The sequence below is a fragment of the Elephas maximus genome, chromosome X (assembly GCF_024166365.1).
Source record: "Elephas maximus indicus isolate mEleMax1 chromosome X, mEleMax1 primary haplotype, whole genome shotgun sequence".
Lineage (NCBI taxonomy): Eukaryota > Metazoa > Chordata > Mammalia > Proboscidea > Elephantidae > Elephas > Elephas maximus.
The window spans coordinates 50,093,211-50,237,389 of record NC_064846.1 but is presented as its reverse complement, the minus strand read 5'-3'; the positions used below and the strand labels follow the sequence as shown (position 1 = coordinate 50,237,389).

The 144,179-nt window shown below is 45.9% G+C and overlaps 1 protein-coding gene across 3 annotated transcripts; it reads right to left on the bottom strand.

Moving 5' to 3' along the window:
* Window positions 1-60,189: 60,189 nt before the first annotated feature.
* On the bottom strand, window positions 60,190-122,212 carry TSC22D3 (TSC22 domain family member 3). Of its 3 annotated transcripts, XM_049871837.1 has the most exons (4): window positions 122,027-122,212; window positions 121,031-121,442; window positions 62,390-62,441; window positions 60,190-61,276 (listed from the first exon to the last, which is right to left on the bottom strand). In XM_049871837.1, the coding sequence occupies exons 1-4, from the start codon at window positions 122,115-122,117 to the stop codon at window positions 61,046-61,048; spliced, it is 786 nt and encodes a 261-aa protein (XP_049727794.1). In that variant the 5' UTR covers window positions 122,118-122,212; the 3' UTR covers window positions 60,190-61,045. The 3 variants fall into 3 exon arrangements, with proteins under 3 accessions (XP_049727794.1, XP_049727795.1, XP_049727796.1); XM_049871838.1 differs by lacking the exons at window positions 121,031-121,442; window positions 122,027-122,212 and adding an exon at window positions 63,194-63,572; XM_049871839.1 differs by lacking the exons at window positions 121,031-121,442; window positions 122,027-122,212 and adding an exon at window positions 62,801-62,891.
* Window positions 122,213-144,179: the final 21,967 nt, after the last annotated feature.

The following is a 144,179-nucleotide window of genomic DNA, read 5'->3' as shown; positions in this document are numbered from 1 at the left end:
GCTTGCGTGTTGCTGTGATGCTGGAAGCTATGCCACCAGTATTCAGATACCAGCAGGGTCATCCATGGTGGATAGGCTTCAGCTGACCTTCCAGACTAAAATAGACTAGGAAAAATGGCCTGGTGGACTATTTCTGAAAAGAATTAGCCAGTGAAAACCTTATGAATAGTATGAGAACATTGTCTGATATAGTGCCGGAAGATGAGCCCCTCAGGTTGGAAGGCACTCAAAATATGACTGGGGAAGAGCTGCCTCCTCAAAGTAGAGGCGACCTTAGTGATGTGGATGGAGTCAAGCTTTCAGGACCTTCATTTGCTGATGTGGCATGACACAAAATAAGAAGAAACCGCTGCAAATATCCAATAATAAACGGAATGTGAGATGTACAAAGTATGAATCTAGGAAAATTGGAAATCATCAAAAATGAAATGGAACAAATAAACATCCATAATCTAAGCATTAGTGAGCTGAAATGGACTGGTATGGGCCATTTTGAATCAATCATATGGCCTACGATGCCAGGAATGACAAATTGAAGAAGAATGACATCACATGCATCATCAAAAAGAACATTTCAAGATCTATCCTGAAGTACAACACTGTCAATGAAAGGATAATATCCATACTCTTACAAGGAAGACCAGTTAATAGAACTATTACTCAAATTTACGCACCAACCACTAAGGCCAAAAATGAAGAAATTGAAGATTTTTTCCAATTTCTGCAGTCTGAAATTGATCGAACATGCAACCAGGATGCATTGATAATTACTAGTGATTGGAATGCAAAAATTGGAAACAAAGAAGAAGGATCAATAATTGGAAAATATGGCCTTAGCAATAGAAACAATGCTGAAAATCACATGACAGAATTTTGCAAGACCAACAACCTTTTCATTACAAATACCTTTTTCAACAACTTAAATGGCATCTATACACATGGACCTTGCCAAAGGGAATACGTAAAAGTCAAATCAACTACATCTGTGGAAAGAGATGATGGAAAGCTCAATATCATCAGTCAGAAGAAGGCCAGGGGCTGACTGTGGAACAGACCACCAATTGCTCATGTGCAAGTTCAAATTGAAACTGAAGAAAATTAGAACAAGTCCATGAGAGCCAAAGTATGACCTTGAGTATATCCCACCTGAATTTAGAGACCATCTCAAGAATAGATTTGAAGTGGTGAATACTAATGACCAAAGACCAGACTAGTTGTGGAATGACCTCAAGGATATCATACATGAAGAAAGCAAGAGGTTATTAAAAAGACAGGAAAGAAAGAAAAGACCAAAATGGATGTCAGAAGAGACTCTGAAACTTATTCTTGAAAGTCAGCTAAAGCAAAAGGAAGAAATGATGATGTAAAAGAGCAGAAGATTTCGAGAAGACAAAGTAAAGTGTTATAATGACATGTGCAAAGACATACAGATAGAAAACCAAAAGGGAAGAACACACTTGGCATTTCTCAAGCTGAAAGAGCTGAAGAAAAAATTCAAGACTCCAGTTGCAATAGTGAAGGATTCCACGGAGAAAATATTAAACAACACAGGAAGCATCAAAAGGAGATGAAAGGAATACACGGAGTTGCTATACCAAAAAGAACTGGTCGACGTTCAACCATTTCAGGAGGTAGCATATGATCAGGAACTGATGGTACTGAAGGAAGAAGTCCAAGCCGCACTGAAGGGATTGGTGAAAAACAAGGTTCCAGCAACTGATGAAATATCAATTGAGATGTTTCAGCAAAGGGATGCAGCACTGGAAGTGCTCACTCGTCTATGCCAAGAAATTTGGAAGACAGCTACCTGGCCAACTGACTGGAAGAGATTCATATTTATGCCTATTCCCAAGAAAGGTGATCTAACTGAATGCAGAAATTATTGAACAGTATCATTAATATCACACGAAAGTAAAATTTTCCTGAAGATCAAAAGCCACTGCAGCAGTATATTGACAGCGAACTACCAGAAATTCAAGCCAGATTCAGAACAGGATGTGGAATGAGTGATATTGCTGATGTCAGATGGATCCTGGATGAAAGCAGAGAATACCAGAAAGATGTTTACCTCTGTTTTATTGACTCTGTAAAGGCATTCAACCGTGTGTATCATAACAGATTATGAATTACATTGCAAAGAAGGGGAATTCCAGAGCGCTTAATTGTGCTCATGAGGAATCTGTACACAGACCAAGAAGCAGTCATTCAAACACAACAAGGGGGTACTGATTGGTTTAAAGTCAGGAAAGGTGTGCATCGGGGTTGTATCCTTTCATCATACCTATTCAATCTGTATGCTGAGCAAATAATACGAGAAGCTGGACTATATGAAGAAGGACAGGGCATTAGGATTGGAGGAAGAATCATTAACAACCTGCACTATGCAGATGACACAACTTTGCTTGCTGAAAGTGAAGAGGACTTGAAGCACTTACTAATGAAGATCAGAGACCACAGCCTTCAGTATGGATTGTACCTCAACATAAAGAAAACAAAAATCCTCACAACTGGACCAGTAAGCAACATCATGATAAACGGAGAAAAGATTGAAGTTGTCAAGGATTTCATTTTACTTGGATCCGCAATCAACAGCCATGGAAGCAGCAGTCAAGAAATCAAACAACGCATTGCATTGGGTAAATCTGCTGCAAAGGACCTCTTTAAAGTGTTGAAAAGCAAAGACGTCACCTTGAAGACTAAGGTGCGCCTGACCCAAGCCATGGTGTTTTCAATCACCTTATTATGCACATGAAAGTTGGATGATGAATAAGGAAGACCGAAGAAGAATTGATGCCTTCGAATTATGGTATTGTCAAAAAATATTGAATATACCATGGACTGCCAAAGGAATGAACAAATCTGTCTTGGAAGAGCAACCAGAATGCTCCTTAGAAGCAAGGATGGTGATATTACTTCCCACGTGCTTTGGACATGTTATCAGGCGGGATCAGTCCCTGGAGAAGGACATCATGCTTGGTAAAGTACAGGGTCAACGAAAAAGAGGAAGACCCTCAAGGAGATGGATTGACACAGTGGCTGCAAAAATGGGCTCGAGCATAACAATGATTGTGTGGATTGCACAGGACCCAGCAGTGTTTTGTTCTGTTGTACATAGGGTTGCTATGAGTTGGAACTGACTTGACAGCACCTAACAACAACAACAGCAACATGTATACATATGCACACATACACGTATAATAAAACAGGGAAGAAATACTCATAGCAATTATAGTCTTCATTTCTGCAACTTGTCATGTGGTTGTAACTGGTATTTAGAACTACCTTCTTCCACCACCCATTCCGTATTCACTTTACCCTCAGGAAGCACCTCTGCTGGCTGTGGTTCTTTTCCTGGGGTGTGGGGCAGGGGTGACCCAAACCTTCATTCCTGAAGGGTCTGGGCCATTAGTAGTCATGTCAGAATAGGGTTGCTATAGTTTTCCATTGACTTTAATCAGGAAGCATCGTAGTACTAAGAGACATCCTAAGAGATCTCCTGTATTCCAGACATACCCATCTTTACCTCCACTATCCAATATCAATCCAATTTCCCTTTGGTAATCAGGATCATTCACAACAGCCAATATGGTAACTCCCTTCTTTGCTTGTCGATCCAGATGCATGAGGAGCCCAAAGTGACCAGGTGGCATTCTTAACTGCCAGTTCAGTGGAATCACTGTTGTGTCTCCTGGTGGGAGCATCCCTCCCTTTGAAACTAAGACCTCTAGACCTGCAGAGCATAGGGTGGCAGGGACAGGAAGCAAAAATTGCTAGTGGTAATAGTGAGTGTTGCCAGTTCCATTTCCACCCATTGATTCCTGGACCCATGAATCCTGGCTATGGGAGAAAGAGCGCCATATATTGGATGCTGGTTTACAGCATATACAGCCTCCTGGAGAACGTTGCCCCAATCCTGCAAGGTATTCCCACTTGATTGTTAAAATCCTCCTTTGCCAAAGTCACCGTTTGGTGAGCATTCACATGAGACACAAATATTTTCACTTCTTTGGCTCATTCAGAGATATCTATCCACATGCCTCTTCCCCATGCCTCCTTGTCAACAATTTTCCAATCATGTTACTTCCAAGTCCCTGACCATCAAGCCAAACCATTGGCCACAGCCCATGAATCCACATACAGTCACACACCTGGCCATCTCTCCTTCCAAGAAAAATGAACAACCAGGTGCACTGCTTGAAGCTCTGCCCACTGGGAGGATTACCCTTCACCACTGTCCCTCAGGGAGGTCTTAGAAAGGGGCTGTGGTGCTGTTGCTATCCACTTCTGAGTGGTGCCTGTATATTGTGCAGAACCATCTGTAAACCAGGCACAAGTTTTCCCTTCCTCAGTCAACTAATTGTAAGGAACGCCACATGAGGCCATAGATGCAGACTGGGAGAAGGAAAGTAATGTAACAGTAATGGGGACCATGAGCATTTAGGCCACTTCCGCATGTAACTTACTGTACGTTCAGGTCCTGCTCGAGCCCAATCTTATATATACCATTTCTGTTTAATAATGGAGTGCTGCTCTGCACATCTGACTTTATGACTCTGTGGATCAGACAATACCCATTTCATAATGGCCAACTCAGGCCACATGGTGACTTGGTGGCCTATGGTTAAGCTTTCAGTCTCTACTAAGTCCCAGTAGCAAGCCAAAAGCTGTTTCTCAAAAGGAGAGTAGTTATCTGCAAAGGGTGGCAAAGCTTTGCTCCAAAATCATAAGGGTCTGCACTGTGATTCACCAGAAGGGGCCTGCCAAAAAGTGTAAACAGCATCTTGATCTGTCACGGACACTTAAGAACCATTGGATCAGCCGGATCATATGGCCTGTCATGGACTGAATGGTGTCCCCAAAAATGTGTATCAACTTGGCTAGGCTGTGATTCCCAGTATTGTGTGACTGTCCACCATTTTGTCATCTGATGTGATTATCCTATGTGTTGTAAATCTTACATCCATGATGTTAATGAGGCAGGATAAGAGGCGGTTATGTTAATAAAAACCCAAACCCCCACTGCCATCGAGTCAATTCCGACTCATAGTGACCCTATAGGACAGGGTAGAACTGCCTCATAGAATTTCCAAGGAGTGCCTGGCGGATTTGAACTGCTGACCTTTTGGTTAGCAGCTATAGCACTTAACCACTATGCCACCAGGGTTTCCGTTAGGGTTAATAAGGCAGGACTTAATCTACAAGATCAGGTTGTGTCTTAAGCCAACCTCTTTTGAGATACAGAAAAGAGAAGTGAGCAGAGAGACATGGGGGACCTCATACCACCAAGAGACAAGAGCCAGGAGAATAGCGCATCCTTCGGACCCAGGGTCCCTGCACTGAGAAGCTCCTCAACCAGGGAAGATTGATAACAAGGACCTTCCCCCAGAGCCAACACAGAGAGAAAGCCTTCCCCTGGAGCTGGCACCCTGGATTTGGACTAAATTTGCACTTCTAGCCTCCTAAACTGTGAGAGAATAAATTTCTCTTTGTTAGAGTCATCCACTTGTGGTATTTCTGTTATCATAGCACTAGATAACTAAGACATGGCCCAAGTGGAAGAGTGGCTTGCACGGCAGCCTGAACCTGTTGCAGAGCCTTCTTTTGTTCTGGACCCCATTCAAAACTAGCAGCTTTTCAAGTCACTTGATAAATAGGCCAGAGTAGTACACACAAATGAGGGCTATGTTGCCTCCAAAATCCAAAGAGGATAACCAGGCATTGTGCCTCCTTTTTAGTTGTCAGAGAGGCCAACGTAACAACTATTTCTTTACTTTAGAAGGAATATCTTGATATGCCCCACACCACTGGAACCCTAGAAATTTCACTGAGGTGGAAGACGCCTGAATTTTTGTCAGATTAATTTCCCATCATCTAGCATACAGATGTCTTACCAATAAGTCTAGAGTCATTTATACTTCTTCCTTACCAGGTCCAATCATCATAATGTCATAAGTGAAATGGACCAGTGTGACGTCTTGTGGAAGGGAAAGGCAATCAAGGTCCCTATTGGCTAAATTATTACATAGGGTTAGAGAGTTGATATAGCTCTGAGGTAGGAGAGTAAATGTGTATTTCTGGCCTTGCCAGCTAAAGGAAAACTGCTTCTGTTTTTCCTTGAAAACCAGAATTGAGAAAAAGGCATTGGCCAGATCAATAGCTGCATACCAGGTACCAGAAGATATATTAATTTGCTCAAGCAATGAACCAGCATCTAGAACAGCAGCTGCAATTGGTGTTACCACCACTTTAAGTTTACTGTAATCCACTGTCATTCTTCAACATCCATCTGTTTTTTGCACAAGCCAAATAGGCAAGTTGAATGGGAATGTGGTGGGAATCATCACGCCTGTATTCTTCAAGTCCTCGATGGTGACACTAATCTCTGCAATCCCTCCAGGAATGCGGTATTGCTTTTGGTTTACTATTTTCCTAGGTAGAGGCAGTTCTAATGGCTTCCATTTGGCTTTTCCTACCATAATAGCCCTTATTCCACTTGTCAGAGATCCAATGTGGGGGCTCTGCCAGTTGCTGAGTATGTCTATTCCAATTATGCATTCTGGAACTGGGGAAATCACTACAGGGTGCTGAGTACGTCTATTTCAACTATACATTCTGGAACTGGGGAAATCATTGGACCTAGTGTAAGGTGGACTGAGCTAAGACTCCATTAATAACCTGATCCCCATACACCACTACTCTGAATGGTGGGCCACAGTGATGTTTTTGATCTCTTGGAATTAGTGTCAGTTCAGAGCCAACGTCCAGTAATCCCCAAAAAGTCTGATTATTTCCTTTTCCCCAATGAACAGTTACTCTCATAAAAGGCTGTGGATCCATTTTGGGAAGCCTGGAAGAAAGATTAACAGTATAAATTTTTGGCATTGAGTGGGGTCCTTCCTCAAGGGAACCCAGCCTCCCCTTAATTCAAGGGGTTGTGGTCTTTAAACTCACTTAAGTCTGGGAATTGATTGAGGGACCATGACTCTTTATTCCCGTGAATCAAATTAGACTGTTGTTCACTTGACCTAGAATTCTTTCGCTTGTATAGATCAAGTAAATATTTAGCAGATTTCCCATCTATTTCACTCCTAGGGACACCATGACTAAGTAACCAACGTCATAAGTCTTAATAGCAGTCAGACTATTCTGATTACTGCTTTGACTCTGCTGTCCATTATGGAACGCCCACCTAGTCTTTGTCAATTAAGTACCGCCACTTGGCTTCTACCAGCACAGGGTCCAATCAGACCCATTCTAATTAGGTGTCTTAATTCAGTTAGGGCAGTTCCCACTGTCAAACCAGATTTACATAAAAAACAATCACAGTGGTCTTCAAGGATGCTGCGTCTCCCTTCACAAATTTGTTCCTCACCGTTGTAGTAAAAGATGTGTCTTTTAGGCATTCCATGGGTGTGTCTGTCAGCCCAACCTGATAAATCTACTCTAACATGCCAAATTTACCAAGCCTTTGGATACCTTCTTCTACAATATACCAAAGCAGGTCTGTCATTTCAACTTGGTTTAGTGTAGGCCACCGCTTAATCCATGCTTCAGTGAACTAACCAAATAAACTATTAGATTCTTTCCTAATCTCTCGAGCTGAAACATTGAATGAAGCATCTGTGCTTAGTGGGCCCATATCGATCAACTCAGACTGATCCAAGTTTATGTTCCTTGCACCATTATCTCACGCCATTAATAGCCACTCCCACATGTATTTCCCAGGTTTCTGTCTATATATATTAGAAAAATCAAGCAGTTCTTTTGGAGGGTAGCGTATCCCTTCCTGGGTCATGATTTGTACTTCACCTCTTGGGGCTCTCTGGAACTTAAGTATAGTTATGGGTCTAGAAGCAAAAGTGAGTGGTGGGCGTGGATCCTGGTTGCATTTCACAATGTCTTGTAAGGCATCTGCCTCAGGTGCTGTCCCAAGTGATAGCTCAAAGACTCTTCAGGAACAGCTGGGTTAATCTCACCAGATGGGAGTGGAAGGGATATGGTTTTACTGAGGAGGGTGGCTTAGTAGACAAAGACGGAGTAATCTCTTCAGATAGGAGTAAGAAGGCTGGTTCTATTGGCAAGAGTGATTTAACATTAGGGGCTCAATGTCCCCAGCTTCTTGATTATCTGCCCACACGTCCCCATCCCACGTTTCAGGAACCCATTTCTTCCCAATCAATGCCCTCACTTTAACTTCAGACACCATTTGAGGTCGGGAATTCAGTTGGCATTGTAATTCAGCCACTCTTACAATAAGACTCTGGGCTTGGTTTTCGGCAATATCAGCTCTGTTACTACAAGAAATAAGGCTTTCTTTCAGGGCACAAGTGGAAACTTCCAGGTCTTAATGTGACACTCCAGCTGTGACTCAGAAGCCCCAAACTCATCTTTCTTTCACCACTTTGTCTAGCAAAAGCAGGACCAACCAATCAGTCTCCCTATAATCTCATTCTGACAAAATTGCAGAAAAGTATCAAATATGCAATCACCCAGAGCTTTGTTTCTCACAAATATTTGATCCATTGGCAGAGATATTTTGGGTATTTCTGTTGCCACCTCATCGATTATCAGTACCCTCTTTACTACTGGAGGCAGAGTCATCAGTCCCTTTAAGACTAACCAGGCTCAAGAACTAATTCAGAAAACTCATCCTTATGACTTTGTTCCTCCAGAACCACTCTTGATACCAAATGTCTTAGGCTGGGTTCTCTAGAGGAGCAAAATCAGTGAAATATATATATATGGACTGATCCACTTGTTCTGTCCGAACAACTGCCTCTTGATCTATGTAAAGGTTCCTCATGAGTACAATTAAGTGTTCTGGAATTCCAATTCTTCGCAGTGTTATCCATAGTTTGTTATGATCCACACAGTTGAATGCCTTTGCATAGTCAATAAAACACAGGTAAACATCCTTCTGATATTCTCTGCCTTCAGCCAGGATCCATTTGACATCAGCAATGATATCCCTGGTTCCACGTCCTCTTCTGAAACCAGCCTGAATTTCTGGCAGTTCCCTGTCGTTATACTGCTACAGCCGTTTTGAATGATCTTCAGCAAAATTTTGCTTGCGGGTGATATTAATGATATTGTTCTATAATTTCCACATTCGGTTGGATCACCTTTCTTGGGAACAGGCATAAATATGGATCTTTTCCAGTCAGTTGGCCAGGAAGCTGTCTTCCACATTTCTTGGCATAGACGAGTGAGCACCTGCACCGCTGCGTCTGTTTGTTGAAACATCTCAATTGATATTCCATCAGTTCCTGGAGCCTTGTTTTTCGCCAGTGCCTTCAGAGCAGCTTGGACTTCTTCCTTCAGTACAATGGGTTCCTGATCATATGCCACCTCTTGAAATGGTTGAATATCGACTAATTCTTTTTGGTATAATGACTCTGTGTATTCCTTCCATCTTCTTTTGATGCTTCCCACGTCCTTTAATATTTTCCCCATGGAATCCTTCACTATTGCAACTTGAGCCTTGAATTTTTCCTTCAGTTCTTTCACCTTGAGAAACACCGAGCGTGTTCCTCCCTTTTGGTTTTCCATCTGCAGCTCTTTGCACATGTCATTATAATACTTTGTCTTCTCGAGATGCCCTTTGAAATCTTCTGTTCAGTTCTTTTACTTCATCAATTCTTCCTTTTCCTTTAGCTGCTCGACGCTCAAGAGCAAGTTTCAGAGTCTCCTCTGACATTCATCTTGGTCTTTTTTTTCTTTCCTGTCTTTTCAGTGACCTCTTGCTTTCTTCGTGGATGTTGTCTTTGATGTCATTCCACAACTCGTCTGGTCTTCGATCAGACGAGTTGTGGAATGACATCAAAGACAACATCCACGAAGAAAGCATTAGTGTTCGATGCGTCAAATCTATTCTTGAGATGGTCTCTAAATTCAGGTTGGATGTACTCAAGGTCATATTTTGGCTCTCGTGGACTTGCTCTGATTTTCTTCAGTTTCAGCTTGTACTTGCATATGAGCAATTGATGGTCCGTTCCACAGTCGGCCCCTGGCCTTGTTCTGACTGATGATATTGAGCTTTTCCATCGTCTCTTTCCACATTTGTAGTCAATTTGATTTCTGTGTGTTCCATCTGGCGAGGTCCATGTGTATAAAAAAAAAGTGTATAGTCGCCGTTATATTGGTGAAAGAAGGTATTTGCAATGAAGAATTCATTGGTCTTGCAAAATTGTATCATTTGATCTCCGGCATTGTTTCTATCACCAAGGCCATGTTTTCCAACTACTGATCCTTCTTCTTTGTTTCCAACTTTTGCAGTCCAGTTGCCAGTAATTATCAATGCATCTTGATTGCATGTTCGATCAATTTCAGACTGCAGCAGCTGCTAAAAAAAAGTCAGGAAAGGTGTGCATCAGGGTTGTAACATTCCACTGTCCTATTCAATCTGTACGCTGAGCTAATAATCCAAGAAGCTGGACTACATAAAGAACAACGGGGCTGCAGGACTGGAGGAAGACTCATTAACAACCTGCGTTATGCAGATGACACAACCTTGCTTGCTGAAAGTGAAGAGGACTTGAAGCACTTACTAATGAAGATCGAAGACCACAGCCTTCAGTATGGATTACACCTCAACATAAAGAAAACAAAAATCCTCACAACTCGACCAATGCGCAACATCATTATAAACGGAGAAAAGATTGAAGTTGTCGAAGATTTCATTTTACTTGGATCCACAATCAACACCCATGGAAGCAGCAGTCAAGAAATCAAAAGACGCATTGCCTTGGGCAAATCTGCTGCAAAGGACCTCTTCAAAGTGTTGAAGAGCAAAGATGTCACCCTGAAGGCTAGGGTGCGCCTGACCCAAGCAATGGTTTTTTCAATCACATCATATGCATGTGAAAGCTGGACAATGAATAAGGAAGACCGAAGAAGAGTTGACGCCTTTGAATTGTGGTGTTGGTGAAGAATATTGAATATACCATGGACTGCCAAAAAACGAACAAAACTGTCTTGGAAGAACTGCGGCCAGAATGCTCCTTAGAGGCAAGGATGGCAAGACTGCGTCTTACATACTTTGGACATGTTGTCAGGAGTGATCAGTCCCTGGAGAAGGACATCATGCTTGGCAGAGTACAGGTCAGTAGAAAAGAGGAAGACCCTCAACAAGGTGGATTGACACAGTGGCTGCAACAATGAGTTCAAGCATAACAACGATTGTAAGGATGGCGCAGGACCGGGCAGTGCTTCGTTCCGTTGTGCATAGGGTCACTCTGAGTCGGAACTGACTCGACGGCACCTTACAACAACACATATATGAAAAGAGATTTATTTCAAGGAAATAGCTCACACAGTTGTGGAGGCTGGCAAGTCCCAAATCCGTGGATAAGACATCAGATTTGAGGCTTCTCCTGACTCACGTGGTCGCAGGGGCTGATGAATCCAAAGTTGGAAGGTCAGACGGCAGGTTGCTAGTTCACATCCCAAGAACCAGGGGTCAGAGGATGATGAGTTGGATGCAGGATCCAGGGATGGTGAGCTTTGCCAGAACACCTATATATATTGGATGCAGGCTACACCCGAAAGGAAACTCCCCTTTCAACTGATTGGCTGCTCAGATTAGATCACAAAATGGAAAATGATTACATAATGTCTGCCAAACCACTGAGAGTCATGGCCTAGCCAAATTGACACATAACCTTAACCATCACACTGCGAATAATTTTTCCCTTTGTTTTATAATTTATTTTATTTTTGCTGAGAATATATACAGCGGAACATACACCAATTATTTCTACATATACAGTTCAGTGACATTGATTACATTTTTCAAGTTATGCAACAACAGTGAATAATTTTTTAGTATAAGTTTGTCCCATGCAACATTTGGGACATACACTAATATGTTATTCATTTTTCTGAGATTCAAATTTAACTGGGAATCCTAGTTTTTATCTGGCATCCCTAGTTTTGGATGAGCCTTGATTTTTTGACTGAGATCTTGCATACCTCAGGATTATCAGTCTGAATACCAATGGTCACCACCCCAAGCCTAGGCAGAGATGGGGAATTTTTAAGAGCGCCAGCTGAGTGGGTTCTAGTCCATCGGTAACTCTCCCTTTGACAATTGTTTAATTCCTCATAGCTGCTTGTTTTCTTCCCAATTGCTCACCTGTTTAAAAATCAATTGTAGGAAGAAAATAAACTGTTTAGCATCTGTGACTTCTCCAAGGGAACAGTTAATTTTCTATGAGATAAGTTTCTCTCATAAGATTATTGTATGAATTAAATGAAATAATGCAAGTGAAAGCCCTTAGCACCCAACAATTGCTCAATAAATTTTGCTTTCCTTCTTTTCTTAAACACCAGGGATAACTTTCTGACTTCCTTGTTAGCGGGTGAAGGTGCAGAACAGTGAGTGACCTCCTGAACCCTGAAATGCCATTTTTATTATTTTGTTAACTAATGCTTTTATTGAAAAGGAAAGACATGGTTAACAAAAATCCAGGCAGTGCAACATGGTATATGATGAAAAGGAAGTCTCTCTCCCATCCCAAGGCCCAGTCCCCCACTTCCTCTCCCTGGATGCAACCACTGCTACCAATTTACTCTTCCAGAGTTCTATGCAAAAAAAAAAAAATGCATATGTATGTCTATATATAATCCTCCTTTTTCCCACCAATGTGAACATACTAGACACTCTGTTCTGCACCCTCACATGCTATTTTTAGCTTCTAATTGCCTGGCTGCAGCCTGGTTGCAGTGTAATACAAATGGTTGATCCTGAGGGTCCTTATGAAAAAGAACCCTTTGAAACTTGTTGCTACCAGTTATTGTAAGGATGTTGTCAAGGATGTCGTTCATTGTATCCCACAGCATCCTCTCCGAGGACCCCCGGGAGGAATTCCTGTCTGATCTTAGTACTGAGAACAGTTGTCCTTCTGAGTAATTAGTTTGTTTTTATCTCCTGGACATTGTGAATTGTGTAACAAGGTTTCCCCTTTCCTGTTGGCTGCTGGAAAGCTTAGGGCCAACTTTGGGGCCCACCCATTGCAGGAGCAGAGGTCTTTATGATACACATTTCTAGTCCTTGTTCTTGGCTCCGTCTGTGCCCACTGTTGTTTTTTGATCTTTAATTTGTTATCTTGACATATTTTGTGTACCTTTGTAAACTACCCGAAATTTTTTCTGAGAAAAGATGAAGTTGAAATAAAGAAATAACTGCCTGGTTTTACTGACTCACTACCTCCAATCCCCACCCTCCCCTCCCTTGTGGTTTTTAGCTGCCACTGAGTCAGCCCCCAACGCATGGGGACCCCATGTGCAACAGAATGAAATAATGCCCGGTCCTGCACTAGTCCCATGATCGGTTGTGGACTGTACCTTGTGATCCATAGGCTTTTCATTGGCTGATTTTTGGAAGCAGATCACCAGGACTTTCTTCCTAGTCCCTTTTAGCCTGGAAGCTCTGCTGAAACCTGTTCAGCATCATAGCAACACGCAAGCCTCCACTGACAGATGGGTGGTAGCTGTTCAGGAGGTGTATTGGCTGGGAATAGAACCTGGGTCTCCTGCATGGAAAAGTGAGAATTCTACCAGTGAACGACCAATGCCCCTACCCCTCCCCTAAATCCCATCGTATCCTTTCAGCAGCATCCAGTGCTATGTTCTGGCTGACTTTGCCACTGCTGTCCCTTCCAACCTTTTATCTCAGCCAGGCTTCATTCCTCTTGGGTCTCTCCTGCTTGTCATTGCTTCCCCATCCCACCCTCCCATCCTCACTTCCGTATGCATCATGTGCAGCCTTTAGATGATTGATTTGATCATTGTAGGACTGAAAACTCTGCCACTTGGCTACATATTAGGACAGTTCTCCATCCACCCAAGGTTCCAGCTTCTATCCCTGGCAGCCAGGCCTGTGTTTGACAGTGTGAGTTGTGTGTGCTCCTAGAACAGAGCCATCACAGGCTTAGGCTACCTCTGGATCAAACTGGGCAAATCATCAGGCGGGGTTGGTGAGGCAATGACCTGTCCCATACCAGTTACCAGTTGCCATTGAGTCTATCCTAACTCTTGGCGACCCCACGTGTGTCAGAGTAGCATTGTGCTTCATAGGGTTTTCAATGGCTGATTTTTTTTTGAAACCTCAGCCTTTCATTTGATTGACAGCTGAGCACGTTAACCATTTGCCCTACCTAGGCATGCGTCCCAGGGCAGCTAACCTTGTTCGCCCAGTTAAAAGCTTGGGTTTGAAGGGCCAGGAAGGCAGAGTCATATTTGGAAAAAGCGCAAAGGTCCTAGAGAAAAAGGAGACCTGAGTGCTATTCCCAAATCTACCACTGAGTGTCTAGGCAGTCTTGGGCAAGTCGTGTCCCCTCCCTGGGGCCCAGTTTCCTAACCCATAAAGACAGAAAGTTAGATTAGATGACCTCTAAGGACCCTTCCAGGTCCAACAGTCTATGGTTAGATGCTTCTACCACTCCTTTTATGCCCTCTATCTTCTTTCTGGAGCCCTGGTGTCTCAGTGGTTAAGAATTATGTCTGCTAACCAAAAGGTCAACAGTTTGAATCCACCAGTCGCTCCTTGGAAACCCTGTGGGGCAGTTCTACTCTGTCCAACAGAGTTGCCATGAGTCGGAATTGACTCAATGGCAGTGTTTGTTTGTTTGTTTTAATCTTCTTTCTCCCCCTCTGCCCCATCCCCATGATTTCCTAGCCTCGATTAGCCAGTCTACAGATCTAAGCAGGTCTGCTGGTTCTGATCCTGCTGGACAGTGTGCTCATCCCCTCTTGGTTGCTGCAGGTTCTGCTTATTTTGGGCTTGCTAAGACATTTCTACTCAGCCATAGAACAGCCAAACCGGAAAACCAAACCCGTTGTCCCCAAGTCGATTCCGACTCAGGGCGACCCTATAGGACAGCACTGAACTGTCCCATAGGGTTTCTAAGGCTGTAATCCTTACGGAAGCAGACTGCCACATCTTTCTCCCGCAGAGTAGCTTGTGGGTTTGAACTGCCAACCTTTTGGTTAGCAGCCGAGCGCTTAACCACTGCACCACCAGGGCTCCTCCCATAGAAGAGAGTTTCCTGCAATTACCAATCTTCTAAATTGGCAAAGATGCTCCTATAGATTATAATAGTCTGACTTGAAATTTAACAGAATAAGGCAAGAAGTTCAATGGAAAGCCAGTTGGAAGGTCAGACAGGTCCACTGCTTTCTAGTTGGATTTCCCTTTTAATGCATCCACAACATTGTCCATTTCACACTACAGCATCACCGCAAAAACGTACACCAATTCAAGTTTCTACATATACATTTCAGTGACACCGATTACATTCTTCAAGTTGTGCAACCATTCTCACCCTCCTTTTCTGAGTTGTTCCTCCTTCATTAACATAAACTCACTACCCCCTAAGGTTCCTGTCTAATCTTTTGAGTTGATGTTGTCACTTTGATCCCATATAGACGGTTCTTAAAAGAGCATATTGCTCAAGGCAGATATTTTTTACTAGTTAGACTAATCTATTGTTTGGTTTTAAGAAGACTTCAGAGGATATTTTTGTTTTATGGCTTAAAGATTATCTTAAGGCAATAGTTTCAGGGGTTCATTCAGCCTCCATGGCTACAAAAAGTCTAGAGTCCATGAGAATTTGAAATTCTGTTGTGTTTGTTTTTTGTTTTTTTAATTCACAAATCATTCAAACATTCAGAAGTACAAAAATGATAACAGCTAATTCTAAGAGTTCACACTTACTGAATGTAGTAATATACCAGTCCTGGTCAAAGTATTCTACATGTATTAACTCTTTCTTTACAACAGCCCAGTATTGTTTATTACCATGGTAATAAACACCCACATAGCCACAGCCCAGATTAAACAAATGCTCACTTCTTGCCATATTAAAATTGTTTTTTCTTCTTCTTTTTAAATAATTTACTTTATTTTTATTGTTGTTGTTGAGAATATACACAGCAGAACATACACCAGTTCAACAATTTCTACATGTACAATTCAGTGACAGAGCCTTTTTTTAAAAAAAAAAAAAGAAATTAAAAATTGCTGAAACAGCTAACATTCTCCCTATTCCATTCCCCTTCCACTCACCCCACTGGCAACTGTTATCTCAAAGTTGGTAGTTGGTGAGTGTCCTTCCTATTCATGTTTTTATACATTTACCACATAGTATGTATTCATAAATTTGTATTTTAAAAAGTTTACATAAATAGTGTCATGTATATTTCCTTTCAAACACGAGTGGTTAATTTTTTGTCTTGCTGTAGTGGATGGCCTCAGTCATGCAATCAGTTTTCAGATAATAAAATGTCAACAACTAGGTCCCATCTAGGCTCACCTTCATCAAAAGCTTCTAACTCCCTCACAGCCTGGACTTCAAGAGTTCTTCCCACCAGTCTTCCACGATTTAGCCTTATGCACCAGAGAATAGAACTAAGCTAATCAGCTCCTATCACACCATCAGCCAGAGACTGCCTCAACTTGCCCCCCCACCAAATTATCTGTACCTTTATGTACTACCTTAACCTTCTTTCCAATTTTATCAATCCACAGAGTTTCAGTGATTAAAAAAAAAATGATTACCTATATATATAAAAAAAAAAAAACCTATATATACAGCCCAGATTTTTCTCCTGAGCTCCAGGCCTGTATATCCATCTGCCTAACTGGACACTTTACCTGAATGTCTTATAGCACCTCAGATTCAACCTGCCTCGAAATGAACTTATTTCCACCTTCCTCTCTGAAACAAAACACAACTCTTGAAAGAATTATCTACACATGTATGTCTTCAATTTCTCACTTTGTAATCACTCTTCTTTTTAAATCCATTCATTCTCCAACCCATTCCAATCTAGCTTCTGTCCCCCATCACCTCACCAAAACCGTTCTTGTCAAGGTCCCTGTATATGTATTCCAAGTTATCAACTCCAATGGCCAATCTGTCTGTCCTCTACTGACTAGGCCTCTTAGCACCATTTGTCACACTGATCACTTATTCCTTCTTGAAACTCTTCACTTGGTTTTTGGGACTTCATCACACTTTCTTGGTTTTCTTCCTACCTCACTGGCTCCTCCTTCTCTGTCTCCTTTGCCAGGCCCTTCTAATCTTTCTGACCTCTAAACATTGGACCACCACAAGGCTTAGTCCTTAGATTCCTCCTCTTCTTTGTCTACATTCAGTCCTTAGGTGATCTCAGTCTCATTGCAGTTGAATCCCAAATCCATGGCACCACCCTACACCTCTTTTCTGAACTCCAGATGCATGTATCCAACTGCTTACATGATACTTTCCAAAACGATGTGGCCGAAACTGAACTCAAGTTGTCACCCAAATCAGACTTCCCCATCTCAGTACATGGCACTCAATAAGTGGCCCTAAACAGAAATCTAAGAAGCCCTAGTAGTGCACTGGTTAAGCACTTGGCTGTTAACCCAAAAGTCAGGGCTCCAACCCACCAGCCGCTCTGTGGGAGAAAAGACCTGGTGATCTGCTCCTATAAAGATTACAGCCTGGGAATCTATATGGGGCAATTCTACTCTGTCCTATATAGGGTTGCTACAAGTCAGAATTGACTCGACAGCACACAACAAAAACAACAACAAAATGGAAATCTACCCAAAAGCAAAGATGATAAGGCAGAAAGGGACAGGAAACTTAGACAAATGGACACGGGGAAGTGAGGTGGAAAGGGGGAGAGTGCTGGCACATTGTGGGGATGTCACAAAACAATTTGTGTATAAATTTTTTAATGAGAAAATAATCTGTGCTGTAAACTTTCACGTAAAGCACAATAAAATTTTTAAAAAAACAGAAATCTAGTGGTCATCCTTGACATCTTCCTCTCTCTCACCTCGCACAAGTCTTGCCGATTCTACTTCCTAAATATAGCCCTACTCATACTACTTCTCATCACCTCCACAGCTTTCACCCCAGTCTAAACCATCGTATTCTTTTTTCAGGACTTTTAATTGGACTCACCACCTCAATTCTTGCCCCTATAATCTATTCTTCGTATAACAGTTAGAACACACACACACGTATATAAAATATATCAACACCCCTACTTCAAATCCTTTAATGTCTGCTCACTACCCACAGTGGTAGTTTTCAAAATTGTGTTTGTTTGTTTTTAACAGTGGACCTTTAAAAAACAAAACTTTCTAATTTAACACAGGTAAAAGTGGAGCTGGGTGAAGGTCCTACAGCCGTATTCGCTCACTGTCACCCTCAATCCTTCCTCCACTCTCACCTCCACTCCAACCCCCAGCAGCTACTGAGGCAGCTCTGTGGAACATTAGTAGTCTGGGAAACTCAGCTGGAAAACCTGCAGGATAAAGTCCACACTCTTAGGGCCCGCAAACCAAAGAAAATAGCAACAACAATCAAAAAGTACTCCTCCATGATCTGAGTCCTGCTTCGCTGCCCATCTCATGCCTTGCCACTTCTATGCTCCAGCTACAGCCAACCGCTGGTATGGCCCTCACCATCACCACCCCAGCAGTTTCACCCCTTAGGGCACAAGCTTCCTGTTCCCTGAGTGAACGTCCTGTCCTCCCCACCATGCCTCAGTCTGACAAACTTCTCTTTCAAGAGTCAGCACAAAGTCAGCTCTTCCTCTGGGAAGTCTCCCCAGATTCCTCCAGGAGATTTTGGAAAGGCCTTCTCCATACTTCTCCCGGAGCACTCAGAACATTGTATTATCTTGGTCTAGGTGTCTCGAGGGCAGGGGTCTTACTTTGCTTATCTTTTTTTACCCAAAATTTAGCAGTGCCTTGTTTGGCATTGAGCAGACCAAAGTGGTGGTTTTGACCCTATTATAACCAACTGGACTAACTAGATAGAGCTCTCTTGACTGATAAGCTTGAAATACACTAAGCCTTCTGTCTTCTTTCTCAGCCTGGAAGACAGAAACAATGTATCCCCTCTCTGAGATGTTCCTGAGGGGGATGAGAGGTCTCTCAAGATGAGCTACTATTGGCAGAGCAGCTTTCTTGAGGCATATCTGACCTGAGTAGGAGGCCAACAGGACCTCCAGGTTATGACACACAATGGATACAACGTGCTGGGGTGCAGGAATGAAGAGAACAACCTCTATATTGTCTGTATTGTTTACATAAACTTAACAAAAGCATGTCACACAAGTGTGTCTGTGTAGAGGGGGCGGGGGTTGCTGATCTGAGAAATTATCAACAAGGAGAGGAAAGTCTATAAATTCAACACCAAACCTCCGTGGAAAATGTGCTGAGGAGGCTTCTACTATCTCCCTGATGTTTTTGTCAAAAAGGCAGTGAGAGGGAGAAAGGGAGCTTACAAATTAACAGCTCCTGTTTATTTAGCATTTGCTACATGCCAGACATTGCACTGAGGGCTTTGTGTATATTATCTCATTTAATTCCCCATAACCCCTTGGGATAGGCGCTATATCATCATCTGCATTTTACAGATGATGAAATGGAGACACAGCAAGATTAAGGACCTTGCGCAAGGTTATACAAGGGGTGAGCAAATCCAGGCATTCTGGCTCTAAAGCCTATGCTTTTAACCACTGCATCACACTGTCTCCCACTAGTTGTAGAAAAGTCATGGCAGCTGTGGTCTGGGCCCTTGGGGAGCTGACAAAAAAAGAAAACCAGAGACTGCCATGGTCTGCAAGGGGAGAGAATCTAACCATAAGTACATGGGGCAGAAACATAGAACATGAAGCCCAGAGAGGCTCACTGGTTACAGAGTTGATGCTGGGGATCATTGGCAACAGGATGGGCACAGGGTGGGATGAAGTGAGGAGTTACTACTAGAGGTGCTGACATGTACACTGAAGCAAAGTGGAGTCTGGGCAGAAAGCATCTTTCTCCAAGAAGGGCCAGGCCACTAGGCTGCCTCGGGGGCACAGACAGCTCTGGCAGCAGCCTGGTCCACTGAGCTTGCAGCCCATAGGGAATGGTGGTAGTTTTTGAGGTCCAGGGACCAAACCTCAGAAAGTAGAAATTGGTCACCCAGAGAGGAGTGAGGAGCCCTGGTGGCACAGTGGTTAAGTGCTCAGCTACTAACTGAAGGGTCGGCAGTTCAAACCCACCAGCTGCTTTGCGGGAGAAAGATGTGGCAGTCTACTTCCGTAAAGATTTAAAGCCTTGGAAACCATATGGGGCAGTTCTACTCGATCCTGTAGGGTAGCTATGAGTCGGAATGACTCGATGGCAAAGGGTTTTGTTTTTGGTTTGGGGGAGGAGCAGCAGTGAGTGTGCATTGCCTGAAGAGGGTGCAAGAGGGCTCTGGGATGGCCTGTTTCCACCTCCTGCCCCCCTCCCTCCACACACACCCGCCTACCCACCTCTGGAGCAGCAGGCACTGACCGCCAGCAGAAGCAGTTGGGTGTGGCCTTACTCCCAGGGAGTCCTGGGGAATCCCTATAGCTGAGCAAAGGTCATGCTTGCCTCTCCCAGCTTCTCCAGGGAGCATGTCCTCCCCTCTGAGGCTCATGCCAGGCTATTCTCCAGTGAAGCCTGAGTTAAATCAAAAGCTTGAAAAGACTGATAAGAGATGCCGCCTGTTCAGTCTTTAGGATTGTCCTGGGAGAGAAAGAGGGACTTCAGTCCAGTAGAAATATGGAGCTTGAATCCTGATTCTACCATTTGGTAGTGTATGACCTTGGGCACACCATCTAAACTTTCTGTGCCTCGGTTTGCTTGTCTGTAAAATGTGGTTGATAATAGTATAGGTATCTATCTCAAAGATGTTGTGAGGATTAAATGAGATATGTAAAGTGCTTTCAACGGTACCTATATAGAGTAGGTGTTGCATAAATGTCAGCTAGGATTACCTCACAAAGTGGTGGTGATGATTAAACGGGAAAGGTTGCAAGCACTCAGGATTATATGGGCCCTTGATCTGTGGTAGCTAATAATAATAATGTTAATAATAACAATCGAGGTGCAGGGGCCCAGGAACTCTAGCAGAGTAATGGCCGGAGGGATGCTGAGTGCTGCTAAAGAACGGAAAGCCATGGTTTGCGGATCTCTGGAGAGGACAGTGACAGCCAGTCCCTTGAGAACACTGCCTTGCATCTCCGCTAGGTCATTGCTCTGTGGCCCAGGCAGCCATTCAAGAAGGCATCGGGAGAGAAGGAGAGAACCAATAGTAGAGAGCCAGCCAGTGACACTGTTGGTCTTCCCTGTGTGGGACGCCTTCAGGGCAGAGGAAGGGGGCGGGTCCACTTCAGAGTCTCCAGGGAGGAGCTATACAGTACTGTTTTGATTCCTCCCATCTTGGTGTCTAAGCTTGTTTTTGTGGCTGGAGAGGAAAGGCATGGGCCGGGCTCTGCTGCACAGCACCAGGAACCACAAACCCGCCCCCAGAGGGAGGGTACAGAAAGTACCCAGACTGCAAACCACACCCTTGTGGCTTGGGGAGGCCCCTCGGGTAGTCAGGGGAACTATCACTCCATAGTATATTGTTTGAGAGCCCTGCACTTAGCAACCAGACTGGGATTCCACGGCATGCAGACAATGGGATGTCCCAAGATGCCGGGACTGAGTTAAAGGACCTTCTTCAAAAGGATCCCTCAGGACCGAGGATTTCTCTGGTCTGAAAAGAGGTACATGGACCCCTGATGCCTTCCTGGGAACCAGATTAAATCTGGAGCTGGCCTAGGAAAGCTCCCAGCCTAAGGCCACCATAAGGGGACAGTCCCAGCCACTACCAGACCCTCCTCCACCCTCACCAATTTAAGGGAATATATTCTGCCTCCTTTCACCTGTCTCCACCATTGCCTAGGAGGCCTAACTAGGGTTTCCAGAACAATGAAGGGAGGGAGACAATGGGGCATTTTGGGAGGGTGGAGACAGTATCCTGAAGCCTGAAGGGACTTGAAAATGAGAAAAGGTTGGGAGGTGCCAGACCCACAAAAACCAGGGGAAGGACTCCGAGTAGGATAGGTTGGAGGAAGGAGGTCCTGGGAAACAGGCTGAAATTCAGCGGGGACAAGTGCAAGGGGTTCCTTAGCGACAAAACCTGACAACGTAATTTGGCTCAACACAAATAAACATGAAAAGCACTAAGTGAAGGAGGGAGTTGACCACAAACTGAATATGAATCAGCCTCAAAATAGAGCAAGGCTCATTTATGTGGGCCACATTTTCCAAACCAAAGATCAGGCCATGTGTTTGACAAGTATGACTGTACTTGTGGGGAAACCAGCCTGAGGGTTTGAAATTGAGTTTCTCCCTAGCAAACCTAGGTCCTAGGCTCACTGAGACCATGCTCTGCAATAGTCCAGCTTTCATCAGAAAGCCGAGTCCAGAATCTGGGAAAATACAGATGATTCAGAAGAGGGAAAAAGAGGTGAAAAATGGGACCTCTGAGCAAAGGTTGGTAAGGGAGAGGCAGCGTGGTGAGGTGGAAAGAGCATGGGCCCTAGTGTCTAGCAGCTGACTTCTCATCTGGCATTGTGACTGTGGAACGTCAGGAAAGTTACTTAACCTCTCTGAGCCCCAGTTTCCTTGTCTTCAAAACTAGGATAATAATATCTGCCATAAAGTTTGTTGTGAAGATTTAAATGGTTCCAAAAATGTAAAACACCAAGCACATAGCAGGTTCTCAATAAATACATAGCTGATTGTTTGGAGAAGGGAAGAGAAAGATGTGAGAGAATTTTATGAGGAGGCTCCTAAGCAGTTGGTGTCCACGTCCAAGGAAACTGGAACCAAGAGAAAAGGACTATGACTGAAGTAGGAAGGACTTTGGTGAGTGTGGGTAAGAACCTGGTGACCATCAGAAGTTGCAAACTGGCAGACAGAATTCAGCCTTCAGGCATGTTTTATTTGGCCTGAAGAGTGTTTTCCAAAAAATTTGAATTAGTTGCCAACCTTTTAGAAGGTGGAAGATTTCACATAATAATCCAGATTTCTGGCTGCTCTTGAAAAAGCAGAAAATCTAGCAACTCTGGAAGCACAAGTCCATATGGCAACAATCGAGCGGGAGTGGAGTAAGAGCTGCTGCTTTTAGAAGTTCTCCCACATCATTTCTTCTCAAATTGTGATGTGCATAAAATCATCTGGGAATTCTGTTAATGTGCAAGTGTGAATGTCCAGGATCCTTCCCTTCCATGGCGGGAAGCGGGGAGCCAGATTCAATTCCTGGCCAACGCACCTCATATGCAGCTACCACCCATCTGTCAGTGGAGGCTTGCGTGTTGCTAGGGTGCTAAACAGCTTTCAGTGGCGCTTCCAGACTAATATATAGACGAAGAAGAAAGTCCTGGTGATCTACTTCCAAAAATCAGCTGGTGAAAACCCCATGGATCACAATGATCTGCTCTGCCACTGATCATGGGGATGGCGCAGGACCAGGCAATGGTTCGTTCTGTTGCGCGTGGGGTCACCCATAGTCGGGGGCCAACTCCATAGCAGCTAACAACAACAACAACAATGCTGGCCAGAATAGGTGAATCCACAGAGACAGAAAGTACAGTAGTGGTTGCCCCTGACTGGAAGAGGAGAAAATGGAAAGTGATCGCAGTGGATATGGGGTTTCTTTTGGAGGTTATGAAAATGTCCTGGAATTCGTGGTGATGGTGGCACAACTTTGTGAATACGCTAAAAACCAGTGAATTGTATACCTTTAAAGGGTGAATTTTATGGCGTGTGAACAATATCTTAATAAAGCTGTTATTTAAAAATGCAAATGCCGATATAGTAGATCTGAGATGGGGGCAAGAATCTGCATTTCTCACTTCCAGGTGTGGTCGATGCTGCTGGTCCAGGGACCAGCTCTGAGAAGCAAGCTCTTACACCACTGGTTTTCAACCTTGGCTGTACATTGGAACCACCTGGAGAGTTTTAAAAACTACTCCTGGGTAATAGTTGCACAAAGGAGCCCTGCTGGCGCAGTAGTTAACTGCTCGGCTGCTAACCGAAAAGTCAGTGGTTGGAACCACCAACCACTCCTTGGGAGAAAGGTATGGCAGTCTGCTTCCATAAAGATTACAGCCTTGGAAACCTGTGGGGCAGTTCTACCCTGTTCTACAGGGTTGCTGTGAGTAGGAACGACAGGAAGAATGCAATGAATGTCAGTGAATTATTCATATAGAAATTGCTGAATTGGAGAATGTTTTGTTGTGTATATTTTTCACAACAAAAAAATACTCCTGGGTCCCCCCAATGATTCTGATAAAACTGGTCTGGGGTAAGGCTTGTGCGTCAGGATTTTTAAAGCAAGTGGTTCTAATTTGCAGCCAAGGTAGAGAATCATTGTATTATACTCTGGCCACTTTCCCTTTTCTTGTTACCTGCCGGGGCCCTGATTGCCGCTGGGCTCCAAACCCTTGGAAGCTGCGCCTAGCCGCTCTGGCCCAGGCCGACCCTGCAGACCTCTCCGCCTCACCCCTGCCCGCTGCCTGAATCCCACTCCAGTCCTGAGATTCTGAATCACAACAGTTCCTCCCTGACTTCTCCCAAGTCCCTTGGTAGTGTAGTTTGTTTTGTTTTCTTGGGTAACAAGAGGTGAGGACATTTGTCAGAGGCGTTTGGAAAATCTGAAGAACGCGTGTCCTCCCTGGTGCCTCTTGTCCCTGTTCCAGTGACCCGGAACTCAAGGGAAACCCTAGTCAGGACGAAACCTGCCCGCCCGCCGGGCCTCCTCGGCCTGCCCCGCCCTGGGCTGGCGGCCGCATGGAGGCCCACATGCCGCTCTCACTTCCCCCAGGCAGCAGCCGCATGGGTGGACATGTGCAGTCGCTCACGCTCACAGGGGAGGGTGAGAGAGGCAAGTGATGCTGACCAGCGTGGGCTGGGAAGCAGCCTGCGAACCAACCACAGTGGCTTTTCGAGTGGGGCGAGGAGGACAGAGGGCGGGAGGAAAGTCGGTGGGGGCGGAGGAGGGGGGTAGATCTTACACCGAGGCTTCCTGGGTAATTTGTTATTGCGTGAGAGCTTCTAAAGAGCGGCAGTCCTGATCAAGGACCAGGCATGGGCAAGTCATTCCAAGTGAAAAGAGGTTACAACCACAAAAAGACAGAACATTGCGTTCTGAGTAGGAGAGAGACAGCTCGGCAAGGCCAATGGAAAGGCCCCCCAGCCAGCCTTGCTTTTAAAGGACAGATACCGTTTCCCAGATGTTTTAGGTATAACTTGTCTATTTTTCTTTTTCCCTGACTACTTATTTTCTCTGTGAAGTCAGCTTGAACACAGCTGTTTGTTTCCTCTTTTTTCTCAAATGCATGCTTGTCTCTTTTGCTAGAGATTCGAAAGGATTTAATGATATTGTACCTCGAAGGTGCAGTAAAAGCTGGGAAATAAAGCTGGTGGTAAATCAAGAGCTTGATTGCTAAGGGAATCTTAATTGAATTAGCACCAGGTGCAGTTGCACACTTGCTCTTGAGAACTCAACTGAGGTGTTGGGGGCAAGAAGTGCCTTTAGAGACAGCTTGGAGACAAAACCTCTGGGGATGGGGCACTGCCGGGCCCTCGGGGTCCCCACCTCTTTTTAAGACTGGCTCTGCTCCTTAGGTTTTTGGTTGTTGTTGTTAGGTGCCATTGAGTCCATTCCGACTCATAGCAACCCCATGTGACAGAGTAGAAATGCCCCATAGGGTTTCCTAGGTTGTAATCTTTATGGGAGCTGATTGCCAGGTCTTTTTCCTGTGGAGCCAGTGACTGGGTTTGAACTGCCAACCTTTTGGTTAGCAGCGAGCACATAACCATTGCACCAGGGTTTCCGGTGTGTGGTGTGAATCTGGGCACCGTGCCTGCAAGAGTACAATAGAGTGTGGCAGCACCTGGCTGGGCTGAGGGGCTGCAGAGAGGGCCGTGTGGGAGGTGATCTTTTGAGCTCTTTGAGCTTCTCATGCCTTCCTTCCACCCAAGAAATCAGAGAGCCTCCTGGGGAGGGGGCTGTGGCCCCAGTGAAGCTCAACTTTGGATAGGATCAGGGTTGGACATTCTCCAAAAGCCCAGGCCCTGGCAGTTGCCTCCCCACACTGAAAAAGTGCTGACAGGACAGACTCACAATATCTCCGCCACCCCGCCCGGTCTAGCCGGCTTGCTTTCTGCCTCTGCCCTTTGCCCTCCATCTCTGGCTTTTTCACCAACAATGGCACAAGAGATACAAGGCAAAAGGCTGAGGTATAGGGAGCAAGTGGCTCTGAATTAGGATGAGAGGCCCCAGAGAGCTGCTCTCTGTGAAGCAAGGATTGAGATCCTCCTTGGAGAGGGCTTGGTGACCAGGCAATGGTGGGCAAAAGGGGAAAGTTCTGAGCTGTGACCTTGAGAAAAAGAACCTGATGAGGAATGGGGGCTGGCATGAGATGGGCATCAAATCAAAGAGGGTTAATAATTATAATAGCTAACATTTATTGAATGCTTACTAAATGCCAGCCACAGGCCTAAACGCTTTACATAGATAATTACATTTAATCCTCTCAAGTACCCTTATTACTACCATTTTACACCTTGGTGGTATCCAGGAGGCCTGGTGGTTCAATGGTTAAGTGCTGTGCCACTAACTGAAAAGTTGGCAGTTTGAACCCACCAGCGGCTCCACAGGAGACGAGACCTGGTGATCTGCTCCCATAAAGATTATAGCCTAGGAAACCCTATGAAGCAGTCCTATTCTGTCCTGCCATTGTTGTTGTTAGGTGCCACGGAGTTGGTTCTGACTTATGGCGACCCTATGTACAACAGAATGGAAGCACTGCCTGGCCCTGCACCATCCTCACAATCGTTGCTATGCTTGAGCCCACTGTTGCAGCCACTGTGTCAACCCACCTCATTGAGGGTCTTCCTCTTTTTCGCTGACCCTCCACTTTACCAAGCATGATGCCCTTCTCCAGGGACTGATCCCTCCCGATAACAGATGAAGTCTCACCATCCTTGCTTCTGAGGAGCATTCTAGCTGTACTTCTTCCAAGGCAGATTTGTTTGTTCTTTTGGCAGCGCATAATATTTTCAATATTCTTCACTAGCACCATAATTCAAAGGTGTCAATTTTTCTTCGGCCTTCCTTATTCATTGTTCAGCTTTCACATGCGCATGAGGCACATGGCTTGGGTTAGGCGGACCTTAGTCCTCAAAGTTACATCTTTGACTTTTTATACTTGAAAGAGGTCTTTGCAGCTGATTTGCCCAATGCAATACATCATTTGATTTCTTGACTGCCACTTCCATGGGCATTGATTATGGTTCCAAGTAAGATGAAATCCCTGACAGCTTCAGTCTTTTCTTCGTTTATCATGATGTTGCTCATTGGTCCAATTGTGAGGATTAATCTGTCCTTATAGGGTTGACTATGAGTAGGAATGGACAACAACAGTAGAAATCCAGGCTCTGGGAGCATTGTGCTCTTTTAAAGAACTATCTACATGGGATCAAATTGATAATAGCAACTTGAAAGTTTAGATAGGAAGCTTGAAGGACGGTGAGTTTATGTTAATGACGGAGGAACAATTTAGAAAAGGAGGGTGAAAATGGTTGCGCAACTTGAAGAATGTAACCGATGTCATTGAATTGTAATGTAGAAATTATTGAATTGTATGTTCTGTTGTTGTTTAACAACAAAATAAATTATTTTTAAAAATTTCAGGCTCAGAGAGGTTCAGCAACTTGTCTATGTTCCACAGCTCATAAGGGGAGAGCTAGGCCTAGAACTCAGATTCCTCTGAATTTAGAACCACTGCTCTTAACCACTGTACTAGGCAGCCTCCCCACTGCATAATGGCCTCAGAGGTTACTGAGGAAGGTGCTAGCAACTCCATCACAGGCCCTGAGGGGCCACTGCATCCCATAGATCCTAGAGAAAGGCAGCAGGGATCTTAGAAAAATTCTCACCCCCCTCTGCTCCTTCCTTTGCAGCCTGTGGAGAACTGCCTTTCCCTACTGTCAACCTCCCTCCCATCCCTGCCCAAGCCATGTGCAGATCCATGTGCAGTCTGGAGGATCATGGGATGGGGTGGTACTAGAGGTTGGCTCAAGTGTCTGGGCTAGAGCCAGAGCAAATCAACACACAGAAGCAGGCTCTGTTTTCTTGGCTCTTGCATCCCAAAGGAGTGGTAGGCTTGGAATAGGAGAGTATGCCAGATACTCCTAGCCTGCAGGGTAAAAGGGAGGATCTCTTCCATCAGCTATGGCAAACATCACCCCAGAAAAGCCAGAACTGTTTTGACACCTGTTATTTTCTCTGATGTGAATCCTTCTGCAAAGGTTTGTGCAGGGGGTCCTTGGGAGCATGATTTGGGGTTGCCTGGTCTGTGCCCCCAGCAGGCAGGCCCTTCTGGCCAGGGACAGTGAGTCACCCAGACCAGAGTGCGTGTATCTGCTTGGGAGTACACCGTGTGCTCCGGAACAGGGCCGCAGCCTGAGGGGAAAGGGAAGTATTCAGGACTCACTGGCCACGGAAAGACTGGGAGGGTTCCTGCTGTGACAACTGCTCAGGCTCTGGCCCCCAGGTTTACCAATGCCTTACCGCCTTTCCTCTATCGGGGCAGCAGGAGGTGCTGGGGACAGTCACATGATGTTGGCCCAGCACCTACTTGGAGACTGCTTCTTGGGCAAGCCTTGGGCATTGAACTGCAACCTCCATGCCTTGTTCCCCAACACTTCCTTGTTATTAATGAAGCATCATCTGATTTGGTCTGGGTTGCTCCTAGACTCCGGAGTCCCTGGATGGAGGAAACAGTTAATGCAGCTGGAGGTTTGAATCTCCCCAAAGGTACCTTGGAAGAAAGTCCTGGTCATCTACTTTAGAAGAACCAACCCTTGAAAACCCTGTGGAGCACAGTTCTACTCTGGCACATACGGGGTCACTATGAGTTGGAATCGACTCCACAGCAACTGGTTTTTTGTTGTTGTTGTTTGTTTGTTTATTGTTGTCAATGGGTTACAGACGCAGCTTACTTTTTCATTAAAATATAATTAACATGCAATTCAAACTCAACTTTGATAGCGAACTTAACCCCTTTCTCCTTTCCTCCCCAAACTACCTGGATTTCTCTGCCTCTGTTTCCATATAGGAGTTCCTGGGTGGTGCACATGGTTAATGTGGTTAGCTGCTAACTGAAAGGTGAAAGGTTGAGTCTACCCAGAGGCACCTCGGAAGAAAGGCCTGGCAATCTCCTTCCAAAAAATCTGCCATTGACAATCCTATGGAGGATGGTTCTACTCTGACACACATGAGGTTGCCATGAGTCTGAGTCTACTCCACAGAAACTGGCTCCTGAACCCCACCTGCCTCTCTGTCCCCACCACCTGTGGCATGGCTCGGGCCCTGACCCCCGCCCCGAGTCCCTGGCACAGCCTCCAGCTTTGCTCCCCTCCACCCCAGACCATTCTCCTCACCACTACCTGAGTCATCTTCCTAAAAGACATTTCTGATTATGCCAGTCCTTTAATTAAAACCTCTCAGTGACCTTTCATTACCCTCAGGACACAGTGTAAACATTTGGCCTGACATTCAAGCCTTTCACAGTTTGGCCCAACCTTGCTCTCCACCAGCATAAGGATGCCAGATAAAATACGGGGATGCCTATTTAAATTTGTATTTCAGATTAAAAAATATATATATTTTTTTAGTTTAAATATGCCTTTTGCATTGTGTCCTGTATTTTATTTGCTGAATCATATAATCCTACTCCAGCCTTATATCCATTCATATCCATAAATACAGCTTGATTCATGCCTTTATCATTGCTCTCGTGATGAAGTCACTAGCTTTCAAACCGATTTCTTTGCCCCCAGGCACTCTCTCTTCCAAACAGTCCTCCCCTCTACCCCAAGATGTTGCTCAGACCATCCTCTTGGTGACACCCAGGAATGCCCTTGCCATCTCCTACTTCTATCCAAATTTTCCTGCCCTTCCCCACCCTCAAGTTCCTCCATCATGATGCTTTCTCTAAATATTCCAACAACAGTCACTCCCCTCTTTCCTGGACTCTTAACACACTCCACTGTTCCACCAAACATTTGCTTATGTAATGTTTTGTGTTGCAACCTGTTGATCTGTGGAGAGCGTATCTTCTCAGCTAGATGGTAAGCTCCAAGAGGGCAGGCATCATGTCTCATAGTTTTTCTTCGCCCCCTCCTCCCACCGTAACACAGTGGGGCTCAGTAAATGTAGATTGGTTGATGAATGATTTTTTTCTCTCTCACAAGACTGAACTCCTCATGGGCAGGTTCTACACTGAGTCTTAGGCAGTTCATGAATAAGGCGTATACAAGGTGCAAAGTACTTACAGTGGTGGAAGTGATTAACAGAATTTGGGAAATCAGATGTTGAAGACGCTATAGGAGAGGTAATGCCTGCGTAGGAGAGGGTAAGGGTATTCTAGGCTGAAGTAACCACAGACACAAAGGCCTGGAGGCAGGAGAGGGCATGGTATGTGTTAGAGAACAATAGGAAGTTCAAGAGCATGGTCAAGTGTGAAGGACCTTGAAAAGTAATGTGAGGTGTTTGAATGGTGGATGATGTGAAGCCATTCAAGGGTTTTAACTGAGCAGACTTATGTATTAAGAAAGACAATCAAAGCCAAACACAAAAGACCACATAGTGCATGATTCCGTTTATATGAAGTATCCAGAAATGGCAAATCTATAGAAACAGAAGTAGATAAGTGGTTGCATGAGGCTGGGGGTAGAAATGATAGATAATGGACATGAGAGAGTTTTTGGGGTGATGGAAATGTTCTAAAATTGGATTGTGGTTATGATTATACAACTGTGAATATACTAAAAATCATTAATTGTATGCTTAAAATGGGTGATTTTTATGGTATATAAGCTATAGCTCAATAAAACTGTTTATACAAAAGAGACTAGCTGTAGTGTGGGAAGTGGATTTGAGTGAGGCCAGCCTAGGTGTGGAGAGACCAGTGAAGAAATTTCTACAAAGGTCCAGGTAGGCAAGAGTGAATGAGCTCTGGTGCTGAGGTATTGGCAGGGGAGCTAGAAAGGAGGGGTTGGAGCCAAGATACATTTAGGAGATGGAATCAGTGAGATTTGGTCGATGGATTAGATGGGAGGGGATATGCAAGAGAGATGGAAGAGTCTAGGATCACCCTCGGGTTTCTGACCTTGACACTAAGGCAGATGGTACACCAAACCCCACAACACTTATCACAGTTCCTGGCCCTCAGCACACGTTTGTAGAATGAATAAGTGATTGAATGAATGAATTAAATATACTTATGCTGTTTCCTTCTGCTCTGTTGCTTCCTCTCACCAGTAGGTTAGACCTCTGGACCTCAGTGTACTTGTTTCTAGAACTGCCTCCTCAGAAGCACTGAGCGACCTGGAGTTGCTGCTGTTCCTGTGTTCATCTCCAGGAAAACCTCATCTTGTTTGTTCTTCACTGGTCCACAAACCACCTAGGCAAGGGATCCCGAAGTCTGGGGGTAGACACTCAAGACTAGATGGTCACCAAAGCCAGGAGCACTGTTATCATGGGCTCAGGACCCCTCTCTTACACCATTAATACCCACTCTCACTGGAATTCTGCCACTTACCCACAAACCTTGTCTTACTCAGCTACCTCTCCCATCAATCAGTCATGCAACCAAAGTTTTCAGAACTCGTTGTGGCCCTACACTTCCACTTCTACCCCCATTTGCATCAGTTACCTACCCATCCACCGGCTCAGCATTCCTCTGAGTTTTATCTTTGGACCCCTTGTCTCAGGACCATGTTGCGGAAAGGATTTATTAAACGTGCAAATATCCAGGCCCCACTCCCGATCCACTAAATCAGAATCTACAGGGCTGGGTAGGAAGAGGGAGTGGGTTCTGCACGTTTGTGGTGTTCCCTGGGAGGCAAATTGACAAGAGCAACTTGAAAGAGTAAATAGGAAACTTAGGGGACAGTGAGTTTATGTCACCAACAACCAAAAAAAAAAAAATAAACCTGTTGCTGTCAAGTTGATTCCGACCTATAGCGACCCTATAGGTCAGGGTAGAACTGTCCCACAGAGTTTCCAAGGAGCTCCTGGTGGATTCAAACTGCTGACCTTTTGGTTAGCAGCCGTAGCACTTAATCACTAGCCACCAGAGTTTCCTTAAGCCAATGAGGGAGGAACAATTTGGAAAACGAGGATGAGAATGGTTGCGCAACTTGAAGAATGTAATCAATGTCACTGAATTGTACACGTAGAAATTGTTGAGTTGGCATATGTTCTGCTGTGTGTATTCTCAACAACAAAATAAAACAGATTATTAAAAACAACAACATAAAGTTCCCTAGGTGGTTCCAATCTCAATAATGAAAGCTGCTGTGGTGGAGAGTGTGAGTGTGGATTACGGGTGCTTGTGGTCCTGTTACCCCAGCAGGCAGACCGAAGTGGCCACTCGAAGGACAGAGAGCCCTCTCTCCCCGGGCTATGCCCTCCCCTAGCATGGGCAGCCTTCCCTGATGCTCATCTTTCCATCCACTAATCGGATTACTCTCTTACACAATCTCTGCGCCTCCTCCTCCCCCCACTGAGTTTCCACAAGACAATCAGTACTCAAATGCTCTTTCTTTCATTCTCCCAAGCATTTACCACAGTCTGATTCGTATGAGAATTGGTTGTTTACGTGTGAGCTAAGAGCCTAGACCAAGCCTGGGAAGACTAATTAATGCCTTTAGATTAGCAGTACCTGGGACAGGGCCACACCTGATGTGGCACGACTCAAAATGAGAACAGCTGCAAACATCCATTAATAACTGGAATGTGAAATGTACGAAGTATGAATCCAGAAAAAATTGGATTCGTCAAAAATGAAATGTAAAGCATAAACATCAGTATCCTAGCATTAAAACCAAAACAAACAAAACCAAACTCATTGCCTTTGAGTTGATTCCGACTCATAGCTACGCTATAGGACTTCCAAGGAGCAGCTAGTGCATTCAGACTGCCAACCTTTTGGCTAGAAACCGAGCTCTTAACCATCCTAGGTCTCCATCTTAGGCATTAGTGAGCTGAAATGGACTGGTATTGGCCATTCTGAATCTGACAAGCACATGGTCTACTATGCTGGGAATGACAAATTGAAGAGGAATGATGTTGCATTCGTTGTCAAAAAGAATCTATCCTGAAGTATAACGCTTTCAGCAATGGGATAATATTCGTATGCCTACAAGGAAGACCAGTTAATATCACTATTATTCAAATTTACACACCAAACACTAATACCAAAGAAGAAATTGAAGATTTTTACCAATTTCTGCAATCTGAAATTCATCAAAGATGCTAACAAGAAAAAAAAATCTATAATTACTGGTGATTAGAATTGAAATTTGGATACAAAGAAGGATTGGTAGTTGGCAGTCCATGGTATATTGAACAGTCTTCGCCAACACCATAATTCAAAGGCATCGATTCTTCTTTGGTCTTCCACTTTAAAGAGGTTTTTTGCAGCAGATTTGCCCAGTGCAATACATCGTTTGATTTCTTGACTGTTGCTTCCATGGGCGTTGATTGTGGATTCAAGTAAAATGAAATCCTTTACAGCTTCAATATTTTCTCCATTTATCATGATGCTGCTTATTGGTCTAGTTGTGAGGATTTTTGTTTTCTTTATATTGAAGTGTAATTCTATACTGAAGGCTGTAGTCTTCAATCTTCATTGGTAAGTGCTTCAAGTTTTCTTCGCTTTCAGCAAGCAAGGTTGTGTCATCTGCATATCGCAGATTGCTAATGAGTCTTCCTCCAATCACAATGCCCCATTCTTCTTCATATAGTCCAGCTTGTTCAGATTATTTGCTCAGCATACAGATTGAATAAGTATGGTGAAAGGCTACAACCCTGACAGACACCATTCCTGATTTTAAGCCACTCAGTATCCCCTTGTTCTGTTCAAATGACTGCCTCATGGTCTAAGTACAGGTTCCTCATGAGCACAATCAAGTGTTCTGGAATTCCCGTTCTTCACAATCTCATCCATAATTTGCTGTGATCCACACAGTCGAATGCCTTTGCATAGTCAATAAAATGCAGGTAAACATCTTTCTGGTATTCTCTGCTTTCAGCCAAGGTCCGTCTGACATCAGCAATAATATTCCTCATTCCACGTCCTCTTCTGAATCCAGCCTGAATTTCTGGCAGTTCCCTGTCAATGTACTGCTGCAACTGCTTTTGAATGATCTTTAGCAAAATTTTACTTGAGTGTGATATTAATGATATTTTTCAATAACTTCCACATTCTGTTGGATCACCTCTCTTTGCAATGGGCACAAATAGGGATCTCTTTCAGTCAGTTGGCCAGGTAGCTGTCTTCCAAATTTCTCGGCATGGACGAGTGAGTACCTCCAGCCCTGCATCTGTTTGTTGAAATATCTCAGTTGTGTTCCGTCAATTCCTGGAGCCTTGTTTTTCGCCAATGCCTTCAGGAAGGCTTGGAATTCTTCCTTCCGTATCATCGTTTCTTGATTATATGCTACCTCCTGAAATGGTTGAACATCAATCAATTATTTTTGGTACAGTGACTCTGTGTATTCCTTCCATCTTCTTTTGATGCTTCCTGTGTCGTTTAATATTTTCCCCATAGAATCCTTCAATATTGCAACTCAAGGCTTGAATTTTCTCTTCAGTTCTTTCAGCTTGAGAAATGCTGAGCATGTTCTTTCTTTTTGGTTTTCTAACTCCAGGTCTTTGCACATGTTATTTTAATACTTTTGTCTTCTCAGGCCACCCTTTGAGATCTTCTGTTCAGTTCTTTCACTTCATTTCTTCCATTTGCTTATGTGCCCTACAGTCAAGAGCAAGTTTTAGAGTCTCTTCTGACATCCATTTTGGTCTTTTCTTTCTTTCTTGTCTTTTTAATGACCTTTTGTTTTCTTGATGTCATCCCACAACTCATCTGGTCTTCAGTCATTAGTGTTCAATGCATCAAATCTATTCTTGAGATGGTCTCTAAATTCAGGTGGGGTATACTCAAGGTTGTACTTTAGCTCCTGTGGACTTGTTCTAATTCTCTTCAGCTTCAACTTGAACTTGTATATGAGCAATTGATGGTCTGTTCCCCACTGGGCCCCTGACCTTGTTCTGACTGATGATATTGAGCTTCTCCATTGTCTCTTTCCACAGATGTAGTCAATTTGATTCCTGTGTATTCCATCTGGCAAGGTCCATGTGTACAGTCACTGTTTACGTCATTGAAAAAAAAAGGTATTTGCAATGAATAAATCCTTCGTTTTGAAATTGTATCATGTGATCTTCAGTGTCTTTTCTGTCACCAGGGCCATATTTTCCAACTACCAGTCCTTCTTCTTTGCTTCCAGCTTTCTCATTCCAATCACCGGTAATTATCAGTGCATCTTGATTGCATGTTTGATCAATTTCAGACTGCAGAAGTTGGTAAAAAAAAATTTCAATTTCTTCATCTTTGACATTAGCGGTTGGTGCATAAATTTGAATAATAGTCGTATTAACTAGTCTTCCTTGTAGGCTTATGGATATTATCCTATCACTGATAGAGTTGTACTTCATGTTAGATCTTGAAATGTTTTCTTTTTTTTTTTTGACAATGATTGCAATGCCATTCTTCTTCAATTTGTCATTCCTGGCATAGTAGACCAAATGATTTTCTGATTCAAAGTGGCCAATATCAGTCCATTTCAGCTCACTAATGCCTAGGCTATTGATCTTTATGTGTTCCATTTCATTTTTTATGACTTTCAATTTTCCTAGATTCATACTTCTTATGGAGCTCCGATGGCACAGTGATCAAGTGTTACGGCTACTAACCAAAATGTCGGTAGTTCGAATCCACCGGCTGCTCCTTGAAAACCCTATTGGGGCAGTTCTACCCTGTCTTCTAGGGTTGCTATGAGTTGGAATCGACTCAGTGGCAAGGGGTTTGGTTTTTTTTTTTATACTATGTACATTCCATGTTCTGATTATTAGTGGATGTTGCAGCTCTTTCTTATCACTTTGAATCATGCCACATTAGGAAATAAAGGTCCCGAAAGCTTGAGTCCATCCACATCATTAAGATCGACCTTGCTTTGAGGAGGCAGCTATTCCTCAGTCATATTTTGAGTACCTTCCAACCTGAGGGGCTCATGTTCTGGCATTATATCAGACAAAGTTCCACTGCAACTCATAAGTTTTTCACTGGCCAATTTTTTTTTAGAAGTAATTCTCCAGGACCTTATTCCTAGTCCCTCTTAGTCTGGAAGCTCCGCTGAAACATGTCCACCATGGGTGACCCCACTGGTGTTTGAACTACTGATGGCATAGCTTCCAGCATCACAGCAACACACAAGCCACCACAGTAAAACAAACTGACAGATGAGTCGTTGCCGTAAGATTACAGCCTTGGACAGCTCCTGTCTGGAGGGGAGATGACAGGGCAGAGGGGGTCAGAAGGTGGTTGAATGGACACGAAAATAGAGAATAGAGAGAAAGAGTGCGCTGTTTCATTTGGGGGAGAGCAACTAGGAGTATATAACAAGGTGTATATAAATTTTTGTATGAGAGACTGACTTGATTTGTAAACTTTCACTTAAAGCACAATAAAAATTAAATAAATAAAGATTGCAGCCTTGGAAACTCTATAGGGCAGTTCTACTCTGTCATATAGAGTCACTATGAATTGAAATTGACTCAGTGGCACGTTACAAAAATAAGCTACGTAAGGTCCAGATCTTGTAGGGCCTTGTCAGTAAGAGTCTGCATTTTATTTAAAATGGCATGGGAGCATTTTAAGCTGGGGAGTGGCAAGGTCTAACTTGTGTTTTAAAGAGTATCCCCTGGCTGCTGTGTTGGTAATGGATTGAAGGGGGACAAGAGTAGAAGCAGGTATACAAATTAGGAGGTCATGATGGTGACCTGGCCTAAGGTGGTGGCTGTGGAGACCTAGTCATGGAGTTCAACCCACACATTTTACACTTGAGGAAACCGAGGCCCAGGGAAGAGGAGTGATTTTCCCAAGGTCACCCTGCCTCCTGGTCTTATTCTCCAAGCAGAGAAGGCTAAGTGGATTCTGGTAATGCGAATTGAATGACACACTGGCAAATTTTGGGTTCTGAAAGCTGATGTAGATGCTCAGAGTGGGAAGAAAATGAAATGACTTTGGTATCCATTATTCAGAGTGCCCTGTCATTCCAATTCCACTGCCTGGGGGTACATAGAAGCCAGCACCAGCTCTTACAGTTAAACATCCCAACTCTGTTTAGTCTGGCTGTTGCTCACACAAGAGTGAAGTACTTACTGGCCAGTTCTTTCCTGCCTGCTCCATAATATAAAGAAGTGCTGAGCTGGGCAGAATTCCCAGTGCTCCCTTGGTCTTACAGCAAGCAAGCAGCAGACTCACGCAGGGCCATGTGAGGTCAGGAGGGAGGGGCCTGCGCGCCTGAGCTTGAATAGTGTTGGCAGCTCTCAGACACACCACTTCCGTGGATGGCCAATCATAAGAGCCAAAGCATCATTGCTCCCTTTTATTTTTCCACTCTGCACTTGTCCTTGAGAGAGCCACAGAACTTCCCATCACCAGGTGAGCTGGGGAGACAAGTTCCTTCCCTCTCTCACTGCATACCAGTCCAAAAAACCCTGGGGAGAGGCACCTTGCTCACAGCCAAAGGAGTTCTGCTTTGAATGTTCTGCTTCCCAAAGCTAGGGACAGAGGATTTGCATTTCAGGTAGGACTAGATTGAGAAATGACACCAAAGGGATGATCAACCAAGGTTTTAGTGTAGATGATCATGACAAAATCCTGGGCAGGAAAATTCTTTCAGGCCTCACCTTCTAGTCAGCATTGGGTGCCCACTTACGCTGCACCAGCCAATCTCCACCTCCCTCACCTGTGCTCCAGCAAGTCAGGCTTCGCTTCACTAGTTACCCATATTCTGCAGGAGCAGTTCTTGGGCAAGAGAGGTACCACGGTGGGTTGAAAAGGGTCAGGAGACCTTTTCTAATCCTGGTTTTTCACAAACGAGTTGATAAACCCGCTGTAGACCCATTTCCGCATCTAAAAAATGAGGGGCTTGGAGTAAATGTTCTCAACATCACTTCTAGTTGTCACATGCGAGGATTCTAATAGCTGCTGTGCGCCAGATACCAGGCTAAGCACTTAACATTTCTTATTTCATTCAATCCCACAACAACTCCTATGAGGTAGATACTATTATATCCCCCCCCCCACTTTGCTGTTGTTGTTATTAGTTGCCATCGAGTCTTTTCCGACTCATGGCAACCCCTTGTGTGCAGAGTTAAAACTGCTCCGTAGGGGCTTTCAAGGCTATAACCTTTCAGAAGGAGATTGCCAGGCCTGTCTTCTGAGGCTCCTCTGGGTGAGTTTGAGCTACCAGCCTCTTGGCTAGTATTTGAACACTTAACTGTTGGTGCCATCCAGGGACTCCACACACACTTTATAGATGAAGAAACCAAGGCTCAGAAAAGTTAAGTGACTCACCTAAGAATGCATAGCTAGCAAAGGGCAGAGGCAGGACCTGAATTTAGGTCTGTCTGATCCCACATCACACACTCTTAACTGCCTCCTTAAGCAGCAACTTTACAGGCTCTGTTGTTGTTATTGGCTGCTGATGAGTCGGCCCCTGACTCATGAGGTTCCATGCACAACAGAACAAAATGCTGCCTCGTCCTGCGCCATTCCCATGATTGGTTCAGCGTCAGACCATTGTGATCCACAGGGTTTGCAATGTCTGATTTTTGAAAGTAGATCACCAGACCTTTCTTCCTCATCTGTCTTAGTCTGGAAGCTCCGTTGAAACATGTTCAGCGTCATGGCAACATGTAAACCTCCAGTGAGGGATGAGAGTGGTGGCTGGACATGAGGTATATTGGCTGGAAATCGAACCCTGTCTTGACTCTACCACTGAATCACCGCTGCCCCCATTTACAGGTTCTGTACTATCCAAGTTGCTCTTGAAGCCCTGACGAGCTGGGACTGCCAGAGAGAGAAAATGACCCTGCCTCCCATTTTACACTTGAAGTGCCAGCCTGACATGTTGGTAGAAGCAGGTGGACACTTTTATGCTGTGAGCTCAGGAGTAAAGAGAAGGCCTCTTTGCGTTAACTGCTGGCAATGATACCAGGGTAGGGGGTATCTAGAGAGAAGTGGGCAGGTACTGCCAGCTGGGAAACTTGGCAGGAGGTATGCCTCATGAAGGCATCGCCTACTTTACAGCCTTGGATCCCTCCCTTGGGTTCTGGGATGTCGAACAGAACCTAATAGGGACTCAGTTTTCTATGCTAATGATATTAATGAGGGCAGGGGAGCCTAGTGAAAATTTAATAGACGGGTATAAAAAGTTTCACAGACCAGAGTCTGCAGAAGTTCTTTTGAAGGTCTACACAAGGCTGCAAGCGCTGCTTGGAACTCTCCATCCAAGAAAATTATTAACCTTCCTCATTACTGGAGAACGATGCAATCTGTTTATTAAACACCTAAATTAAATGGAGAGGAGACAGTGCAGTTGGGGGTTTTCCACTGTAATTCATCTGAGGCTTTCAGTCAGGGAAATTTGAGCCTGGGGCTGACTTGGCTTCCTGACCACTTCCTGCTCCCAGGCTTCCTCCAACCCTGTGCCTCTAATAAGTCCAGGTTGTTTAGAGTTCAGCTCTAGTTAACCCTTTGAAGTGTAGGTGGATAAGTCACAGCTAAAGTCCATGAACCACCTAATGTGCATCAAAGATTGGCAAAAGAAGCAATTGTTCCAGCATGGGTGCTTGTATTGTAAGGATCGAATGAGATAATCTATGTGTGTGAGAGCACTTTGTGATCCTTGAAGCGCAGTAAATTACTTTTATTAATCATATTTCTCAGTAGGGTGGTTTATTTATTTACAGGATGGATGCGTGTCCCCATTAGGCATTAGGGACCTCTGAACAAAAGAAATTGGTACTCCTTGAGCCTGGAAAAGTACTAAACTTTCCTTGTACTTCCTCTTGGGTTCCTCAAGCTAATTGACACTTGTTTAAGCACCTTCTGATAGGCCCACAGCCATGCGCACTTGGTGCAGTGTATATTTGCATCTTGCTTTTCTCCTCAGCAAAGAATGTGACAGGCAGAAGATGCAGGAGCATTTCCAGTAGTAAAGTCGGGCTTGGTTTTGTCCATTACTCCCCGCAGATGCTTGCTCGAGGGGCAGGGTTATGTGTTGAATGCCCCACTAGGCCTTCATGGGTAGTGAGATGGATCAGTCACAAACAAAGGAAACAGCTAGTTAATGTTCTGAGAAATCCTCCCTGCAAAAATGCCTGAGGTGACTCTCTTAACATTGCTAGTGGAAAACCAAATTGAGACATTTTGGGGGAGGAATTTGACAACATCTCACAAAGTTACATATGCATTTATCTTTTGACTCAGCAATCCCAGTTCTGGGAATTTACTGAGGCTACGCCTCCAATGATATGAAAATGAATACACACAAGGTTATTCACTGCAGTGTTGTTTAAATTACAAAATATTAGAACCTACCTGAATGCTCATACATAGGATGATGGTTAAATAGACACAATGGAACACTATGCAGCTGTAAAACAAAAAAAACAAAAAACTGAGGACACTCTGTGAACTGATAAGGAGTGATTTCCATGATATATTGTTCAATAAAAAAAGCAAAGTGGGAAAGAGTAGTATCTATCTATATTATACATTTTTGACTGTGAGAAAGAAGAGAAAATAACATATAGCTGAATCTGCTGATTTGTGCAAGAAGAAACACAGAAAGAATAAACCATAAATAAATTTGGTTACCTACAGAAAACCACCCATTGCCGCCAAGTCAGTTCTGACTCATAGCGACCCTATAGGACAAAGTAGAACTACCCCGATAGGGTTTCCAAGGAGAAGCCGATGGATTCCAACTGCCAACCTTTGGTTAGCAGCTGTAGCTCTTAACCACTGCAGGGGGGGAACATATGATAGGTGCTTCGTAGGCATTGACTGACAATGAATTACAGGTGCTATAGAGGAGACAGGAAACCCTGGTGGCGTAGTGGTTAAGAGTGATGGCTGGTAACCAAAAGGTCGGCAGTTTGAATCCACCAGGCACTCCTTGGAAGCTCTATGGGGTAGTTTTACTCTGTCGTACAGAGTCACTATGAGTCGGAATCGACTTGACAGCAACAGGTTTGGTTTATTTTTTGTAGAGGAGACAGCCCAGGAGTATCAGGAAAGGCTTCTATTGCTGTCTTGAAAGATGAGTATGTGTTTGCCAGATTGGCTGCCTATAATGGGGAGATTATTCCAGGCAGAGGGAACAAATATAAGCAAAGGTTCAGACGAGGGGCATAGCCTGGGATGTAAAGTGCCTGGAGCATTGGATGTGAGGGTGACTATTGTGAGAGAAGTCTGAATAGGGACTTAACATTAGGCAATGGTAGGGAGCTTGCATTTTATTCCAAGTGAGATGAGAAGCTACTGGAATATTTTGAGCAGAGGAGTTTATGCCACATAAATCCCTCTGACTGCAATGTGGTATGTGGACTGAAGGGGGCGAGAGTGGAGGCAGTTAGGAGGCTACTGCAGTCATCCAGGTGAGAGATGGTGGTGGCTTGGACCAGGAAAGTAGTAGTAGAAGTGTCAAGAAGTGGTCAGGTTCTGGATATGTTTTGAAGGTTGTTGAACCAACAGGACAAATAGATGGATTGGATGTGGAGGGAGGGTGAAAGAAAAAGAGGAATCTGGCTTGAATGATTGGGTGTCTGAAGGAACCAATTAGCAAGACGGGCTATTCAGAGGAAGGAGCAAAATTTGGGGGAAAGAGTGATGAGTTCAGTCTTGGAGGTGTTAAGTGTGAGGTGCCAGTGGGACATCCAGCAGCTGGATATATGGGTCTGGGGCTCAGAGTAGAGGTCTGGGCTGCGACCATAAATGTGGGAACATATAGATAGAGGTTGAAAAGATGAACTTAGATGAAAGCAGTCTAGGTGAGTGTTTGTACTAGAGCAAAAAGAGAAGACCTCTGAGGACAGAGGCCTGGGGAACATTAACATTTAAGAGGGGGCGATTATTAAGCTAAGTGAAAAATGCCAGACACAAAAGGTCACATATCGTATGATTCCATTTATATGAAATATCCAGGATAGATAAAGCCATACAGCAGAACATGGATTGGTGGCTGCCAGGGGCTGGGGGAGGAGGAAATGGGGAGCAACTGTTTAATGGATAGGGGTTTCCTTTTGTTGTTGTTGTTAGGTGCCATCGAGTCCGTTCCAACTCATATGTACAACAGAACAAAACACTGCCCGGTCCTGCGCCATCCTCATAATCGTTGCTGTGCTTGAATTGAGCCCATTGTTGCAGCCACTGTGTCAATCCATCTGGTTGAGGGTCTTCCTCTTTTTTGCTGACCCTCTACTTTATCCAGCATGATGTCCTTCTTCAGAGACTGGTCCCTCCTGATAACATGTCCAAAGTACATGAGACGAAGTCTCACCATCCTTGCTCCTAGGGAGCATTCTGGCTGTACTTCTTTCAAGACAGATTAGTTCATTCTCTGACAGTCCATGGTATATAAATATTCTTCTCCAACACTGAAATTCAAATGCATCAGTTCTTCTTCGTTCTTCCTTATTCATTGTCCAGCTTTCACATTCACATGGGTGATTGAAAACACCATGGCTTGGGTCAGGCACATCTTAGTCTTCAAGGTGACATCTTTGTTTTTAACACTTTAAAGAGGTCTTTTGCAGTAGATTTGCCCAATACATCATTTGATTTCTTGACTGCTTCTTCCATGGGCATTGATCGTGGATCCAAGTAAAATGAAATCCTTGACAACTTCGATCTTTTCTCCATTTATCATGATGTTGCTTATTGGCCCAGTTGTGAGGGTTTTTTTTTTTTTTAATGTTGAGCTGTAATCCATACTGTGGGCTGTGGTCTTTGATCTTCATCAGTAAGTGCTTCAAGTCCTCTTCACTTTCAGCGAGCAAGGTTGTGTCATCTGCATAATGCAGGTTGTTAATGAGTCTTCCTCCAATCCTGATGCCACATTCTTCTTCATATAGTCCAGCTTCTTGGATTATTTGCTCAGCATACAGATTGAATAGGTATGGTGCAAGAATACGACCCTGACGCACACCTTTCCCGGCTTTAAACTAGTAAGTATCCCCTTGTTCTGTTTGAACAACTGCCTTTTGGTCTATGTACAGGTTCCTCATGAGCACAATTAAGTGTTCTGGAATTGCCATTTTTAGAAATATTATCCATGGTTTGTTATGATCCACACAGTCTAATGCCTTTGCATAGTCAATAAAACACAGGTAAGCATCTTTCTGGTATTCTCTGCTTTTAGCCAGGATCCATCTGACATAAGCAATAATATCCCTTGTTCCACATCCTCTTCTGAATCTGGCTTGAATTTCTGGCAGTTAGTTTCCTGTCGATGTACTGCTGCAACAGCTTTTGAATGTTCTTCAGCAAAATTTTATTTGCAAGTGACATTAATGATATTGCTTGATAATTTCCTCATTCTTTTGGTGTCTTAGGCTGACTTCTCTAGAGAAGCAAAATCAGTAAAGAGTACATCTATAGAGAGAGAGAGATTTATATCAAGGAAGTGGCTCACGCGGTTGCAGAGGCTGGAACATCCCAAGTCCTTGGGTCAGGATAGAGACTTCTCCTGATTCATGTAGCTTCAGAGGCTGGAAAACCCAAGACTGGCAGGTCAGAGAGCAGGGCTTTTGCTTACTGGCTGTGAAGACTGACAAATCCCAAGGTCGGCAAGCAAGACCACAGGTAAGCTGCTAGCTCAATTCCCAAGAACCAGAGATCAGACTAACAGGAGCCAGCTGCAGGATCCAGCCTGCGCAAAAAGCCCTTGAGCCATGCTAGCATGTCCACTTATATTTGATGTAGGCCACACGCCCAAGGAAACTCCCTTTCAACTGATTGGCTACTCAGCAGATCCCATCATGGGAGTGATTATATATCAAATCTTAACAGGGAAGTGATCACATTATATGACTGCCAAAACACTGAGAATCATGGCCCAGCCAAATTGACACACAATCTTAACCATCACAGTTGGATCTCCTTTCTCTGGAATGGGCATAAATATGGATCTCTTTCAGTTGGTTGACCAGGTAGCTGTTTTCCAAATTTCTTGGGATAGAGAAGTGAGCACCTCCAGTGCTGCATCTGTTCTTTGAAACATCTTGATTGGTATTCTGTCAATTCCTGGAGCCTTGTTTTTTACCCATGCAGCTTGAACTTCTTCTTTCAGTACCATTAGTTCTTGATCATATGCCACCTCCTGAAATGACTGAATGTTGGCCAGCTCTTGTTGGTACAGTGATTCTGTATATTCCTCCCATCTTCTTTTGATGTTTTCTGTGTCATTCAGTATTTTGCCCATATTTTGCAACTCAAGGCTTGAATTTTTTTCTTCAGTTCTTTCAGCTTGAGAAATGCCAAGCATGTTCTTCCTTTTTGGTTTTCTAACTCCAGGTCCTTGCACATGTCATTATAATGCTTTATTTTGTCTTCTCGAGCCTCTCTTTGAAATCTTCTGTTCGGGTCTTTTGGAACTAGATAGAGGTGGTGGTTACACAACATTGTGAATTGCTAAATGCCACTGAATTGCACACTTTAAAATAGTTGATTTTATCTTACATAATTTAAAAAAAATAAAGAGGGAGATGATGAATTTGTAAAGGTGACTAAAAAGGAATGTGAAGAGAAGAGGGTCATGGAGACTGAAGAGAAGAGAGTTTCCAGGGGAGCATGTTCAGCAATGCCCAGGGCTGCAGAGGGGCCCCATAAGATGTGTGCACTGATGCAGAGGAGATGGGGGCAGAAGCCAAGCTGCAAGGGACTGAGGAGTGAGTGGGAAGTGAGTAAGTGGGGGGAGGGTCTTCTTCAAGGACCTATGGCTATGAAGGGAAAGAATTAGGTGGGATGGTCACTGGGAGAAGAGAGGGTGAAAGATTGGAGGAGAGTCATTATTATAAAGGTGTCTTAGTTATCTAGTGCTTCCATAACAGAAATACCACAAGTGGGTGGCTTTCACAAGGAGAAATTTATTCTCTCACAGTCCAAGAGGGTAGAAGTTTGAATTCAGGGTGCCAGCTGCAGGGGAAGGCTTTCTTTCTCTGTCATCTCTGGGGGAAGGTCCTTGTCATTCATCTTCCCCTGGTCTAGGAGCTTCTCAGTGCAGGGACCTCTGGTCCAAAGGACTTGCTCCCCTCCTCATTCTTCATTCTTGGTGGCATGAGGTATTATGTCTGAAAAGAGAATGACTCAAAATACAACTTAATCCTGTAGATTGGGTCCTGCCTCATTAACATCATAAAACCCATTGCCCTCGTCGAGTTGATTCCAACTTATAGTGACCCTATAGGACAGAGTAGAGCTCCCCCATAGGGTTTCCAGGGAGTAGCTGGTGGATTCAAACTGCCGACCTTTTGGTTAGCAGCCGTACATCAAAGAGGTTAGGATTTACAACATATAGGTAATCACATCAGATCATGAAATGATGGACAAACACACAATACTGGAAATCATAGCTAGGCAAGTTGACACACATTTTGGGAGGACACAATTCAATCCACCCCAAAAGGTAAGAGGTAAGTGGGCCCACTTTAGCCACTGAGAGTCAGTAGACAGGCAAGGCTGAAAACTCAGAAGAGAAAGAAAGTAACCAGTGTAGTTAGGTGGAAGGGGAAAGGGCGGGGCAGGGTGGAGGGGGGGAGAGGATGAAGTCTCGAGGGCGTGGAAAGCCAAGAGTAAGAAGTTAGGGTAGAGAAGGAGAAGGGAGATCTCTCCTGGAAGAGTTACTTCTAAAGAAATCATTTTTAGTGAGCAGGAAGCAGCAAAGATCAAATTATCAACACATGATTTGGGGCTCTTTTGCAAACTTGGATCCTGCTGGGTAATCATGTGTTAGTTCAAACAGAACCCTGAGCCTTGGTCAGAGGCACCTGAAGAGGACCGTGTTGACAGAGATGCTGGCTCCCCGCTGGGAAGTGCAAACAATACACACTTCAAATGTGCTTGTACAAATTCAAACACATTGTAAAGTGCTCATGGGAGTTTGTTACATTAATCAAGGTAGAAAGTCTCCTCGAAAGCAAATTATGAGTCTTTACAATGACTAAATAGGACCTAATTAATTGGTTTACCAATTGTTCTTTTTCTGCTCTGGGCTTTGGCCAGGAGTTGGAGGACTCAGAACAAGACTGGGAGAAAGGCCTTAGGTTCCTTTCCTGGTTCTCACCTCTGAGGCAGCCCCTAGCCCTGAAGGTTCAGCAGAACTTTGGACAGAAGTGAGGCATGGGTTTGGCCACAATGCTAATCTTTTACTAAGCAGAGCGGCCCACTGATCTTAGAGGTGGTGCTCCAAAGGAGAAGGAGTTAGAGCTAAGACATTCTGTTCCTTTGTAGACAATGGGGCCTGTAAGCTGATTCCGAAGGCTCATGAGCAAGTCATTGTCTATAAAAAAAAAAAAAAAAACAACAACAGTGTGCTGACCCTTGTTACATGGGAGTGTGGCCTGTATTGGACAGAGAAGCAAAACATTTGGTTTCTGGCCCAGGCTCTGCTTCAAGCTTGTTGAGGGACTTTGGAAAAGTACCTTTTCCTCTCTGGATCTCAGCTGTTCCATCTGCCAAGTAAGTGGAATGGACAGATGATTTCTAAGGGACCTGCCACTCCAACTTTCTGTTTCGTTTTTGTTTTTTTTAACCTACATTTGATTTTTTTTCTACGTTTGTTTACGGCTTGTCTTCCTGACTATACTATAAGCTCTGCCAGGACATGCCCCTTGTCTGTTTTATTCATCTTATTTCCCCAGTGCCTAGCATTGTGTCTGGCATATGGTAGGTACTCGATATATTTTCAGTGTAAAAACGAGGTACTGGGAGTCAGAAGACTTGAACCTTGTGATCTTGGGCAAGTCCCTTCCTCTCTCCCAGCCTCAGCTTCCCCACTATCTGATGTTGCTCTTGTTTGTTTCTTTATTGTCTGTCTCCCTCCACTAGAATGTAAACTCCATGAGATCGGGAGCCTCATCTGTCAGAGCATCTGGACATAAAAGATTCTCTATAAATGTTTGTTGAATGAGCAAATGAATGAATGAACGAATGCGTCTACAAAAGGAGGGGGTTGGCCTTGGTAACTTGATGGCAGGGGTTCTGGGAACTTTTCCCTTCCCATACTCTAATGAGGATACCTGTCTGGGCTAGTTTTTTGTACTCCTAAGAGTGCTTAATGCCCTTCTAGGAGAAACACCCACAGCAAATAGGTCAAAGGGCTAAAATCATCAGGAGTGTATGGAAAAACAACTTGCGAACCTTTGAAACTCAGCAGCTTCCCTTCGTGCCATCCCGGAGTAAATGGGCTGTGCCCCAACATGTGTGCCTGAGAACAATTTGAAGCTTGATGTTCAGCCCTTCAAAACCACATAGACTTGGGTAATGTGACCCAATTCCTTGGTTTTGCAAAAGAGGGAGTGCGACTGGGAGAAGAGAATGCACATATTTACCATTTTTTCCTAAGGGTAAAAAACAGAATGTTCAGCATTTGTGGGAGGGGCTGGCATTGTGTTCTGCTTGAGGAATCTTGCTCACTGCATGTGCAGGGTCAGGTGACCAGTTTCCATAACTTGGGCTGGCCCCAGAACAGGCATTGCCCAAAGGCAGGAAAAATGTTTCTATTCTTTAAATCCTGGTTTCCCCAGCAATTTGTAACAATGTGCTGCTGTTCCCTATTGCCTGCTTAATGGAGTTTTTCAAATGGAAGTGAGGGAGATGTAAAGTCTTTAACTTAGAGTACCATCAAAAGAAAGGAGCCCTGATGGCTAATGGCTAAGCATTGGGCTGCTAACCCAAAGGTCTGTGGTTCCAACCCACCCAGCGGGGATCTGCTCCTGTAAAGATCACAGCCTAGGAAACCCTATGGAGCAGTTCTGCTCTATCATGTAAAGATTCACCAAACCAAACCAAATCTGTTGCCATCAAGTCGATTCCAACTCATAAAGACCCTGTAGGACAGAGTAGAACTGCCACATAGGATTCCTGAGGCTGCAATCTTTATGGAAGCAGACTGCCATGTCTTTCTCCTGCAGAGTGGCTGGTGGGTTCTAATCACCAACCTTTCGGTCTGCAGCTAAGCACTTAACCACTGTACCACCAGAGCTCCTTCATGTAAAGATTACAGCCTAGCAAACCTTATGGGGGCAGTTCTACTCTGTCATACAGGGTCGCTATGAGTCCAAATCAACTAGATGGCACACAACAACAGCCTTCAAAGGAAATTCTTGGTAAAAAGAGTTCATTCTGCAGCTTCTAAGGCCAAAGTTCTGAAGAATCCCTTGCCTTTTGCTAAAGGCAAAAGAAACAGATTCTTTGAGCCTCTACAAACAGAAGCTATCCAGATGATATTTATGACTTTAGAGTGAGAGGGAGAAGGTGCTTGCAGGGAGCCATCTGTCCCTTGACACACGGTTGTCTGTGTCACTCTCTATAAGGTTAGCAACTGCTCTTGAGCAAGTTTGAAGACTGTTGAAATGGATCCTGTATTCCTCAGTCAACTGAACAATGAATAAGGAAGACTGAAGAAGAATTGACACCTTCGAATTATGGTATTGGAGAATAATATTGCTATACCATGGACTGCCAGATAAATGAACAAACCTGTCTTGGAAAAAGTACACTCAGAATGCACATTAGAAGCAAGGATGGTGAGACTTTGTCTCATGTACTTTGGACATGTTATCAGGAGGGACCGGTCCCTAGAGAAGGACATCATGCTTGGCAAAGTAGAGGGTCAGACCCTCAGCAAGATGGATTGACACAGTGGCCGCAATGAAAGGCTCATGCATAGCAACGATTGTTAGGATGACACAGGACTGGGCAGTGTTTCCTTCTCTTGTACACAGGGTTTCTATGAGTTGAAACTGACTAAAAGGCAACTCTCAACAATTCTAAGGTTTGGAGAACTGGGTTAGTGAATAGTTCGTGTTTTTTTTTTTTAACTCAGGATTTTTTTTAATTGAACTTTAGATGAAGGTTTACAGAACAAACTAGTTTCTCATCAAACAGTTAGTACACACATTGTTCTGTAACATTGGTTAACAACCCCATGACATGTCAACCCTGGGTTCCCTATTACCAGCTTTCCTGTTCCCACCTGTCTTCCAGTCCCTGCCACAGGGCTAGTGCGCCCCTTTAGTCTTGTTTTGTTCCACGGGCCTGTCCAGTCTTTGGCTGAAGGGTGAACCTCAGAAGTGATTTCATTACTGAGCTGAAAGGGTGTCCGGGGGCCACACTCTCAGGGTTTCTCCAGCCTCTGTCAGGCCAGCAAGTCTGGCCTTTCTTTTTGAGTTAGAATTTTGTTCTACATTTTTCTCCAGCTCTGTCCAGGACCTTCTATTGTGATCCCTGTCAGAGCAGATGGTGGTGGTAGCCAGGCACCATCTCGTACTGGACTCAGCCTGGTGGAGGCTGTGGTAGATGTGGTCCATTAGTCCTTTGGACTAATCTTTCCCTTGTGTCTTTAGTTTTCTTTATTCTTCCTTGCTCCCAAAGGGGTGAGACAGTGACGTATACTAGATGGCCGCTAATAGGCTTTTAAGACCCCAGATGCTACATTAGTGAGTAATTTTTACCCACAAAAATCTTTTAGCTCTGCAAAAAAGCTATATTTCCATTGGAAATAACCCACTCAAATGGATGTTTCCACCAGGCTGTCTGTCCTGGGCGTGGGGTGGAGGGCAGAAGACAGTGGTGATTTGGGGGATGAGGCTGGACTGGATGACTCTCAAGACCTCTTCCGTCCCTAAGATCTGAAGATTCTGTGCTGATGTTCCTTTTACAACTACTAGAACCTAAGAGGGTTTTTTCTGGAATTTTGTCTTTGGATGCCAAGGTCCCAGATTTTGACCTGGGGCTGCCTATTTTAGGGTTGCTATCCCTTTGGCTCCATAAAGACATTTAGGAAGATAGTCTGGGTGACCAATTTCTGTGATCTTTAAGGTGAGAAGCTTCTTGAGGCCCCCTTCCTGGGCCATTCTGTGAAGACAGTTCTCCAGCAACAGAGTTGCCCAAGGGGGCTGCCCTACTTGCTCTCTTTGCAGACAGCTGTGAACCACTGGAGTAGGCATGTCCTCTTACGTGGAAGCCAGGGGGTCAGAGACCCTTTTTATGAAGCTCTTTTCTATACTTCCGTCCTCTTTTTTTCTTTTCTCTCCTTCTCATCTTTCAATATATCCAAACACCTACAGAAGAAATTGCAGGTTGCATGCTCCAAGGTCTGTTCTTTTCCTCTTTAACAACAGAAACCTGAGTTTCCTTGAGGCTGGCAATGTACTCAGTTCAAGAAAGCCTCCTTTTAGTTAGGAGTGGCCAGGCAACGAAGTTCTTGCTGATGAGATCTAAGCAGTAGTGTTGTGCAGTATTTCTGGGAAGCTTCCTCAAAAGAAAAGAGCAATCTTTCTTCCCCTTCCTCCTTTCTGCTGCCTGGGTTGTGGATGTCATGGCTGGAAACTAAGCAGCCATCTTAGACAATGAGGCACTGGCTAAATATGGTGGAGCAGCAAATTGGAAGAAGCTTGAGTCTCTGTTGATTTTATAGAACCATCCTATCAACCTTGGGCTGCCTATCTCCAGACTTCCCTTTCATAAGAAATAAACTACCTTTTTTTAAAGCCACTGTTATTTGTTGTTGTTTTTTCTTATTGTAGCCAGAACTAATCCTAACTAATACCACACCCCACTTTAAAATGTGACTATAGTTTGACAAGTAGCCCTAGATAATGGGCTAGAGTTTTATGGGTTAAAATATGGATATGGAGAAAAGTAAGTATTTAGGCTATTTTAAGAGATAACAGTGGGGATTTCCCTAAACAAGAGGCACACGCATACCACGAGGCTGTAGGCAATTCCCTTCACAGTAAGCACCAGAAGAACCCACATCATGTCTCTCAGATTTACCACAGTATGCCCAACGCCTAGCCCGGTGCCTGACATGTAGGAGGAGCTCAATGAAAAATTCTCAAAAGAATAAACAGTTTGTTTATTTCATAATTACCATAATCAACAGCCCAGTTTGCTTGTGTGATTTGAAGGACTTTGGGGGAAGCTCCCTCTGTCCCCATCTAAAAATTTCTTCCCAACCCACCAGGTTGTTGTCAGGCGCTGTCGGGTCGCTTTCGACTCATAGTGACCCCATGTGACAGAGTAGAACTGCCCCATAGGATTTTCTGGACTGTAATTACAGGAGTAGGTCACTAGGTCTTTCTCCCATGGAGCTACTGGGTGGGCTTGAACGCCAATCTTTAGGTTGGCAGCCTGGCACTTAACTGTTGCCCACCAGCGCTCCTTCCAACCCACTATCACCTGCACAATATCTGAAACCCTCATTTATTTATTTATTAGTCTACATTGTTAGGTGCTGTGCTCAGCTCTGAGGATATAAAAAACCCAAAAACCAAACCCCACTGCCTTTGATCGATTCTGACTCATAGTGACCGTACAGGACAGAGTAGGGAAGCTGTTGGTGAATTCCAACAGCTGACCTTTTGGTTAGCAGCTGAACGCTTAACCCCTATGCCACCAGGGGTCCATGTATGTAGTGGTGAACAAACTAGCCCTGTCTTCTGCCCTCAGGGAGCTTCCAGTGCAGTGAGGCAGAAACAAAAAAAAACAAAAAGTGAACAAGTCATTACAATCTGTGATAAGTGCAAAGAAGGAAACAATAATAGGGAAAAATTTCTTTAGACAGTGACGGGCAAAGTTCTGTCAGAGGAAGGGAGACCAAAGGGTAGAAGCGAACAGCCAGGCAAAGAGTGGGGTGGGGTGCTGGTGGCTGGTGGGAGGACTCTGGGTAAAAGGAACCACAGCACAAAGGCCCTGAGGTGTGTCTGAGGAATGAAAGAGGCTCAATGTGTCTGGGGCTTAGTAAGAGAAGAAAGAGTGATATAGGAAAAGACTGGTGAGGTCAACAGAGGCCGGATCATGCAGGGACTTGTGGGCCATGGGAAGGAGTTTTGACTTTATTCTAAGTACAGTGATAAGCCACTGATAAGCTTAAATCAAGGGAACACCATGATCTGATTTATGCATTAAGAAGGTCACTCTGGCTGCTGTGTAGAATTGGACAGGGTCCAGAGTGGAAGCAGGGAGACTGCAGTATGAGGCTATTGCCTCCTGTGAGAGATGAGGATGACTTAGACCAGGTATGGCAAAGGAGATGGAGAGAGGTGAAGGGATTCAAGATGTGTTTTGCAGGCTGACTGGACTACACTTGGTGATGAACTGGATGTGGGAGCCGAGGGGGAGGGAGGAATTAAGGTTTCCAGTTTGAGCCACTATGTAGGTGGTGGCGCTATCCACTGAGGAAGGGTACAGTGGGAGAGATGGAAGGCAAGACTTGGCTTTCGTCATGTAGATACTGACATACTTGTGAAACATACAAATGGGGCTGTCAAGGAGGCAGTTGAATACTTGAGTCTGGAGCTCAAGGGGGAGCTCAGGACTGGAGATATACATTTGGGAGTTGTTAGCATGGTGATGTTAATTAAGATCTTGGAAATAGATGGCCCAACAAGAGAGAGAATGGAGAGAGAATAGAGCTGAGCCCTGAGGCACTCCAATGGTTAGAGGAGGAGAAGCCTGCAAAGATAACGGAGAAGAGGCCATAGGATTACTTGTGTATTGCCTGTCAGCCCCACTAGAATGTTTTGGAATTTGAGGTGGCTGAAAAATAGTATCTCTTTTCTTCTTCCTGAAATCAGAACCAATCAAGGGAGAGGCACAAGCAGGAGTCAGACAGAAGGAGACAAAAATATGGCCTTTATTAATCATAAAGCTGTGCAGAGAAAGGGGAGTAGAGATGCAGCCAAACAGGCTTGCTAATATGCACCCCTCCCCAATTAAACAGACTTCCCCATCCTCTCTCTGGCATAGACCACAGGAGCAGGGGCTGAGTCTGCCCCACTGAGTTTACTGCAGGGCTGGGAGAACAGACGAGGGCACTTGCACTCTGCAAGGTGAAAGGTCCCAAAAAGTGAGGAGAAAGAATGGGGCTACACTGAGCATTTCCTGTTCCTTCTCCCACACTCCCCATTGTGTCTTATCTGTCCCTCCATATGGAAACATGAAACAGCTCCAGGAGCAGAGAGGCCATATTTCTCCTGGTCACCACTGCATCCCCTGTGCCTAGCATGGTGCCTGGCACATAGTATGTGCCGATGTTCATTGAATGGATGAATCTGGATGTCAGGATTGAAACAATCCTCACAGATCATCCAGAAATCACCTGGGAAGCTCAAAAATGCCTATGCCCATGTCACAACCCCAGATAAATTTTCTTAAAATTTCTGGAGGTGAGCTTCAGACATCGAAAGCCTCCCCTGTAAACTGAAAAACCCGTTGCTGTCGAGTGGATTCTGATTCATAGCAACCCTCTAGGCCAGGGTAGAACTGCCCCCACAGGGTTTCCAAGGAGCGCCCGGTGGATTCGAACTGCTGACCTTTTGGTTAGCAGCCAACCTCTCAACCACTGAGGCACCAGAGCTCCGAAAGTGATTCCAATGTGTCTCCAAGGTTATGAACTATTGCCCTGGTCTAAACTCTCATTTTACAGATGAGGGATGCTGAGTCCTAGAGTCAGGAGATCTAGGTGTAACACTAGAGGGAGGACTCATCTTGGCCCCGCCGCTAACTGCATGAGTGGCTGAGACAAGGCTGTTTCTCTTACTGGGCCTAAGTGTTCTTGTCTGTGGAGTAAGGAGCTTGGGATAGAGAATCTCTAGAGCCCTGTTCAGCCCTAACGTATTGCTCTATTCTCTGATCCAGGGATGGATTATCCAATAAGCAAGGTATGCACGGGCTTACTTGTGTTTACTTACTAATCCGTACTGCACAATGCTACCTGTTTTTCACCACATCTTTCAAATTGTGAAACTGTCCACTACAGATTAGTAAGTAAACACAAGTAAGCCATGTGTACCTTGCTTAACGTGAGCCGGTACGTACCTTGCTTACTGGCTAATCCACTCCTGCTCCGATCCCATGTGCAACTTCACTCGTCAGTACATTGTTTGTGCGTTAAAATTCCTCTACACCGTGGTTAGGTTAGTTTTGCACTGGAAATGACTGTATCCTGGATTGCAGTGGACAACAGAGATATGTGGGAGAGCTTAGGACCCGCCATTCCTGTCTGGTGGAGATTTTGTCCTGTGTTTCTCTTAGGTGGTGGCAGCAGGAAGATCACCGAGAAACGGCACAGAAATAGCTAAGGAAGCGTTAAAGGGCTGGAGCATCCTTTTTGCTCTTCTATTTTTTTTTTACCCCTGCTGCTCACCCCCCCCAGACAGCTCTTTCTCTTTCTTTTCCTGCCCTCTCCTTTATCTGCATCCATTAGAAGTCTTTCAAAGGCAAGCCTATTCCCTCTGCCTACCTAAGCTGTCCCCAACACAATCCACCCATCACCCTCCCATTTTAGTTTAGAGTCTTCTCGAGAGCTTGTAAGTGTGTTGTCAAAGTATAGGCAACCAGAAGTGTCTCATGAAATGAGAAAAGCTGGGCAATAAGGCTGTAGGTGATTCCTTCCTCTACTAAATTCCATGGAGTGATACTGAGCCATGTGTTGGTCTTTCAAAGTGGCTATTTCCTTTGTGGAGTTCTTGGATGGTCCAAAGAGTTAACATGCTCAGCTGCTAACTGATAAGTTGGAGGTTTGAGTCCACCCGAGATGCCTTGGAAGAAAGGCCAGACAATCTCTTCAAAAAAAAAAAAAAAAAACAGCCATTGAAACCCCTATGGAGCACAGTTCTACTCTGACACACATGGGGCCACCTTGAGTCAGAGTCGACTTGAAGACAACTATATATAAGGAGTAATAGCATTTTGGAGCTGGAAGGGAAACTGAGGCCTACAGGAAAGAGGTAATTTGTGTATGTCTCTAAACTGGACGGCTCATCTTGACCCTACTACCTGATAAGTGCATGGCTTAGAAAGGATCCTGTGTAGCCAACTTGTTTTTCAGATTAGAAAACTGAAGTCTGGAGATGCCAGTGACTTGCTCAAGGTCACACAGCTTGCTAAGCAAAGACTAAGACTATAGCCCAGGACTCCTGACTCCCTCTTCCAGTAATAACCTCAGCTGCCTCAGTCTCCTCCAAAGTGATCTTTAGGGATTAGTTTACTTTCATAGGAGTCCCTGGATGGTGCAAGCAGTTAACATGCTCAGCTGCTAACTGAACAGTTGGATGTTTGAGTCCACCCAGAAGTACCTTGGAAGAAAGACCTGGTGAACTGCTTCCAAAAAATCAGCCATCGAAAACCCTATGGAGCACAATTCTCATGTCACACACGGGTCGCCATGAGTTGGAATTGACTTGACGGCAACATTTTTGTTTTTAATTATTTCATAAACTGATGGGAGGCTAGTAGTAAGGAATTTGAAAAATAGGCAAAAAGGTAAAAATGGAGAGGAAATTACCAGACCTCAGTATTCCCTTGGGCTTTCCCTCCCTCTTTGTTTGACACCTCCCCAGTCTGCCTTTCCTCCTCTCCTGCACCCCCTCACTGAGGATGGCCTCCAAGGCTCAGGGCTTCGCCTCTGCTTTTCCTCCTCAGCACCCACTTCTTTGGGGGCACATGTCCACTCAGACTGCTCCAGGGCCTGTGACATACACGCATGCGCACATCCAGTGCTCCAGCCCTTGCCTTCACATTTCTCTTTCCACAGCTGGTTACGGGATCTTTCCATGCACAAGTATGCTTAGCTCAGCTGGAAAGCAGCGCATCAAAATTGAAACTCATTTTCCCTCTGAAAATCTGCAGCCTTTTCCCACACCTCGGTTTCTTGCAGTGTTTCCGTATTCTCCCCAGACGGAGAAGTTTCATGTCATCCTTGACTCATGGCTACCTTGTTTTCTCCTCCCCACCCCACTTTGTCACCAGGTCATGCTGATTTTCACTTAGTGGAGGTTCCTCAAACTTTGATGTACTCCGCCATCACCAAGGGAACTTGTTAGCGTTACCAATCCCTGAGCCCCGCCCACTCTTTAGTCTGGGGGTGGGGCCTGGGATCGTCATTTTAAACAAACTTCTCAGGTGAGTCTGATGGTGGACTGCAGACCACACTCGGAGAAACGCTACCTTCCAGTGTCTTCTGGCTTTGTTCCTTCCTCTTTCCACAAACACTATCCCTACCCCAGCTGGACCTCATCACCTCACACCTGGATTACAGCAACAGCTGGCCTGCCTGCCGCTAACCTTTCCCTGTTTCAGCTTCCCCAGCTGCCAGCACCCATCTTCTACAAATCTTTTTTTTTATTATTATTATTTTTTATCACATCACTTTCCTGCTCAGAAGCCTCCCATGGCTCCCTCAGACCTACTTGATCCTATCTCAATTCATTTCACTGTTCACTCTCATCCCTCCAGGCTCATTGGTCATTTTTAAATTAAATGTTAGGCCCTCTGCCATTTTGAGGATGGGCTGTTTCCTACTCCCTCCCCTGGAACACTTCTGATTACATTAAAAAAAAAAACCGTTGCTGTTGAGTCAGTTCGGACTATAGGTCAGAGCAGAACTGCCCCGTAGGGTTTCCAAGGGGCGGCTGGTGGATTCCAACTGCAGGCCTTTTGGTTCACATCCAAGCTCTTAACCACTACACCACCAGGGCTCCTCTGATTACACAGGAGGAATTATGAAAACTGTTTAGATTCTCCATCTTATTTCTCAATGCATCTGCTCCCTCCCCATCCTGGCTCTGCTATTCACTTAGCTATGTGACTTTGGAAAAGTTGTTTCACCTCTCTATGCCTTAGTTTTCTCATCTGTAAAATAGGGATATTAATAGTACATACTTCATAGGTTTGTGGACAGGATTAACAGAGTTAACAGATGTAAAAGGGTTTTCAACGGCGTCTGGCATAAAGTAAGTGCCATGTAAGTGTGAGCTATTATTATTAATTTTTGTTAGTATCACCCCTTTCAGCCAGCTCCTCCCTGGAAACCACTTGTGCTTGCAATAGCTCACTGATGAAGTCATCTGTCAAACCTTTCCTGATCTAGCGGAGGTGGTTAAGTATTTGGGTTTCAACGAGCTTCTCTGCATGAGACAACCTGAGGAACTGGGCTGTTTACAAAGCTCTAATTGTGTCCATTAATTTCTAACCAACTAGGAGGAGAGGAGGGGAGACTCCAAGTAGGTCTGAAAGCAAGGTTTTTTTCAGGATAACTAGGATAATGTTAGGACAACTTCAAAATATCTTAAGGGGCAGTGAGTCATGAGAGTTCTTGGGGATCCCTTTCTTATAGTCTTTCTGGAGTCCTTCTCCCTACACCCCTGCCTCCGCATTGCTCACTCCCTGGGTTCATTCTCGGAGCCTTCCTGGGAGCACCTTCCTCTAGGGTGGTTCCTAGCCTGTAAGCCTCACACCTTGCATCCCAAGCAGTCCTTGTCTGTAAGGAATGCATCTCCCACATTTCTGTTCTAGTTTTAAATCCACGTCCATGCTTTTGGGGTGAACACAATAAATTCCTTTAAAAGGCCTTGCAGAACTCCCAGTCACTGTTAGTCATTATGTGCTCTCTCTGAATAAACACTAAAAGTTCAACTACTATCATGTGGAGGGTGGTCAGAGAATAGTTTTGACATTGAAAAGGGGCCCTTATTGTCACAAAGGCTGAGAACTACCGCCCCATGGGCTACATGGGAGGCATGGGGGTAGCGTAGAGCCCTCTGGCTCTCCGTTTTCTTGTCTGTCAAATGGAGGTAAATAATAACTGCCTCTCTTCCTAAGGCCAAGAAACAGAATGTTCTGCATTCATGAGGAAGGTGCTCTTGTGATCCTTGATGTGATGAGAGGACTATAGTGAGACTGAGATGAGATTGTAGAGAGAGAAGCACCTAGAATGGTGGCATACAGAGGCCAACAGTTATCACCACCGCTTCTGCTGTTGCTGTTCTTGTTCTTTTTCTCGGTCTGGGTCTAGCTGAATCCCCCGAGCCCAGAGCTCCAAAGCCTATGAATTTTTCCAGGATCAATACGTTCTTTTGCCTTTCCCCGCCCTTAGTTGGTTTTCGGTGGCACAACAACAATACTACTCCTAACAAACATCCACAAAGTTCCTCTTATCTAAGTCTAGTAACCGCTGTGGCTTCAGAAGTTGCAATGTTTGTCTCTGTTTAGTCAGGGTTGCCTAGGAAACGAAGCTGTTCTCTCTTTGCTACTGTGTGACTGTGGGGCAAGTTTTTTTCCCCTTTCCTGTAGGGAAGGACTTGATGACCCCAGAGAGGTTTGGCTGTCGCTTGGCTATTTTCTGTTTCCTTTTTCATCTGTTGGTCCTTGTTTGGCTGGAAATTGGGTGTGGGAAGTCTACAGAAGATGAGCTGAATAGTCAAAAGGTCCTTTAGCTTGTTTTGAAAGGGTGAGGGGTTTGGGAGTAAGTGGGGACTTTGGAGAGCTGGGTCAGGGTGGGGGATGGCTGTCCGGAGGCTTTGAACGTTCTAGTCTGAAGTTCGTATTTGTTCCAGCAGCAGCAAAATCACCATGTTCCATGACCAAATTGACAAGTGTAGGCAATGAATTCGGCAGCATCGGTAGAGAGGTTAGGAGCTGGTAGGAAAACTGGCATTTGAGAGGCTAGCAAGCAGGGCTTTGAAACATTCCGAATAGAGTTTTGGTGATTGGAAAAGAACAGGCCACCATGGATGACCTTTTACAGAAAAGGAAGCATGTCATTTTGATTCTATTTGGGTAGTGCTTGGAGCAAGGGAAGGAGCCAAGATGTCTTGGTCACCTTGAGGTTTGTGGCTCAGGAAAATGGAGTGCTGTTGAATTTCAAGTGGCAAAAGGGTAATTATACACACTGGAGAAAGTTAAGATTGAATGGAGTCCCTCCCATAGGGGTGATAGTCTCCCTTGTGGGGAACACAGTGGGCTTGGAATACAACTCTTGGTCCAGGGTGTGTCCCAGTTGGAGTATGGTAGAGGAGACACTGAGTAATGTCTCCCCTACCACATAATGGATAATGAATAATCATTAGACAGAGTATCGGAAAACTGGGCAGGACCCCAGGTGCCAAAGACATGTGGCTGGGGAAAGAGTGATTGGTGATAATGAACCCTAAATAGAGGCAGAGGAGGGGAGCCGCAGTCAAGACCCTTAGAATTGGCCCTGCCCATGAGGCTGGTGAGTTTTGTGTTAAGTGGAGTAGCAGCAATTGAGAGTAGTTTTCCTGGGAGGAGGGGCAGAGGAGAGTGGGCTTTTTACTTACCTCAAACGGTCTACATCCTTTCCTAAGGCCCTCTTAGCTCCTTTGCCAAGGTCAAGGGTCACATGGGGATCGGTGTTAGGAAAATGCATTAAATAATTCTGATGATGCTTTCAGAAGAGAGAAGAGGCCCAGTCATGTTTATTTGGTTCTCTCCTTGCTCCCTCACATGTATATTCTGCCCTATTCTTTTGGACCTTCTTGGGGTATCCTCCCTCCCAAATCACCCCCTCAGATTGAGGTTGCATGTTGCTAGTCACTTTGCCACCCAACTCGGAAGCTCTCATATGAAAGCAGGAGCAGGCTAGAGCGGGATGGACATGAATTTGAATCCCATTTGGCCATAATTCCTGTGTGACTTTGGGCAAGTTACTTAAATTTGCTACGTCTCAGCTTCCTTATCATATAATGAGGGAAAAGAGCACGTACTTCACATGGTACTGTGAGGGTTACATAAGAGCATGGATGGAGCATAGGCCTGGTACTTAGTGGGTGCTTGATGTTCAAATGAGTCAAACTGTTGACCCTGCTACTACCAGCACCACCATGTGAGGGGCCCCTACTGCCCAGTCCATTTATACTCAGTCAGACTCCAATTTTATTTTTAGAAAAAAAAGAGAGCCAAGTTTATTGAAATGTCGAGCTACATTTGGAAAAATCAAAATCCCAATCCTGGAGACAGACATCAGGATAAGGTGTCAGGAAGTGGAAAGTGTTCACTGCCACAGAGGCCCCTAGAGACAAGCTCCCTGAGCACGTCACCTAGGCACCGTCAAGTCAAAGCCATTTCCTTGTCCACAACAGGACACCATCAAGTTAATCACTCTGTTCACTTGAAAGTTTTCCACAACAGTAATAACATTAATAATAATAATAACAAAAACCAGTTTTTAAACAGCACTGAGAAGTCCAAGCTAATTTTCTCTCAACCCCATTCTAGTTAGTCAGCACCAGTGAATGGTGGGTTTGGCATTCAGGAGAGAACCTCACACGCCTCCAATGGACAGACGGGGAAAAGGGTGCAGCAGCAAGGCATCTGTGGCTGCATCCCGGGGCTGGCCCCCTTCCCTGCCTTTAGGTTTTCGGCTTACTTTACCTAGAGGACAAACTGGATCAACTTGGTAAATGAACACAGTCAAACGATTAGCCTTAAGAGACAAGGGACCAGTCAATACTCCCAAAGCTGGTTAGGCCTTCAACATGTAGGTGGATGTGTATATGCATACATCACTACACTAAGCTATAGATCTAGCCCTATGGGTATATATACGCATTTACGGCTATATAGAAAAACTATGCCAATACTAACCAAACAGAACTTTGTAAGCGGTCATCCCAAAGCTGTAATCCCACACTGGGCTGTGCACAAAGCCATGCATTATACCATAGTAACCAACAGAAGGCTGATTTGGCTCGATCTCTCCCATCTATTCACCCTGCCTTTGCAAGGCAGGGGAGAAGAGAGAGGTTGCCTCTGCTTAAAACACAAGTGGCTTCTTCATAGGAACAGTCGTCAAGTGAAGCTGTTGAAGATGTCCATGGAAATGAAAAACAGACCCCTTATACTTTCCGGAGCAAACTGCATCTCATCTCGAACTACCTTTCTCCCTTGCCAGCTGGAGCTAAGTTGTCCAGGCCCCAGGAGCCCCTAGGGCGCAGTGGCATTAGAGGCTCACTGGCTTGGGGTGACTAAGCCCCATGCAACTCAGCCTCCAGAGACCTGCTCTTTGTCAGGGGTCTGTCACTGGAGTGGACCCAGGTGGCCATGTCCTTGGGACATCTCTTGGCACCAGCTATGCTAGGTGTAAAGTTCTCCACGTGAGATGACGCTTGGGGAGCCAAAAACAAACTGGAAAGAACTAGGTAGAACAAGTTTAGTGGCTCTGCCCACCGCGAGGCAGAGCCACTTACACCGCAGAACCATCGGGGGCCTCTGGCGCTTGTGGGGACTCAGGAGCTGGCTCTTCTGGGCTCAGACGAGACTGGAACTTCTCCAGCTGCTCTGGGCTGGCCAGGGTCTTCAAGAGGGTATTCTCACGCTCCAGTTGGGAGTTCTTTTCCACCAGCTCTCGGATCTGCTCCTTCAGGATCTCCACCTCCTCTCTTACAGCATACATCAGATGATTCTTCACCAGATCCTGCCACAGAGGAAAGAACAACCACCAAGCCATTCGTTAGCCAGTCACGACCACTCCGCAGCACCTTCACTCTGCCATCGATGTGCCCGCCAGGCCCCTCAGATTGACAGCCTCTAGCCTTCCCACGATAGATCTTCCGCACACCGGCCCACTAGCCCTATTTCTCACACACCTTTCTCTGAAGCACTTAAACCCTTACTCAAGAGAGCTGGATCCTTTGGGACTTGCCTGAGGTGGGACAGCTTTAAACTAGACAGGTTGCCCGCCAATGTTTCTAATGGCTTTCAAAGCCGGCTGCTGCTTAAGGGCCTTTGGGGTGAGACTGCTGCGGGTTGCTGGTGGTTTGCTATGTCCCCATTTCAACATCAGGTTCTGAGGCTGGCGCAGAGCCCAGGAAGGGCCCGCAGTGCACCCCATACTGTTTGCCTGCTTTACAAACCCTCACCAAGAGAATAAAATGGGCTTTTGGAGTTTCCTCCCTTCCTCTTGACCCAGCACCCTGAGTCTGCAGCTGTCTTGCAGCAAGGCCAGACAGGACGTTGGCCTAGGGGAAGGTCTGGGTGTGGCTGCATCCTCTCTGAATGTGATAACTGCACTGGGGGCAGGGAACTGTGTCAGTAGGCTCCAGGGCACAGTTAAGTGGCTGCTGACTGCTGGAAGCCCCAAACCCCTGCAGTCATGTTGGCAGCTGGGTGGAGTCGGACCTCTACCTGGTAGAGAGGGAGAAGGGGTGGGGTGCTCTGCTTCCTGTTTCCTCCCAACTCCTGACCCCAACCCAGGCTCTGCAGAGGCACTGCAGTGCGGTTGCATCCAATGAGCTCTGTCTGCCTCCTGCCAACTGCGGGATGCTCCAGCCGCTGCGGCCCGGGAGGGGAGCCAGGGGCTGCTGCAAAGCCCTTGGGGTGGGCGGGGCGGGGGGGGAAAGAGGAGGCCGGCAAGGGCAGACTGGAAATGCCCTCAGAAGCGCTAAGCTAGGCAGACTGCACTTCAGGAGGATGGGAAGCAGGCTGTGGACTTCTTCAAGCTCTTGTGCCCACCCCTCTCGGTTCTGCCCCAAGTTACATAAGCAGCAGCCAGCTCTGGGGATGGGAATGACGCAGTGAAGCCACTCACCATGGCCTGCTCGATCTTGTTGTCTATGGCCACCACGCTGGCTCCAGAAGCGCTGCCAAGACAAAAAGCAAAGTGACCGCGTTACCACTCATTTCCACTCTGAGTACCTGGCAGCTGTGGCCAAAGTCCTCCATCTACCCTGGCTTTTCCTCCTTCCCGCCTCTCCGGCCAGGAGCGCTGGTCAATTTGTTCCTAGGTCCCTTCCTGGGCCCTGCAGGAAGCTGTACCTTCCCACCCAGGCTGGCCCACCGCCGCCGCCCTGAGCGCAAACTGGAGCAGCGCGCGGGGCCCCGGGGTGGCTTGGGCCAGCGCGGCCTGCTCGCCCGGCCCGGGCGTTGTGCAAACAATGGGGGGCGAGCAGCCTGGAGTCCCTGCAGCCGGCCCAACCCAGAACATCCCCGGCAAACCTACCTGGCTCGAAGCTAGCTAAGAATTCCTGTACGGCTCTCGGAAGCTTCCGACCTGGCCTCCCCAGCGGCGCGTGGCCAGCCCCCTGCCCAGCCCTGTGGTGCCCTGCCCAGCCCTGTCGTGCCCGGCCCCGCCGCCCCTCTCCTGCTACTGTCTCTGCGGCTGCAGCAGCTCCTTCTCAGGGCGCAGCGGCCGCAGGGACGCTCCGACGGCGGATCCCAGTGCAGCGGTGACACCCCCCCCCCACGCCGCGTCCCCTTCCCCCGCCCCTTCCCAGGATGCTGCACCGCGGGGGAGCGAGGACCAGCCGCACCACGCCGGCTCGGAGATCCCGCTGGAGGCCAGCCCCCGCCTGCACCCGGCTCGCCTCGGAGCGGGGCTGGGGCCAGTGATTACCTGTTATCCAGTTTAACGGAAACCACATCCCCTCCAAGCAGTGAAGAGAAGAAGGAGATAGAGAAATTGCGCAGCTGATAGACCGCCACCTCCATGGGGGTCTGATACATTTCAGTGCTCATGGTTCGGGCGGCCTGGGAGCTCTGGACCAGCTATGGGCCGGGCTGGGCGGCTGCGGCTGTGGGCGTGCTGCACGGGGCTGGGCTCTGCGCGGCCGGCCTGGGGCTAGGAGTGGGGCGCAGGCTGCTGAGCGGACCCAAAGTCAAGCAGGCGGTCCAGCTGGAGTTGAAGGGGAAGTGACTCGAGGGGTGTCACCTAGCGTGTCACAAACTCCACAGCCGCCAGTCCAACCCAGACTCGAAGATATTTCGGCTTCTACTTCTTTATATAGGAGGAGCCGGCTGCGTCACATGGCGTCAGGGGCCATGCAAATGAGTCCTGTACTGGGCTTTGTGGCCCAGTTAAACCACATCCCCTCCCTGAACCTTCGGCTGGAACTGTAAACAGTTCAGCACTTTTCTTGTGCCAACTGGCATCTCCAAAGAGGGCTCTGCAGATTGGTAAAAACCAAACTGGAGCTGAACCTAAGAGATTGCTGATTTCTAGAGAAATAAGCACAAATGCTGTAACAGGAGGTAGAAACATTCAGTAGAGGGCAGCGCTGGGACCAGTTTACAAAGCTCTTCTTGAGGTGGCAACCAGCATACCCTGATGGCTCCAACACTCCCTAGTCACCCACCCTCACCGTCAGGAGTCTCACCTTCTCGCTACCTGCCCTCTCAGCCTCTCTCCTGCACACATACTTTGTCACTTACAGGCTCACTCTCCCACCCGCTCAGCTGTCTCCTCACCCAGCCAGCTGGCTCACCAGCCTGCACCAATCCACTGCCTCCTCCTTCTATTAGCTCGGGAGCTAATGTGTGCATGCATGTGCATGGAGGAGAGGGTGTTCAGGACCTCAGCAGAGTGGGTGAACATATAGATGAGAGCAACTGGGGCTAGGTGGGTGCTGGAGGTGGGGAGGAGGCAGGGTAGGGGAGTAGGCACATGACAATATACCAGCCTGGTCTCCACAGCCTATTCTGCAAAAAAAATACATTCAACACTATTCAGGGTCTCATGTCCATGTTTTTCTTTTCAAGATTTTGTTACATTCATATAAACAGCAAATGACAACAAAACTACAAACCATCCCTAGAGAACACCTGCCCTGTGACAGGGTCCAGGCACATCATGGGAGGGTTGGTCCTCCAGGAGGAAAAAAAAAAAAAGATTCCAAAGCACAAGAAATATAAAAAGATTAGTGTTTCCTAGTAAAGAGTTACATAGATTTCCATCAAAAATGTTTTCATTCTTTTCAGCCTCAAGCTTAAAAACAGAACAAAAAAAAAAGGCATGAGGCTTAAGGTCCTTCTGTCCTGCGCCTTCCTGAATGAGGCCTCCTGGTGGACAAAAGCAGAATTGCAGCCAGAATGAGCAACCAGGGCAGGGCAAGGGGAGAGGTGATGCAACTAGGAGTATCATTTACACCAACCCGAGGCCATAAGGAGAACATTGAGTTCCACCACACATACAGTAGTTTCGATGAATCTAAGGCCAGTACCCTTGAATCAGTGCTCCACAGGCTATGATCTAAAGAAATACCCCAATGCTATTGGAAAAGTACTGGGGCTTCTTATCAGCAAACAAGGTAATTATTACTTGCTTCAGAATATTTCCCCTAACTAGGTGCCTGGCACCGACATCTTGGCCAAGGCCCTAGTCAAGCCCAGTATGAAGGCCTTGATTTTCTCCAGGTTGTCAGTGCAGTTATGCCACTGAGCAGCCAACATTTGTCACTATGACTTGGGATTCCCACTGAATCCAATTGGTGATAACACACAACCACCATTCTATTTGCAAAGGGTTGACAATTAGATCTAAGCAAACCTACCACGCTGGCATAGCATAGGTTTTTCTTCACCCCAGTTGTAGGTGGGAGACGATCCCAAACTCAGGACATTCTGTTAACATTTAGGACACAAACTCTCTAGACATGGTGCTGGAAGTAAGCAGTGTGTTCTCATCAGAACATTAGCTGAGAAAAAGAACTTCTTAAATCAGGAGATTAATTGATATCGATATTGGAATTCCCTAAGATATTAATCTGTCCTCTACAACACATAAGAGCTTTCTTGGTGCAGGAAGTCTCTGAAGTGACCTTTCATTAGCTCGTCAATTTTTCCCAAAATAACAATTGCTACTCACCCCAAGATTCCAAGGGAGATGATGAGAAGAAAAGGGGAGAGAGAAATAAGCTGGCTTGGTGGGAGTGGGGGTGGGGGTGGAACACTGCCAGGAAAACAGGACACAGAAGAAAATCGACTCCTTTGGCAGAGTCTTTCTTATATGGACACCAGTTAACCAGATGCCATTGACTTGATTCCGACTCATGGTGGCCCCACGTGCGTCAGAGTAAAACTATGCTCCATAGGGCTTTCAGTGGCTGATTTTTCAGAAGTAGATTTCCAGGCCTTTCTTCCAAGGTGCCTCTGGGTGAACTCAAACCTCTAACCTTTCGGTTAGCAGTCGAGTCTTCAACCAATTGCACCACCCAGAGACTCCATGTTAATTATACTTCGGTGAAAAAGTAAGCTGAGTTCAAGACTCACTGACAATAATAAGCAAACAAACAAACCAGTTGAGCCGATTCCAACACATGGCTACCCTATGAGTAGAACTGTGCTCCATAGGGTTTTCAATCGCTAATTTTTCAGAGGCAGATTGCCAGGCCTTTCTTCCAAGGTACCTCTCAGTGGACTCAAACCTCCAACCTTTCAGTTAGCAGTTGAGTGCTTAGCCAGTTGCACTACCCAGAGACTCTGTGTTAATTATACTTCAGTGAAAAAGTAAGCTGAGTTTGAGCCTTGTTGACAACAACAGCTACCATTAACCAAGCATCAGCTCTGGTCAAGCACTGGGCTGGCTGCACCACAAACCTTGCAGTGTGAGCACTGTCACCATTATTTTACAGATGAAGAAACCGAGGCTTGGAAAAACTAACTTGCCCATGGTGGCACAGCTAATAAACTGCCGAGCTGGGACTCCAGTCTGGGGCTTCCTGACCTACAGATCAAGTTTATTCCTACTACACTTAACAGTGGGGCAGGGGGTAGGTTAGGGGGGATGCTTATTGGATGAGTGGGGGCTGGAATGAGTGAGTGGAGGCAGTTGGGGGATGGGATGGCACTGCCAGAACAGCGAGGAAGAAAAAAGGGCAGGGGTAGGAGAAGTGCCCCCAGGGTGCCAGCATTCTGACACTCAAGGCCAGGAGGGAGGAGCAGTGGGGAGGAGAGAGACCAGAAGACTAGCCAAACTGTCCAACTGTCTGTCCACTGAATTTTCTAAGAGGGCTGTGCTCACCCGGGTCATTTCAAAAGGCAGCCAAGCAGCCCTCAAGGAAAGCTATTGCTCTCTAGGAAATAACCCACCACCCACTGCTAGGAAATAAAAAAAAAAAATAGGACCTACTAATTCAACCAGGTGGCTCCCAGACTGGACTATGTAGTCCTCTGGGGTATACAAGATTTGAAATAAGGTCAAGGAATGCTAATCACGGTCCCTTCAAAACTCAAGTTCCCGGGCCCCACTCACTGGCACCCTTAATTAACTCCTTTTTTTCCTATTCCTGCTGTGCTCAGCTTTTAGGAGACTGAGACCACCAACAAGAAAACAAGCTCATATACGAGATTTAGCTTAAGAAAACAACTTCGAAAGGCTATCCCGGGTCCAGCCCACCCTCAGCCAATCCCTCATCCCCTCTCCACCTATAGTTCTGCATGGTGGGGAGTGATCACTGTGAGATCTCCCATCAGCAAACAGTGATTGGACCCCAGGGTCGGCTCCTAAAGGAAGACAGTGGACTTAAACATAGTAGAAACATTTTCTACAAGGGCAGGGGAGTTGGGGGTGGGTAGCTGGGAGCTGGGAGAAGGAATCCAAAGAGTTTTCTGCTTAACCTCAGCACATCAGAAAATTCCGCTGCCTAGGATAGCTGGGCCAAACCTTGCAGTGAGCGGAAGTTTATGCTGTACCTGATAGCGACGATCTGATCTAACATTACTGAGTGAAGTGCTGATCCTTGAAGCCCTGTGTCCTTGTGTCCTGTGAAGGTGGATCCCAGACAGGAAATAGTAGCCTAGGAATTCCACAGCCCAGTGCCCCCGTGTTCCCAAACTCCCTTTCTTACATCCTACAACTTACAGTGTAGGCTGGACAGCAGCACACAGCTGATGAGCCAGGCCCTTTGCCGGCCCTCAGTTCCAGCCCTCATGCCATGGGATTTTGCAACGAAACACATAGCTGACTCAGTCTCTCTCAGGAGCAACCTGCTAGTTGGAGGATGACATAATGAGGATGGGACCAACTCCCCCCCCCCATCTCAGGAGCCCCTGGAAGCCTACTTGTTCCCTTTGAGGTGGAGGAAGTGTCTCAACATTGCCACTGGTCTGTTCCACTTCAAAAGCCAGACTCTCCAGGGTAAGGGCCCTTCCTATTTCGGGTTCCCACGGGACAGAGGAACAGAGACTGGGCAAAGGCTGGGCAACAGATGCCCTGGACAGGATCTCAGCACGCTGAGGAGGCGTGGGGAGCAGACTCGGGGTGGGTGCTGTAGGCTGGGGGTGGGGATGAGGGGGAACATCTCACTTCCCTTTTTGTCACACTTAGAGCATTGTGTACCACACGGCCAGAAGGAAACTATTTATAGGCAAGTCTTCCTTCTTTTCTACTTTTCTAATCTTTGGGAATGTTCCACCCAACTATTCGGCAACATCGCCAGCAAAACACAGGGTCCTGTGTCAGGAGAAGCGGAAAGAGACACGATGCAAGAGGTGCGGGACAAGCCACAAAGCAAACACAGGGTTAGGAGCTGGAAAAGGAAATACAAAAAGGATATTGAGCACTACAGCGTTAGGGCAGCATTAATGGGATGGTTGAAAAACATCCCTCCCCACTTCCCCCTCCGCCACGGCCCCCTTCCATCTGAATCTCTGTCTAGTTCTAATTACTTACTTGTCCCTTTTTCTGAAGAGGTTGGGGGAATAAGGAGGCTGAAATGCCATAGTTTACTTTTTCCTTGCTTCTTGCTTATCTTTGCTCTTCCCTTCTGGTTCCACTCCAGTGTGGAAGACTATGGACAGGAGGGCCACTGCTGCTTGCAGGGTTACTTTGGCTTCATGGAAAATCCCCAATGTCCAGGATGAAGGATTTAAGAAGGAAAGGCCGTGACCGAGAAAGTGCCTTGTTCTCTGTGGCTCATGTGAACTGCCCTGCATGGCCAGGGCCCAGAACCTTGAGTCTGGGAGGCAGGAAAATGGGGAGGACTGATGTGGCTGCAGATGCAGAAGGTGATGGCGGGTGGAAGGGAGCCCCAGAAGAATTCTGGCTGAGATGGAGCCTCTTTTGGACAAGCAGCTAGCAATTGATTTGGGGCAAATCTTGGCACTGAATGACAGCAAGAGCAATGAATTGTGCCTTTCAGCTCCCTCCTGGACAGGGTCCCATGTGAGCTTCACAAACAATCTCCGAATGACACTAGGGATGACAGGCAGAACCAAAAAAAAAAACCCATTTTGAAGAGGCATTCCATCCTCCCTCCTCATTGAGTCAAAAGCTGGTCTTGTCGAATCACCTCTATCACCCCAACTGCGGTCACTAACTGGGGTGGGGCTTGTCCTGGACTCTCAGCAGGACTGCAAGTATTGGCAGCCTTATCCAGGAATGCAGTTGAGTTCAGTGGATCTTAAATTTCATGAACCTTGTGTCAATATTTATGCCTGTCTCCCTTCCCTTTATGCCTTGCTGCTGGGAGAATGTATCTCCATAATTTTTTAGAATCTTCTTCACATTTTCCACCCTCCCCATCACCCATCTTCAGGTATGAAATAGATAATTCTGGGTGTGGGGGGGGAACCTTTGTAAAATTAACCTTGGTAAATGGAATCATACATCTACACCCACACACACACTAATTGCCGTTATCGTTCAATTCAACTCAAAGTTTCAATTCAATGAATGTCTACTCAAAGTACAAGGCACATTTCAGGGAAAGAAAAAAAAAACAAACGAACAACAACAACAAAAAAACAGCTGAGAGTACAAGTCCAAAATTGTGGGTTTTTTTCTAAAATATCCTGGGTCTGCGGCAAATTCAGAAGTCTCCCTACTGGTTAGACCTCAGTGAAATGTTTGCTTTGGGAAAAAGCCTAGGGCTTAGGGGTGGGGTGTTCAGGAGGGTAGCCTGGGGTTTGGAAGGGCCATGCCACTACCGTCCTCCGGCATCACTTCAGTCCACAGAAGGGGGCGTGCTTTTCTTCTTGCCACACTGCCTTTTGGCTAATGCCCACCTAGATGGGGATAACGCAGCAGCTGCAAAGCTTGGAGTTTCTAGGGGACCTACCACTGCTTTGACGTTGTGGCAGCCCATGCCTGGAAGGGTCCCTTACCCTGATTCTCTTCCAGGACCCCCAGGGGCTTGTAAACCAATGAACTATGCACAGGCCTTTGCTCTCTCAACGGTCAGGGTCTTCATCCTGGGGATCGCCTCTACCTGCCAACTTCTTGGCCTTCCTCCTTTAACCAGCTCCTCTTGGTCTTACTCTTGTTCCATGTCTCTCAGAAGCAGGTGCTAAGGTACCTTGCCCTCCCATCCCCCACCACAGACTGGTGGGCATCTTCAGTCAGGCAAATATCCTCTCCAACCCCTCACTGCCATCATGGCCCACCCACTGGGAATTCTGACTCACTGCAGCCTTCCCAGGGGCTGGGAAAGAAAGCAGAAAGAACATGGCTGCTCTCCATGTTTGTTTGTCTGCACAGCCCTCCACCAGCCTATTCACACCAGGGAGACACTGGCAGGGCCTCTCCCCAACCATTCTGCTCTATGGAGCAGCCACAAGAGCTTGAAAAAAAAATTTCAAGCCATTTTTTTCTGGCAGTTGCCAAGGTTACTTTGAGTGGCATGTGAAGGACTTGGGGCTATTCGAAATGCTTGGAGGACAAGGACCAGGAGGGATCTCGTTGAGGATGCAGAGCCAGCAGACAAGAGGCCTGTGAAGAGGGCAGAGGCTCCGAGGTATTGCACCTGGCTTCCATTGTGGGACCCACTATAGAATGGGTGACCTTTGAAGTGGTCCAGGTTCCCCAGGTAAGCAAAAGGACGGTAATAATGCTGGCCTTTTCTTCAGGCACTCTGTCTCCTCAGCCATGATGGGTAAGCATTATGAGCTTCCCAGGTCCCTCATATTATACTCCTGAGGCCCTTGCTTACCTCACAGCACAGCTATTCACCATGGGCTCAATTGAGATAGCTCCTTGATCCTCTGTTGTGGAACTGTAGCACTCGTGAAGAGGGGCCCTGCAGATTGCAAAGGGCCTCCAGTTTGCCAGCCACTCCACCCCCCTTGGCTTCCTGGATGGAAAGAAGGCAGCCCAGCTGGGGTGAGGGGGATGGCAAGTGGGGCCGGGGGGCACGTTACTCCCAGAACAGAAAGAAAGGAGAGAAACAGGGCCAGCTCCTCCCCGGGCAGGGCCCCCCAGCCATGGGAACAGTGCCAGGGAACTCAAAGGAGAGCTGGGAGGGGTTAAGAAAGGCCTCCCAGCCTGGTTTGAGAATTGCTGACAAGGTATACTACACACACCTTATCAGGAAGAAAGAAACACAGAAACACACACATATTTATGTAAACACCCTCTCGAGCCTTTCACACAGTCTAATTCACAGAGATAGGCAGAGGGACACCAGGTCTCTCTTTGTTGTCGTTATATGTGCACGCATATGCACGCATGCGGCCACACCCCCCCCAAGCTTCCTCGTGACCCCAAAGGGGTAGTAAGGGGACAGGGCATGGCAAGACAGGATACTCTAGGCCAGGCCAGACTATCAAAAGCCATGATCTCTGTTCTGACTCTATGCTATGCAGGTGTCTTAGGTGACAGGGTCTTAGGGGAAGCTCGGGGTAGCAGTTGGGTGGGCATAGAGGAAACCAGCTTGAAGCCTCACACTGCACAATGGGGACAGGATGTTCTGGCACTACCAGGACAACAGTTTTCAAAGCTGTCAATCATACACTCAAATGGACTCTTTTAAATAAAGGAGAAATAAATACAGGCACCATTTGTGTCCAATCGATCATATAAACGCCTAAGAAATGATTCCCACAGGTTCCTTGTGCGGACAGGTCTAACTAGAGCCAGACTTGGCTTAAATGCCTTATGTGACTGGCTACATGAGAAGTGTGATTTGAAGGGCAATGAGGAAAATTCTCTCTCAGTCAAAGCTGTTTTCCTGACTTGACTATTGTGGTGCCTAAAAAGGTCATCAATTCATTCCTTTGGGTCTTAATGGCATCTCCTAGAGTTCTTTACACTTTGAGGAATTATTTTCCAATGCAAAAAGCCCTGGGAAGGTGCCACATTCAGCCACCATCAGTTACAAATACTTAAGCATCACCTAAAGACTAAAGTGCTTGGCTGCTAACTGAAAGGTTTCAGGTTCAAGTCCACCCAGAGGCACCTCAGAAGAAAGGCCCAGCAATCTACTTCTGAAAAATCAGCCATTAAAAATCTTATGGAGCGGAGCTCTCCTATGACACACATGGGGTCACCATGAGTCAGAATCAACTTGATGGCAACTGGTTTGGGCAACTGGTTGGGGATTTTTTTGGGTTTGTGAGTAACAGATTACTTCTAAGACACTTCACAGCTGTCAGTGAAAACTCTCGGCCTGGGAGGTTGGGGATGTGGGGAGCAGACATCTCAGGGTCAGAAAGGAGAAGAACTCAGGGTGGAGAACGGGGAGAGGCAGCTTTTTCTCCATTAGCACAGCTTGGTCAATTAGCCAGCCGATACCTCCGTTCTGGAAACCCTGGTGGCACAGTGGTTAAGTGCTACAGCTGCTAACCAAAAGGTCAGCAGTTCAAATCCACCACGTGCTCCTTGGAAACTCTATGGGGCAGTTCTACTCTGTCCTATAGGGTCGCTATGAGTCGGAATCGACTCAACGGCAATGGGTTTTTTGGGTTTATACCTCCCTTCTAAGGAGCCCTGATGGCGCAGTGGTTAAGCAATTCAAACCCGCTCAGCATCTTCACGAGAGAAAGACCTAGAAAACCCTATGGGGCAGCTGTACTCTGTCCTACAGGGTTGCTATGAGTCGGAATTGACTCCAAGGCACACAACAACAACCTCCTATCTATGGAAGTCAGCTCTCCTCCAGCCCCTTGGCTGTCACCACCCCGGTCAAACGTGGGTCCATTCCCAGGTTAACTGGAGGGACCGTGACTCATTCCCCCCTGGGGAACCTACTGGGGCTGACTACAAAGACTTGCCAGGATCTCTGCAAACATGCCCATCCCTACCCTGATCCAAGCCTCAAGCTCGTCCGCCCCTACCATGGTCACCTGGCCTCCTCACTTGGGAGCCCCTCCCTGGCAATGAGGCTGCCTCTGCCACTCACTGACTCCCCTCTCCCAGAGGGGAGCAGGCAGGGAATTCACAGCTCTCTGTAGCGCACATCTCGCCTGTCTTTGGGTATTTTTTAATTTTTTTTTACACTGCCTGCTAGGTTTGGGGCTTAAATCAACAAAGGCTGTGCTTCCCCCCAAGGCCTGGACTTCCTGGTTGCCTGCCAACAACAGAGTGACCCTTTAAACCTCTTCTCTTGCTCCTTGAGACAGTCAGTGTTGGAGGACGGGATTAGAAGAGAAAGATATTTTGGGCCAAAGTCCTGGAAATTCTTAGTACTACCCTAAAATACCATCTCCCCAACCCTTTCCAACAACATGAACGTTACATACTGAAGTCACCTTACTAAGTACAGACTTCTTTAAAGGCCATAACAATACGTAAGGGATAGAGCACAAAAATGGAAAAGCCAAAGTGTTTTCAATGATTTTTTTTTAAAATCTACTTACAGATGTCTTTGTGCCACCAAGCAAAAACAGAAGTGCCTAGGTCTTTGTTGGCGGAGTCTTTGTGGGAATGAGCAGGCTTAACGGACTACAGACTGAGCAGAATGTGGTGGGTCTGACCAGGAAAGGCTTCTTGCCAAAGTTCATACACCTTAAAAAACAAGAGGAACACTAGCCCCTATGTCCTGGGATAGAGTTCTAACAGCAAACTAACAAATCGCGGTCAACAGTTCTGACATCCTGTTATTTGCTAAAACTAATAATACCATGGAGTTTGTTGACAGAGTTACAGAAGAGCTAAAGTAAATATGGAAACTGAGGAACAGCCAAGCATGGACATTTACTAGTCAGCATTTGAGAAGAGGGGAGTTTCACGTATACTCCTTGGACATCTGGGGGAATGAAGGGCCTGAGCACGGTTAGGAGATAATCCAGAAGACATCTGTCATGTCACCAGGAGATTTCTCTCCAACAACAGGCTGCTGCAATAATGGGCTTGGCCCACAGAGCTGGTACTGAGCCCTCAGACATATAGTAATGATAAGAAGGATTGAGAGCAACTCCCTGAGTGCATATGTGAGAGGAGGTGCTCTCTGAAGTTGGTCAGGTGGGAAGAATATATGTCAAAAGGCCAGTTCTTTTTCTATCTTGGCCATTAGGCAGCTAGAGAACCTCATAGAAGTCTCCTGAACGCCTTATGCTGCTAGATCCTCATCCATGAAATGGGAATAATACCCCCCCAACACACACCCGCTCCAACATACACATCACACCAGGTGTATATGTTTATAATGGACACCCTAAAGTCTGGAAACAGAGACAGTATCATTTTATTTTTTTTTACAGATTGAAGATGTCCTTGATGACATTATATATATTTGCCTGTTTCCAGACTTTATGGACACCTTGTATACGGCATAACTGAGTCCTTTGGAGAGTGAGAAGGGCCATGTGAATGCAACATACTCCATGATGACTAAGGGCCCGGGTCCCAAACACTGCTGGTAAAATGGCTCTCCAAATGAGCAGCCCTTTTAACATTGTTTCAAAGTCTAGCATTTCTAACCTTCTGTCCAGTTTCAGTTCTTGTTTTCATTGTCTCCCAAGTTATCCACACTGCTTATGGGGATGGGACAGTTTGTGGGACTGATGTTAAAATGAAGTCAGCATTTCCATTTTTTCTCTTGAATGTCTTAGCAATCTTTCCATTTATACAGGACTTCTAATTTCCACAATGTTTTGACCTCAAGAGCTTCTCTGATGATACAAATGGTAAGCATCAGGACCTCTATTCCTTTAAGCGGGACTGAATAAGATGGTGACTGAAATTGGGCAGGGCAAAGCCTCAGAAGAGCATTGATTGGCTTCCTTACCAATTGCTGTTGAGTTGACTCCAACTCATTTGTAGTGACCCCATGTGTGTCAGAGCAGTAATGTGCTCCATATGATTTTTTAATGGCTGATTTTTTGGAAGTAGATCACCAGGCTTTTCTTCCAAGGCACCTCTGGATGAACTCAAACCTCCAGCCTTTCAGTTAGCAGCTGGACACATTAACCATTTTACCACCCAGGTACGATATAAGCTCTGTAAGGGCATGGGCTGGTCTTATTCACCACTATGCCCCCAGGGACTGGGCCAGAGCCTGGCACACAGTATATGGATGTGGTGAATATGTGCTTGATAAATAAATAAAAGGATTGGGTTAGTATTAGACGTTTGCTAATGACCCCGTGGTGAAAGAACTATACATACATTCAAGAATCGGCTTTCTGTTAATACCTTAATTTGGGGGGCAATCATTGTCTGAGAGAAGCTGCAGTTAAAAATACCAAAGACCTGCGCAAATCAAACATACTTGGGAAACCCAAACACAGCTTAATTGAGTAATTGGCCACTAAAGACCTGGAACCAAGGCCCAAGCTCTTAAATAAAATGGATAATTCACTTGTGTGTGTGTTCCTGGTTCTCTGCTAACGCTGGGACACTGGTCAGTTTCTGTCTTTAGCCAGAGGGGCTAGGTCAGTTGGGAACAGGTCACCCGCAGGGAGCAGTAACCTGTTACCCATTGCCATCAAGTTGATCCCGACTCATAGTGACCCTGTAGGACAGAGTAGAACTGCCCCACAGAGTTTTCAAGGAGCGCCTAGTGGATTCAAACTGCCGACCATTTGGTTAGCAGCCGTAGCACTTAGCCACTGTGCCACCAGGGTTTCCCAGGGAACAGTAGAGGGTAATAAAGCCCAGGAGCAGGGCAGCCAAGTCCCAGCTGGCTGGGATATCAAAAAGGGATTTAGGGCTGGCAGGCCTGATTTTCTGAGTGACAGCCATCTAACTGGAATGATGGTAGGGAGGGGAGGTAAAAGAAACCCTCTTAACTAAACCCCACCTCTGCCAAAATAAAGGAAATTCTCACCATTAATGTCACCCTTGGTTTTGAAGTTTTGAGGATCTCTATTAAAATAAAGTCTTTCTCAGAAGGGAGACTGCTTAGTTTTTCTCAGGAAAAAAAAGAAAATAAACAAACCTGTTGTGGTCAAGTGGATTCCATTTCAACTCATAGCGACCCTAGAGGACAGAGTAAAACTGTCCTATAGCGTTTCCAAGGAATGGCTGGTGGATTCAAACTACTGACCTTTTGGTTAGTAGCCAAGTATTTAACCACTGCACCACCAGGGATCCTGAATAGTGTGGGGTTTCTGGGAGAAGTGGCCTAGGCTAGCTAAGCATTGACTTGATGGGGCCCTGCCTCAGTGGGGCATCACAATGGATCCCGGCTGCCTAAGGCTTTTAGGGGACAGGCTAATGTCCCCAAATATTTCTGGACTTGCTGTCAAGAAGCCAAACTGCCTATTATTCAGTCATAAAGAGAAATGAAGTTCAGACACATGCTATGACACAGATGAACCTTGAAAACATTATGATGAGTGAAGTTGGTTGGTCACAAAAGGACACTGTATGATCCCACTTACATAAAATATCTAGAATGGGAAAATCCATACAAAGTGAAGTTTATTAGTGGTTATCAGGGGCTGGGGGAGGGGGGATGGGGAGTTACTGCTTAAGGGGTGCAGAGTTTCTGTTTGGGGTAATGAAAAACATTTGGAAATGGATGATGGTGATGGTCGTACAACATGGTGAATGTAACTAAAAATGGTTAAAATGGCAATTTTTTTGTTTTATGTATATATATATATATATACACTATCACAATAATATATATCACTATATATATACATATACTATCAAAATATCACAGGCAGTTCTGCTCTGGCCTGTAGGGTCGCTATGAGTCGGAATCGACCCGACGGCACTGGGTTTCTATCACAATAAAAAAATTCTTTTAATGTAAAGAAAGAAAAAAGGAACCAAACTGCCTCTGAATGTGTAGGTCTAAAAGTAGTAGAGTTTATGGCAAAGGAGATTTTTTTTTCCTCCCTCTCTTCTTGGTAAATAAAAGCAAACAGTTATGAAGATGCTGTGAAGAACAGCAAGGCTGCCTTGGGCAAATTGGGGACATTTCAGTGCCCCCTGGCCAGGAGACCCCATTTGCTAGCTCATCAAAACATTCTCACTGGACATCTCCTCAAGCACTACTTTTTCACTTATAAGGTGGCATAGCAGAGAAGGAGTCCTGGTGGCATAATGGTTAAGAGCTATGGCTGCTAACCAAAAGGTCAGCAGTCCAAATCAAGCAGGTGCTCCTTGGAAATTCTACGAGGGCAGTTTTACTCTTGTCCTATAGGGTCGCTATGAGTCAGAATTGACTCGATGGCAATGAATTTTTTATAGCAGAGAAATGGATCACCAACAAGGGTCCAGGGTTGATAAAGGGTTGACGTGTTCCTGGTCCCTGGGGTAATTTCCTTTTACCAGGAGCCTCCTGTTAACCCAAAGGAATGAGTCTAATGGGGGAATTCAAGGCACTAGGGCAGGTCAGTGGAGGAGCTTTCTCTGGCAATTTTCCATCACTCTGTGTTGGCAGTTGACTTCTCTGTCTGTGCACCAGGCGGCCCTGGCAGCAGACACAATACTCACACCAGGGCTGGTAAGGGTAGCCCTTCTCCCCTCAGCACCCTTCCTTCTTTTGCTTGTAAAACTCAGGAAAAGCCTCAGCCTCAGGACCCCCTCTAGCTTGGCCAGGTGATGGCCGACTGCCTGACACCAGGCTGAGCTGGGCTGATGGAGGGAGGCCGGGAAGTAGGGGTAGGCATCCCCCCCCTACACACCCCCCATGGCCCTGTTGTGAGGTGCTGACAGCTGAGAGAGGACCTGAAACCAGTTAGCCGGGGGCTCCCAGCCAGCAGTGTATTTTCATCTTGTTTTGACTGGGACTGTCCTCCCCTGTGTAAACACGTCCATGTCAGGGGGAAGAAAATGTAGAACAGCTTAAAATAGGTGGGTGGAATGCATCCCACCCATGAATCACCCATGAGGGGAATGCCCTGCCGGTGGGCCTTGCTTTAAGCAAACCTGACACATGAAAATCTCCATTAAACAGGAAGGCAGGGATTCGCAGCTGTTAGGTTCTGACCTATCACTGGGAGATCTCAAATTCTTATCTGGTCCAAATAATAACATGGCCCCCTCCCATGTACCGGCTGCTTAGCAGGCACTGTACTAAGAGCATTATATATATTGTCAACGGTCTTGCCGAAGCCGAACGAAAACCAAGCCCGTTGCTGTTGAGTCGATTCCAACTCATAGCGGCCCTATAGGACAGAGTAGAACTGTCCTATAGGGTTTCCAAGAAGCAGCTGGTGCATTCAAACTGCTGACTTTTTGGTTAGCAGCCGAGCCCTTAACCACTGCGCCACCAGGGATCCTCAATGGTCTTAGGAGTTGGGTATTATCATTAGCCCCATTGTGTGGATGAGGAAACATTGACTTGGGTTAAATGACCCGCCTGGAATCACGCAGCTATTAAGTGGTGGAGATCAGATTTGAACCCTTGTACTGTGATTCTGAAGTGCTGGGCTGTCTCTAGCTGGGTACTGCTTTTTATTTTTAGAAGATTTCCAGGCAAGGCTATGTGCCAGGCAGAGAATGGAACTTGCACCAATGTCCCTTCCCACTGAACCCTGCACGGGAATCTGAAACAAGCCCTTATTAGGCTCAAGATGGGGAAGCCCTCGGGCTGGGGCTGGTTCTTTCCACTGACTAAAGGATTCCCAAAGCGATTCCTGGAAGAGACCCCCCCCTTCCCATGCCAGGTTGGGATTGATCTGCATTTCAATTCAGAGACTGGCAGATTGTTTAAGGGAAGCTGCTCAACCATTCTCAGGGAAGGCCCCTCAGGAACTACAAATCAGTACAAACTACCCAGACACCAGGCTGGGGAAGGGACAAAAGACTCAGTATAATCTAGCGTAAGGAAAGACCAAATGTAAACATGTATTTTGAAACAGAATGTCACTGATCAGGGTGTCTGTGCAAAGCTGGCCCCCGGGCTAAACTGTGAACTAGGAGTTTGTCTTCAGAACCTTCCTGTTTCCTTTTCAGGTAACTTCCTCCTGCCTGTCCCCTCAAGCGACATGTGCCCTCCTGCTGCCTGTGGTCCCCCACTGCCAGGCCCTGTCCTCTCTAGCAATGCTCCTTTAAGGAAGACTCTCTGTTTCCCTCCCCCCACATCAAACATACCCGTCCTTTGGGACAACCCTAAAGGACAGATCCAAGAAATCTGTGTAAATGGCAAATAACAGCTTAATGGGTTTTCCTCCCTCAGATCACAGGGGCTTTACCCAAAGATCTGAGTCAATGGTATAATTTTAGGTATGGAGGGTTATAGGGGGAACCATCAGGTGTGTGCGGGGGGAGGAGGCAGCAGTGAGGGGATTGTTTTTCAAATCTTGCCAAGTAGGCCACATCTGCGTGTAGGGATAAATAATACAATAAATAATACTCTCTTACCCTTGTGTTGTGTTCTTTCCAGAACATGTTGGAAAGAGCACTGGAAGAGTAGTCAAGAGACATGGGTTCTGGCCTGGTTTTACCCTTGGCTAGCAGAACCCTAGAAGAAGTCATGTAACCATTCTGGACCCCACTTTCCCCTAAATGTAAAATGGGAGGGCTGGGGCTGCAAATTTGTAGTTATTTCGATGCTTATCTGATGAATGACAGTCTCCCCTATTTAGAATGGGAGTTCCATGCAGCCAGGAGTTCCCAAGTGCCTACTACAGTGCCTGGCACATAGTACCTGCTCCAGAAAAGAAACAATTGAATGACTGACTGAATGAAAGGCAAAAGCGACTTCCAAGTTTGCTGCCAGTTCTAATAGTCTCTGCCTTGATCTCCTCAGATGCAACTATTTACAGCTGTACCTATGAGTCAACAGGCCTAGGCCAAGGGTTGGGTGAGGCCTTCAGGCCCTTGCCGTCAGAACCAGGTCATGTTTGTGCACATGGGGTGCAGGGGCAGCTTGTACTGAGGAGGGGCAGCCTCTGGGACTAAAGGCAGCAGGAAAGAGCTTCCATGAGCCATAGGAGGCTTGCAGGATGCTGTGGTGGGCGGAGCAGGGGGGGGCACGGGAACTGTACAAGAGCACGGTCAGCCAGGAGGAGGAGCCAGGAGAGTAACTTTTACACAGTTTTCTGTAAAACGGGAAGCCAAGATAACAGAGACCTGATGGGTGTCTGGGCTGAGGTAGGAAAAGTGCCAAGTTGCATGGTGACTCAAGGTCAGGAGTTGGAATAGGGCCCAGAGCTCTGAAGCCTCCACTCACCCTCTTGGGACTGGCCCCTGGCTCCAGGCCAGTTCCCTGAATAGCTTCCCCCACCCCCACCCTCTACAATCACAGCTTCTTAGGCCAACCTGCTTCCTTGTCTAGGCACTGCCCTCCCCTCCTCTCCCCCCTCCCCCAAGCCTACATGGAAATTCTCCCCCTACCTCCCTGTGAGGACTCAGTGTCGAGGACTCAGTGTCGGGGCTAATGCAGTCACCCATTAGAGCTCTCTCAGGCAGGCTTCTGGGCAAGCTTGCCCCCCTTCTTCCTTGCTTGCATTGCCTGCCTTCACACACTGACGCAACTCCTCCCTTCCTTATGCAAAAACGGTGAGGTCTGCCACTCGCTGCCTCCCCTCCCCTCCCAGCACACCCCCTCCCCTACCCCACTCCACCCCCTAGTCCCTCTCCGAGGAGTACCCTCTGGCATTTTTCTAAGGTGGGCACCCCCGACACATACTCTTTCCTTCAGTACCCTTTCATGTTTTAACAAGGGCCAAAATTCCAGTTCAAAAGAATAAATCTTTAAGAGTAAAATTTCAAGTATTAGTGAGCTGGAACAGAGATATTCATGGGGCAGAGGTCCTTCCCAGAATTCCTGAAATAACTATGAATGGGGGTGGCTACCTGGGTACTCATTAGGCTAATTCTAGCCTTCGCTGCCTCGGGAGTTAGGAGACCAAAGTTTTGGTCCCATCTCTGCCATTAAAACTGTGTGACCCTGGGCAAGTCACTTAATCTCTCTGCATCTCTGTTTCTTCATCTGTCAAATGGAGGTAATTATCCCTGTCCTACCCACCTTGACAGGGCTGTTAGGAAAATTAGGGACCTTGTGCAGGTATGAAGGTGCTTGCTGAATGGCAAAGTCCTGGGACAAATGTCAGGAATTATTATGCCTCCCAACCCCTGCTGCACTTGAAGGACTCATTCAGATTACATTGTAGAACCCTCTTCACAAAAAGCACCTGTGTGCCTTAGACCTGCCCCTATCCTCTGTCCCATCTTCTGTCTCGCCTCCAAGGCTTGGCTCTTAGCCAAATTTGGTCTCCTGTGCACCTCTTTAAGAACATTTCCTGCCCCACCCTTGTGCCCCTCACCAGCTATCTTGTCACCCTCAGGCCTCCCTGTCAGGCTGCCCAGAGCCATCTGTGTGCCTAATGACCCCACTTTCCCAGCCTGACCTCAGCCCCTTCCTATCAAATCTTTTAAGGGGAAGAGACACGGGGCGGGGGGGCGGGTAAAGGCTGAACCTGCTGAATTGTTACACAGGCTGAACACAATTCGGAACACCCAGCATGGGGTCCAGAAATACACCATTGTCTGGTTACATGTAATGGGGGAAATTTTGGGGGGTGGAGTCTGCTCTGGGGCCCCTGAAATCTTGCCAGATAGACAATTGCCTGCTCCACCTCTAGGTTCAGCAAGCCCCACCCACCTGGTCTTCCAACCCATCTTCCCCTTCACCTCTCAACCCAGAGAATGGGCTGGGCTGCTTTATCTCTAGGACCTGCACACTAGAACGTGATTTCAGGCCTTCCTGGCCTTGTGCCACCGTTTCTCTGGTGTCCCCACCTTTCCCCCAGGGGTGAGAGGCTGAGGAGCAGTTTGGGGCACACTCTGAATTTCCCAGCACAAGCAATCAGTTCCCCCAACAAGGCCACACCCAAGAGTCTTCTTACCTGATGAGACCTGAAGACAGGTTCCCTCCCCCAATTAAGGGCACCTGGCCTACGGAAAGGGAATGAGGCCCACCTCAGCACAACATCAATCGAATAACTCTGCTCCTCTCTAAGACCCTGGCATTCCCTTTTGGCTGGAATGTTGCTTGGTCTAGAAAATATTTGAAAGAGAGGTTCTCCCCAGTTGTGGGAGTAAAACCCTTGCTCTCACCCAAATGCCCGCTCAGGGCTTCATTTCAACCCGAGAAAACTAGAAGCAAAAGGTGACCTTGCTAGGCCTTGCCAGGGAACTGGTGACAGGGCGGGAATGCATGGCCTCATTTTGTTGGCCCTGCCACCTGTTTCCCTCCCTCTGCCTGCCACTGGGGCTCCAAGTTGGCAGGCAGGTTGGGAGGGGGTGAGAACCTCTGAAGAGGCCATCTGGGAATGCCAGTCCCATAATAGAGGTGAAGAAGGTGGTCTTAGAGGCCCAAGGCTAAGCAACTGAAGTGTTGCAGGGACTCTGAGGTGAGTGAGAGAAGAGGACAGTCAGTAGGTACAGATTCTATGTCTTTGGTGGGGGTGAGGAGGTTGGTAAGATCACAAACTATCACATTTATTAGCATTAGTAGTAGGAGTAATAATAATAACTACCACTTGTTGAGCGTTTATTGTGTACCAGGCACTGTGCCAAGCACTTTTCATGCATTTTTTCCTTTATTCCTCACAACAACCCTATGTAAAACACACACATTTTACAGAAGATAGATGAGGAAACAGAAACTCAGGGAAGTTGTGACTAGTCCAACGTCACACAACCAGAGCTTGGATTTCAGAGCCCAGTTGACTATAAAGATGCACACCCTTTACCTCTACCCAGCCTGCACTGCCCCTGCCCCAAGCATGGGCCCTGCCAGCCAAAAGGTCCATCAGGTGCCATCAGTTACTTGGAATTGGTTTTTCTTCACTCCACTTTTCTCTAAGAAAATTCTATTACAATTAGGGATTTGTTTAAGAGCATTTACTGGATGGGGTAGGGGTCATGCAAAGTACTGGGCCCCGAATCAGGAGAGAGAGCAGATTTTGTCCCTATCCCTGCCATGAAATTGTCACGTGATTCCAGGAAGGCTGAATCCCCTCTTGGAGTCTCAGTTTCCACACTTGTTCAGACTCTACCTCTGCTCCCAGGCAGGAGGGATATGTGATGAGTATAAAACAAAGACTTAGTGATGGGCCCTTGTGACCACATTCTCCCCAGTGAAGAAGTCCTGACAACTTAAAAGCATTCCACCTCCTCACCTTCCACCTGGGGTTCGCCTTCTGGTGAATCTACTGTAGCACTTGCCACCAGCCTCCATGTCTGATCAGAGACCCACTTAGGTCCTCCATGCCAGGAGGTGGTTCCTCACCAGTGTGCCCTCCAACCAAGCCAAGCCCTCTCACACCAAACAGGCATTGATGTCTTTTCCAATCACTTCTTTGAGATGATCTCGCTTTGCCTTTTTCTTCATAGTCTCCTCCCTCTCCTTCTTCTCAGCCCACTATTGCCCTGGGAATGCCATCCTTCTTTTCTCCTGGCATAAGTGCCTAATCCGCGCCAGCTGGCTTCTTCCTTGAACATGCAATTTTCCCCTTTGACCAACTTAGCATCTTCTGTTTTCTTCTGACCACCTTTTTTTTTTTTTCTTACGTATTCAAAGAGATGGAAGAAATCTTGAGGATCATCTAGTTCAGTTCCCTCATTTTATGGCTGAGGAAACAAACTCAGAGAAAATGACTTGCCCAGGGTCATACAGCCGGGCAGTGGCAGGGCCAATATTCCATCCAGGTCTGTCTGATTCCTGGGCCACTGTTCTTTTACTCTGCTTCCTTGCCCTCTAGGTCAGGCCTTAGCCTGCCAGCCACCATTACCCTCCCCTTTTCCCAATGTTCCTATTGCCCATGTCATACCCCAGAGCACTGAATCTATTCCCTAATTGTTTCCCATGTGTACATCTAGTTTTCCCAACCACGAAGTAACCTGGGTGGCAGGGAGCTCACTTATTTCTTTTACTTGAATGAGGTACAAAGAGGGGAAGTGACCTGCTTGAGGTCATATACCTCAGGAGTGGTAGAGGAACAGGATCTAGGCCTCCTCTCAAGGACATTTCCACTACACTATGGTACAACTTCTTTCTTTCTCTCTCGTTTTTCCCTTTCTGTACAGTACTAGAACTTTTCATCCTTGTTCCTTCCTCTCTTCTTTTTTATTTTTACTGTCATGAAAATACATATAATGAAACAGACGCCATTGCAGTAGTTTCTACATGTACAATTTAGTGACGTAAACTACATAGTTTGAGCTGTGCACCATTCTTGCTATCCTTTTCTAAATCATCCCACCACCATTAACATAAACTTAATGACCCTACTTTCTGTCTCCTTTACATTCTCCTCCTTCCTAACTTCTGCATTTGCCACAGACCTGCTGGATTTGAGAGCTGGAAGTGACCTGAGAGATCATTTCATTCTACCTATCACTTAACAGATGAGAAAACTAAGACCAGGAGAGGGGAAGTAATTTGCTTGAAAACAGCCAGCTAATTAGTGGCACTGCTGGGACTCAAGTCCAAATCACCAACTCCTAGTTCAGTGCTCTTTCAACCACCCTTTTGCTGTCATAGCTTTATTGCTATAGTCCTTCTTGCTTGAAAAGTAACCCTCCCCTGCTGTCCAGCAAGATTCAAGATTGCTTGAACCCAGGGTCATACAGTGTCCCTGGGAAAAGGTAGAAGGAGCAGAGAGGCCTGTAATCACCCACATCCTCCATGTCCCATCCAGAAAGGCCCCAGCCTGGCCTTGCTGAGAGTGGTGACTATCAAGTATGTGTTGAGATAAAGCCATAGCCTCTCGGGTTCTCAGTTCATGGCCTAGACAGTGGCGTCAAAGCCTGAGCTGGCTGCAAAACGAGGTCAGTTCACTGTCCTCCCAATGGAAAAATCTTATAAAATCAATAGCACTTACAATGTCAACAGACCCAGAGACCTTTCCTCTGTTTGTTTTTCCCTCCTGTGCAGCTCTTTCTCACCCACCCTGCTGTGAAGGCACAGACAACACAGGAATCTGGCAAGGGAAATTGCACAGGCCAGCCCATAGCTCCCAGACCCCTGAACTGAAGGAGAGGGGGCATGTTGAGGTATGAGTAACTTGTGAAGACCCTGGCCAAGTGGTCCCCCCAGGCTCCCTCAGGCAATGCTAATCAGATCCAAGGCACACCCTAACAACTGGCATCTGGTGTGGAATAACCATAAGCTGCCCAAAGCTCCCGTAGAGCTTCGGGAAGCTAAGCCATGACCAACTTTACCACACTGGGCCTTCACTAAGGAAGAGAACAACTAGAGAGCCAATTAGACAACACTATGGAGCCTTCCTTCTCTGGGAAGTGTGTGAAGCCTTCAGACGCTTCTGAGTACAGATGTTGGCCCTTTTCCCAGACATCCTTTCCCCTGAATGGATGTATCCTACCTTCCTTTCATGTACATGAAGGGTGGTTGCCCCCATACTGTTATTTACACAGTCACAAAAGGCCTTCTTCCTCCCCCCTCCAAACAGGTCCCATCACAGAGCCTGAAGTTTCTACCATTAAATGCAATCCTTTATATGAAAGTATTATGAAGTTATTCTAGCCTGGATTCATCTGACAAATATTTATTGAGCACCTACTTTATGTCAGACACTGGTAGGTTCTGTCAGCTCTGCTTCACGCTATTGAAGACTACTGCATCTCATGAGCTCTCACTGAGTGTACAGGGCCAGATGAACTAGCAGATTTATTGCTATCAGGCAGAGGATGCTCAGGGATGAGATGTGGAAGGCAGGTTTAGAGCGTGGGCATGTGTCATGGTGTCAGTCTCTGGACATTGGGGTACTGAAGCATGGGTACTGGAATGGAGAGCTGGGAGACTCTTTTTCCATACAAACTCCTAAGACTAGGGACAAACATCACATCTTACCCCAGGGAAGTTGTCCTGGGAGGCTGCAAAAGGCAGAAGTGAATACAATTCCAGGGCCTCCCATAAGTAAGGGACAACTGTGCTCTCTGCCCTGAGTCCTGGCAGTGAAAATCCCTACCTGTTGGTCTCCCTAACAAGGCAAAGGATAGGACATGTTAAAAGAAGCAATCCTTTCTTTTCTGAGATGTTCCCTAGGCACCTGAGTTTGGTTCCATTGCTGGTCAAGATGCACCAAGAGATTTAAAGGCTGCTCAGTAGCTCTTCAGTGGAAAGTTTTCCTGATTAAACACCCCAACCCCACCTCCAGAGTGCATGAACTAGATTTTGCAGCTCATCTTATCCTAGGCCAGGTGTTGGCCTTGTGCCTGCTCCCCCCAACCCTGCCCTCTGGATGATCTTGCTCAAGGACGCCAAGGGAGGTGGTGGCAGGGCCTGGGAGCAGAGCCCAGGTTTCCTGGATCCTGGCCTGGCACTCTTGCCCCCAGACCCCACTGCTTCTCCCTCTCCTCTCTTGCCCTTTGTACTGTGTTGTACCCCTGGAGGTGCATACCCCACACCCCACTAGCTTTCACTGGGCGAGATGTTTCTGGCCAACATCAGTCAATGGTTCAGCCATATGGGGCATAGGGAGTCTGGCTGTTTGCTGCCCCTGGGACCAGGCCCAGTGGTGGGGGAGGGGAGGAGAGGCCACTTTCCTGGTTTGAAAGCAGCAGAGCTGGGTCCCTAAGGCAGTCATTTTTATCAGGAGCCCTAAGTGTGGCTCCTGAGCTTGGCTTCCCAGAGCTAGAGCCAGGTCAATATGGGGCCTCCACCCCCCAGTCTTGTTGCTATGACACATGAGTCTACAAGTGCTGAGAGGCATTGTTGGGGCCGGATGCAAACGGCACGCAGCAGGGTCTAGCTGTGAGCCAGTTGGCCAGCTGACATTTCAGGGTCCAAAGAGCTTGTGTGTACTGGACAAGCTGTTTATTGTGGTCTTGGCACTGCCCAGCCCTTCAGACAGCAACAAATGCTCCCAAACTGGGAAAGGAGAGGAAATAAGGAATCAGCCATAGCCAAAGAAGACCTGGGATCTCTTCTCTCACACCATTTGCTCCCTGCAGCTGACATGCTGCTGGTGCCAACCGTCGGAAGTACTCCTGTGAGGGAACTGGAGGGGGCAAGCCCCACAACCTCCATTCATGAAGACCTAGATCACAAATCGTGTAAGTGCCCACATCAGCACCCTTCTGACTGCCCAGCTCTCAGAACCCATAGCTCATGGTAGGTCGAGTAATCAGTATTTGAACTAGGAATGAGAAATCTTGATGTCACAAGATTTAAACATACATAGGAAACATAGGAACAGGCACCCCAAGGCTTCAGGCTCTACACACACACTTGTCCTCAGGGAGATGGTCATAAATAGGCTGTGATAGAAACGGTCCTTCAGAGTCCTGGCCTGGTCCTTTCAGATACACTCAAGGTTGACAACACTCCAGGGGAAATGTGGAAAGGGTATATGTGGTAAAGGCATCGGGTAGAGTGGAAAGGTAGACAAAGAAAACCCCAACTGAGTGAAGCCAGGAAGGAAGCCAGAGTCTAGAGAAGTTGTGGGGAAGGTGGAGCTTTCCAGAAGACATTTGGTCCCATGCCCATGAGCCATCTAGTCTGTCCTATGGCCTGAGGGGAAGCCCTATTAGGGAGAATCAGGGATAAGGGGTTGAACTCTGCCGCGGACTCTCAACTTCTGTACCTTGTTCTACCCAGGATTGTGGCTGCCAGGGCTGGACAAACGGAATTGCCAAGGAGTCTTCTGAGTGTCCTGGTCTGGTTTGTCTGTGGTTTATCACATAGTCTATTCCATCAGCCCAGTTATGTGTGATAGACATCCTCGAAACACATACACAAGGTAATAACAATGAACAACAGTAGCTAACATTTGTTGAGCACCTATGGTGTGCCAAACATTATTCAAAGCACTTTATATATCTTTTCTCAATTAACCATCCCCCCCAAAAAAACTTTTTTTTTTTTTAACCTCTATAGGTTGGTGTTATGTATATCATCTCCAGTTCACGGATGGAGAATCTGAGGTTCAGAGAGGCTAAATAATTTACCCCAAGTCACACCAGGTAGCAAGTGGCTGAACAGGCATTCAAATCCCTGTGCTCATTATACTACAGGTCCACTTGTGACTAAGCATACAAATGTGCCCATTTGTACAAGACTCAGAAGGAAAGAAGAGAGGGGCAAGAGGGAAGATCAAAGAGATTGGCCTGGGGAGAAGAACCATGATGGTGGGAGAGTGGGTGCGAAAGAGTGGGAGGATGGGCAGCAGAATGCTCACTAGACACCAGAATTTAAGATTATCTCAGTTTGCTACCTCACCCCTACTGGTTACCCCATAGCACCTCACATGGGTGCCCACCCTCTCACCAGTACTCACTTAGTCAAGCTCTGTAAAAGATGAAATAAGCCCAACGTGGCAACCACAGACCGAGTTGTCACCTCCCACTTGCTTTAAAGTGACTTTTCCAAAGATTCCCAGTTACCAGCCATTATTTAAGCCCCCAGCATGTGGCAGGCACTGGGGGGATGTAGAATGAACACAACAGGGATTCTGATCTTGAGGCATGGCCAGGATGGTGGGAGAAGTGTTAGTTTTCCCTTGAGCTCTCTCCAGGGGTCAACTGAGGCAGGGGTGCAGGCTGTGATAGGAAACAGAACAAAGTCTCCTGGCCTCAACAGGGATGGGGCTGCTGCCTTTAGCTCCTGGAGCCCAGCACTGCCACTCAAAGAACTAGGCATCTCCAGCTGGCACCATTATCCATATGGTTGCTTCTACAAATGCAGCTTGGAGCAAACTTTCAGGGCTGTGCTGGCCACTTGAGCTGGCAAATTGTGAGCCTGAATTGGGCTATGGCTGGGCAAAGGGATGAAGCCACAGGAGGTTACCCTTGCCCTCACTCTCCTTTGTGTCTGGTAGTGGGACCCCACCCCCAAAGGAAGGGGAGAACACCCCTCTTCAGCGCTCTACCCCACATTGTCTCCTCTCCCTGGGAAGCCCAAGGCTTAGAGAAATGAATCCAAGTAATTAACTAATTAATGAATATGGATGGCAAAGTTGCTGAGGTTGCTGGAAAACAACATGTTGCTGCCAACATACACAGCACAGCCAGGTACCCACCTCCCACTGTGGGCAAAAAGGAGGCTAAAGAGGGACTACTCTACTGTATCTCCCCAAGGCTCCAGCTGCAGCAGAAGCGCCCACTACCCAGCAGCCCCTTGCCCAATGCCAGGAGATCAGCTTCTAGGCAGTACGTTCCTTAGCGAGGGCTGCTCCCCTTCCCAGCTGGGGCTGTGATCTTGCTCAGTTGCTCGGCATCAAGAGCACTCTCTGTGGTCCAAGGAAGTCCGTCTGTGAGCTCTCCCAACGCAAAGTGCAAGGCTACAAGAGATAGATGGATGGAGACAGGAGAAGGGGAGAGAAAAGGGGAAGGAGAGACAGAGAGGCACACACAGCTGGCAAGAGCCCATCTCCAGCTGTTGGGCGGGCTGTTTCCTTTGATAAAGCACTTGGCAGTACTCCCAGTTCTGTAGTTTCTGGCCCGCAAAAGCACACCCGGAGCACGAGCCTGTCTGTGGGAGGACTTCAGACTTGCTTTGTTTTCTTTCTTTCTTTCTTTTTTAAGTTTTAGAAAATGCCCCTCCTCTTCCAAGGAATCTCATTCCTCCCCCACACCTGTGCCCAGTGAAGTTGTACCAGCAGGTGATGTGAGCTGGGCCTGTAGATGACAGAAAGTCAGTGCCACAGAGGCGCGTTTGAGGCCCTGGGGTGGGTGTGCAATGAGGCCTGGGCATGCACTCGCAAGCACATGTATGTGAGTAAGTGAGCGTGTGTGTGTGTGTGTGAGAGAGAGAGGGAGAGAGAGAGACTCTGAGTGAGACTGTGTATGTTTGTCTGAGAGGCTTTGCTTGTTTGTTGTGGCTGACACTGCCTTCTGTGTGGCACATTATATCACTGTTCTCCCTGCCTAGGCTCCTTCCAGCTCACTAATGTTTCCCTGGAAAGGATTGTGGAATAGGGGGGAGTCCCGGTGTCACGTGACCATGCAGAACAACAATCCCTCCCTCCAACTCCTGGCCCTATGGTTTTGTGGAAAACTGTTCCCCCCTCGCCTGTAAAAGGAGGAGTCAGGCTTGAAGGCCTCCAGGTCCCTGTGGCAGGGTCCCCTCCCCTTCTTTTTTTCCCTCAAGGCTCTTTTACAGCCGAGTGACAAAACACTCCCAGGTCCACAGTTGGACAAGCCCCCACAGGGCCTCTGTCCGAGTTTCCTAGATTCCTGAGGGGAACTTCATCCCACCCAGGGATCAGCACAGGCTCTTCTCATCATCCCCGAGAAATCCCCGCTTCTTGGGAACCCCAAGAGCAGCACCCATTCCCACCCACAGCCAGCCCCACAGTGCCAGCATTGCCAGTGTACCAGAGGGGACCTTTCACAGTTGTTCCCAATGTTGCTGAGGTCTGGCAGTCAAGCCCTCCCCATCCTGGGGGGAAATGGTGGCTGGAGCAGACGCAATAGAACTTCCCTCCTGCCAGCCCTGGGGGAGGCGGCTGCCCCCAGTGAAGCGCTCAGGGCTGCTGGGACTCCAGGGCAGCCATGAACGACTGGTCCACGGGCGTCTGTGGGCCCAAACCAGAGCTGTCTTTGGCCCTTAGGGATGAGAGAAACCAGTTTGGAAGAAGCAAACACAATACAAAAGCAAACATAACCTGGGAACTTTGGGCCAGCTTCCACACTGAAAGTCTCAAAGGTTCCTTATTTTTCCACGAACAAAAAGCATTTACCTTATAAAGAAAGAAAAAGGAGGACACTTTGACTTATAAAACATCAAAGCCAAAAGGCCCCTTAGGAATCATCTAGTCCAATCATTTCATCTTACATGTGGCAATTCTGAGGCCCAGAGTAGGAAAGGGACTTGTGCTGGTTAGTAGAAGAGCTAGGACTAGACGTCACGGCATGTCCCAATGACTTCTGGGTCCTGGCCATGGTTGGAAGAAGACATACCAACCTGAGGCCCAAGGAGGAATTTTTTTTAATTGTACTTTAGATGAAGGTTTACAGCGTAAATTAGTTTCTCACTAAACAATTAATACACATATTGTTCTGTAACATTGGTTGCCAACCCCATGACATGTCAACACTCTCCCTTTCTCGACCTTGGGTTCCCCATTACCAGCTTTCCCAAGGAGGAATTTTAGAGCTCAAAAGTAGTAGAGGAGTTCCTGGGTGGTGAAAATGCTTAAAGCACTTGGCTGCTAACCAACAGGTTGGTGGCTTGAGTCTTCCCAGAGGCACCTTGGAAGAAAGGCCTGGTGATCTACTTCTGAAAAATCAGCCATTGAAAACCTTACGGAGTGCATTTCTACTCTGACATACATGGGGTCATCATGAGTTGGAATTGACTCAACAGCAACAGGTTTTGGTTTAGAAACAGTAGGCCCAAGTGCAGAGTTGGAGTGAAGAGTGCAGCTAGGAGGCTAGTGTGGGGGCTGTGAGCCCTCTAGACTCTTTTTGCCTGTCAACAGACATGCCTCTTGACACCTGCTGGGCCAGGTAGGCATCATACCCAGGGCTCAGCATCAAGAGTGAATTGATTTTGGGTTGGAGCTGTCTTCACCCTTTCCAGAGTGTTCTTCCTACTGAGGCCTTAACGTCTTGAAGTGGGTGGAAGCCCAACCCTAGATTTTCCAGTGTCTGGAGGGGCGGGTAGTGTGGGGGCAAACTCAGGCATGTAGCCTTTATTACTCCTTTGGGATTCAGAGGCCACCTTTCTCCTTCCCAGCATAGACATAATACTCCAACTGAGGCCTGTGTGTGTAGCCTGAAGTGAACATGAAAGAGGAAGTGGCTAGGTGGGAGTTGCTTACCAGCTTTGAGAAGGTGATAAGCCATGGAGAGCTTTCTCAAGTTTGAGCCAGCTCTGGGGCCGGACTGTAAGCAGGTGGCAAGGTCCACAAGGCTGAACCCAATATGCTCAGGTCAAAATTAAATTGATCAGGTCTTTGCTCAAGCCATGGCTTAGGGCTGAAGCTGAGGCCACCAGTACTGCTGCCCCACCCTCTCTGATCTGGCCAAGTCTCCACTACTGCAAAGCGCCAACCTCTTACTATGGCCAGTGTAGAAACAGCACATGGTGCCTTTCTGCAACGGGGTAACATGGATGTCTGGGAGAAGCTCCATTAAAATAAAGAGCTCAGCATGGAAGATAACCATGCCCACTACTTTCAATACTTAAACACATGCTTTGGAAACCACTGTAACAATCTCCATTGCGCCCCCCCCCCCCCCGCACCAACCCATTCTTGCTGATGACTGTAGTATATGTGAGACAGTTAGGAAAAGGTCCTTGACCTTCCACTCATAAAGCCCTGGGTCAAGATCTCAGACCGTTGCATCTCCCACCTACTCAATTCCATCTAGTGACAGAGTTCTTCATTTTATAGGACATTTTGGTATGTGTTATTTTGCATCTGTGGACAAATTCCCTCATAATTGTTCTCGAGTGATTTCTCTCCCCAACTTGACTCAAAGCTTCTCAAGGGTAGGAAGTATGCCTTTTTCTCCCTCTTCCTGTAGCACCCATCACAGTGGTATGTCCAAGAGGATGGTCTCAATAGTGCTTGTTTAACTCAGTAACAACAATCGGGAAGGCCAGTATAATTTGTGAATTCATCTGCAAGAGTATCCAGTGATGATGGAAATCTGCAGCTGGATGTATCCACTGCAGCAAAGAAAGGGCTATTCTTGAAGGAAGGCCACCCAAAGCCAACATGTCAGTTGACTTAACCATCCCCTCCCTGTCCCATCTTGCTGAAATAATAAATAAGTTGTTGGGACAAGGGTGGAGTACCTCACATCAAGCAGCCATTAAGCCCAGGAGCTGGACATTCTATTTCCCAGCATCCTCTACTCTGTTTCATCTGTCTCTTTGGCAACAGGGTGTTAAACTGCTTTCTAGTTTCCTTCCAGGAGTTGCGGTCTCCCTGAATCTAGCTCTGTGACTACATTGGACCCAGAGTGAGTTATTGATAGGAAATTATTTGAAATTAGATATCATGTTTGTACATTAATATGTATTACCATATACTTTGTTAAGGATCTACATATCAGAAGATATAAGTGGACTGGTTTTGATGGTGCACACACTCATTTATGGGTGGGGACGCTGAGAGACTTACTTTTCCTAAAACATTCAAAGGAGAGATTTAGAACCTTCTCTAAATTTCCCTTCTCCCTGCCCTGAGGGCCCACTTGCTTCACAAGTGGCTTCACAGACTGAGTAGCTAGAAGTATTTAATTCTAACAAGAAGAATACAAAGGTAGCCTGGAGACCTATGTTACAACTAAAGCCTGAGAATTTAACAAATATCTCTGAAGAGTGAACCACTTACGATTAACCAAGTCATTAATTAGGGTCATGTTTACATTTCAATTGTCAGCCCCAAACATCTGTTTGTTTAAACGAGGTCACTTTAGTTTATTACAGTTATAGCTACTGGTGAGATAATCTGCTTAGATTTCACAAGTATGTGTGAATTGCCTACCTCAGCCGTTATTTTTACAGAATAAGAGTTCTCTTGAAGGCACAGGGTCAGACTAAAGATAATAAATGATTTTCCTTCTCAATAGAACTAAAAACAAGGCTTTAATTAATTCATCAAAATTCTAGGATTGAATGTCTATATTACATTTCTTGACTACGTTAATCTGTCCAACGGTGACCCACAGGATTCCCATTGATCCAAGAACAATCTTTAGGCAGACATTTCATTGGCTCCAAAATTGTTTCCCAATCATTGAGCACTGCCCTTCCCAATGGTGGAGTCACCCCCACTTTGTTGGAAGAGACTGCAGACGGCCTGAGAGAAGGGGCACGTGGGGAGGAGGAGAGGGTAATAGAAATCATGAAACAGAGAAAGGGGGATATATGGTAGAAAATATCTCTAAGAAGGAGGAAGCAGAAGCAGAGAAATGAAGGATGCTCTAGAAGTGGAAAGGATCCCTGGGTGGTACAACAGTTAACATCCTCGGCTGCTAACGGAAAGGCTAGAGGTTCGAGTCCATTCAGGAGTGCCACAGAAGAAAGGCCTGGCAAGCTACATCCAAAAAATCAACCATTGAAAACCCTCTGAAGCAGTGCTTTTCTGACACACATGCGGTCATCACAAGTCACAAGTGACTCCACAGCAACTGGTTTAGAAGTGGAGGAAAGGAAATGGGGGCCAAGATGGTTCTCCCAGGCAACCCTAAGGCTGAGGCCAGTTCAGGCACACGCACACACACACACACACACACTTACGCACACAAACATATACTTTCCTCACCTGGACTCTCAAGTCCCATGTACAGGAATAGATGCAGCGAGAGTTACACACACATATGTCACACACACAAGAACACCAGTCCACCCAGATGATATCTTTCCAGCTGTCCCTTCACAAACACAGGTACCCCCCCCCACATAAACGTATTTATCGTACATTTTTCTGTACCTTTTTTGCATGCAATTTAAACATTTTTTACATATATCCACATTATTACCAAAAGCCCCTCCACACACTTAAGTCCTTACATAGGCAACAGTTACACACATACACACACTCATCCACACCCTCCTTCCCAACAAAGGCAAAAAGAGTTTGTGCTCAATACATTCTTAGTGCTTTCTTTCTTGGTGGATGGATTTGAAAGTGTGACTGGATGGCCAGGCGAACTGGAGAAGAACTTTTTCTAATGGTTCTAAGCTTGGTGGAAAAGTCCGTCAAGGACATTTGAAATCCCTCATAGAGTTCACTCCCTTGGCCTATAGACAAAAGACACCAGCAGTAACATTTAGTGACTGCCAAAAGCTTCTAAGATTCTCTTGGTCCTGCTATGTTAGCTGACATTTGCAAGGAATCCTGGGTATTTTGAACTAGGATCATTTAGTTTAAGAAACAAAATAAAACAAAAACAAAAATCTTTCCCTGACATTTAAGAACAGTACTAAAGGACATGTCCAAATTAAGCTGGCAGGCCTGGCCTAGGGTAAAGTGGCAAAAAAGGAACGACCCTGTCTGTCCTCTTGGAGCCTGCTCCCTTCCCCTTTGCCAGAGATGCCCTGAGACCTCATTTTGTCCCCAGCTTGGCTTACCCTGTCTGGCCACAGAAGACTAGAACTGGGCAATGGCCTTTGGATTTGACTAGAAGGAAGTAATTGGCAAGCTTAGAGGGAGCAGTGGGTCTATTAGATATAAGCAGAATGTAGTGCAACATTGAAGGGTGGGCACTGTGATCTGTACAGTGCAGTCTGCATAAGAAATCTAGGGTCCAGTGGCTTTTTGTCCAAGTCCTGCTAGCCTGCCCATTATGAAGTTCAAATGTGGCTTGGCTGAAAAGCAATCAGATCTGTTATTGACACTGTTTCATTCTGAATAGCACAGAGGACTAAAGGCTTTCTTTACTTAGTTCATTAGTTAGCTAACAAGCATTTTTCAAGCACCTACTGTGCATGGAGCACTGTCCCAGACACTCAGCTGTTGCTATTGCTGCTCCTGCTATTGAATTTCTGAATACAGGCTGTTGCCAGACATCCAATTTTCTGAGTGCTTGCTCTGACAGGGAACAATGACTAATGAACCAAACATCAGGGAGGGCCCTCTGATCTCCGGCATAGAACATGCCCATAAAGGCAGAGTCTAATTTGTTCAGCAAGCAGCTGCCAATTCTTCTGGGATCTTAATTACCTGGGGCAGTTTATATAGGTGAATCCCCTTGGGAGAGAAACACTGGGCCCTGTCTTTCTCACACCCTATCATACTCCAGGCCCTATAAATGGCTTTAACCTCCAGCCATTGCACATGGGGACAAGGTCCAGGTCATAGCAGTTCACCAGGGAGGCATTTGGGCACCTCACACAGCCCTCCTTCACACATCTACATACACACACACACACACAAAGAGAGAGAGAGAGGCAGCCAGGTACTGTAGCGGAAAGCACTCTGGCGTGCAAGTCAGGAGATACGAGTTTGAATCCAGCTCTGCCTGTGCTTCTCTGTGTGACGTTGGGCAAGACTTCTCTGTCTCTGGGCTTCTGTTTTCTCTGCTGTAAAATGAGCAGTTACACTAAATGATCTCCATGGGCTTGCCAGTGCTAGGACTTGAAATCCTGCTCCATGAGCTTCGAGACAGCTGTATGACAAGGTCAGGTTTGTACAGTCGGGGTGAGACAAGGTGGGGGCAGTGGTTGGCTCAAGAATGGCAGCAGCTGCCATCATGCAGAAGAGAAAATCCCTCTGCCTCCTTGGGTCAGCTCTTCCCAAAGTCCCATAAACAAACAAACAAAACAAGACAAACCTATTGCCGTCAAGTTGATTCTGACTCAGAGCGACCCCTATAGGACTGAGTAGAACTGCCCGCATAGGGTTTCCAAGGCTGTAAATCTTTACAGAAGCAGATTGCCACATCTTTCTCCAACAGAGCAGCTTGGTGGGTTCAAACCGCCGACCTTTTGGTTAGCAGCTGACCTTTTGGTTAGCAGCCAACCTTTCGGTTAGCAGCTGAGTGCTCAACTACTGTGCCACCAGGGCTCCCCAAAGTCCCATACTACTTAAGAAAGACTTCACAAACCCAGCTGGTAGAGCTGGCAGCACTGTGGGCACTGCTGCTCCCTTCCGTCTCATCTCCCTCCCCCGTCATTCCTTTTATAACCCTTGTTCCAACTCTTGTTCCTTTTAACCAGCCCTTCAACTCACACTGACTATGTAGTTCCCTTTAGCAAGCTCTAGAGAGGCCAATGATTAAATGGTCTCAAGAATCTCGCCTAGTCTGTAAAATGTAAATAACAGCCCCTGCTCTGGCGGGCTTCACAGGCTGTTGAGAGGATCAAATAAGATAAAGTCTGTGAAAGTACTTTGGAAATTATAAAGTGCTATGTAAATGTGAGGGATTATCATTAATGATGGGTGGGGTGGCAGCCACGTGACACAGGAGTAGAGTGCCAACTTGCCTGCTCTCCTCACCATCTTAACTGGGTGAAGCCATTGGCATATCCTGCCATCCTGTAGCCAGCTAACACAGAGGTAGGGACTCAGCTATTTGATCAGTGTTACTCCCCATTGTCCCCTAGCAGAGTTCAGAGACAGAGGATGCAGAATAGGTTAATTCTGATATGGAAGCCAAAAAGGCCTAGAGTAGTGACTAGACAAACAAAAATTAGCGGATCCTTTCTTTCAAACAGATTCTCACAGGGAAAACCCAGTTTATAAAAGAGATGACAGCAGAGCTAGTTTGGTAGAAGCTGGGGTGAAAGACATGAAGCCCCACTTACTGGGCCCTGGACTTGCCCTTGAGATCATTTCAGTGGACCCTTCAGGCTCCAAAGGAGCACAGGGGAAAGCCGGGAGTGTGGAGCAGGAGCTCTTGCCTAGCATCTGGTGGACCTGGGCATCCAGGGGGCAGCCACAGCTAGGCACTGGGGGAGTCGAGGCACAGGGTACATAGAAGAGGGGTAACAATATGCTATAGAAAGGCTTACAGAGGGGGAGCAACACCCAGTTTTGTCTAGGGTCCCAGGCCTCCACCTTTGGTACTCTAGAAAGGGCTTGCAGCCTTGGCAGTCAATGCTGGAAGGCTTATTAAAACCACAAATCCAGAAATGGGTAAAACAAAGCCCAGACCAAATGAATGTGAGCAGCACTCCCGGTTTCTCAATTAACTTTGTGGAGGAAGGAGTCGCTCCCCAGGGTGAGTCTGCTGAATCAGCTCCTCCAAAGGCAACCTATGGTCCCGCCATGAATGACCATCCTGGCATGGTGAAGAAGAAAAGGCCAGAAAGAATTGCCCTGCCATCTTTTGGTGGGTTCAGTGGCCAGGCAGACAGAAACCTGCCACCAGTGTAGGAGCTGAGCAGAGGAGAAGCAGTGGAAGTGGTGGGTAAGGTGGCAGAATAAGTATAGTGGGTAAAACAGTGGACGCGACATTACAGGTAAGGAGTATTGCGCCTGGCCAGAACTGGAGCCTAGAAACAGGAGACATAGAACAAGTTGAGAGAACTGCGGGGTTGAGGGATGGGGAAACAGACAACGGCTCCCTGCTGGAGCACTTGCCCCATTTTCCCATCCTCTCCAACCAAACAGGCTCAGCAATAGGGGGCATCTGATCGACTACGCAGAAATTGATCAGATCCTGCAGGTACAAAATCAAGGACCCAAGCTGGATAGAGGTATGTGTGCCCAAGACATTCACACAGCCAGGAGATGGGTGGTTTATGACTCCTTGAGGCAGGTGGAAGAGAGTCAGGGATTTTGTTAGAGTTACTGTAGCTGGGAGGATAAAATAATGATAATAATAATACAATCACTTTAGAGTAAATTAAAATCCTAGAAACATCCAGTGCTGGTACTTCTATATTATTGAGACCATTTTCAAAAGACCAGAATCTTTCTCTAGGAGATTCTTATTCCACATGTGTCTTCCCCTGATTCTTTTTCCACATGTGGTGGCCTAGAGCTCCTTCTCAAATTACCCTGAGGTAGCTGCTACAGAGACATGTTTGCTGTGCCAGGGCTGAGCAGGAAATGGGGAACCCAGAGCAAGGGATCAGCAGCAAAAGCTATTTGTGCTCGAAGGAAACGAGAGCATTTGGAATTCTGGTGTCCTTGGATGAGGGGAAGAGCTTGTTATATTGGCCCAGACGGTCTTTGTCCCTGCTCTTCTGGAAGGGAGCAGTGGGACCATCTTGGAAAGTGTGTTGGATGAGAGAATCACTTGGCTAGGGGTTACTTCCCCTGCATAAGCCTGTGTGAGCACAGACACTGGGAAAGAGATGGAGAGAGGAGCTCCTGAGGGGCCTAGAGGGGAACAGAACTCCAGGAGGAAAGAAGAGCAAATGAGCCAAAAATAGCTTTGCAACAGACCCCTAGAAAGAACTGTAACCCTTGTTCTGTAAATGGTTAGAGCTCCTCCCTTCAAGCAAGAATGGTTTTGCTATTACAAGTAATTGCCTCAGTTTTGCATTCTCAAATATTTAAAAAGTCAACTGAGTCAGGTACACACTAGGAGGAATTTCCAGTTTCTTCCCCGCATCCTCCAAAAAGTGCCTGCCTGTAGGGAACAGAGGCCTAGGCAGAAATCAGGCACCTGTTTGAAGGCTAAACTGGGGACTTCACCCTGACACCCCACCCCCTGTTGCATCTTGTGTCTGGGCTTATATGGGGATTAGGAGAGAGGTAGTTCAGATTTTCCCTGTTCCCTCTGCTAATGTCAACCACATCCCTAAGGATGGCCTTACACACAGATGGAGAGGGTGGCTGACTACATAGCATGATGTGAGGGTTTGCTAAAGGTCAAAGGGACCTTGCTGCAAAAGCTCAGTTCCACTAGCCCCCCACTACTAACTCTGCACTTCTCACTTTGCTTATTCCTTTTGAAGGTCCACCACTGAAACAGAATTGTGACTTGGGAGAGGAGTGTATTCAATATTACTAGCCATTTTCACCAGAGCTTGATTCATTTTACCACCTCAGCATTAGCAGAAAGCAAGGCCCTGAGGAGGAAGGGCAAGGGGCCAGGGGGATGGGGAAAGTTCTGGAACGTGAGCTGTCATCCAATAGTCGGGAGTCCAGAGCAGGTGGAAAGGGGATAGTTTGAGGGCGTCTCTGCTAGAAGGGAGAATGGGGGAGAAAAGGAAGTGTCAAAAAAAAAAAAAATCCTACCCAGTGAACCATTTTCTGAGAGATATGCCTATTTCCTCTATCCTCAATGAAAATGTTACAGATTTGGCAATTAGGCTTACAACAAGGAAGATACAATCTCCTCTCCAGACAGAGGCATTTCCCTAGAATTCACACTCATCTCTTCCCACGCAATGCAGGGACCATGTGCTGGTGAGGCAGGACTAGGCTTGGGGCCTCGGTGGCATTCACCTTTCCTACTGGGCTTTCAGGCACCTCTTGCTTTCTAAGAAGAAGAGCTATGAAAACAGTATTGGCACTTTGTCATAGTTCTTTTGTTAAATGCCTGAATCTCTAGGCTGTAATCTTTATGGAGGGAGCCCTGGTGGCCCAATGGTTAAGCACTCACCTGCTAACTGAAAGGTTGGCAGTTTGAACCCACCCAGCAGCTCTGCAGAAGAAGAGACCTGGCAATCTGCTTCTGTGAAGATTACAGCCTAGGAACCTCTATGGGGCAGTTCTACTCTGCCCTATAGGGTCACTATGAGTCGGACTCGGCTAGATGGCACACAACAACAACAACCTTTACAGAGGCAGGTCACCAGGTGTTGCTCCCATGGAGCTACTGGCTGGGTTTGAAAGGCCAAACTTTTAGTTAGCAGGTGAGTGCTTAACAGTTGTGCCACCAGTGCTTCTCTTTGTCATGGAAGGGGAGGGAATTGCTCCTCTAGCCAAACCCCTGCCCTGGAGACCAAGGATAGGGAAGGAATGCATTTGGAGGCCAGGGCTTTTTCCTGGCCTGTCTCTACCAATGCCCAGCACAGACTTGAGCAGAGAGGGTGCTCCCAAAGACAGCTGGGTTCTACTTTTCAGCCAGGGGCCCTTTGCATTGGAGAGGTAGAAGCCATCTGGACAACCAAAGCCCTAAAGATGGAGAGCTGCCGTGCAGCTCAGATTCCCCAGAGACACCACTGGAGCCTAATGACGTTGCCAAGGGAGCCTGTCTGGCAGCCTTGCAGCAGGGAAAGGGATGTGGAGCAAAGACGCAGTCCCAGGCTCAGCAGAGGGCCCATAGCCAAGATACGCATGGCAGGCAAAAAACGCAAAAATCAATTCACAAAGACAGCAAGAATTATTCCTCCTGAAGTCTAGATAGATCTCAGCTGAGTGAGCTTGCTGGCCTCTGCAAGCTGCAGGGATTGGAGGAAACCCAGACACTCTTTGCCACTAGCTCCGGCAATGGCAACATGGCTTCGGCTGCAAGCCTGCTGTGGCTGGCTGAAGGGTCTAGGGCTTGTCCTTTTGGCCTCTATCAGGCTAAAAGCAGCATAAGCTCTCGCTGTGGGGTTTTGTTTTTATCCTTCTTTCACGGAGCTCTGGTGGTGCGGTGGTTAAACGCTCAGCTGCTAACAGAAAGGTCGGCGGTTTGAACCCACCAGCCACTCTGTGGGAGAAAGATGTGGCAGTCTGCTTCTGTAAAGATTTACAGCCTTGGAAACCCCATGGGGCAGTTCTACTCAGTCCTATAGGGTCGCTATGAGTCAGAATCAATTCCATGGCAACAGGTATCCTTCCTTCCCTTCCATCTTGGCCCCTGGCAGGGTCCACCTGGCCGGCTCTGCTGTTTTCTTAGGTGTGTGCTGAGCCAGAGAGGAGATAGGGAGGGAGGGAGGGAGGGAGAAGGATGGACTCGAGGAAGGGAGGAAGGGCCAGGCCACAGGCCTCCTAAGGTAGCATAGATTCTGAATGAATACACTACTGACTGTAAGAGGTAGCAGTGCTGCCTCTTCCAATTCTAGCACTTCTGGGAGTCATTTCTCAGCTCACACTTCCCTCCTGTGACAGACACATAAATCCTTGGCTGAAGAGGCTGCCGTGCCCCTTCCTGTCTCAGACGTGATTTTCCTCAGATGAATTGCACCACCTCCTTCAGACTTGCACAGGTCAGGGGATTAGATTAGGCACAGTGATAGAGCCATCAGGCTATGGTGAAGAGGGAGAAGGGAACTGTTGATTTCCTGTGAACTCCTTTGCCCTGTGTCTCTCCAAGTTAAACTAGGTACGAGTGGACAGGCGCCTTTATGACACATTCCAAAGACACCCAAAAATTACTTCTGCATGTCTGAAAGTCAACTCCCAAGTATTGGGGGGCAGCTGTTTCACTTTGTGAAATATTTGTGGCAATGCTTGATCTTAGCTTAGCTTCTCCCTATGCCCAGTTTCTCCTCCTACTTTCTGTATACTCCAGGGATGCAAGCTCATTTTCATATCAGCTCAAATAATTAGGAAGGCAGGGCTACTGAAAAGAAGAAATTGACCCGTAGAGCATTTCAAAGCTGGCTACACATGATTATTTTTCTTCTTTATGCTTGACTTGAACTGGTGTCAAAGTGACCCTGCATCCCTGAGTACCCAGAAACTAGCTAGAAGGTGGGCGGGGACAACCTGGGATTTCATGACTGCTATGGTTTTTTTTTATGGATAATCCAGAAGCCCTGGCTGTACAGTGGTTAAGACCTCGGCTGCTAACCAATAGGATGGCAGTTGGAATCCACCAACCGCTCCTTTGAAACTCTATGAGGCAGTTCTACTCTGTCCTATAGGGTGGCTATGAGTCGGAGCTGACTCAACAGCAATGTTTTTTGTTTGTTTGTTCGTTTCTGTTTTTGTTTATGGATAATCAATGGTGGTCTCTGGGTGGCGTGAATGGTTAAGTGCTTGACTGCCAACTAAAAGGTTGATGGTTCAAATCCACCCAGAGGTGCCCCGGAAGTAAGATCTGGTGATATGCTTCCAAAAGCCTTGAAAATCCTATGGAACCTAGTTCTGTTCTGACATACATGGGGTCGCCATGAGTTGGAGTCGACTTGACTGGCAACTCACAACAGTAATGGATAATCCACAAAGTGGATAATGAATATAGGGATAATCAAAGTGTGACTCTACCCAGATACAAGAATGAGGCTATGCGGGTAGGGCGGCTAACGACAGAGCTGCAATGAATCGCTAGCACACCATTTACTATTATCGAGGAACTGACATGATTCTGGATGCTCTAAATAGGAAAGAAGTATGTAGGAACTATGAGGTCATCCTTCTTCTCTATTTCTTGTCATCAGCCACTAATGAAACCTTACACAGCTCCAGTCTCCTGTTGGAAAGTTAACTCAGGGGGTTAAGACAGGCGATTGAGTCCGCTGTGGTCGTTAATTTTGCTCCTTTCCTAACCAGCCATCTTGTAAATGTGTGTCATTGGTCAGACAAGTGGTTGGGATGATTGGTTAGAGGCAAAGGTGTGTCTGTTACAATCTCAATTTTTACAGAGGACAAATGAAATCTCTGGCAGAGAACCTGGAGAATGTCTACAGGATAGAGAAATTTAAGCCAGTTCAAAAGTCTTTTTCTTGTTTCAATGGATTTAGCAAATTTGGAAAAGAGAAGGCTGAAAAGAGACATGATAACTTCCATTTAAGCATATTAAGTGGCTTACGGAAGTTGGAAGACAGAATGAGGAGTAACAGCCTCTGAGAGCAGTGGTTGTTAAACACTGGAACATATAACCAGAGGGCATTGTGGAATTTGCTTTCTTAGAGGTATTTGAAGCTCAGCTGTCACCTTTTGCTAAAGACAGTTCAAGGGACCAAACAACATAGGAAAGACACCCAAGTCTACTGAGGTACAATCCAGCCAGAAGGCAGGAGACCAAACCCATAACCTTCTTCACCCTTCTGCTTCCTCCTAGGGCTCACCCTCTTCATCCGCCCTTCCGACCCACAGACAGCCAGGCTAATCATGTTCTCTATATCTCAGGGCAATAGAAGGAGGAAGCGGACCAAACTTATTTACACAGAGCACATCACAAACTCCTGGCAGAAGTGGGAACCCTCTTGTAGTTTGATTTTGTACAAATTTCCCACCAAATCTTGTCCGAATCTGTCCGGAAATCAGCGCAAGTCCATGCGAAATTGCCTTAGTGACGTATTTCCTGTCCTTTAGCTGTGGCTTTGTGCATTCAGAGAAAGATTGTAACCTCTTGACTTGCTTCCCAGAAACACCTCCTTCAATTTGAGTTGAATATGTCTGTGAACAATGCTGAGAAGAAATCAGTGGAAGTTGGTGAGGACAGCCCCACCAACTCTCTGGTGGCTATTTTCCCATGCCTGTGGGAGCATGATAGAGACAGTGCCTTCAACCAAGTGAAAAAGCCTGCTGCTAATCTGGAGTGTTGAGTGTCATGGGGCAGAGCAGGACACTAGCGGTATAAAAATAGCAGGTTACTCTTACACTTGGAATAAGATTGTCAGAATGGACTTCGAGCTAGGTGTACATGAAAAAGAAGGGCTCAAACCATACTGTATGGCTCCTGTTACTTATCCCCTGGCTTCTCCTGCCCCACCTCCACTAACAGATAGTGTAGTAGCATGTCCCCGATGTCAGTTATTTGTGAACCACACTGTCAAGATTTTTGCCGTATCTGAGTACCACCAGTATTGTGATTTACCTATCTTCTTGAAATTAAATAGACTCGTTTTTTAAAAATGCCTCATCCTTAGAAATAACATTTTGGAAATCTTAAGGCATATGTGTTAGACATATTCTTTTCTAATACACATTAAATAAGTAAATAGCTATAAAAATAGAAAAACAAAGTTAGCCCATGTACCACCAACCACCAGCGTATGTTTACCACACTTTAGGAAACAGTGCTCTCTGCATAGAGCACGCATATGGTCTCTACCACCAACAAGCAGGGCTTTATTGCCTCCTCAAATGTAAAGCCGGCAGGGTGTTAGGCTGCCCCAAATGTTGAATACTGTCCCAAGCCAGGCTCCCTTGCTCCTTCCTCTCAGGACCAGGGCCCTGGCCATTATTATTTTCCTCCTTTCAGGTGACAGCCCAGCCAAGGCTGGCGTTTGCAACCGAACACAGGGCCCTTATTCCCTGTCAAGTGCTGCTTCCCTCCAGCTATTTCCCCCGCTGAGATTTCCACACTAGACCTCACTTAACTCGGGCAGTGCCCTCTGTGGAGTGAACTTCCTCACTCTTGGCCCCTGGGGCTGTATGGGCTGGAGTGCCCCAAGCCCACATCAGTAGCCTGACTGTCTGCCCCAGCACTCACACAGGCCCCAGTAACGTCCGGCCCTGCCCAGGGTGGCCAAGCATGTGGTGCTCCAGGTTGGGAACACCATCTTCCTGGGGAAGCCAGCGACCCTCCTCTCCCTCTGCCTGCGCCCCGGTGGTCAGGAACAGGAGGAGAGAGTCCAGCCAAAGTATTCTGTAGGCAAGAAAGATGTGTGCAGATGCTGATGAGACAGAAGGACTCTCTAACGATCAGGGCTGATCAAAAAGGGAACAGGCTTGTGCTAGATGCAGTCAACCTGAGGCACTGTGTCCACCCACCAGGGATGCTTTAGAAGAGATTTCAGTTTCGGCTAGGGAGTTAAGATCCTTCAGTGATTTACAACTTTTTGTTGTTGTTAAACCAATAATCCTCCCTTATCCTCACCCTCACCCCCCAATCTAACCTAGTCACTAGGTGTCAGGAGCTTTAGGTACAAACCCATTCGAGGAGCAGAAGGGCTCTGAGGGAGGCGGGACTAACGCCAAGAGCTCCGCCCACCCTGCTGTGGAGGAGGGGGGCGCCCAGAGCCCCTAGTCACCACGACCCACATGGAGACACCTCATAGTTCAGTGCAGCCCAGTTTGAAAATCCTCCGGTGAGGAAAAGCAAGACAAGTGAGGACAGAAATCCTATAAGCTTCAAAAGACTCATGCAGATTCTAATTTGTGCCCTAGTTCATGTCAAGGAGTAACTTCTGTGTGGTTAGGGTGGTGACACAATCTACCTCCCCTCTTTCTTTTTGTCTTCCTCCAAACTTTGTCCTCGCCCTCCCTCCTCAAATTCACCTCCCCCTCCTTGTCTCTCCTCCCTTCCCCCAAACTCTCTTCTGTTTCTTCCTTCCTCCGCCCCATCCAGCAATCCCTAGGGTGCTAAGGGGGCTCTATATAGTAGAGCATTATTTGAAAGCCATTGTTCTGCCGGAATTCTAAGATCCCTTCCAGCCTTAGGAGTCTATGGTTGATTAACTGAGTGGCAAGAAATAACCCAATAAATTATTATTGAGTGAATGACCTTAGCCAAGAAGTCGGGGAGAGAGCAGGCTGTGTGGTGGTGAGGGCAGGTGTCAGACAGGTGGAGGGAGGTTCCCCTTCTACTAGCTCCCTCCTCTACAGTTTCCCCAGCAGTGGAGACGCTGGTCAGTTGGTACATGGCTGGCAAAGGACATTGGAGATGTTCTGTCACATAGGGATCCCCAAAGCTCTCGTGCCTGACCTTGCAAGGAGCTCTCTGGTTAGTGAAATGTCACCTGCTATGGCTTTGACTCCCCACATATAACCCCCAGGGAGGAATGATCAACCTTGAAGGAATCTGAATATAGTGAAATGTACCGATCACCAACACTCAGCAAGCAGATTGGTTTTTGGGAGCTCACCTGTGCATTATTGGGGGATCCCCCAGTCCCCAGTGGTTTTAAATAACTGCCATCGGATTCTCAAAGGGACAGACTTCAGAGTCATGCAGTACTGGGTCTTGGGAGAGTGGGAGGTTACCAAAAGAGTAGGTTTTCTAGGGCCAGTCTAGACCCTCTTTTTAGGCTCTCTTTTAGATCTGGATGTCAACATCCAAGACCTGAAAACCCTCCACTCAATCGAGAATTCCCTCAAAGACACACACGAAGAACCCCAAAACTGTACTCTGGGTTCAGCACGTGTGGTATGGGGCCCGAAAGGGCCACTGGGAGACATTTGGTGGAGGGGCTCATTAGTAATTGCATGTTAATGACATCCCCAAACACTCGGGTTCTCATTACTAACTCATTCTGAGCCCATCATCCTTGAGTTTTGAAAATCTTGACCCTAACGTTCTGTTTAGCCTGGACCCCCTCTTGAGGTTATGACTCTTGTATATTTGCCACTTTCTCATTCTGTTTTCTTTTGTCCTGTTCATATGAACCCCCTCTTTCTTACCCCCACCATTCTATCATTCCGGGGGTTCAATGCCTTATTCAAGTTTTCATGCATCCTGTCCGTACACATCAAGACTTGAGAGGTGTAATCTTCCAGAATATCTGCTTCGGAAGAGATCCTAGAGACAATGTTGTATCTCCCCTCCCCCGTTTTGCAGGCGGGGAAAGCAGCCCACGGAAGGGCAGGGAGTTACTTACTCAAGCTCAAGCATCAGATTGGTGGCAAAGTCAGGACTCGAACCCAGATCTTCTGGATCCAAATCTGACCCACTTTCCACCACCTCAAGCTGTAGCTCTTCCAGGAACTGTGCCTCCTCCACGAGCTCAGGGTCCTCTCCGAGCTGTGGCTCATCCATGAGCTCTGGCTCCTCCAGCCTTTCTGCCTTCATCTCAACACTGCCCCGGGAAGCCTGGGTTGCCTGGCTGGGGTTGATTCCCACCTCCCTGTCTTGTTTGCTCTCTGTAGCTGCTGGGCTAGGGCGGGAGCAACTGGAAACTCTTTCCCAGGCTCAGAAGAATAAGTGCTCAGGGAGCCTGGGGGCCAGCCTGGGCTGGCTCAGCTGTGGAGGCGGGAGGAAGTTCCCGGCCCTGAGTGCCTTCAGGGCTCCCAGGCTCTGGGGGAAGGCTGGAGCTCCTGGGGCGAGCGCTGCCCTCGGGATCTTCTACCGAGGCTGGGCCAGCTTCCTAAACCAACTCCCAGACTGAAGGGGAGGGCCGGATCCTCTGGGGGAGCCCAGACAGCGGCTCTGCCAGCCAGCCCCTGTGGTTGGAACTTTCAAAAAGACCAATGTTTCAGCAACTGATTTCTTTTCCAACCCGAACAGCAGGCCTTTCTGTCCCTCTTGCATGATTGTGGCTGTGGCATGCAGCCCCAGCCTGAGCAGAAGCAGGATTCCAGGGCTGGGGCTTCATAACACCCAAACCACTGGTCAATTCCATTAAATGAAATCAAATAAAAAAACACCGTTTTTGGCATCAGGTGGACCCAAAGTTGGTCTGCTGGCACGGAGATGTTGTGTACCTACTGGGACGGGATGTGCAGAGCCGTCTAGAGATGAGAAGTCAGAAGATCATTGGATCAGAGAATCAGGAGACATGGTTTCTCTTTCCAGCTGGTCAGTAATTGGCTGTTTGGTTTGGGGCAAGTACCCACCCTACTCTGGGCCTCAGTTTCCTCATCTGTAATGGGACGGCATCAGATGGGATGGCTTCAAAGTCCCTACCAGTTCTGAGCCTCTGTGTCTCTGAGATGCTTGTGGGAGGGAGAAGGTACCGCCACCAACCCTGGGAAGGTCTAAGCTCCAGGTGTTGAAGAGGCAGTCCTTAGACCCAGTGTCCTCTGAAATCCTTACCCATTGGCTAGCAATACCAGTAGAGCATCCTCATGCTTCTGTAGGTTTTGATCCCTTGTAAAAATGTCAAATCTCCCGGCAGCCCCCCTCACTCCCATCCCTCAGCAGGTGAGCTGAGAAGATTGGAAAGCAAGCCTTGATAGGAAGAAAGCTTGTAGGCTGGGTGTCAGAGACCGGAAGAGGAAGTTGCAGGTGTCAGCAAGGAACTAACAGTACCACTTTCCTAGGGCTGGCTCTGGGCAGGTGAGGGAGGGTACGTGATTGACAAAACATGAGGAGGGATTGGTGAGAGAAGTGTTTAGTGAGAGAGCGAGGCAAGGCAAGTCAGGTAAGATTTTGTTCTGGTACATGGATAACTTGCCTCATCATAATGAAGGCTTCCCTTCCTTTACCGAGGGTTTTCTAGGACTGTCCTCTCACTCATCCCTCCCAACCACACTACCATCATTTTCTGGATGAGGATACTGAGGTCGAGAGAGGTTGTCACTTGCCAATGTCATCATCTGTCCATAGTGGTCTATCCAACGCACAGCCTCTGTGCTTCATGAGCACACTGACTAATGACCTTCTCTACACCTCGGTGACCCCTCTGGAGCCCTGCAAGGGGGGAGAAGTACATGCCAGCTCCCCCAAAAGGCCAGTATCTCCCACCCCTGTGAGATAAGGGTGGCGGCTCTGCCTCTCTAGGATCCTGGCTCCACCAGATCAGGCTCCTGCTCAACCAGCCCTGGGCACACCTTTTAGCTACTACTAGAATATACTAGCAAAGTCTCCCTCATTTGAAGAGAAGACGGAGAGTACAGTATTTTGGAGACATCGTCATTTCTGGGAGTCAGTTTCAAGAGGATTTTTCAGCTCATTAGTTCTTTACACTCTTCACTGACTTTCCCCCGTCAGTCTGACAGGTGATGAGCTCTTCCAAGTCTTTCTGATGCTGCTTTTCAGCTGATAGGCCATTATGGACCTTAGAGACTCGCTCTGCCTAAATCAAGGCTGGCTGATCTTAGCAGTCAGAAAATTTCCTTGGGGGGTTGCTCCTATCCGACAGGGCCTCCGTGAGCCAGAGGTGCTTCAAAATCCATATCTTAGGGCATCAGTGGTGACTGGATTCATTTGGCTTTTCCTTGCTCCTGATTTAGGGCAAGAGTCACTCACAGAGAGACTCATGCAATGCCCAGTGTCTTAACAAGGTGACTTTTCCTTCACAGATTTTCTAATCCTGGGTGAAGCCCCCTTATCTGTGTCCTCACAGCTTCCTGCACTTTTCCTCTATTAGGATGAATTGTAATAATGTAGTGATTTGTGTAATTATTATTTGATGTCTGTCTCCAACACTAGATTGTAAGTTTCCTGCAGCAGAGACCTGCCTGGTTTGGGGCTTGCCACTGTCTCCCCTGTGTCTAATCTTCATTGTGTGCATGGACGGAGAAATCATCCTCCACAGGTACCTGGGTGGGGGGTAGTCTTACTTCAATGTACCCAACATTGGGGTGCGTCCCCAAGATTGTTAGAGTGTGAAGGATGGGGTGCCCCACTAAGGCTAATTTAGCCAGGAGATGAGAAGGCTGAAGGATGCTGGAAGGGACTCTAACAGCTCCCTAGTTCATTGCAGTTATAGGAAGGTATATGTAAATTTTAATGACTGACCTCTGATGGAAATTTCATAGACATTTTCATTACGAAATTATTTTTTATGAAAACATGTTTATCTACTATATATGCAGTTTCGTTTTCCTTATAAGCACCTGCTTCTGGCCCCTTTGCTTCCCCTGTCTTTCCCCATCTGTCCATGGTCCTTATAATCAGCCCTCTCACACTTTAATCCAGTTCTTCATTGCTACTGTCACCACTATTCCCATCTTATAAATTATATATAACATCCCTTGGGGTAATTTCGTTCAGCTCCTAAGAATGCTTGTAGTCAGGAAGTTCTTTCTGCTATCTAATCTCAATTCTTCATGCTACAGTGTAGGCCTGTTTCCTCTTGTTCTGTTCGGAGGGTGGTTGGGAAACAGCTGGTCACCATCTCTGGGTTGTGGCTTTTCTTATGCTTAAAGATCAACCTTTCTTCTTCCTCTCCACCACCCGCCACCCAAACCTTAAACTTCTCTTTTCCTGGACTAATAACCTTAGTTCCTTTAGCCTTGCCCCCACGCATCCTTCAAGTCCCAGGTTTACCTCCTGTTGGCTAGACAAGTTTTGTTGGCCTAATCCAGCCCCTTCACAATCAGATTCCCTTGGATCACACTGAGCTCTTAGCTTTCACCTGCCTTGCTATTGTGATGGGGCCTCCTCTTTCCAAGGAAAGCCCCTTGGAGCCCCTTGATCAATTTCTTTTCCCTTCTCGGAGGTGGAGCCTCTCTTCCCTTCTGCATTTAGGCTGTTTTTCAGTCTAAACAAATATCTGACATTTGTACTCCGGAAAATTTATATCTCGGGCCCCAGAAGGAGCACAGCCTGAAGCTCCGTGCCCCACTGCCTCTGTACAATGAGAAGCATTCATAACTCAGAAGGAAGCCTGCAAAGGGAAAGGAAAACCCAGACGACCCTCCCTTTCTTTTCTCTTTACAGTAAGTAATTTACAAAAACAAATTTTCCTCCCCACAAGCTATATCCTTTATCACCAGTCCCCAGGGCCAGCCTTTACACATTTCCATACTGTCATGGACTATTTTTAGCAAAGGATGACATTGAGTACTATTTGCCCCATGGGTTTCAAACTCATCTCTTCCTCTTGTCAGGATGTTGTCAGTTCTCCCCTTTTGAACCTGCTGGCCTCTCATGGCCTGGAGATATTTCCAGGGGCAAGAGCTGCTACCTACATGGTATGACTTCAGGGATTCCTTAGAAAGTCCTCTGTTGAAAATGTCTTTTGGCCTGGCTCTGATGATTAGCATTTCACCATTAGAGATTCATTTCTTTGGCTCAATGTCACTTCCTCAGGAAGCTTTGTTTGATCCTTTGTTATACTCTCTAACAGGAGTCTGTTCCTTTTCCCTCTTGGCACTTAGTCATTAATGTGTCTGCTTGGTTAATACCCATGTCCCCCACTCAACTGACTATTCCATGACGGCCGAAACCATGCCTTTTGTGTTTTTCCCATTATATTCTGAGTACCTAACGCTGAGCCTGGCACATAGAAGATGAGCAATGAATGTTTGTTGTTGACTAAATCTGTTCATGAGCTTAAATGTGAATTCTCCAGAGCACTGGTGGGAAAAGATATGGGCATGGATGGAGAAATCAACCTCTACAACAAGTACCTGGAATGGACAGTCTTACTCCAGTGTCCCCAGCACTGGACACTAACCCTAGATCCTGAAGGCCTCCACTTATCCAGGGCCAGCCCAAGTCCCTGAGGAGAGGACGCTAGGGTCCAGCTTGTCCTGATTCAGAGGCAGCAATAAGGAGAGGGTCAGAGTGGGCCTTTCTCTTCTGTTTCTGATGCTTGGAGACTCTGGGTTCCAGCCCAGGAAGAATCAAAGGTGCTCTTTGCCATCCCTACCCCAGGCCAAACCTTTCCTACCTGTGAACCTCGCTAGACTCACAAGTGTCCCCTCTCCCTCCCAAGCAGAAAGCCTTGCACCCTCGTCCCACCATTCCAGTGCCAACCCATTCTTTAAGGCCCTGCTGGAAGCCGCTGCCACAAAAAGACTTTCCCTTCCTAGTTTGATTTGGCACTGCCCAAGCTCTGGACATGTGAAACTAGGGAACAGTAAGCTTAAGACCTTTCCTTCAAGGAGTGCTGAGCCCCCTGCCTCAGCTCTCAGCAGTCTGGGGTCACCCTGGTGGTGCTGCTTTGTTCCCTGCTGGCCTTGGGTGCAGCTGCTCCAATCCCCCCAGCTACACTCTCAACTCTTCATGGACCTGGTTCTAGCCTTTGATTTCGCCTGTGTCCTCTACAATGCTTAGCAGGGCAGGCATTCAATAAATCCGCAGCAGGCACTCGATAAATAGCAGCCCCTTGGTCAATAAATGATGGATTGATTAATTGAAGTGCTTGATTGCTCAGTACAAGGCCGAATGAGGTGATGCCATCAATCATTTCTCCAGGTATCTGATAACTGAGCAGTTTTTTCTTATCTTTCCCGCCACCCCCCCCCCCTTTTTTTTTTAACTGACTATGAAGCAACAGAATGTGAGAAGTGAGGAGCTGGAGACCTTGGAGGGCTCCCAGGAAAGGGAAATTCCGCATCTCCATCTCAAGCCCCTGATTATCACTGGGTTCTGGCTGTGATCTGGGGGAATTAAGAGACCCAGCTCTTCTAAGCACAGAGATGGGGATCTTGAGTCTGTCCGAGGATTCCTGAATCTGAGCTTTGGATACAAATTATGCCAGCTGCTAATTTCCAGGCCACCTTTCTTACTTTGTTTCCCTGTTTCTTCTTTTCTTTCTTGATTGGAGAGCAGTGTCCCCACCTACCCTGAGCCTGTGAGCCATCTACCCCCTGGCAACACAGTGGGACAGGCTGAGGCAAAGACGAGGGAAGGGAGCAAGAGGCACTATTGGTTTAGTCACAAATGGATCCAATGGAATATTAGATTGATGGAGATAGTCAAATTAGCTTATTAGGGAAATGTTCCATAGAATACAGCAATCCTGACTTTAACTGTAGGTAGACTCGGTTGCTCTAAGCCAGTACCTATAATTTTCTGAATAGGCCGGGAAGCAAGCTGAGAATCATTGTGAATTTATGCCAGCCTCGGGGACTTTGAGATTTCATGGAGAATGGACTGGGAATTGGCTCTTTAAGGGTCTTCCTTTAAAGAATTTTCCCAGCTTCTAGTACCCCCTTCCACCTGATGTCACTCACTCTGGGGGTCCCCAGAACAGTCCCTGAACCAACAAGCAGATATAAAAGGAAGAAAGACTTCTGCGACCTGTTTTGGGACCCTTCCAAGTGCATTGGGCCATCCCTTTAGCAGCTATACTATCAGGTGATAGCAGGAGCCCTCCCCCCAAAAAATGCCTCAAGCCAAATTAGGTCCACCCCAGCTCACCTGCCTGCTTACATTTGCTGCTGAGTGTGGAGGCTGGGGGGAATCATCTCTGCAGCCTGGCACTTACCTCTGAGCAGACAAACTGTTGTATACTAGGGAGAGTAGGCGCTCTTCTTTGAGAAGTATGATGAGTTCGACTTAGACCCCCAGCAGGCTTCCAAATGCCAAGCCCCGGGGAAGCCAGCCATGGAGCAAGCAGAAGCTTGATGCCTCAGTAACCTGGCTGTTACATAAGATGCTATATGAGATATGAGTCAGGGCCCTCAGGCTAGCCTGGTCCCAGCCTAGTCTGGGAGTGAGGCTAAATGGGAGCGCTGAAGAAGGGGGGCTCAGGGGGGAAGCCAGGAAAGATCCCCTGGAACCATACCCCTTCCTCTCACTTCTCACCCCCTTCTTCCTCAGGGATCACTGTAACCAATCACTGGTCTAGATAGCACAGAGTGGGAATCCTAGCCAGACCCCTAAGCTGTTAGCAGCTGTTCTCCATCTCCCCTGAAGAAAAGACAAGAGGAAGTAGCTTGAGAGGAAGGATGGAGAAGGTCCCTGTTGTGTTTCTTTACTGGCAGCGCCCTGATTTCAGGATGGGCCTATTCGAGGAAAATGGCTCCCATGAGAGGAAGGCTGATAGTGTGCCTGGGTCATCACTGACCAAACATGCTTCCAGCTCTTGTTTTTCTTGACGCTAGTGTCTCTACAATGGAAAGCTTCCTATTCAGTCTCCTTCACTGGCTGGAATCTTACCTACTTTGGGGTAGGAATTTCTAGCCATAAGGTATAAGTGAATCTCCCTTGTCTGCTGATAAGGTTCCCTCCTGCCTGGATTAGCATTTGGAAAAGCATGAAAGTTACTTTCAACTCTCACAGACTCCATCTGTGTCCACTCCACTTCCTTACCTAAGCTGAATTTCACCCTGGTAGATGGTGGCCTCCATAAGCCATTTTCCTGACCTGACTCCTCTTCAGACCTAGGTTGCTTTGCAGCTGATATCTAGCCTTACTGGCTTTCGCAGGCCTCGCATTAGCCCATGGGGTTCTATGGGGGGGTCTTGTCTGCCAAAGCTGTGAGACTGCGGTGAAGCCCTAACCCTTATCCCATTATTGTAGGCATTGGGACAGCACACCATGTCCTGGACTATTACTGGTCCCTTCATCTAAAAGGGAAATTTAATCTTTATGACCCCTGTGGTTATGGAATGCTTTCCCCTGAGTGCACTAGGCACACAAAGTGCCCCACCAAATGGGCTCAAGCCTCAGTCCCACTCAGCACGTTGGCTTCTTGTGGGCTAGAGAGGCTATTGCACGACACCACCCAATTTGTTACATAAACCTAGCCAGCCATGGCAGATTACGGTTTTGTAGTTATCTTGAGGGATGCCTTACATAAGAAGAAAAAATTTCAGGTAGGAGCAGAATCGCAATTAACAAACACAGAGCAACACTCACCTTCGGGTGCAGACATAGCAGACATTCATTCCTTTCAACAAACCCACACGATGGGGGCAAGTGTTATGCTGAGCTCAGTCACTCAAGGGGACCCTGAGACACTGGCAGCCTTGGCCAGACCCAGCCATCACCACTTACCCAGGCTTTCAGGACCTGTTCTGGAAGGGAGCCAACATTCTACCTGGAATTGAAAGCTTGTTGGTTTATCTAGAAGTGCAAATATAAGCAGGAGTGTTAACCTTCTCTTTAGGCAGCAAGGGAAAATAAGGTCATCCAGTGAAGAGCTGTTTTCTGAGGTGTGGGCAAAACTGAGGAGTAGGTGAAATTCGTGCTGTTCTTTCCATGTTCCCTCATGCTGCCCACCCAGGCTAGACCTTTCATCGACTCTGGCCTTGTCTCTTTACCTCTTCTCTCCACAGTTGGCTTTCCTCTGTCCCAGTCCCATAGAATGCTTCTCCCAGTAAGTTGTTACCCCAAACAAGGGTCTGACAAACAAATCCATGTAAAGTAGCCAATGGTGAGTAATGGTGTCATATGTCACTCTTTTAAAAGGTACAGTAGATCCTGGCCATTCATAAGGGATACATACTAAACTTTTGACAACCCACAAATTCATTAACATCCTGACAATATATCATTCCCCTCACAAAACATCAATTTTTCGCTAACACCATCACTTTGCTGAACTTCTTAGCTTTCTTTTATTGGAATCACTAACTAGCACCAGCAGCTGAATCAATGAGGGGCATTTTCTCCAAAGAAACACACATTTGGTCATTTCATGAGAGTTACTACGTATGTGTGGCCTGACTGACTATGAGTAGAAGACCAGAAGTTGTGTTGAAAAGTAGGTGCTGGGTAGGGCACTAGGTTCATTCACCAGAGAAAGGATGGGCTCCACATACTAGCCTCTTAGCACATGCAACTCATATTTGTCCTTCAGCAAAAAGACCATTTCTTACATGTTGGGGTTCTCATGAGGCATCCAAACCCTGAATGTTAAGTTTGTAAATGCATTTGGTTTTTAACAGGGAATGTACCTTAATCCAAGAGTGACTATTCTTTGTCGGACCACTAAACACTCAGAATATAGTTATTTTAAATTACCTTGGGCCAGGGAAGGACCTTCAAAGCTTGATAAGGCAAAAACCACAAAGGCAAAGAATGACAGGCTTAACCACGTAGAAACTCAAAACCTCTCTCCAGCAAAGAAAGAACTCCATCCTCAAAATCAAATGGCAAATTAGTTGACAAGGGGTTGCAATCTCTAATTCAGGGTTTCTCAAGGTGTGGTCTGCATACCACTGGTCCTATGTGCCAGGATTTTTATATGGTACATGGACAGAGAACTGAACCTTAAAATATGAATTTAGGCACTACAGTTAGCAGGTAGGAGAGTATATTTGCCTCTCAAATCACATCACGGAAATGGCTATCTCTACAGAAGTCAGGCCCAGGAACACACATTTATGAAACCACTCTCAATTAGTCCTAAGACTCACTTTAAAAAGCAAACAAACAAACCCGTTGCCATTGAGTTGATTCCGACTCATAACGACCCTATAGGACAGAGCACAACTGCCCCATAGGGTTTCCAAGGCTGTAAATCTTCACGGAAGCAGACTGCCATAACTTTCTCGCATGAGTGGCTGGTGAGTTCAAGCCACTGACCTTTCGGTTAGCAGCCAAACGCTTAACCACTGTGTCACAGGACTCCTTAAGGCTCACTTAACCAAAAAAATAAAAAACACAAACAAAAAAACCCCAACAACAAACCCATTGCTGTTGAGTCAATTCCGACCCATAGTGACCCTATAGGACAGAGTAGAACTGCCCCATAGGGTTTCCAAGGAGCTGCTGGTGGATACAGGCTGCCGACCTTTTGGTTAGCAGCTATATCACTTAACCACTGTGCCACCAGGGCTCCAAGGCTCACTTAAAAAGGCTCACTTAGAGAAGTACAAATAATTTTTTAAGCAAACTTTTCATGGAAACCTGATCTCTAAATCTATAGCCTTTCTTTTTTTACTATACATCAGCTCAATTGTTGTTGTTGTTTGGTACCGTCGAGCCTATTTGGACTCATGGTGACCCCATGTGACAGAGTAGAACTGCTCCATAGGGTTTTCTAGGCTGTAATCTTTACTGGAGCAGATCGCCCAGGGCCGCGGGGTGAGTTCGAACAGCCCAACCTTTAAGTTAGCAGCTGATAAAGAATGTTAAATGATGTGAAATGAATTAGCACACACAAAATAATTAGCAACGTTTGCTATTGTTGTTGTTATTGTTATTACTATTATTCTCTGATCATCTATGTGTGGGAACCAGTTGTTGCCAGGTCAGAGGCTCAAATGTAGAATTCTAGGGCTTTTAGAGCTGGAAGGGAACTCAGATTCAGAGTACCTCAGATCACACTTGGCAGGTATGCTCTGGGCCCAAAGGCAGAATACAGCTGATTAAGAAGTTTTGGATAAAATCTTAGAAATAAATTCGAGGTAACAGCAATAACAACAATCACAACAACAGAACATTGCAAAAGCTCCCACTCTAGCCTGCCACATCTTACAGATCACAGAGGTAAAACAGAGGTAAGGCCCCTCAAATTCCAACTAAGAAGTTTTTTTTTTTAAATATGCTACATTGAAATGGAAAATTCAGCTATTTTCCCAACATTTTCTGTCTCCCTGCTGAGTTTTCCAGTATTAGAAGCATATTCAAACAACAAGGTGGTGGACCCTTATAATAGGGTGACAACCATCCCAATTTTCCTGGGACTGTCCCATTTTGAGCACTGAAAGTCTTGTTTTGTGTCCTGGGACCGGGACAGTTGGTTACCTTATCTACTGAGGACATTTTGAGCATTTGGGTAAGACCGGGGATCACATTTATCTCTGCTTAGCAATTCTTTTTTCATAGACAATCCTTTAGTGTCTGACTGATATTGGTTGGAGTTTTGGCTCTGCTCCTCATTGTGAGACATTGGTCAAGTTACTTAATTTCTCCAAGCCTTGATTTCCTTCTTCATAAGATAAAGAAGGGTGATAAATGAAGATGGGTGATGATAGTGTGCATTTCATAGGGTTGGTGTAAATATTAAATGAGATTATACAGATAATTTCATTTAATGCTTAGTAAACAAGAAGCCCAAGTGGGGTAATGGTTAAGCACTGGGGTGCTTACTGAAAGGTTGGCAGTTCAAATCCACCCAATAGCTCCTCAGGAGAAAAGACCTGGCAATCTCCTCCCATAAAGATTAAAAACCAAAAAAACGAAACCCGTTGCCATCCGGTTAATTCTGACTCACAGCAAGCGACCCTATACGACAGAGTAGAACTGCCCCATAGGGTTTCCAAAGAGCACCTGGTGGATTCAAACTGCCAACCTTTTGGCTAACAGCCATAGCTCTTAATCACTATACCACCAGGGTTACCCCCATAAAGATTACAGCTTAGGAAACCCTACGGGTCACTTCTACTCTGTCCTATAGGGTCGCTATGAGTCAGGATTGTTTTGATGGTACACAACAACAACACTGTAAACACTCAATTTTAGGTATTATGTAACATAAGATGGAAAGGATGGTGTTTAAAATACACAGCTTCCTCCCAACAGTTTAAAGGCACTATTTCCATACCAACAAGCTGCAGGCCCATTACTGCTGTTGTTGTTGTGTACCATCAAGTTGATTTTCAACTCATAGTGACCCCACGTGACAGAGTAGAACTGCCCATAGGGTTTTCTAGAATATAATCTTTACAAGAGCAAATCTCCCGCAGAGCAGCTGGGTTGGTTCAAACAGCCAACCTTTTGGTTAACAGCCCAGTGCTCAGTCGTCGTGCCACCAGGGCTGCTTCATTACCAATGAGGATGATTTGTGTGTATACAGATGACAATGTCCATCAGTACTTCTTCCAGGCTTTTAGAGTTCCTGCATGTGGTTGAAACTGAGAAAACCACATTCGAACCTTAATAAGGGTTTTGCAGGACTAGGTTAAAGTTGTAAAATCTTTACATGGGACCACACCAGCAGTTAAGCAGTCAACCAACTAAAAAACCTTTGTTGAGTACCAACTGCCTAACTGAAAAAAAAAAACTGAAAGCTGAGGGAAAATCAAGCCCCACCCTCAAATTGCAGGAGCCCTAGTGGCACAGTGGTTAAAGAACTCCGCTGCTAACTGAAATGTCGGTGGTTTGAACCCACCAGCTGCTCCGCAGGAGAAAGATGTTAAAATCTGCTTCCATAAGATTTACAGGCTTGGGAACCCTATGGAGCAGTTTTAATCTGTCTTATAGGGTCGCTATGAGTCGAAATTGACTGGACGGCAACAGGTTTGGTTTGGGGTAAAGGGTCATTATGAGTCGGAATCAACTTGATGGCAACAGGTTTGGTTTTTTGTTTTTTACCCTCAAACTGCTTATACTCTTGTGCTCCAAAGAAACCAAGAGTTAGGTTGGGAGGCAGAGACAGGTCAAAGCAGACAAACCAGATACAAATCAAGAATGTGCCTCGCCCTTCTTCCCAAGGGGATGGGCTGCAGGAGTTGCGGGGGCGGGGCAGGGAAAGTAGCTTCTCCAGGATAAGAGGTGGCCTTGAAAAGTAGGCAAATTCAAGGGGGAAAGATGCCCAAACAGAAAATCGAAACATCAAATGATTAAATGCAATAGAAGTAAAAACAATGGCTGAAATGTGAAGATGGAAACCCAGGGAATAAATGAAGTAAGAAAGAGAGGAGATTTTTACTTAAGTGAAGGCTGCCCAGCCCAGCCATTGGAGAGGTCCCATAATAACCAACAACAATGATCTCCTCGTTTGCTAATAAGCATGTCATTCTGGGCAAACCTAAACCAAATTCAGGATCCCCAGTCTATAGGGTCCCTGTTGTCAAGGGAAATGACAGAACGTTTTGTCCTGTTAGAAATACAAGGCTGTTAGCACACGACCCTGTCACTCTCCCACCTCAAGGAAGACTGGGGGCTTGCTTTTTAGCTTCTCAGCTATTTAGGGTGCTGAGCTGCTCTGATCCCAGGAGGCAGGGTGCTCAGATACAATCTCCTCAACAATCCTTCCTCTTCTCTCCACTGATGCCCTCAGCATCAGTTCTACCCCATAGCATTTCCAGGCTTTGCCAAGAACCAAGAGTCAATAAATAGGTGTCCGTGAAGTATATGACAAAGGAGGTATTTCCATTCAAGGAGCCCAGACAATCAGAAAACCTCTCCAAGGCAAGGCACACGTGAACACTGTGATCTCAGGCTCTCAGACTCTCAGCTTCACACTCCACTCACCCAGGTCCGACCCTCCTAGACCCAGAACCTAGGGAAGCACCCCTCTCACACTTCACCAGATTCTTCTGGATGGAGTTAAGGGAGAGCCGTTTAGGGGGCAGTTTCTTTCCCAGCTTAAACAATGCTAATGCTACACTGGCTCTTTCTAGGTTTTTCCCAACACCCCTCCCCTCCACTCCCACCTGCTGTCACTCTCCAACAGAGTCATGCAAAATTGTTAGGAACCTTGTTAAGGATTTCGCTCCGCAGGGTTTCAGCGTCTGTGATCCGAATACACTTGTTAGTAGTCTTTCACCAGAAATGAAGATTCCCTCCCAAACTGTTCCGTTCGTGGCCTGGTTTATTTTAGATGAGATAATTTGATGTCTAAAGTGAAATAACAGGCAGGAAAGGGCTTCCATGTATCGAAAGTAGCTGAGAAATACAACCGGTTATGATACTGCTAACCAAGTTGGCAGTCCTGCATGTCCAGGCGCCTCAAACCCATTGAGGTTAGGAGCAGGAGGGGAGGTGATGGTGGATTTGTTTTGGGGCAAAGGGAGGCAAACCTGGTCTTAGCACTGAAGGTAGCTCCTGTCTTTCTCGATTGCTTTTAAAATTTCCTATTTGTGTGTCACGGAAAAGCCATCCAAATGTTTTGTGGGTGCCCTGAATTTCTTATCATCGTGAGTACCACTTCCTTGGCTGGTACCTTAACTAGGCAAACCATTTGCCCATGTCCTAGAATCTCAGAGCTAGAAGGAACCTTCAAGAGACAGTGGGGAGTCTCTTTCTCTTACATAACCTGCATTAGTGGGGGAGAATAAAATCTACTCTTCCACACCCATATACCGTTGCCCTGTCCTGATGGCTCTAAGAACACCAAATGCCAGGGTTTCTTGAGATCACCTTGCCTGCCTCTAAATTGCCTTAGTTGTTCCCCCAGGCTGGCCCTTACCAGGACTCCCTCAGACTGAGGGACAGTGGCCACCTTGGGTCTTCCCATTGTGTTTCCCCTCTCCTCTCTCTTCCTTGCCTCCCCAGCAGGATTTCTAGAAAGTCTGACCCACACTCTGACACACGCACATCCACACAAAGTTCCTGAGGTACTCAAAGAGGTGTCCTAGGATACTCTCTGGGGCTGTTTTTAGCCGTCATTTGAAATTCAAGGCTGTGGTCCATGGAGGGGGTGGGTTCCCTCGATCCAGAGTCTCAAAAAATTCTTGCAGGTCTCTGATTTTTCTTATTCTCCACCCTCTCCAACACCACTAGTAGCTTAATTCATCTAGAAATTTTGCTTGCTCTCACTGTCAGTCAGGGCCACCAGTAATTTAAACCCCCTTGTGGTTTCGATCCGAGTTGGCACATTTCTATTAGGGCTTTTGAGAAGCAAGAGCATCTCATGGCAGAATCTCCAAAGTGGCTGTGGAAATGTATGCCTTTGAGGAAGGGATACCATCGGCTACCCCCAAACCATCCAGGGGTCTGCCCACCTTCTGGGCCCCACAGGAAAGCCTCTGCAGGCACCGTTCATAGTAGGGCTTGCACCTGACAGGCCTCCTCTCAGCTCCATGGGATTCAGCCATGGCAGCCTGGGAGCTTGATCTCTCCAGTGCCCTTCACCAACTTCCTGGTTGCCCCTTTTGTCAGAGGTAAGGGTCCAGCAGAGGCTGGCTCGAGTGGAGACCGCATGCCCCCCCCCCACCGCCTCCCGTGTGCCCCGCCACCCACCTGTGGAAGAAGAGCAGGATGGAGAGCATGGTCTGGTCGATGTTGCGGTTGCAGATGCCCTCGTTGATCAGGTAGCAGGGGTCCCGCAGCACTGGCTCTAGGGAATCCTGCCGCATTATGCTGTTGAGCTTGTCGGTGTTGAGGTTCTCAAAGATCAGCTTCTCCTGCAGCTGCCGAAAGTTGCTCACAGTGGGACTACCCGGGTTGTTGTTCTCCCCGCTGCTGTCTCCCTGGAGTCCGCTCCGGTGGGCCAGGTCCAGGCAGCAGTTGCAGCAGTCAAGGCCGACAGGTGAGCGGCAGTCGGTCTTGGGCAGGGCCATCTCCTCGGGCTCGAGAATTACACGGCCTGAGAGGTCAGGGGCGGCTGGCAGGTGCGCGCCCTCTGGACTGGCCTGAGGGGACTCCAGGGTGCCTGGAAAAGACAAGCTGTGAGGAGAAGTGTTGGCAACTAGCGCCTAAGCCGGCCACCCTCTACTCGGCCCTCTTCTGGCTGGGCTGCCCCGGGTGCGAATAGAAACAGCTGGACAAACAGCTAGGAGCAGATCCTTCAGGCTCAGTTCCTCCTCTTTCTCCTCTTCGGAGGCTGGGGTCGCCCCCCTGAGGTGCCACACGCAGCCCCAGCGAGTCCCAAGTTTCCCAAGTGTGATCCAGGCTCAGGGCGGACCTGTGGCGGCAGGAAGGGCTGGCAGCAGGGCGCCCTCGCTCCCTCCCTCCTGTACTGCCTCCTTCGGCGGCTCCCTGGCTCTCCCGCTCTCGGGCTCCCCTGGGCTGTGCGGGCTGAGCGGTGGCAGGAGCTGAGCGCGAGTGAGCAAGGGAGCGAGCTGCACGCCCTGGAGTCAGCGCCGGGCTGTGACAGCATGTAAATTACTCCTGAGGGGCCGGCGGAGAGCGAGCCTCCGCGGCTTCCCCGGCGGGCGCAGGCCCCCGCCCCTGCCCCCGCCCCCGCCCCCGCCCCCGCCCGCACCCTAGCGTCCACACCGCCTGCGGCTCTCGCACCGTCGCCCGCGCTCTCGGGAGCCCGGCGGGCTCTGCCTCTCTCTGTGCGCCTGGCGCCCCTTCTCGGGCTCTCTCTGCGCTCAGGGATCATCCTCCGCCTGAAATCTACAAGCAGCGCGTCCGGCCGCCGCGCCGCCCTAGCTGCCCTGCCTTGCAAGTCCCAGCTCCGCGGGAGGGGAAATGTCGCTCGCCCGGAGGCGCCTACCGCGCCCGGGTCCCCCTACAGGAGAGACAACGCCCGCTACAGCCCGTCCTGTCACAGCCTTAATCCGCCCCCCTCCCCCACCAAGCCGGTTTTCGGCGGGAGTCAGTGCCAGGCACGCATCAGGAGCAGCCAATAAATGCTTTACGCCAAACTCACACAGGCACGCTCAAAGTAGCCTCACTTTCTGTCCTGTACTTCTCACTTCACTTATCGTCCATTTTTTTCTACACTTGCTCTCCTCTGTCTTCCCTGAACCACGTCTGGGGAGATCTCAGTCTTGGCTTCCTGGAATGCCAGCTCCCCAACAGGCTTCCCTCTGCGCTGCCTCTTCTCCCTCTCTTGTTTCTCTTTTCTCAACGCCCCCCTTCTTCTCCCACTCTCGTTTTTCCTTTTTCCTCTGACTTAGCTCATTTTCCCTATTTTCTCCCTCCTGTCCTCTCTCTTCCCCTTTTCCTTGCCCCCCTTCTCTCATTTGTTTTCTCCTCATTTTCTGTATTTCTTCATTAACCACTTTTCTCCCCCTTCTCCTCTCCCCATTTTCTTTCCCCTTCATTTCCCTCACTTTATTTTCCCCTTGTTTTCTCTTATTTCTTCACTAACCACTTTTCTCCCCCTTTCCCCCTTTCTCTCCCCCATTTTCTTTCTTCCTCCTTCATTTCCCTCACTTTATTTTCCCCTCACTTCCCTCACTCCAGCAGTCCCTCTTTCTCCTCAGTTTTATCCCTTTCTCCTCATTTATCCTTCCCATTTTCCAAATTTTTCTTCCCCCTCTTCTCTGAACTCCACCTGCCCCTTTCAAGAGATATGGTGATTAGATATTCATGTACCTGAAAGACACTGGGAGAAAAAGAGTAAAGTACCCTTAGAGGGCTGAGAAGTTCTTGGCTCTGAGGACAGGATGATTCTAGAGCTGAGGTATGGTAAAACCACACATCTGAAGAAAGCCGGGGAGGTTAGTGCCCTGGGTCATACCCCAGTTTTGTGAAATGTAGGGATGTGCTGGGTGTGCAAGTGGTAGACTTCCTGGGTGTCTCTGTTCTTGGAGACTTGGAATACTTTGTATGTGCAAGATTAAGTAATTATAGGTTCCTGAAAAAATTTTAAATGGTAATGGTGTTCAGTTTTCACACAAAACTCAAGTAGATTTTGGTTTGGGTCAGCTCTCTCCACCCCTGCTTTTGCTCCCTTCATTCATCTGTCCATGGACCTTAAAATAGAGCAGTATATACTGCCATCTTGTGTCCAAGACATTGAACACTCCCTGATTGGGTCACCAGAGGTGCCTCCTAGTGGAATCCAAAGTACATCTGTTCTGAGAGTTGGAGGAAAGAGGACTCTGTCACTGAGCTGTAGGCCTGGATACCAATCAGGGCTGGAGCCATTCTTTTTCTAGTGAAGCTCCACTTGCCTGAGACCCTGTAGATTGAGCTTCCATAGATTTTAAAGTTGAGGAGCCCTGGTGGCGCAGAAGTTAAAACACTCAGCTGCTAAGCAAAAGGTCAGTGGTTCAAACCCACCAGATACTCTGCTGGAGAAAAGACTGGCGATCTGCTTCCATAAAGATTACAGCCTAGGAAGCCCTATGGGGGCAGTTCTACTCTGTCATATAGGGTGGCTATGAGTCAGAATTGACTTGATGGAACACAACAGCAACAGACAGGAAGTTTCCTCCAGGTGCCACAAACATCTGATTATGAGCAAGGGTGACAACTAATTTCTGTTCTCAGGGCCCTATGAGTCTTATGTGGGGCTCCACAATTTGCAGAAATGGAGGGGACAGTACTCTGCTGTAGTGGGCAGAAAACCAGAAACAAGTTGTATCCCTGGCTCTTGACAGGATTCCAAGATTAGAGATGAAAGAGACTTTGGAGATGACTGACCAGACCACCAGAACTGAGAGTATGGCCCCTGTGTCCTCGCCAGACTGCTGAGCATTCTCTATTTGTTCTACCAAACTCCAGTCCTATCCCAGACCCAGTGCCGTCGAGTCGATTCCGATATAAGACATCCAGTCCTATAGAGGTGTTCATTTCTTTGTTTTCTTTTCTTCTTGGTCTTCTGTCTCTACCTCCTTCTTCTTCATCTTCTTAATATTCCTGGGTAAAACCAGAGCAGGTGGTAGAATATGAAATCTCATATGCATTGTATAGATTTATAGCCTACTGAATTGTTCTTTAATTACAATATTTATTATTTTCTCTTGTTTAAAATTATTTTATGTTAAACATAATGATAGCAAAATATATGAGATTCATAGATGGTTAAGTTGTCTTTGGAGAACTGCTGGGACCCTTTGCTTCCATACTTGCCTGAGTCCACTCATCTTTGTGTATAACCTTGTGACGGGGCCCTTGGTTGCAGTATTTCCTCCTTGGCATTTGGCACCATTAAACTCAAGATTTTTGTCCCCTTGACATTTCCCTTGTTGTAGTCTTTGCTCTCAAGCAGTATTGTTAATAATTCAGCACAGCTTTGCATACTATATCCAGGCTGATCAAGAGCAAATATAATTTAGATACAGAAAAATCTAGATAGTTCAGAGATAGAGTTCAGCAACCTGCTGGTATTTGCATACAAGTCCAGCTTGTATTGACATATAGCATACCTCTGCAGGAAGGCTGACTGGGCAGGGCCTCCTTGGCTCCCCTCTATGAAGCCTTGCTTTGCTGACATGTATTGTGTTGGATGGAGAGACTCCAAGAAGCAAAACGTTCTTGCATAAACCCAGAGAGCAGAGGGAGGCCCCGCTTCCAGACAGAGCTGGCGTCTTTCTGGGTGGAGCAGAAAGGGGATATATGGGGTGCCTCATTCTCAGAGGAAGTCATTCAATAGTCACTTACTTTACACTTGCCCTGTGCCAGGTACGGTGCTAGTGGAAATTCAGAGGTAAATAAGCCCAAGCCCCCAAAGGACTCATGGCCTAGCTAGAGAGATATGTAAAGAGACAAGAACAGTACAAGTGGTAAGTGATGACAGAGGTCTGGTGTATGTGTATGTTCATGTGTGTGTGTGTGTGTGTGTATGCATGCACTCACTTTCACACTCACGCACATGTTGCAGGAGCATGGAGAGGGGTTAGCTTTGGAAAGAGGGAAGGGCGATCTAGGTAGAGAGAATAGGGGCCAGGGAATGGAGTACAAAGGAGTTCACTGTTACTGGAGAACAAAATGTGAGGGATGGAGTGGTGAGAGCTGAGGTTGGAAAGGGGTTCAGGGACCATGTCTCAGAGGACTGTGTGTGAAACATTAAGGAAACATCCCTACTTCACAAGTTTGCCATGCATTCAGCAATTAGTAAGAAAAAGAAGAATAGATACCATTTATGGACTCCCTGCTATGTGCCAGGCACTTTACATATATTATCTCATTTAATCCCCACAACAACCCTATAAAGTAGGTATTATGATTCCCGTGATAGAATGGGCTTGAAAAAGTTAAAGAAGCTCTCAGGGTCACATAAGCAGTAAGTGAAGGAGGTCAGCTTTGAAACAGCCACTTTCTGACTTCAAGCTTGTGCCTTTAACCATTGGGTGACTTTTTGTAATGGGTTTATCAAACATTTACAAAACATATAATCTGCTTTAAGAAGATTACATATTCAAAAAAAAAAGTGTGCAGTCAGTGATTATCTGACTCCTATATTTAAAGATTTTACATGTACTGTGGGCAACCAAGAAGAAAATTGACAAATCTGGTATAATTTTTAGAATTATAATAACTGAATTTTTAATTACCTACCCTGTGCCAGGCACAGTGCTAAGTGCTTTAGATGACATTATCCAGTTTAACTATTACAACAACACTGTGAGTTAGATACTACCATCATCCCCACTTAAGAGATGAGGAAACTGAGGCACAGAGAGGTTATAAATCACATCTAGAGAATAGGTAGCTGTCCTGTAAGCACCTACAGTCTAGTCAGGTTCAAATCAAGACACATAACAGCGATTTTTAGGCCAGTTCATTTCCCTACCATCGTCATTTAATTTTGTTAACTTTCTTAGCTGGGAAAAGCAGTTTATCTTCTTGAAACCTATCATAATTGTTCACCATAGATTTGAAAAATCGTGTAGCTGATAAGGGATTAAAACCTTCTAGATCAGGGGTCCTTAACCTTTTTCGTGCCATAGACTTTGACATTCTAGTGATACTTATGGACCCCTTCTCAGAATAATGTTGAAAAATTCTTAAGAGAAAACATGTAGGACTACAAAGGAAATCAATTATATTACAATGCAGTTACGGAAATATTGAAAATAAAAAATCATTATATAAGTACTTGCTGTTGATGTAGTAAATAACAAGATCTAGATACAGGTCTAGTAACCATTGTAATTGCAAAATAATGTTGGGTGTGAAAAAAGCTTCAAGATACCTCTAATAACTGAAATGTGACATAAAACTGTCTGTGGTTTCTATTGACAACTCAACAGCACCTAACAACAACACTGCTAATACTGCCGTGATCGGTCCGCTGCGTTTGTAATAGAAATATAAATTTCAGTTAGAGGCTGGTGAAAATAAAGATGGAATATTTTTCCATCTAAGTTCATTTATCTCCTAAATATGTAAGAATCCCTGTCCTAGATCAGTACCCTTATAATAATATTAGCAATAAGCAACATGAATGAGTCTTTGCTATATGTCAAGCATTATTGCATTTATTCCCACTGTAAACCTATGAGATAGCCTTGTGTTATAGCTCTCAGAGATGGAATTTGTTTTCCAAGGTTACACAGTTGGCAAGCGGAAGAGATGGGACTTGAACCTATGACAGTCTGATTCTAAACTCCACCTATGGGCCTTGGACAGGCAGGAGGATGGCTACACTGGAATTACTTAAGAAGTTTATTTTAAAAACTCAGGTTCTTTGGATCCCAACCACAAGGGTTCAGATTCAGGAGATTTGGTGTGAATTCAGAATTCACACATTTTTCTATTAATCAAATTCAAATATATCCCCCCTGTGGAAGGGTAACCACTAAATTACTAACAGTGATTACCTCTAGGGAGGGGGTAGAATTAGGAGTGGGAAGAAGGAGTGAATGGGGAGACTTTCTGGTTTGATATTTTCAGGTATTTTATAAAATATAGAAAAACTTTCTAGTTTGGTATATTTTTAAAAGGTCCCCAGGTGATTCTTATAGACAGCCAGGTTTGGGAATAATTTTATTCCTATCCTCAGCTATACAGCTTTCCTAGCACAGTGATTGGGCATGGTAACCAAAAAACAAACTAGTTGCTATAAAGTCGATTCCAACTCATGCCGAGCCCTGTGTGTCAGAGTAGAACTGTGCTGCATAACAGGGTTTTCAGTGGTTGATTTTTCAGAAGCAGATCACCAGGCCTTTCTTCCGAGGCACCTATGGGTGAGTTCAAACCGCCAACCTTTCGGTAGATGCTCAATAAACATTTACTGATCAATTTACCAAAAGGAAATAAAACATGGAGATAGGTAGGAGACTGGGGGACTTTTTAAAGTTGTCCTTAGAGATCAACAAGTAGCAGATAGACAATCAGAGGTCTCAAATAGCGTAGACACCTCTGCTTCCAGATAGGGAGCTAGACAAGATGATACCAATGTCAATTCCTTCTTTCAGTTTCTTATATGCCAAAATGTTGTTGTTGTTGTTAGGTGCCGCTGAGTTGATTCCAACTCACAGTGACCCTATGTACAACAGGAGGAAACATTGCCTGGTCCTGCGCCATCCTTACAATCATTGCTATGTTTGAGCCCATTGTTGCAGCCACTGTGTCAGTCCGTCTTACTGAGGGTCTTCCTCTTTTGCGTTGACCCTCTACTTTACCAAGCATGATGTCCTTCTCCAGGGACTGGTCCCTCCTGATAACATGTCAAAAATATGTGAGACGAAGTCTCGCCATCGTAGCTTCTAAAGGACATTCTGGTTGTACTTTTTCCAAAGCAGATTTGTTCATTCTTCTGGCAGTCCGTGGTATATTCAATATTCTTCACCAACACCACAGTTCAAAGCCATCAATTCTTCTTCTGTCTTCCTTATTCATTGTCCAGCTTTTGCACGCATGTGAGGCAATTGAAAATATCATGAGTTGGATCAGGCACACCTTAGTCCTCAAAGTGATATCTTTGCTTTTTAACACTTTAAAGAGGTCTTTTCAATTACTTGCTACATATATCTGAGCATGTTCAACAGTTATATTTTCCATGAAAGAGTAGAACTTAAGCTCTATCCCTTCCTCTTTTTTTTTTGTTATTAGTGAAGGCTGATACAGAATGGAGCCCTGGTGGTGCAGTGATTAAGGGCTCAGCTGCTGGCCAAGGGGTTGGCAGTTCGAATCTACCAGCAGCTCCTTGGAAATGCTATGGGGCAGCTCTAGTCTGTCCTAGAGGGTCGCTATGAGTCAGAATTGACTCAAGGGCAATAGGGTCTTTTTTTTTTTCCTGGTTAATACAGAATACAGATTAGACTTTAAATAGGTGATCTTGAATAGTATAAATTCCAGGAATTTGTTCTACTTGGGGAGCACTTTGGAGCTTCCTTAGTTAAGAATTTCCCTAATAAGAGGCTAAGATGCTTTTAGAACCATCCCAGAGCAGGCCCTGGGAGTGAGTTCCAGGCCTGAACTCTACAGAATCCATAGGGGAACCCACTGGCTCTTTGTATCTGTCCCAAGGTAAATGAGCTTAGAAGAGAAAGCTCTGAGCTCACTTAGATTTTCTAGAGTTTTGGGGGAAAAAAAAGTCCCAGGTAACTCCAGCTGGATACATATCCCACAGTTGGCCTAAAATTGAATCAGTTTTGGGAAAAAGGAAACAGAATGCTAGAGAAAATGCTATTTGCTTAGATAACCTTATATCAGAATATTATACCTCTGAAAGAAAGCTGCCTTCCCTACAAGAATTATAAAGAAAATTACATATGTAAATGTCACTGTTTCAAACATTATTTGATGTACACCAAGCCTCCACATTGACGCAAGACTCAAACAAGAATATTACAATTCAATAAAATATTTTAGATCATTGAATATAATTTTAATGATATTTGATTTTAATTCTTTAGGCAAGAATTGTTATATTGTAAACAGTTAAATACTGGCATTTTTTTTTCTGAGTCTCAGTGTTATCCATTAAAATTGATGTTTTTATTCTCACTTCATTTGGCGGGATCAATTATAAAAAAAAAAAAGAGGTCTTTCGCAGCAGATTTGCCTAACGCAATACGTCATTTAATTTCTTGACTGCTGCTTCTGTGGGCATTGATTGTGGATCCAAGTAAAATGAAATCCGTGACAACCTCACTATTTTCTCCATTTATCATTATGTTGCTTATTGGTCCAGTTGTGACGATTTTTGTTTTCTTTACGTTAAGGTGTAATCCATACTGAAGGCTGTATGTAGTCTTTGACCTTCATCAGTAAGTGTATGCAAAAATAATAGGGTATAAACATATACGCAAGTGTTAAGAGAACATTAAATAAAAACTAATTTGAATGGGATAGAGATAATAAGAAAACAAAAGTAAGATCCTATATGTGCAGGATATTTTAGTTTTTCTGCTTGTGATTGTGAATATATTCCTATATGGAGCTTTTCCTACATGTGGATATTGTGTGTGTCTTTGGAGGTGTGTTTAAGTGTGGTTCTGTATGAGTGAGACGGATTTGTATAGAAGGGTGTGTGAGTGTGCGCTACTGGTATCATATTTCTTAATCTGAGTCGAGGCCACTTTCTCTACAATCTTTCCTCATTTAAAACAAAAAAGCCAAACCTGTTGCCGTCAAGTCGATTCCAACGCATGGTGACCCCATGTGTTACAGAGTAGAACTGGTTGTTAGCTTTATGGAAGCAGATTGCCAGGTCTTTCTTCCACAGTACTGCTGAGTAGGTTTGAATGACCAGCCTTTTAGATTAGTAGTTGCCCCCAAACCGTTTGTACCACTCAGGGACCTTAGAGCTCAATATATGGGAACTATTATAATAAGTTTTAAAAAACAGTAGTAGTCATAAATTCATTGCCGTCAAGTTAATTCCGACTCATATCGACCCTATAGTAATAGTAGTAGTTTAAGGTCCCTTTCCTCAAGAATCTCTGTCTAATTTTTCTAGTTCTTCTTTAAACATAATTTCTTTTACTGTAGTTTGGTTTTTCATTCTTCTATTACAACCAAGATTTGTTCTATTCCGAATTCACACATTTTTTCTATTAATTAAATTAAAATGTACCTCCCTGTGGAAGAAAAGTAGCCACTAAATTGTTAACAGTGGTTACCTCTAGGGAGGGGGTGGAATTAGGAGAGGGGAGAAAGGAGTGAATGGGTAGACTTTCTAGTTTATCATTTATCAAAAGATTAGTATTTTTACTTATATAAAGATTTTTATTACTGTATTACTTTCTATTTACTGTGTAAGGTGGAAACCTGTCAGAGAAGGAAAACACGAATATTTTCCACTAATAGAGTGTGATAGAAAAGTGGTGAGACTGTGCGCTGTCAAAGGCAGAAATCTTTTGAGACCTGGAAAAACAAGGCAGTCCTGTCGAGTTCCGGCTTTCACAAGCTTCACCGTACAAGATTATTTTAGAAAACTGATAGTACAGAAAGGCATAAAGAAGTCTTAAAACTCACCCACAGGTCTGCCACTCAAGAGCAACCTTTAGCTCGCCTGTGTCTTTATAGAACTGTTTCATAGAGGTCATGTATTATTGCATCCTAATAAATACAGTGTTTTCTTCTGGAGCTCACAGTCTGGTATTTGAGTATGTGTGGATGTGGGCAAGAGGTACAGGTGAGTAAAATGATAATCACAATATATATTATGAACATTGTGATAGAAGGAAGCACAGGATGCTAAGCGAACACAGTGTGGGAGTACCTATGTTAAGTATCCAAACTGGAACGGTCAAGGAGGGCTTCCTGGAAGAGGTGATGCCCAAACTCAGCCTTGACAAATGAATTAGGAAGGTTGAAGTGTATATCCAAGCCAAATTTCTAGTCATGGAAACCCTGGTGGCATGGTGGTTAAGTGCTACGGCTGCTAACCAAAAGGTCGGCAGTTGAATCCACCTGCTGCTCCTTGGAAGCCCTATGGGGCAGTTCTACTTTGTCCTATAGGGTCGCTATGAGTCGGAATCAATTCCATGGCAATGGGTTTGGCTTTTGGTTTAGCAGGCATTCACCTAATGGGACTGAATATAAAACAGTGCCTAGCACATATTCCAAACCCGTTGCTGTAGAGTAGAGTCCGACACATAGCGATCGTATAAGACAGGGTAGAGCTGCCCCATAGAGTTTCCAAGAAGCACCTGGCAGATTCGAACTGCCTACCTTTTGGTTAGCAGCCATAGCACTTAACCACTACGCCACCAGGGTTTCCAGCACATATTAAGAAATCAATAAATGATGTTGTTGTTCGTTGCTGTTGAGTCGGCTCCAAATCATGGCAAAATATTGCTTATCCCTGTGCCATCTTCATGATCGTTGGTATTTTTGAGTCCTTTGCTGTGGCTATTATGTCATTCTATCTCATTGGGGGTTTCCCTCATTTTTGCTAGCCCTCTGCTTTACCAAACATTGTGTCCTTATCTAGCTATTGATCTTTCCTGATGACGCGCCCAAAGTAAGTGAGCCGAAGTCTCACTATCCCTGCTTCTAAGGAATATTCCTTTTTTTTTAATTTTTTTATTGTATTTTAGATGAAGGTTTACAGAACAAACTAGTTTCTCATTAAACAGTTAGTATACATATTGTTTTATGACATTGGTTAACAACCCCACGACATGTCAACACGCTCCCTTCTCAAACTTTGGTTCCCTATTGCCAGCTTTCCTGTCCCCTCCTGTCTTCCAGTCCTTGCTCCGGGGCTGGTGTGCTCTTTAGTCTCATTTTGTTTTATGGGCCTGTCTAATCTTTGGGTGAAGGGTGAACCTCAGGAGTAACTTCATTACTGAGCTGAAAGGGTGTCCAGGGGCCATACAGTCAGGGTTTCTCCAGTCTCTGTCAGGTCAGCAAGTCTGGTCTTTTTTTGTGAGTTAGAATTTTGTTCTACATTTTTCTCCAGCTCTGTCCAGGACCCTCTATTGTGATCCTTGTCTGTCAGAGTCGTCAGTGGTGGTAGCCGGGCACCATCTAGCTGTGCTAGACTCAGTCTGGTGGAGGCCGTGGTAGATGTGGTCCATTAGTCCTTTAGACTAATCTTTCCCTTGTATCTTTAGTTTTCTTCATTCTCCCTTGCTCCCGAAGGGATGAGACCAGTGGAGTATCTTCGATGGCCACTCACAGGCTTTTAAGACCCCAGACGCTACTCACCAAAGTAGGATGATGTAGAACATTTTTGTTATGCCAATCGAGCCAGATGTTCTTGAGACCCTGATCGCCACAGCCCTCGGCCCAGCAATTCGGTCCCTCAAGGAGTTTGGATTTGTCTATGAAGCCTCCATGACCTTGCTCTAAGGAACACTCTGATTATATTTCTAAGGCTGACTTGTTTGTTCTTCTGGAAGTTCACAACGGAGTCAATATTCTTCACCAACACCACAATTTGAATTTATCAGTTCTTCTCTTGTCTTCCTTTTTGTCCAGCTTTTACATGCATATTAGGCAATTGAAAAGACTATGGCTTGGGTCAGCACATCTTAGATATCAAAGTGACATTTTTGTTTTGTAAAACTTACGGTAGTTACCATTATTTATTATTATCTGACATTTTCAAATGAACCTGTGTTTACTATGAGGAATAAATGAGATAATCCATATAAAGTACTTAATATGTTGGTGGTGGTGGTTGCCGCCAAGTCAATTCCAACTCAGGGCAACTGCGTGTGTGCAGAGTAGAGCTGCTCTGTAGGATTTTTCAAGGCTGTGACCTTTTGAAAGCAGATGCCAGGCCTGTCTTCCAAGGCACCTCTTGGTGAGTTCGAACTGCCAACCTTTCAGCTAGTATTCGATCACTTAACCATTCGTGCCTCCCAAGGACTCGATAAAGTACTTAATATGGTGCCTGGCACATAATAAATGCAAGGAGCTTTGGTGGTGGAATGGTTAAGCACTCAGCTGCTAACCAAAAGGCAGGTGGTTCAAACCCACCAATTGCTCTGAAGGAGAAAAGACCTGGAGATCTGCTCCCAAAAAGATTACAGCCTAGGAACTCCATGGGACAGTTCTACTCTGTTATATAGGGTCACTATGAGTCAGAATCAACTGGATGACTCACAACAACAACATATAATAAGTGCACAGTAAATGGTGGTAGTTGATAGCATTGTTGTTTTCATTATTATTAGGTTGTACTGGACTGAGATGTAATCTTCACTCTCTGATTGTCTGGGTTGTCTGACTCTGAAGTTTGTCCTGTTACATTATCTCAAATATGATGTCCTCAAGTATGCTTATGCTCAGAGCTTTTCCTGACAACAGCCCCTGGCCCAATCACCACTTCCACAATCACCAGCCACGTTGTACTCAAGCCTCCAAAAGAATATAGAAAATAGAGCTGATGATGGAAGAAGTGGAGCATTACCTTGGCTGCCTCAAAAAATATTTTCCGAGAGGTTATGGGATGGGACTCCGATTTCCTGATCAGTGCAGCCCCTGCATTGCTAAGCTGACAACAGTTGGTAGAAGCGAATCAAAAGTTTTCCCCATCTTTCTTGGGCACTTCTGCTGGTCGGGATCAGAGGCTAGAGTGTATGTAAGCCACAAGTACACTCATCGATCCAACCCCATCTCCCCACAACAGTAGAAATTCCTTCCCTGCTAGCAATTGGTGGTTACCTTTCCCTTAGTTTCCGGAGCTAGTGCGAGTTTTAACGTTTTGACAGAGCTTCGTAGATATTTTAATGGATATTTGTAAACAATGGGTGTCAGACATTGCTAGCTAGCTAGCATTTCCCAGGATATAACTGATCTCGCTGAAGACTTCGGTGAGAAGGCACAAAAGTCCTTCAGTTTTTCATGGTCCTTTGTTACTAGCTTTTCATCCCTCTCCATCCTAGGAACCCTGTTTTTGCCAGTTATCTCATTTTACCCAATACAGGAGTCCTCTTCTTTTTTGTGAGGAAAAACTGTGTTGTATTTCTCTGAAGCCTTGATCTCTCCAGGAAGAGGGAGGTTAAGGGCAGAGGGAAATTGACTGAACCTGGGTGTTGGCCATCAGGGTGTGGGGATGAGTAGGATTGGGAGGCACTGCTAATTATCTTCCTCTCTGGACTGAGAATCCATGCAAATTGCTGAGAGCAGGGCAGGAGAAGAGTGACCGTCTTGGAGAGTTAGCTTGTTAGGCCTTGATATTGCCTATAGATCTCAAGCTACTGATTAGGGGCTCCTAGCCCCAGTATAGTGGAAAAATGGCTTGTGTTGTTGCTGTTGCTATTTTTTAATATCCTTCCTAGGTGTATCTCCCTTCCTGTATTAGCTTTCTAAATCTTGATATTGTGCCCTCAGGTTGATTTATTTGCCTTATTTTCCACTCCTCATAGCATTCTCATTTGCTTTTCAGCTGCAGCTGGAATTCTGGACTTGGCTTCTCTAGCCCTTTGTGACCACTCCATACATTGGCATACAGGCAGCCTCCAACTTACAGACAGGCTGAGTTCTCAAAGTTCATTTTGAAGTCAGTTGTTTGGAAGGTGACATGCATTTTTCCATAGGAGAAAAAAAATTATAAATGGTAGTTACATTTCCAGGCCAGCCCACAAAAGATTTTTTATTTTAGCTTTAATGTACTAGAAATGCAGGACATTTCCAATGAAAAAGTAGAAAATCTTGACAATTCAGCAAAAACAAGAAAACAATCCAATGGAATAAGAAATACTTTCTCTTGACTGGTGGAGCTAGAGTAAAGGAGGTTGAATTGGATGAAGTAGACAGAGACTTTCATGGAGGCTCTCAAGGGGGCTCACCAAGACTTTGAAAGGCTACAGAGGGTGGGTCATAACACTAATTCTTTATTATTTCTAATTTCACCTCAAAACTTATGGCTTTTAATAACAATGAGTACTATATGACGTATTGAAGGTCCTGAGTGGCACAAATGGTTAAGCTCAATTACTAGCTGACAGGTTGGCAGTTCGAACCTAGCTGGCAATCTGCTTCCGAAAGGTCTAGCTGGCAATCTGCTTCCGAAAGGTCACAGCCTTGAAAACCCTATGGAGCAGTTCTACTCTGCAAACATAGGATCACCATGAGTTAGAATCAACTCGATGGCAACTAACAACAGCCATCACCATACACTGAGCACCTATGGTGTGTCAGGTGCTACTACTAGGCGGTTTACATACCTTCCCCTTACTTCATCCTCACAACAACACTATGAGGTAAACAGGATAATGACCATTATCTTACAGATGAAGAGACAGAGGTTCAGGAAGGTCAATGTGCTTGAGAAAGTTTACACAGCACAATTGGAAATCAAGTCAGTGTTACTCCCCAATCTCCTGCTTTATAATAATGTACTGGGCCACCCTTTTCTTTTCCTTATCCTGGTATGTCATGAGCCCTATTCCTAGGGCTATCAGCCATAATTAGAGTAGTTCGTTAGCTCAGAAAAGGAAGAAAGATCAGAGAAATCAAGAGAGATGGAGGGCCCTTTATCAACGCTCTTATTCAACATTGTGCTAGAGGTCCTGGCCAGAGCAATTAGGCTAGACAAAGAAATAAAGGGCATCCGGATTGGCAAGGAGGAAGTAAAATTATCTCTATTTGCAGATGACATGATCTTATACACAGAAAACCCTAAGGAATCCTCCAGAAAACTACTGAAACTAATAGTTTGGCAGAGTCTCAGGTTATAAGATAAACATACAAAAATCACTTGGATTCCTCTACATCAACAAAAAGAACATCGAAGAGGAAATCACCAAATCAATACCATTCACAGTAGCCCCCAAGAAGATAAAATACTTAGGAATAAATCTTACCAAAGATGTAAAAGACCTATACAAAGAAAACTACAAAGCACTATTGCAAGAAACTAAAAAGGACCTACTTAAGTGGAAGAACATACCTTGCTCATGGATAGGAAGACTTAACATAGTAAAAATGTCTATTCTACCAAAAGCCATCTATACATACAATGCACTTCCGATCCAAATTCCAATGTCATTTTTTAATGTGATGGAGAAACAAATCACCAACTTCATATGGAAGGGAAAGAAGCCCTGGATAAGTAAAGCATTACTGAAAAAGAAGAACAAAGTGGGAGGCCTCACTCTACCTGATTTCAGAACCTGTTATACAGCCACAGTAGTCCAAACAGCCTGGTACTGGTACAACAACAGGCACATAGACCAATGGAACAGAATTGAGAACCCAGATATAAATCCATCCACATATGAGCAGCTGATATTTGACAAAGGCCCAGTGTCAGCTAATTGGGGAAAAGATAGTCTTTTTAAGAAATGGTGCTGGCATAACTGGATATCCATTTGCAAAAAAATGAAACAGGACCCATACCTCACACCATGCACAAAAACTAACTCCAAGTGGATCAAAGACCTAAACATAAAGACTAAAACGGTAAAGATCATGGAAGAAAAAATAGGGACAACCTTAGGAGCCCTAATACAAGGCATAAACAGAATACAAAACATTAACAAAAATGACGAAGAGAAACCAGATAACTGGGAGCTCCTAAAAATCAAACACCTATGCTCATCTAAAGACTTCACCAAAAGAGTAAAAAGACCACCTACAGACTGGGAAAGAATTTTCAGCTATGACATCTCCGACCAGCGCCTGATCTCTAAAAATCTATATGATTCTGTCAAAACTCAACCACAAAAAGACAAATAACCCAATCAAGAAGTGGGCAAAGGATATGAACACACACTTCACTAAAGAAGATATTCAGGCAGCTAACAGATACATGAGAAAATGCTCTCGATCATTAACTCAACCACAAAAAGACAAATAACCCAATCAAGAAGTGGGCAAAGGATATGAACACACACTTCACTAAAGAAGATATTCAGGCAGCTAACAGATACATGAGAAAATGCTCTCGATCATTAGCCATTAGAAAAATGCTCACTCCAACAAGGCTGGCATTAATCCAAAAAACACAAAATAATAAATGTTGGAGAGGCTGCGGAGAGATTGGAACTCTATATACTGCTGGTAGGAATGAAAAATGGTACAACCACTTTGGAAATCTATCTGGCGTTTTCTTAAAAAGCTAGAAATAGAACTACCATACAACCCAGAAATCCCACTCCTCGGAATATACCCTAGAGAAATAAGAGCCTTCACACAAACAGATATATGCACACCCATGTTTATTGCAGCTCTGTTTACAATAGCAAAAAGCTGGAAGCAACCAAGATGTCCATCAATGGATGAATGGTTAAATAAATTGTGGTATATTCACACAGTGGAATATTATGCATCGATAAAGAACAGTGACGAATCTGTGAAGCATTTCATAACATGGAGGGACCTGGAAGGCATTATGCTGAGTGAAATTAGTCAGAGGCAAAAGCACAAATATTGTATAAGACCACTATTATAAGATCTTGAGAAATAGTATAAACTGAGAAGAACACATACTTTTGTGGTTACGAGGGGGGGAGGGAGGGAGGGTGGGAGAGGGGTTTTTTACTGATTAGTTAGTAGATAAGAACTACTTTAGGTGAAGGGAAGGACAATACTCAGTACACGGAAGGTCGGCTCAACTGGACTGGACCAAAAGCAAAGAAGTTTCCGGGATAAACTGAATGCTTCAAAGGTCAGCGGAGCAAGGGTGGGGGTTTGGGGACTATGGCTTAAGGGGACTTCTAAGTCAATTGGCAAAATAATACTATTATGAAAACATTCTGCATCCCACTTTGAAATGTGGCGTCTGGGGTCTTAAATGCTAACAAGGGGCCATCTAAGATGCATCAATTGGTCTCAATCCACCTGGATCAAAGGAGAATGAAGAACACCAAGGTCACATGATAACTATGAGCCCAAGAGACAGACAAGGCCACATGAACCAGCGACTTACATCATCCTGAGACCAGAAGAAGTAGCTGGTGCCCGGCCACAACTGATGACTGCCCTGACAGGGAGCACAACAGAGAACCCCTGAGGGAGCAGGAGATCAGTGGGATGCAGACCCCAAATTCTCATAAAAAAACCATACTTAATGGTCTGACTGAGACTAGAGGAATCCCAGCGGTCATGGTCCCCAAACCTTCTGTTGGCCCAGGACAGGAACCATTCCCGAAGACAACTCATCAGACATGGAAGGGACTGGACAGTGGGTAGGAGAGAGATGCTGATGAAGAGTGAGCTACTTGTATCAGGTGGACACTTGAGACTGTGTTGGCATCTCCTGTCTGGAGGGGGGATGGGAGGATAGAGAGGGTTGGAAGCTGGCAAAATTGTCACGAAAGGAGAGACTGGAAGGGCTGACTCATTAGGGGGAGAGCAAGTGGGAGTATGGAGTAAGGTGTATATAAACTTATATGTGACAGACTGATTTGATTTGTGAACGTTCACTTGAAGCTCAATAAAAATTAAAAAAAAGAGAGATGGAGGGAGGGAGAAAAAGGAGGAGGGAAGAGAGAGTTCTCTCCCTTCCTTTCTGATGTAGCTAGGCAAGAGTTCCGCCAAGAAACCATATTAAAAAACAAAAACAAAAAAAACATTGCCATCGAGTCAATTCCAACTCGTAGTGACCTGGTAGATGGAGTAGAACTGCCCCATAGGGTTTCCAAGGCTGTAATCTTTATGGAAGCAGATCCTGTGGAGTGGAGTGGCTGGTGGGTTTGAACCTCTGGCCTTTCAGTTAGCAGTCAAGCTCTTAACCACTGTGCCACCAGGGCTCCTTTAGAAACTACATACAGCCATACTTTCAAACTTTACTGTGCAGACAGATCACCCTGACCCTTGTTAAAATGCTGATTATTATTCAGCAGGTCTGGGGAGGGGGCTGAGATCCTGCATTTCTGGCTTCTGGTGGTCAGAGGACAACACTTTGAATTGCAAGGCCATATAGTGCAAATGATAAACAAAAAAACTTGAAGCATCCATTAATACCTGGTGCCTAATTTAATTGGGATCGGCTTCTACACTTACTCTGTTTTCTCCTGAAGGCTGTCCCAGGCCTTTCTCTCTGCTTTGGGTCTGCCAATACATATGTTTCAGCCTATGCTCAGCTACTCATCTAAACTAAAAAAAAAACCCAAACCCATCGCCGTCTAGTCGATTCCAACCCATAGCGACCCTCAAGGACAGAGTAGAACTGCCCCATAGGGTTTCCAAGGAGTGCCTGGTGGAGTGGAACTGCTGACCACTCTTAACCACTATGCCGCCAGGGTTTTCCACTCATCTAAATACAGGTGTTAAATACATATGAGCACCTTCTACCGCTCTGAACTCTAAACAGTCTCAGCCAGGCATCAGTTTCTCCTGGCACAAGCTGGATCTCTGGCCACGGAGTTCCAGGCATCAACAGCTGCTCTCAGCTCTCTCCCTAACCATTAGGAACAGTCTTATAAATGTAAGGCTCATAACATTACTGTCTCAGCTCTTTCTAATTTCTTTTCTCAGAACTACTGCCTTCATCTGGAACAGGAAACAGCCTGGCTTTTTAAAGAGGCCAAATCCTTATTCCTTCAGCATAGCCTGGAACACAACCAAACATTGGTTAAGGCAGCCACTGCAAAGATTCTTTGCAGGGTCCTCCCACCCATTCCAGAAGCCCAATAAAATTCATTTCCTGGAAGGTTATTTGCTTTATCTTGCCACCTTCTCTCCTTCCTCCCCTTATGATTTTAATTATGATCATTTTGAGCCATTGTTGAAGTTTTTCTTCTATTTTTAGAATCTCTAATTCTTTCTTAACAGCAAGAGTCAAGGAGGGCTTTCTGCTCCAGCAATCTCTACTTTTTAAGTAGGACCTTGATGATCCACAACACCTGAATTGCTTTTCCGTCTCCTCTTCCTCTACTGTGGCCTTTCTAATACCCTGAGCTGGTAGCTGTTTATCCAGCCTCCACTTGACTAGTTTAGGTTCACATTTCATTATTGGATAGATGAAAAACTGAAAAAGAATTGCATTCTCCTCTTCGTAAGTTCTATCCATTGATCTTACTTGCACCATACGGAGCAGAAATAGTCTTTCGAATGTTTCACGACAGCTGTCCTCTCCTTCTTTAACCATCTCTTTGTTAGGCTAAACATACCCATCTCCTAAGCAGTCCCCAGTGATTCCTTGATCCTTATGTAGATGCACTAAAGTTTGTAAATGTCCACTTGAAAATGAGGTGCCTAGAAATGGACATACGACTTCATGTGTGCTTTGACCAGGCCTGAGTACATTGGGACTGCTACTTCATGTGTTCTTCTAATGCAATGCTGTGATTATGTTAGCTTAAAAAAAGGGTAAGTCACTTCTTCACATTTATTGAGCACTTACTTTGGGTCAGCTACCTAACATCTATGACTCAACCCTCCCCTGAGTTTTAATAATAGAAGTTCTGTGTTCTCCCTTACACTACGGGGCCGGGAGATAGTACAGCTACCCTTTTCTAGTCCTTGCTACTTTCCTCTACTGTCCTCCTTATTAAGATAGTCTTCCTCTCCACCCCAATTCTGGCCACCATCCTGTGATTTTAATGGCCTTGTAGATAACCCATCGATAAGCTTCATCCTTTCAATCATTTTTACCTTCACCCCACTTCACTCCCTGTAATCCACTTTACCCTCAGCAGATGACCTCACTTCTTATTCCATTCTGAAAATCTAGGCCATCAGATGCATTTTCCTGCCCTCACCCCACCCTGCCGCATAGCTGTGTCCCTACACATTCTAATTTTCTGTTTTCTTGTCTTGCAGGACTACACATACTTTCTCCAGTTCAAGGTTAATCCATCTACCTGTGCTTTGGAGTCCATTCTCTCCCATCTGTTTGAACACCATTTGTCATCAGTTGTCCCTTTTCTCATCTGTATCTTCAGCCACTCTTTCTGTTTTTACTGGCTACTTCCTATCAGCATTTAGACATGCTTAACTTTCTCCCATTAAAAAAAAAAAACTCTCCTTTGACTTTGTCCCCAACTGGCTCTCACTCTATTTCTTTCCTTCCGTTATCATGGAAGCTTTTCAGGGGTAGTTCACACTCATTGTCTTTGTTTCCTCACCTCCCATTCATAACTCAGCCCTCAACAGTCTGGCTTCTCTGCCCCCAAAACACCACTGTCACTGCTCTTGTCAAGAAACCAGTGACATCCTAATTGCCAAAACCAACGATTTTCTATTTTTATTTTACTGAACCTCTCTGCTGCATTTAACATAATTGATCGCTCTCACCCCACTTCTGTCCTCTTGCCTCTCTTGAAATTGCCTACTCCTTGGTTTTGGTGATGCTGCTCCTCTCCTGATTCTCCTCATTCCTCTCTGATTACTCCTTCTCATGCTTCTTCATGAACTCTTCCTCTGCTGTCCCTTAAATCCCAGTCTCTCCGAGGATTTTTTTTTCATTCTATACCTTTTCCTTAGATCATCTCATCCATTCCCAATGGTTTTATCTACCATACTGTTGACAACCAAATCTATATCTGAAGCCCCAGACTTCTCTTATGAGCTCCAGACCTGTGTACTCAATTGATACTAGACATGTGGGTCATGACATGTCCCATATATATAAAAAAAAAAAAAAAAGTACCGGAAAATACAATCAACATGTCCCAAATTTATCTTTCTTATTCAAATCTGTCCCTCCTCCTGGATCCAGCCCACTATTACCATTTTGATGACTCAAACTTTTATCCACACAGTTGTCCAGACCTGGAACTTGGGAGCCTTCCTTGACTCTTCATTCTACCAGTCACCAAGGGCTGCCAAATCTATCTTCTAAGTATCTATCTGATACACCATTCACTTATGTTACCACAGCATATTATTCCAGCCTCTCCATCACCTCTTTTTTCTTTTTTTGAACTATTCAAATAGCGTAACTGGTCTCCCTGCCTCTGGTCATAGTCTCCTTTTTATCTCTCCTCCACATTGGTTTCTAGAATCAGTTTTCTATAACACAAATCATATCACATCAGGCCTCTGCTTACAGCCTTGCTGTGGCTTCCTACTACTTACTGGTACAGCCTAAGCTGTTCCACATGCTTTACAAGGCCTCTCAAAACCTAGCCCTGTCTGTCTACCTTCCAGCCTTATCCCCTATCGTCCCTCCTTATCCTCTTTGCCCAAATAATGCCAAACTGAACATGCCATCATGCTCCCATGCTTTTGTACACGCCGTTATCTCTGCCTACCCCTTGTTTGGCTTTCAAAGTCAGACTGAGAGTATGTCTAGATGAATACACAAGAAACTAGTGACAGTGATTTGCCTCTGCAGAGAATTGGGTGACTGGGGAACAGATTGGGAGGCAGACTTACTGTGCCATCCTTTTATACATTTTGTACTGTAAACCAACAAAAATAAATAAATATGATGTATAATTAAAAAAAAAAACAGCCTCAGGTATCATGTCCTCTAGCAAGTCACCTCCCCTCTCTGTAGTTTTTCATTCTCTCCTTTGTGCTACTTTAGGGCTTAGTATGTGCTCTTATAATTATAATAATCACACTGCGTTGTAATTTATCTTTTCATTTGCCTGCCTCCCCTTCTTGAGGGTAGGGGCTGTATCTAATTCCCCCAGAATCTAGTACAAATCAAAAACCAAACCCATTGCCGTTGAGTCAATTCTGACTCATAGTGACCCTATAGGACAGAGTAGAACTGCCCCACAGGGTTTCCAAGGAGCTGCTAGTAGATTCAAACTGCTGGCCTTTTGGTTGGCAACCAAGCTTTAACCACTGCACCACCAGGGCTCTGAATCTAATACAGTGCTCCATGAATGTTTCTTGAATGAATAAATGATTGAGAAAATGAATGAAGTGTGTGGTACCCTAATTATAAAACACAGCTCCCAAGCTTATGCTCTTTCCAGAGTTCCCTCATTCTGTCCTTTTGCCATGTGTTGAACCTAAAAGTGATAACAGAAACTTTACATTTTTTCTTGTTAAATATCATCCATCACCTTTTCAGTTGGGGTCCAGCATCATCCAAGGCTACCCAGATAATTTTGAGGGCCTTCTTACCTTTATGTCATCGGTAGATTTGATATGTTTTTATATGTCCTATTCTGAGTCACTAAATCACAGAATTGGAATAATTTGTATAGTAAAAATAACTTGTATAGTATCTACCATTTATTGAACACCTACAGTATCAAACACTGTGTTAGGTGCTTTTACATATGACATTGTCATAGCATTTGCTGCAAGGTAGGTATTTTGATTCCCAGTGTACAGATAAGAATCATAATCAGTATGATTAAGTGCCTTGCCCAAGGTCACGTTGCTAGTAAGTGGTAAAGCTGAGATTTGAAGCAAGGTCTTTTGACTCAAAATTCGTGTTTGATCCATAACACTACACTGATTAAAGGGGGCCTCTAAAAAAAAAATTTTTTTTCCTGAGCAAGGGGTTTTCCAAGTTTTGTTTGAACCCCTAGGTGCCTAGTGCTTATTGCTCTCCAAGGCAGCCCTCTCCATCTTTGGACTGCTCTGACTGTTTCAAAAGCTCTTATTCGTAGCGAGCCACAATTATAAACCAGCCGAGCAAGCCATGGCCAAGAATAGAGCATTTTGGCTCTCTACTAGAACTTCTCTTCTAGTCTGACACCAAACCATTCCTTGTCTTGTCTGGCTATGATTGTTCCGCTAGTTATAGGCTCATCTCAACAAACAGCTCAGACATCCGGCCTGTATTTTACCATCTCATCTATTTTAGGAAACTTTGTCCAATGCCTGGATAAAATGAAATTCACTGTAGCTATCACATTCTCTGATCTGCCAATCTAGTAACCAGATCAAAAAAAAAAAAGGAAATGAAGTCTGGGAGGGATATTTGCTTTTTAACAAGGCAATTTGTCAATGACTCAATGTAATGAGTTTCTAGCCGTAGACTCTCAAACATCATCGACAGGCT

Coding starts and splice junctions, on each gene's coding strand:
- TSC22D3 (XM_049871837.1), bottom strand. CDS start 122,117: ATGATCCCTGAGCGCAGAGAGAGCCCGAGAAGGGGCGCCAGGCGCACA. Junction 121,443..122,026: donor TCCCGAGAGCGCGGGCGACG/GTGCGAGAGCCG, acceptor TGTCTTTTCCAG/GCACCCTGGAGTCCCCTCAG. Junction 62,442..121,030: donor ATCCTGCTCTTCTTCCACAG/GTGGGTGGCGGG, acceptor TTGTCTTGGCAG/CGCTTCTGGAGCCAGCGTGG.